Source organism: Cygnus olor, chromosome 11, assembly GCF_009769625.2.
Source record: "Cygnus olor isolate bCygOlo1 chromosome 11, bCygOlo1.pri.v2, whole genome shotgun sequence".
NCBI classification, from domain to species: Eukaryota; Metazoa; Chordata; class Aves; order Anseriformes; family Anatidae; genus Cygnus; species Cygnus olor.
This window is the reverse complement of record NC_049179.1, coordinates 17,043,287-17,187,465: the sequence shown is the minus strand read 5'-3', so window position 1 is coordinate 17,187,465 and position 144,179 is coordinate 17,043,287. Positions and strand designations below refer to the sequence as shown.

Here is a 144,179-nt window from a genome sequence, read left to right as displayed (position 1 = left end):
ATGGAATCACACATCTGCATATGAACCACAGGCCCAACAACCCACCACCACCTCTAACACACCCTTAATACTCTAGTTGTGCACCCATGCTTGAGCATTTATACCTGACAACAGTTAGGAGCCTGTGCCTCTACCTCTGTGGGATCCTGGGAACTGTAGTCTGTTAGATGGCCTTTCTTTTGCCTGGGTTACTTTGGCTGTGTTAAATAACACGATTTTAAAAGATTTTAAATATTTATACAAGTATGCGTGATGCTGGGCTCTTTCTCAATTAAAATGTAGATCTGAACTTTTTCAGGTGATGGGAATTATAAACACAGCTTTGAAAAATAGCCTGGTCTGAACAGATAGGAAACTATGCCAAGTTTATCTTGACCTGACTCAGACTCAGCAGTGTAAGTTGGAGATGTTTGTCTTTTCATTACGAGCACTGATTTTTGGGGTGCCACTATAGCATAGGTGAATGCCATGGTAGCCACATCCCCTTCTTCTTAGAAATAAATTTAGTGGTTTAACACCCATTAAATGCAAATATATCAACTAACGGTATATTTGACTCCTCCCAGAAGAAATAGGTAATACTCATTTCAGGTTGACGTTCTCCTACCCTGTATGGACCAAGAGTCTAATTCTTAAGAAACCCAGGCTAAGAGATAACTCCTTATACTCTCAAGGAGGGAATGCTCTGGGTCAAAATATGCCTTCCTAATGGTGTTTTCTTTTGTGTTGCTAAGACAGCTAGAAGAAAAGGGACGCACTACAGGAAACAAGGTACTCTGTGATAAGAGTAGGCTACCAACTTTGTCCCTAGATTTCGCATCTATCATATCCTAGCAGTAGCATGAGAAAAACACCTGTAAGCTTCAGTGGTAATCAAGGAAAATGAATCATACTGTTCCCACCCTTTCTGAAGAAGACAAAGATTTGCAACTTCTGCAGACTTTTCCCTCAAACTATATGTCACTTGAAAATGTCAAATCAGCTGGGGAGTAGATGTAGAATCAGGGTGGAGTCTGTTTCACTGGAAAATAATCATAATCAACCCTCTTTTAACTGTGAGGAAATCTGTACAGAGAGACTACTAGACCAAAGACAAGCATTGCATGCTCATAGTTTTTTAGAGTTTTGTTAAGAGCATGTGTCTCTTGCTAGAAATATTCATCTAGTTCTCATGTCCTGAATTAAGCTTAAGCATTAATTTTACTTGCTGCAATGTCATTAAGCCACCAATAAATGCAGTAAGTTCCAAAACTGAATCACTCCTCATGAACCCAGTCCTGGCAGATGCTCATGTTTTTCTGGATGAGAAACAAAATTGGCAGAATGAGGCACAGGCTGGACTTTGTGTCTCTACACCCAGTAACAGAACCAAACTGGTATATTTAGAAATCTACCGTGGTGAGACACAGATCCAAGACAAGGATGCCCTGGTTCATAGTGTCCCTCTCTGGGCCATATCACAGATCAGTGATCCTTACACAGGCCAAACGTTAACTAAAAGTGGTTACCATGGTCATAATTTGATAGGGAAATGGGGTATTGGAAGGTAAGGCATTAAAAATACTTGAATTTTAGAACTTACATTTAGGCAACTGTAAATAAACTTTGCAAACACAAGTAAGTGAATGGATTTTGCCATAGAATTCACTGAGGATTTCACCCTATACCTTTTTAGTTTACCAACCCTATAAGCTAAACTTTACCAAGATGCTGCCGAAAATAGGGCTAAAGGATCAGGTGCATGTTGATTGCTTTAAATCATATAGTGATTCCTGGTATAATAGAGCTTTTATATTACAGACAAGTTTTGCTGACAGAGGCAAAACAATCTTGCAGAGATGGTAAAAATTATTATCACTTACATTATCATAACACATGGGAGGCTTAGCTGATGACTAGAATCTATCACAGGCAAATATGAAAGACAGAGTGAGAAAGGAGTTTTCAGAATGTAGCATCTTCTATTTTATAAGTGACAAAGATAGCCCTCTAAAAATTAAATCTGCAAGAAACATGAGAGACAGTAGTTTTGCCTGAGATCTGTTTCATATTCTTATTAACATCATTCCCTAGGGGCAAGTAACTCTGAGTGTGATACAAAGTTTATAATATGCTGAGTATAATTATAATGAGGATTGATTAAGTTGGTAGCCAAAGTACAGTAGCTTTATATCTGAGAGAGCATCATAAAAGAAAACCACATAAAAAGTTATGGAATAAACTATACACAGGGACTGACAACTATCTCCCTAGTGAAATAACATCAAAGCTGATATACGTTGTATGCAAAACAACCCACAAACAGAGAAAATATTCTAATCGTTTTAAGGTTTCCTTGTCAAAAATTTTAAATCTGAATACATTACATGCTGCAAAAGAGAATAAAGTATTGACAGCTGTAGCTATTCCATGCAATTAAGCTCAACATGCCCCTTTTTTCAGTGGCTGTTGAACAACTATTTTTGCCTTTGGAATTTTCTTCTGAGTTTCACAGGAACACTTGGCAATAGAAACAGTTTTTGAAGAAATCATTTCAGGAACTGATTCATCCCTGATTCTGGGAGAATTAAAAGAGCTAACTGGTATAAGGACTCATTAAGTCAATCCACTGTTTTAAAGTACTTTCTCCTTTTGTTTTACATTTTTATTTCACATCTACCTGAATTTCTGCTCTGGGTCTGACATTTGAATGTGTTTTGAATTTGTAACAGTGAACCCAGCTAGCTGAAGTCAAACAAAATGTGAACATTTCATATGCCTGAGTTCTTCTCTGACAGGCAGAACTCCATGGATACAGCCTTTTTAATTATTATTTCTAGGTCATCCTCACTTAAACGACCAAAGAAGCAAAAGATTATCTGTACCAATGTTGTAAAGTGGAATAACCGTCAAGAATTTTGAGATTAATTCTCTGATGGGCTGAAATACTGGCCCCAAACCAGCAGTGAACTCAAATGCCTCCCTTTGTAGGGAGTCATTCCAGTGTGCAATCGTGGGTGCCAAAATTAATGAAATGATTCAAATGCTAAATTTAAAGCATCTGCTTTGGAAGACCATTGCTAACAGACCAGCATGCTTCATGATCAATATCATTTTAGTGTAAAGTATAAAATATATTTACTTCCATCTTAACAGTATAGCAGTTATTGTATACGACTATGAAAGTACAGTACTTTTTAGGAACATAGGACATAGAACTAGAAAGCACCTTCTAATTCAGCAAATTCATGTCCCAGTTATTGCAGACAACTACATCATGAGAAAAAAAAATTACAAGTAGTTCACATCTCATCTTAGCACAATCGAGGCATTCTACCCCATTGCTTCATTACTCCACTTTGACACTTGCTCTTCTGATTTTCAGCCTCAGTGTATTTGGCTTATCATATCCAACTGTTCTTTCTCTGATCTAACACTATCCTGAGTTATGAAGACCTCACAAAGTTTCTAAATTTTTAAAGAAAATTGCAAGAATAGTCTATCTACATGTTTTACCCAGAAATGCAGAGCCTTTAATGATTCAGATATAGCCATGTGAAAAAAATCTGTAGGGCAGAAGGGATGACAAGTATCACTGAACAGAGTATTACAATGTTGATGTATAAATGCAGCATAAAAAAGGGTAATGCTGGCTTCTGCAGCAAAATGATATTGACACAATTAGTTCGATGCTGTTTTTAGAGTTTACAGAATATGACCTCTGGATTTTTCATCTTCAAAGGTTACTTCTAATTAGCATCCAGTGATAACATGTTGGAGATGCTTCTTTAAAAGATATCACAGCTCTAGCAATGAGTACTGACATGGTATCTATCAAAGTCTCATGGTGCCTGCAATTCTGACAAAAGGCACTCCAAAGGACTGGCACGTACCACCTTATTTGCATTTTTGCATTTCATTATGCTCATAATTGCATACCACCACAGCAATTCTTCCACACTATCTCAGAAAACATTATCAGCTACGTCTGAAATAAATGCTTAAATGTCAACAATTGACGAGCAAGAAAAGCTGACCTTTGAAGGATCCCATTCTTTTTAGAATTGCCCTGGTATGACTCACTCCTTAACTTTCTGTTTGTGCTTGATAACACCAAAGGAACATAGTTTCTGTACGGATTGTTTTTATGTATTGGAAATAGAGGGGAAGTCAAAGAGCTGTAAAAATACAATCCATTTCTACTAGTAGTCAGATGGGTTTGACTGAACATTTGCAATGACAATTCTTAAAGTCACTGAAACATTAAAGTAAGTGGACATTAACATTAGGCTACAATGGAATTTCTATGGAATTATATGTTACATCCACGTTAGAATTAAAGGGAATTTATCCATGATTAATGTTATGACAATGAACAAAACAACCTTTCTTCCACAAACATGCTAACCATTTTACACATTGTAAGAAGTGCTTGACAGTTATAAATAGCTAATCTAAAAGCAAGGAAAACTATTCACAGTCATCTTACATACAGTGCAATATTGACTAGCCTTCACTAGATTGAGCTTACATATTGCTATGGTTTGTGTTTTTACCATCATTTCATGGCTCCATTTACGTCGATTTGCATAGCAATTTTGGTGCACATTTAAAAAAAAAAAAAAACACTAATCAGTTTTAGCTTAAAATAAATTACACCACCACAGAAATTGCTGCCACTGTCCAAAAATGCTAATCAATTTTGAAAATCTACATCATGGCTTGCATCCCAGATTTTTTCCATCCAATCCACATCAAAAAGAAATGATAGAAAATTATGTTAACATGTTTGACTGCTTGTTTGCTTGTTTTAGTCAAGGCATTGGTTATGCTTCAATGGCAAACTAATCGCCTGTTTGGAATCTCATCCAGTTTGTGTTACTTTTTTAATGGCAATATGGAGATGTTGAGGAAGATTTCAACATGATCCATACTGAAACTTTTGGATCCTGTAACAGAAGCATTTTCAGAATGTATTAGTAAAATCAGTTTCAGAAGTATTAGTAAAAAGAAAATTAAACTGTTTATTTTGACCAGTACTACATTCTTCTGTGGAAGGACTTCATTTCCCTCTATTTGATTTTGTTTTAATGAGGTGAAAAATACAACAGATCAACCTAAAAAAAAAAAAGTCTGAGAAATTTGCTTTTTTCAAAGCCTATAAAAGATCATTACTGTAGTTTTTTTTTTTTTTTTTTTTTTTTTTTTTAACGTTTTAAATGAAACAATGGTTATAAGCCAGTATTTTCACCCACTTCAGCTCTTTGGTTGACTCATATCTGAGTACAAGAGTGGGGTCTTTTTCACACAGCTTTCACACAGGTTCACACATTCCTAATTACTATCTGTTGTGGTAACAAGGCTACCTGCACCTCTGTCCCCAAATTGTTTCTGTCTGCTTCTGCTACACCTTTTGTGAATGTATAGGACCTTTTTTTTTCTTTTTTCCTTAGGATATTACTATATAGTTCAGTACCCTGTAGAAACAACTGAGCTACTTCAAGATTAATTAACCTTATTGAATATATGCTAACAGAGCTATTGAGCTTCTGGTACTGCAGCTAATCTCCATTTCATGGCTGCATTGCTTCTAAATGAAACAGCATACAGATAAAGTAAGCACCAAAGGAAAGATGAGCCCAACAGTATCCACAAATCTAGAAAGAAAAGGTGTTGCCTTTTGTTCTCTGCAATTAAAAACATCTTACAGAGATTCATATTCATGGCCAGTACTGTGGTTCAATCTATTATCTGGTCAATTCCTATTTTAAGAAGCATCAAACAGTGTTAGTATCTCTTTTCATACACAGGTGTATGCTGCCTTGACTCTAGGGGGCCGGGATATCATCCAAGGTGAGCAAGGACTTGAAAGGATTAGACTTGCAGGTAGGTTACTTTCAGAGGTGTTCCTGTATGTTACCTTGCAAACAAAACGGCCTTTAGAAATAACTGGTAAGAGGCACATAGGGAAAAAATAAAAAAATATATATATATAAACAAAACAAGATAGCTAACAAAAATATGCATTAACATTTCATTTAGAAGTCCTATTTTGCACATTCAGCTACACATGAGAGTCGCTTATTCTTCCAAAACAACCTTTTCTGTATCATCAAGTCCTGAGGAGCTTTCTAATTCATTGCTTCACCTTGTTTGAACCACATATATTTGCTGTAGTTTTAATAAATTGCACGATGTCCAGATCTCTTTTAAGACGGCTCATGTGAAATAAGGATGCAGAAGCACTATATATCCCATCACCCTTTCCTTGTTGAAATAGGCATAAAAATAAGAGGGAGGACAATAGCAATAGACTTGGATCCACCAAGTATATCCATCATCCTTATGCAGTATGAAATATATGGCAAACTATAGACCTTGACAAATTTCAGAACTACTGACCAGCATTTTCTAAAAAATGTATCTATTATTTTCCCTAGTTTAGATGTTTGAAACATCACTTTTTAAAAGCACTTCAACATGATTTCCATTTAAAAATCTCCTAGACCTCATTAAGATCGCGTTCTTTGTTTCTGGCTATTGAGAGAGCTCAAATAAAGCTGAGACTCCTCATTATAAAATATTCTGCAACATGATTTAAAACAAGGCATGAAAAACTAACTGTAAAAACAACTTCCCACATGGATATGATTAACAACCAAGATGGAAGCATTTCTTGTTGTCAATAACAACTTCCAGTAATGATTAAGATGGGCCATTATAACTGGAAAAAAAAATAACCCATAAAGCATTCCCCACATTAAAAATATATATAAATCAATATTTTATATGAAAAATAGCACTGGAATTATTTAAAGCAATTCATAGGTTTATGTCCTTTTTGTGTGAAGTTGGAAAATGAATTATTTTTTTTTTTAGTTATGGTGTGCTTACTATAAAAACATTTGTCACTGTTCTTCATTGAGAGATAAAATGCTGGAAATGCACAGTGCACTTATTGGACAATTTAACATGCTAGGGTCAGGCACTCTGAGACTTCACAGTAGCACAACAAGAACAGATATTGAAGATGCTCGAAATCCAGATTATGGCTTTCAGAAGACATGGTGTATTGTTCACCCAGGTTGAAAGCAGATGTATGTTTATATACTTTAATCTTGGCTCAGATGTGAGCTACCATGTTAACAATTTTGTTGCCCAGGCTGCCCTGGCTTGGGATTTAAATAAAAACAAATTACAGGTCTTAACAGTGATAGATGGACTTCTCTTACATTTGTGTAGAGTATTTTTGCCTTAAGATTAAAGGCTTATGCATTTATCTGCATAAACTAACCCCTGGAGTAGGGTACTGCTGACATTTTCCAAGAAAAATGAATATCCTAACTTATTCCAAAGAGAAGACTTGGTATTTGTATGGCCAGAGTGACCTTTGCAAGTGCCCTTTCAGATTAGGTGCACTACATGGAAAATTGTGCTCTTACAGTACTCCATAAATCATACCTACCAATTTTCTTTAAAGGGGTATGTAAATATCAGTGTACCAGGTGGGTAAACAACACTAACCTCGTACAAATGGCTTGAAAATTGAAGAAAAGCACCTTATTTTGCTGCTGAAATTGCTTTTGAAGCCCAGCATCGTGGCTTGGGTTGTAGAATGCATGAAATGATTTGTGCACTGGGAATAGAAAATGGGTTGATGATAACCACACTCGACACAGTTCCTATGTTTCTGAGTTCTTTCGATGATCAAAGATATCATTGCTGTATATTACTTTTCTTTGCAGATCCCAAATGCATGTGAATTTCAAGTGACATACACATTATCTGCATGTTTCCAAAATGGACAGACAGCTTTTTAGTTTGTATTTCTCATTTGAGCTGGTTAATGTTTCTGGTCCAGTTTCTGTGCGAGTCTCCTTGCAATAGTTGTATAGTATTTCCATTTAATAAAAATAAGGCAGAAAAGTTCATGTTCTAAAGAAGAAAAAATTTGAATTTGCAGCCTTTGAAACTGTCAACAGTGTTATTTGAATAAGTACTATCTATGAAAGAAGGAAGATGTGTTAATTGTTGCTAAGCTGTAACAGATAGTAAAGATTCTGAATCAAGAAAGAAAAAAAAAGCTCTGGTTTTAGATATACTGGTAGGGTAACATATATACCATATATATCATAAGTACCTTGATGAAACTTTAAGAACCAACTTCAAATGTGATCCTCACAAGATGATTTCACTTCAACTTTTAACATTTGTAACTGCCATTAATTCTGGAGGTCTCATTTCTACAGACACGTTGTCCTTATGTTGCTTATCCCACAATATTCCAGAGGTTTTTGTATAAATATCTACAGAAAACATTGCTACCTCATTTAGCAATGGATAATGAAAAAGCAGAATTTAAAGTTCTCAGCCAACATCTATAATCCTGGCCTTATGCTTAAATAGAATTTAAGTACCTGAAGATACCAAATGCAACTATCTGATTTTTTGAAGAATTGCTTTGATAAGTAGGAGCCAACATTCATATAAAAGTAAAGGTGAGACTTAAATTTGAGAAATATCTAAGTCCTAGGATCCAAGAATGCAGTAAGACAAAGTACTGACTCATCCTAAATACTTTTCTAATAATTTTTAGGCCCAATTCACTGGTGTCAATAAAATCATTTGGGATCTTGCTTAGCAAGGCAAATGGGAACAGCAAGAATATACAAGTAACATTTCCAGAAATTTCCAGTCATTTTGGCTTTTGTTTTACTGTAGAGATGAATATCAGAAGTCCTGGGCTCTCACAGCTTCAGTTGCATTTATTGATGCTCAAACCCTCTGATGACATGTCAACCTGGGCAACAAAACCCAAACTCTTACATAGTTCTGAAATATGGACCTTAATGGTGTGATTGCAATCATGTTATAGTAGTAGAAGCTGGGAGCAGAAATAGGATCCACTTTTCTTCTTCTTGCCTACTACGTGATGTTGAAATAAACAGATGAAAATTGTAATCAGCCATTTGGAAAGATGAAGTGTGAGTAAAGAATAAAAGCCATAATCCATTTCTAGCATATGCTTACAAAGGTGCCTTAGAGTTATATTGTGTATCAACATTTCCAGTGTCCTCCTTCAAAAATCCTTAAATCAGCTCAGCTCAGAGTGCCTTCGGGGCATAAGACAGAAGACAGAAATGCTTGCAGGAAAGTATTTGAAGCATTTCTGAAAACAGATTTATTTTTCACAAGAGGGAATAAACCCAACAACAGAAGGATGTCATCTACCTCCCAAAGAAAAACAACACTGGAGGGAGAAAAGAGCTGCAAATGCTGTAAAACCAAGCTTGAAGTATTTCTGGTAAATTTGTTCTCAGTGAGAAGGGAAAAGAAATCATGGAGAGAATGAGGTTATTGTCTGAGGACATTTCCAGCCTGCATACCTGTGAAAAAAAATCAGGTTGTACCTCCTTGCTAGCAGCAGATCACTGTCATGTTACCACTGGTCCACCTTACAACTTCTTCAGAGAGACAAGTTTACAGAGGGGATCAATGAGCAAACCCGTATTTAAAACATGATTTAAAAGCAGCTTGAAAGACTCATAATATTTCAAGTCACAAGAGGACACACAAACACCCCAGAGATACAAAATGCCTTACTGGGAACATGCCACATGTTTATCAGCTGTTCCCATCTCCTTGCAGCCTCTGACTTCATGTGATCAGTAGCACTATGAGCTTCCAAGAGCTTACAGTTAGCTTGGAGATGCTGAATTTCTGCTCCCTACAGACTATCTAAAAGACATGTGCTTCCTGCAGCTATTCTGGTGAGGGGGGATTGTTTGTATTTTATTTTATTTTATTTTGTTTTGTTTTGTTTTCTCTTGTTCTTTATTCCTTGCATTAGCCAGGGGGAAAAATGCTCATTCTTAGAAGTTACAGTGTCACTAATGCACTGCATGGGAAAACTTTGGGAACAAATCTATCGTTTCAAGCTTAACAGACAGATGAGTTACTGTAAGTTAGGTATTCCATTGCATCCAGAATCTAAGGATGTAGAATTTCTTTCATTTAAAGATTAAGTCAGAAACAAGCGTATTTCAACAAGGGACAGCACAGCCCTATTTTGTTATTATAGAAGTATGCGATACATTTAAAGAAACTATTTAAACCTCAGAACCTTTTGTTAATGGAAGTCTCAGTTCTCATCTATGTTTTGCACTGATACTGATTTAACACAAGACCAGGAAAAATTAAATTCAATACAAAGACTCATATTAGTAGCTGAAAACTTGCACTGTTTCATCTAGCTCCAAAAGGCCTCATTATAACAGAGAAGTGGATTACCCTTGACTGGTGGAGTTATGAGGAAGCACCTGAGAAAACCTTTGCATTGTGGTGAAAGGAATAGTTTGTGCTTTTTTTCAGAAGTGCCTGTATGCATTAGGTAGTGAGGGGGCTGATTAAAAACCGCTGATGTTTGTATGCCTGAGCAACTTAGATGTTTTTGAAAATTCCCACCTTTTACAAACATGCTAAGGGAGTAATTTTTAAAGGAGCTTGTGGATTTTGCAGAGATGTGTTCAGTTATTGGCATACTTAGATTTACTCGCAAGTTGTTGGGAGTTCAATATGATTACTCACAGGTATAAAAAGTAAGCAAGTACACACACGCTTATAGGCTCATGGCTGAAAACAACCCAGAACTTGGAGGCAGGCAGAATACAAATATTTTCAAGGTCACTTCTTCACGTTAGAAGCATTTTTTAAACACAGCACAACATTGCATACAACATACTGTTGGAGAGGCTATGGAAAACGTGTTATTTTCTCCAGTGGGGACTGGAAATAAATATAACGTTATTATTAGTTATCCATTTAAAGTATCTTTTGAGCTCTGAAGGAGCTGCATCGTGCCAAGCTTTATAAATATACTGCATCTTCAGTCTCCCTGACTCCCAATATTTAATGTCTCATTCATTACCCTAAGGCCCAATCCAGTTTCCAGAGAAGACACTGATTTCAACATACCATAAGGATGCAACTGGAGCCTGTGTCTAGCTTTCACAAAATCACCAATTAAAAGAGAATGTCCACTTTCAAAAATACTCTCTTAAAACGTCTGTTTCCCAAATACCTTGGTAAGATATAACTCAGTTTCTGTTTACTGAAACCTCTAAACATCACATGATCTTGCATCTACTTGCACAAGAGAAAAAAAAAAAGTATTTGACAGACACTGCTAATAATGAAAATGTTTTTAAACGTAAGCTCTAGCTATGTACCAATCGCTGCCTAATCAGGGTTATGCTTTTCAAATTATATTTTGTCTTCTTTCACCTCCTGCCTATTATGTGAAATAAAAAGAGAAGTGCTTAGGCAAATCCTTGATCTGTTCACATATATTTTTAATATTAATATGTCAGAACAGTGGCAATAATGATATTAGGCAAATGACGGAATTCTCCCCCCAGCTGGACATGTTAATTGAGAAGCCAAATTTTAGAGGCAAAGTTCACGTCTGTGCAGATGGCAGGACAATGCCGGATGGCAGGCCTAGGTCAGTGTCAATCCCAAACCGTACTTTAATGGCTCACTTCTCTGATTTTTCAACGTCAGCTGGTCCCTGTGGGGTGTATAAGTTGGAGAAGTCTGTCTGTCTCTGCGGTTTTTTCTACCCTTGACTCTGGTACACTAATTTCACGCAGAGAAGATGCCCCTATGTGTGATAATAAAAAGAAGAATTTGCACTGAAAAGCTCAAATGAGAAAGAAGGCTTCAATATTGCCTTTAGTGCTGATGTGGCTGCATTAAAATCAATACCTTACTTTTGCTCTTGGAGGACTTCAAGTTTGCTCACATCAAGCTAAATGTATTCACCATTAAAATCTAGTCACCTGACATTTCCTTGTTGTTTTTGTTTGTTCTTGTTGTTAGTTGTTGGTTTTTTTTTGAGGGGAGGGGGTTGTTATTATCTTTATTTACATTTATAGTGAAGCCACTTAATACTTTGGTCAGGATGGTCAGAGTTTAAGATGCTTTATTTTGCTGCAAGTATATAAAGGTATTTTACCCTTTGTCAAAATGCCCTGAATATTGTTTATATTTATATAATATAGCTATTATCTCCTTTAATATGATCTGTGAATCAAAAGCTGAATGTATATACCTATATATTTAGAGAGATTTATAGTTATACAGCGTCACAAAAAGACTTTAATAGTTTCAGTTTCCTAAGTGATATGATTATTTATTATCTCTAATTAAAATGCAGAGCTTGGCTTTCTGCATGAGACTAGATGAAAAGCCTTTTTAATGAAAAGAGCAACTATGAGCTCTAAATTTCTTTATGGAAGAGATAACTTATGTAATCACTGGTAACCTTTTTCAAGAATATTATCTCACTATTTATAAAACAATACCTTCTTTACTTTATAAATTCCCATTTACATATGAAAAAGTGCTTTATTTATTGATGCCTTTGATTGATGTACATTCCTCTTTCAGGAATACCCTCTTTTTTCCATCTTACATATGCCAAAGCACATACTTCCTTTTAACGTTACCTGCAATGATATTTTAAAATAATTCTCTGCTTGAATTATCAAGAAACACAAAATTCGTTCGTTCGTTCTCCAAATAAAATCACATTGTGTTTCCTTGTTTTGTAATGCTACATTAAAAATGTTTTCTAATCTTATAGTTAAAAGAATGCAAACTTTAACCACTAGGAGCAGCTATGAACAAAGGGAAAAATGCATTTGTTTTCCTTTCTTATTGTAAGAAAACCTTCAGGTATTATAAATGTAACTATTCAATGAATCAGTAGCAACCAAGAATTGAAAGTAAATGCCAGTAAAATTTGCCCACATCTGTATTAAAAAATGAGTCATAAAGTCATATAATATCATGACTTATTTAATTTTTATATTGTTAAATTCTCTCTTTTATTTATAAACAAGGAGGGATTGCTATCATTTAAGGAAAAAACAAACAAACAAACAAACAAAAACCACTATCATACCTACGATACCATACGATCCAAATGTGATGTGGTTGATGTGATCCATACCTTATGGATATTTCATAGCCATATCAGTTTTGATTCAAAACACACTATAGTCAAAGGTAAGACTTTCATTGATTCTAATGTGCTTTCAGTCAAGGTCTTGACAATCTCTTATTTTTTTTCATGAAACAGAAAAATTCATTATCCGTGGAATTGCCTGGTGTGACTAAGGGCAGCAAATGAGTTCAGTGATGCTGCATTTGTGTAAATGTGGGCAAAATTTAACCTTGTATATTGACAGATAGCAAAAGAGGTAGGCAATGCGTTTAACTAAACATCTCTGTTGTGCTGTAATCATCTGGTCTTGTGTTTCACTAATTAATGGCTGTGTAAAGCGAGAACATTCAAATAGACATCATTTTAAAATCCATTTACTGTTTACAGTCCTTGCTTTGTAACTTTTTACTCAATATTGATTATCTTTTAACTTACCTCCTCTCAAACCAATACCTCACCATAAGTAATTCCATTTCTTACTTCAGACAAGAAGCCACCAATTTTGATTAAGGACATAGTACCAGCCAGTCCAGATTTCGTGCAACAGTCTCCTAGTTATCAAGCTAACTTTTCTCTAGACCTCCTGTAAAGTTTCTGTAGGCCTCTCTGAGAGAAAATACCTATATATAAAGCAAAGTAATATATTTTTAATTATACATATGCATCTAGTCCATGACGTTATCTAGCCAGTTGAACTGGGTTTAACCTTACAACTAATCTAGTCAGGGAATGGAAAATAATAATCTACATAAATCACTTTAAGCTTGGACAGTCAGTCTGAATAACATTGTACACAGGAAATAGTACGTACTGATCAAACAAACATTTAATACTGTTTTACAGGCAGCAGATGGGAGCACAGTTTATATTAAGTTGCCTGTAATTTCATTCACAACATTGTTAGCTAGACTTTATTCTACTAATGAAAATATAACTATATATTTTCAGGAAGGACAGCCAATATCCTGGAAAACAGATCAAAAGAGCAGAGAGTAATGTAGAAAGAGAGCCACTCAGGTGAACAGAAAAGAAATAGACTTACCATTTAATTTTGAAAGTCTTATTTAGATCAGTGATATTTTCATTTCTTCATATTGTTAAAAACGCATGTAAGTGCACATTCAAAATTAACAGAGCAGATTTTTTCAGTAGTCATTTCTACGTACATGGGGAAAGACAGAACTGATACAATGCTGCGGAAGTCAATAAAAAGACTGATAAATGCCAGTGGACTTTAGATCATTATTAACACAGGCTTTCAAAGTTAGTAACACAAAATTGAGTCATATATTTGGAGCTGTACATATTTCAAAGTTTTTTTCTCAGATAGCATCCACTAACTCCAAGCAGTTCACTTAGTTGTTCTTAATACTGTAATCAAACCTCATCCAATTCATCTAATTTTCCTCTCCTATTAGCAACACCAAAGGTTAGAGCTATCCCCTATAACAATAAACTATCTTTATAATTACTTTTAAAGACTAGAATTAAAAGATGGACTTTGTATAGTGCTGTTACACTTGCATTTGCAAATGCCTAGCGTGCCCATGCAGATTGCCTCCATAGACAGATGCATGAGGTTACTGCATGCATACATTGCTGGCTAGCAGATAAAGTCCTCTTTGAGCAAGCACGTGTTCATAACTGTGCTCAGTTAAAATGAAAACTCTCTATTTAGTAAATTACACTGGTCTGTTATGGGTCTGGTATTATTGGATAATACTTCAGATTCCAGTGCTTCTTGTGATTAAAGACAAAAAAAAAAAAATCCCAGTCAATTTACTTAGGAAGAACACATATGCTACAACAACTCAGGTCTGAGTAGCAGATGATGCAGATTTATAAAATCATACAGCACAAGCTGAAAAAGGATGGGGCAGTCCAAGGAAATCTGGGGAAATTCAGATCATTCCTTCTATGTGTAATTCAGATAACATTATGCAGGCTTAGTATTTGACATCATCAGATATTTTTCAGCCTTCCAGTTACTCTTAGCAACTGCATTGAACTCTAATGCAGTATGTGCATTATTACCAATGGGAAATCCCTGGCATCAAAGGATTAATTTTAATCTTTGTCGTGATTTAGTAATAGGAAATAAATTTTACCTAGTCATTGTCCTAGTCAAGTCAAATAAAGAAACTATATCTGCTGACGAGCCATTATTATCACAGTCAAATAGATTAGCATTGATTTACTGTAGGTAAAAGATGTTGAAGGGTCCGTTCTGTATGTTCTCTGCGGCAGCATGATTATTTACTGTAAACCTACCCTCTGATTTTCTCCTTAGGCTGGTATTGTTATTATTAAAGCTAATTCACATGAAATTATGGTAGCTCTCCTGGTCTACAGTCCTTGGTCAGAGACCTAAGCAGGTGTTTGCTTAATAATTTGGTCAAAGATCAGTGAGTTAAAGGTTAGGCCATAGAGGGGAAGAATGGAGAGGTCAGAGCACTTGCAGGAGGGGTCTGAGACTTGATCTTCCTGAGTCTGGAACGGTCGAACCTCAAGGTCACCCATTAGTGATCTTGCTTTAACGGACTGTGAGATGTCAACCATAAATTCACCGTGCCAGCACCTTTAACCCTATTAATACTTTGACTACAGGAAATAAAAGCAAGAACCCAGAAGGAACCAGCCCATGGAGAATTATTCACAAAATGTCCATGAGATTAGATAGATTAGATTTATAGAATAAAGCTCACAACTCTTAATACAGCTCTCCAAGGAAAATTATTTAAAAAAAAAAAAGTCCTTCATTACTCCATTTTAGAGAGAATCATTACATTCTATATCAAGATGGTAGATAAAGACACTTTGCACACAACACGCATGTACATGTGATAGTGTCTAAGTGTACACATATTTTAGAATGTAACATTTTTCTAGGATAATGGAAGTAGGAATTAATGAAAATAGAAACAAAACTGAACCATTGCTTGTTCACCAAAACTGTACCTATGTATGCATAGTCAAAATTTTATAATTTACATCCATAATTAGAGGATAACACAATGAGTAGTCATCAGAAGCAAATCAGTGTAGCAGATGTTTTCTCCTTTGTGTTGGTGGCTGTGGTTTGATGGTCAACTATTTTAGCATGTAGAAGCATGTGACCACCAACTGTCAATTGGGAAAAGATGACACTGTCTAGTTAGGAATTTAACCTTAGAAAGAGCTTCCCTCCTTCCACTCTCCAATGCCAATTCAAGATAGAGTAGTCCTGAAACAGTCCTGAGTTGCAGACATTCAAATAGTCTTAATATCTAAGAATCCTAGATTGGAGTTTCAAATAATTTCACATCAAAAATATGTGAAACTGCTTAGTAACACCAAATTCCTCAACTCCTTTTGGGGTATCCTGCATCTCCAGAGCCTGAGGGACTCATCTGTTGCTTTGTCCGGAATCTTCTGTTACCATAATGAATTTATAATATTAATATAAATTATTCTATAGATGTCCATAATACTCTTTAAAGAAAAATAAAGCTCCTGGTTTATCTAAAAGAGATTATAATCTAGATTAGAACCAGAACAGTATGCTATGACTATTCATACAGAGATGTAAAGGAACAGCTGATGGAGCCATCTGAGAAGTCAAGATACTTGGCCAATAAAAGAAGTAACATCATGGACCAGGTTAGGAAAATGTTTCCCACTGTTATAGTCAGGATGTCCATGAGACAATGAGACTAAGACAATGAACTTCTTCCCCAGGGAGCTCCCTGGGACTCCTGGTGAACAACTCCGTCCATTGCAGGACAAGGACATAGAATTTACAGGCATTAAAGTGTCATGAAAGGGAGCAGAAGGGTAGGAAGGGTAAGACATAAAGGAACCATCCACTTGAGATAAATGAAGACATCACAGCAGAATAAAAAGAGATAACAACAGACAGTTGGGTGCAGAGTGCTAATTGGGAGTCTGAACTGAATCAGTGGCCCCAGCCCAGCATTAATGAAATATTCATAGACAGTCACACAGCGCACTGACAGCAAAGGACAGGTTGGTTTGCCTTTTAGTGAGGAGAATTTTACTATACCACTGTTCCCGTGTTTTCTGTACCCTCACAACTCTGAGGCTGTGGTAAGACAAGACATACAATTGCTGTAAATTGTGTTTTGTCTATGAAAACTTCATACTGGGTAACTTGGCTTAAAAAATTAATTACATCATCCATAAAGATCAACCACATAGGAACTTGAGACATCCGGAAACTTCATAGACATCTTTCTCCAACTTCTAGTCATCCTTTCCTTGACTTTTAGTGTGTTTTGGCTTCTATGTATTCCTGTCTTATGAAACCTGTGCAAAGATCTGAGCAGCGTTTTTCATATGTGGGCAGGAAGGAGCATGGTGTTTCAAGAGAAAAGTAGCTTTCCTATCAATAAAAATTCATAGGTATTTCAAACTGAGAAACTACTCCTGACAGAGACTGTCATCTCTCATATGGTATAAAGTGCCCACAATTCCCACAAAGATCAACAGGTTCTGGGCTCCATCCAGAGCCCCTCAGAACTGAGCCCTTCATCCAGCACACTTGGCTTCAGTTCATATCACTTGAACTCACATTGTTCAGTTGGGCTTAAATCTTCACATAAACTGTTTCCTCAATTGCACTGCATACCGTGCATGCTGCTGTGTGCACCTGTTTGTTTTGATAGCAAGCACAATAGGATATTTTGTGGGTTGAAATCATCCATTGTAACAAAACAGTCTTTTTTTAATTAAAAACAATTCTGGAAATGAAAACACAATATGAATATGTACAGAAAATGCTTTTATAAGGATTGAAAAGTAAAATGTGTCAAAATATTTTTAGAACCTCACAAGTATTTGGTGACACAAAGTCAGTTTTCACAGAGCAGCTCTGTTTTTAATGGGCATAAGCTTGTCTTTTTAAATGATCTCTAAAGGATATTCTAAGTAAATCTTTAAAGTATTCCATTTTAAAAATAAAGAGAATATATTTATTAAGGGTAACTGTATACTTATAGTGCTCTATGTTCTGCTTGCTAATTAGGAAGGAAATGCACCGTTAAAAAATCTGATCAGGGAATAAGATTTCCAGTCTACTTAAATCAGTATGGGTTGGTATCCATTCACAGAAAGCCATATCCCATAATACTTCTGCATGTTGAGCTTTCAGTAATTACAAGAGGAACAGCATACAAAAAAGCCTAAACTATAAGACAGAGACTGACTGTGTTCATCTTTAACACTGTGCCTTTTACTTTGGGGGCTGTGCTCGTAACTGCCTACAAGTACCTATACCCTCCAGTCTTGTGGAGAACTCTACCATATACAAGGTGAAAGTATAAGGAACCATAAGCTAACAATACTCATAAATAATTATTTTCTAGACCCTGTTGTTTACAGAGAGCTTTTGAAATGGAAAACACCTTTAAAGGCATAGAGTTATAAAAGCATTATCCTTTCCCCTGTAGATTACAGGACAGACAAGCACAGTAATCTCAGAAATCTCTAGGATGACAGAGAGAAAAATATCTAACTTTCTTAATGATCACCACTGAGGCACAATTAATCCAAGCCTGGGAGAGGACAGATGAAGATCTTTAACAGCGCAGGAAAACCACAGATAGAAATTCCAGTGCCAGCCGTATATCAGTAGTTAGGTAGATTCCATCTCTGTAGGACAGAGCTATTGGTACAGTGTGTAACCTCCCGCTACATCAGGGAAGGTGGATTAGTCTTAAACCGGGACAGATGTTGTTCTACGGATTTGTTGCTTTCTTTTGAATAAAGGAGACTGATGTTGTCTTCCAGAAATCAGTTCACTGCCCAGCACAAAAACTTTGCCCTTTTGTCCCCTTTGCATGCAGAGAGAGGGGAAGCTAACATGGTAAAATTCACTCCTGGGCAAGAGGCCAGAACATGGCCTATGTACTATTAAGCCTTCAAAATAGGGTTTAAGTGGGACTTAAGTGGTGCATGAGCCTTTTGTTGGCTTTCTGCCCAGAACTGAACTTTACCCACAGAGAATATTATATGTTGTCCGTGCATTGTCTCCCATATATGGGTGCAATGTAATTCTCCTTTGTCACCCTGACAGAATGCCCAGCATCGCTTGAACCGAGTTGTTCTAAATGGTCCAGAGTAAATTATGCCTCCTGCATGCAATACAACCAAGAAAAGCATTGCTAACACAGGAAGAAAGTGTCTCTTTACACTGAAGGAAATTTAATTTTCTCAGGACTGCTATGCCAACAGGGTAAACAGTATGGACCCTTGTTATAGAAAGATGTGGTTTCCGGCATTTACTTCTACAAAGTAGCATGTAGATTTTCTGCAAGTCTTTATTTTTATTTTCACTTACCAGATAAGAAGAATCTCCCTACCAGTATGCTTATGTAGCATTCCTCATATTAAAATGTAGCTGGAAGTATTCCCACATTTATGAATGTGCTTAATTTAATGCACGAGTAGCCTTTCAAATTCAATAGAATCGCACAGACAGTAGAAACAAATTAAAATATAAACTAAATCTTTACATGAGCGAGGCCCAAAGTCCTACATGTATTCCTGAAATGCAGGCTTCCCCCTTTTAAATTTTTTTTTTGTTTTTCCTTTGGAACTAGAGTTGTCTCTTTCCTGATTGACTCATTTTCCTTTGAGAGTTGCTTAGATAGGTTACTAAGAGGGTTAGAAAACACAAGAAACAAAAGTTTAATGACTTGCAAAATTATGCACAATACAAGAGAAACACGCATATCCTGGGCATTTCCCAGCCTGATATGGTCTTAGCTGGAAAAAAAGGATGACAGGGAGGGAAGCAGAATTAGGAACAGAAACCTCAGATATCCTGGAATGAATAATAAATCATAATTTGCTATTGTAAATTCTTCTGGCAGCTCTTAAAAGTGACCACAAGTAGTCTGTCTGACAGACAGTGAAGGGATCCAGAACTGCTGACAGGTTTGTATATACCAAACTGATTAACACTTTATATTACATAGGCAATTATTAGGGGCTTTGAATTTGAGTTCTTACATTGCTCTTACTTCGAAGCAACCAGCTGTATTTTTTTTCTTCTGATGATACTTTCTGTAAATGGCATGTGGAACCTGATGATTATCATTCATTTTTATTTTGTTAGTAGATGGCTCCAACAGCAATTCGTTAAAAGTTTCTTCATTTATAAAATATGAAGTGGCTGACCTAAGTTAAACCAATTAGTAACTTTCCTTTATCATTTTTCTAGGTGCTTTCTTCATTATGAGATATCAATCAACTGCATGGCAGTAAACATGCTAGTTCTGGTATTTGTGGAATGTTCAGATCATCAATTGAAGTACACGCAGTTCAAATCTGAAATATTAGCAGTTCAAAAATCCATTAAGATCCGTATCAGATGAGCTGTTATAATACCCATATTGAAATGTGTTGCACAGAATCAGCACGTGACACCTTGGAACTGAAAGAAAATATTTCCTGTTACTACAATGTTCATACAAAAAACTCCAGATTGCATTCAGTGGACGAGATAAAATGTTTTTCACCTAGAATATGCTCCCTTTTAGTAACACCATCTTCATTAACAATGTTCAGATTAGTTTCTTCAGAAAAAGCTTCAGGATGAAAGTATTTTGTGCAATACAACTGAAAAGCAATTCAGCTATCTGTTAAAAACAGCTAAATATTTTACCTTGTTTCTACAAGCAGGATCTTTCAAGAAGATGATAATTTTAGTTCTAAAAATAAAAAATAAAAAAAATAAAGGCACATTGCTTCAGATAATGTGCATGACTCAAACTTAGCCACACTAAATTGGTAGCACTAGATGTGGTCTTATCGGTATGTCTGCCTAACTGTATCACACACCTCTGTTGTCTGAAAATCTCAACTACCTTTCCAATTACACTGGAGTGGAAAGCAGTTGTTGGATTTTATATCAAGCAGAAGAGAAACTAATCTGTGCTCTTAGGTGTATTTTCTGAGTTGAGGAATATTAGAAAAGTCTACAAGATCAGGTAAGGCTTTTACTCACATGAGTCTGATCCTGAAAGGATCAGGCCAACCATTCACCAGATATGTTGACCTAATAAATTTGTGTTTTGGAAAAAGGCAGGTTAAAATGATAAATGTCAAATATTAGTAGTTCTTTTTAAAAAGGCAAATCCCCTGACACTTCACCCTCATTCCTTGCTCTCCCCTCCACAGATGGCAACGAGGTGCACAGTAAAAGAAATTAAGATGATAGTGTGTTGACAGGAGGAAGGAGACTCCAGTTTTCATCCCTGCAGACAACAGAAATGACATCACGTCTCCTCAAACTGACACATTAATAAATCTAGTATCACCTGAACTTTTCTGGAAAACAGAATCTTTTACACTAGCAAGTTATCTGGTGTCAGTAATAATAGGATTCTGTATCATATTCTGCTCCATATATGATGGCAGAATTACCTTTTGGGCCCTAACAAGTTGACAGGGGTTCATTTTGCTTCCTCTTTTAATGACATCTTCTTTGCAGGTGAACTGCAGATGTAATGACTTCCTCTTTTGCCTCTGAATACTCCCGAAATGTCATCATGACCCAAGACATCTCAATCTGGCTTAATGCAAACGGGAAGCAAAGGGTTTTTAAAGGTGAAACTGATCTTGCTAATGAAGAAGTATCACTCTTCATCTGGACAGGGAGCACAAAGCTTGTTAGATCGAGCTAGGTGAATGTCACAGGTTAGAGTTCAAGCATAACACAGAATTGTGACTAAAGATGTTATCTTCTATTTGTGTAGAGATACACAGTCAAAACAAAGTAATATAAGTCTAAGTATTTTGGAATGACCCAGCAAGGTATGAAATAAACATTTGCTGGAGAGGTCAGCATTTTGATGACCTTAATCATGAATAGTTCAAATATTTTTAAAAAGATGACAATAAACATGTAAGATTATGTTTAAAAGAAAAAGAGAAAAAGGGACAAACAGAAAAGGGAGCATAAGGGATGCTATTGTAGCTCATTGCTCCAAGCTGGAGAATTCACACAAAAGTGTCTGATTTGTATGTTTAGCTACAGCATTTCAGATTGTAAAAATACTTTATATTTGCCTCTAAGTTGGATTCTGCACAGACTATGTATACATATATATTTTTAATGCACTAGAGAGCCAATTAGGAGCCTCAAGTAATCCAAGGGCTTTTTGCCAGTGTGAGTAGAAAGCAGCTTGCTCTTCAGACTTACAAAAAGTTCACTGAAGCCACTGGACACTTACATACACAAGTAAAAAAACATACACAAGTACCAACCATATCCTGACTACCTTTGTAAACTGAAAGGAGACCTACCTGTACTGCCTCATCATCATAATTTTTGTGGGAGACGGCATCCATCATGTTGAGAAATCTGAGTATCAGTGGAAAACATTAACTTTCAAAGCCTTTTCTGACTGTATAGAAATGGCACTGGCAACAAAATTTAGCTCACCTCTTTGCAGATGTCTTTTACACGTTTAATTCATTTAATAATGTTTTGTTTATAGTCCAGGTCTTGGTGACACTTTTCTATTTAAAGCAGCACACTGCAGGACTTCAGAATGTCTCAGATGAACACATTGCATGAATGGGTCCAGATTGAAGCTAATGCAGAAATTGTTCAATGATTCACTAAAAGAAAATAAAAAACAAAAGCCTACTGGATTGAAATGCTTGTCTGATTCAGGGAACATTTTAAAAACACCACATGAATATTTTAAGTGCCAAAACTCAAACGGAGATTTGAAAATAAAGGCTTAGATTTTCGAAGGAATGCTTGCATCATCCATTCAATCTTCACATCTATTTAAAAATACTTTTTTTTTTTTTAATATAAAAGTATATTTGAGCTGCTCTAATTTAAGTTTTTGAGCAGTTTTTCATAAAAAAGCAGAAATGTGTTGGCAATATATATATATTTTTTTCAGGCATGCTGACTTACTAAGAGCTTTTACTTATTTACTCCTGCTTTCCCTAAGATGTTTAGTTTAATTTACTAATATGGAATATAAAATCAAATAGAAGGGAATCTAAAAAGAACAAAACAAAACAATGAGTAATTTTTAAAATCAACAATATCTATGGCTAAAAATTATGAGCCCAGTCCCTAGCTGAACTCCATTATTTTAAGCAAAACAATGAAGTCAGTGTTAACATTAACAATAAAAATGTCCTTGTGTATCAAATCTTAATACTAAAGGACTCAGATGAACAAAATGGAACAACTAGAGGTTATACTCCATAGCAGTGGGTCAATTTTGCAAAAACTATTCAGCAGAGTTCCCTAGAGGTCATCAGAAAAAAATGACAGAGGTGAAGGAACAGTGGTTTCAAGAACCAAAACTCAATTATGGACCCCAGAAATCTGCTGCTTGGCTTCTCCATGTCATCTAGATAAGAAATGGCTTAAAATATATCAGAACCTCATACAAGGACTGTGGTTCCTTATTACGCATCTGGAAACAAAGAACAGCTTTTATGCAACAGTGAAAACTTCCAGGCCATACATCATGCAGCGGATTGATGTAAAGATTGTTTTCTGGAGAACAGCCTTTATTCATTCTAAATCAATGAGTGCTCTAGAATGGATGATAAACTTGCATGTCGAACTCTGAAGTTGCTATTCAAGTCGCTTGATGAAAGAAAAGATTGAATATAAGATTTGATTATCTAATACCTGATACAAGATGTAAAACCTTCTTTCTTGCATATCTGAGGTACAGAAATTGGCTAATGAGTTTAATTCACTTACCTTGAAATAAAAAGTAAAGTATTTGCAAATACATTTAAATGAATTTTAAATTAATATATATATATATATGAGTCACGGCCTCTGTGTTATTTTAGGAAAAACAAGCAATTACACTTAGTTCTAACAGGTGGAATAATGACTTTTTCACCTGTCAACTGACAGCTTAAAATTCCCACACATGTAGACCATTTCTGTTTCATCTTTTCTTTGAATTTCAGCTGCTTTGCTTTTCAATGCCTGTGCTTTGCTGGTGTCTTCTTTGTGTCTGAAACTCTCACACTGAGTTCCGCCTCTTTGGTGCTGGGCTTTCTTTTCACAGTGACATTTCAACATAAACAGTCAATATTCATTACCTCAAAGGAGACTTCCCTCCTATTGCTGACCAATTAAATACCAGCTGAGTTAGGCAGACAAAGGTAAAGAAGCTGTAGCACAAGACTGGCTTGGAGTATACTTCTCTTAAAGGGGAAAAAATGTATTCAAAACAAAGAATTGACAATATCGGGAAAACCCAAAGCAGAGCAAAACAGTTTCTTCAGAAGTTACGCTCCTCCTCTTTATCTTGCATGGTCCTTTCCTAGTGTTATTCAGTCCTAGACAGGAATAGAAAAGATGCGTATGCATCACAGGGACAAAGACAGATTCCAGGTATTCCCATACAGTCTCAATAACTTTGATGAAATAACAAGGATATAACAAAAAATAATAACTAATATTTGATGCTGAGAGAAAGGGTTTCCCCCTTTTTATTTCCGAGATGTAAATAAGATCCAGATGTATTTTGAATGTTGTTGCATTACGTACAGTTCAGCAAAGACTGCTTCATTTTGTACTGAGGTTCAACTCTGACAAGGAAAATGCCCACCTGTACAGATCATGAGCAAAGGTGAAGAGGTATGCCAAGCTTAGGCTGATGAGAGCAGCCTGCTGACAGACAGCCTGGAGGCTGATGAACCTCCTTCTCTTCCTCAGAGTGGGAGGGGAAGGGCATTGGTATCATTCACTGTCTCCAAAACACAGGCACAGCCCTTAGGGGAAGGAATAGTTCTACACAAGGCAATGCAATTCAAGCATTCAGTTTCACCTGGAAAGTGCAGGAGCACTGAGTCATAAAAATACTAAGCTGAAAAGGACTGAGAGAGATTGTCTATATGGCATAACTGCCTCAAGGCAGGATCAGGTACCTGAACTATTCCTGACATGTTTGTCCAACCTCTTCTTGAAAACCAGAGGCAGCACAGCCTCTTACGCGTCCCTTGCCAATCCACACCAGTGCTAAACTGTGCTGAAAAGCTATCAAGTTCTTCTTACTGTCTAAACTAGACCCTTTTTGCTCTGAATTAAGCCTACATAAACCCAAATATGCACATACACAAATGACATCCACAGAGAAGTCCAGTGGTGCTCTGGCCCATACTGTTTTTCAAGGAGTTTAAGCATGGTTGCTGTTGAGTGATGAGAATTTTCAGACCAAAATAAATAAATAAATAAATAAATATATAGTAATGATTTATAATCTGAAACAATGAGGAAATTTAATTATTTGTCTTAAGAAATGTATTAATAGAATAACCCAGCAAAGAGAACAAAACAGCCTGAAATATGAGAGTATGCAGATCAGCCACAAATGTGATGCTAACAAAAACTAGTCTGAAAACAAAAGACTTAACGACTGCTCAGTGCAACATCAGGCTGAACTGTCACAGTCTGAAAGTGTACGTTCAATGATATGAAATAGTTCTTGTATTTTTACAGGAACATATAAAGATTTTTTTTCCTTCTTGTGAGACAGAGAGATTTCTATAGCACAAAAGGGCCCAATCCCACAGCCTGCCCTCAGTGGGAGGTTTGCTTAACCAAGAAATGCAATGTCAGGCATTCTCAGAGGATAAAAACAATACAAAGAATTGGTGTACATGCTTTATGTAAAGGTAACAGCTTCAATCCCTGAAAGCATCCAAATGATTTTTACTTAAATGGATGTGACATTGCCAAGAAAGAAACTTTATCCTCACGAGAGATCTTTATTAGCCAGGGTACTTAACCCTAAAGATGAGGAGAATTTAATAATCACAGGGTTGTTTTCTCCCTCTTTCTTTCATTTGTGCAACCAGCAGCTAGAGGGCACAAAAGAATGCTTTTACCTTATGATCTATCATATAAAAGAGCTCTACTGACTGAATAAACAAACAAACAAACAAACAAAAATCAGTGCTAATATCATAGTATACCACATATTTCGTTTAGAATCCTAGTCTGGGTTCTGTTTCTCAAGAAACAGTAGCAATTCAGAGAGACAGTGGCATGACAGTGCAGGAGACTAAACACCTTTATTCCACTAAGAATATGTATTTAAATCCCAGAACAGAGCAGGTATTTCATGCCACATACACTCTCTATGAACACGGTCATCATTACTTGCCATAACTGTTTTGCAGAGCTCTTTGTTTAAAACTAATATAAACACATATTTAACCTCCTTCATTCTTACATCTTAAATATTAATGCTGGCTGTGATTCTGCATTAATAACAGCTATTATTTTTGCATTAATAAGGAGCTTACGAGAATAAACATGGAAGTCATAGTGCAGTCTTCCTGTCAATTAAAAAGAGAGTCAGTTGTAGTTGCAGAGTACTTTATCTTATCATTTCACTCAGGACATTCCCAGGTTCATGGATCTGATCTGAATAGCTCCAGTGATGATAAACATGTAACTACGTAGAAAACCATCCTGGCAAGAAAGCCACAAAGGAGGTTATCAGTGAATTGCCAATTTTGAAAGCCCTCACTTTGGAAGGAGCATTATCACCATAAATGAGGTCATTTATGTGGACAATGCAAGCATGGAGCTTGACATTTTTCTACCAGAAATCCTAACAACCCCAAAGGGGTCACATTGGTTGCTGCACACTAAAATGGAGTGGACCTTAATAGCAACATGTGTATTTGTATGTGTGTATATACATATATACACACACACACATGTACTTAAAAAGTGAAGCAAAACAAAGACCCTTTCCCTTCACCCCTAATGAACTGCACCAACCCCTTAGGCAGAAATGACTTGGATCCAGATAGAGTGCCATTTGCCAAATTGTAAATTGCCTACATTTATTTTGGGAGTGCACTAAACAGAGTGCTAATTGCCTTGTTTAGCACTTTCCCTTCTTTCATTTGCACTGGTGTAAAATCTTAGTAAATTAACTCAGGATTTTATTATGTAGGTAGCATTTGAACAACTGAATCAGTGAGAAAGCAGCATCAAAGGACTGATAAAAGAGGAGTTGACTCTACCCAGAATGCCATTTATATGTCCCTTGAATTAAAAAGGATGAAATTAACTTTTAATCCTTTTGCTTTTCATATAGCTGATCTTAACATAACATGTATTACTCAGTCATTTTATTTGCATTTACTCATTTCAAAATGTTAATAACTGTGGTTGCAAGCTTACTGTATGGGAATGTGCAGTTGCTTGTATTCATATACATAAGTGTGTAGGATTCCTTAGTAATTTTTTTGAACTGCAGCCAAACACAGACTTGAGGCTTCTGTTTATTGTCAAAGAGAACACCCTGAAGAGCAATTCCCATCTAACTGTTCAGTGGGCTATGCAAAATTAGCTGGTGGTCTCACACTTGTCCACAGCACCAACGGTATCTTATTTTTACATAAAGTCCAAAGAGAAAATGGAGAAAAAATAATAGCCATATTCTCACCTCTACAATATTGATATTTCCCACAAGGAAATGAGAAACGTCATTTATTCTGGAAGCAAATTCAATGATATATATAAATGGTGTTTCAGATCAAAATCTTGCACCAACAATTTTTTTCCTTAAAATCCATAGGTAGAGGATTTCAGATTGGTAGCACTGTTGCTTGTGAACAGAATTACATTAAAAGAAAATGCAGAGTGAAGACCACAGAGTTAGCACTGTAGATCTGGGTTCTGTTCTGAACACATGTGCTGGGCAATTCCTGTCTTCATGTGACGGATTACAGCAGTGAGGAAACATTTGGGGTGTTCTACTGGCAGAACCTTAATTTTCTTAAGTTCAGAGAAGCCAAAACTTCTGTCTTCATAAGCAGCCTTATAATACAGAAAAGATGATAAAAACCTGTTTGTTGCTGTCAATAAACACTGTACTTGCCAAAACTTGATTTACTCTTTTCTCCTTTCAGTTTGCTGTCCTTTCAAATCGTATATTTGTATATATGAGGAGCACAGTGTCATCAAAAATATGAAAATTGATTTACTAAAGTTAGAATGAATTTGAGAAACTATTAAAAAACAGTAAGGTATGTTTTCTTAGTTTCTGATAGACTTTTTGAAAGGCTAATTTGCTGGTTATTTTTCCCTTAGTACTTCTGATTGTAATGGGAACGGGAAATACGGACCAACATAGTATCAAAAGTCAGCGAGTCCTGTGTCCTTAGTTTTCTATGAACTTTTTAGTAAATAACACATTATATAATCATTTGCAAGTACTCAACATTTAAGGTACCATACGAAACAGAAGAAAAAGGATCTCTCTACAAAGCAGGGTGGGGTTTTTTAATGAGAGTTTTTTAGTTCGGTTTCCAGACCAGCATGGTTTGGGAGGGCTCCAGGTAACTATCGAAACTTTTGGATGCTTCTCCTAATTGAACCGCCAAGCCATTTGAAGTTCCTCTATTATTATCTAACACCTGGCTGCACTGCTGTAAAGTGCTGTGTGAATAAAATAAGATATGATTTAATGTGTGCTAGCAATTATTTGCCAAAAGAACATAAGAAATGTTTCCTAATGATTCTCTGTACATAAATTCATAATAAGGATTCAGAACTTACTCCTTCCATTGCAAAGGCAAGAGAAGCCATGCCACGTGTTTCCATGACAGCAAGTGCAGACACATTATTTGGGACCACATCTTCTTGCTACAAGACTTAGTGAGTAGGAAAGGAGTAGGTTATAGATTTATTTTTTATCTTTACAATATCATTAATTAGGAAGTGATAGCCCAGTTACTGCCTTTTTTTTTCTTTTTTTTTTTTTTTTTTTATTACAAGTAATGTATAGCACTCATTCAAGCACTAGGACTCCATGATGTTCCCTGCTATGAACATACGTAACAAAAAATTTAGACCCTACATCTGGAAGTTTTCATTATAATCTGAAGTGTTGAATTCAAAGCACTGAAGAGCAGACAAAATCTGTACCAGAGGGAAAGTAGCCACAGACCACATACAGCTCAACAGACATAAATACAGTCTTTCCTCGAGGTGCTGCATAAATCTAGAAAGATTAAGTTGGTTCTGTCAGTTCAGTGGAGAAGTTAGTTAACTGCTGAGGAGAGTACATTTACTAGAGAAATAAGATCTAGGACATGGGTTGTGTAATTCTGAAAAAGGAGTACTCTGGAGCTTAAGGACAGGACGTTTTTTTAATTGACCTCCAGTGTTTGACCATTTGGCCTTGTAGTGTCAGGAATATGTTTTTAATGAATTAAGATAATACTAAAAAACAAATTGGAAGGAACATCTGCTTTCAAATTCTTTGTTATTTGGTGTTTAGTCACAAACACACACACACAAAAAAATGAAACAGAAAAAGAACAGAAAAAATACACAAAGAGAAACTTGTCTCCGAATACAGTACAAAGATTTTTATGTTCTAATATAGTCCCTGATCTCAGGCAAAATGAATATGCTAAAGAATCTCCATCAAAAACATTAATGCAGAAGAATTGGCCACCCTTAATGTTCCAAATATATGCTGCACAGTATCACTTTGTAATAGAAAACCATTCATAAAAATATATAGTATTCCAGTCACAAAATACAAAGAACTTTACAGTTCTACCAATATAACACCTTCACCACAATGATCTTTACTTTGTATTACCAATAGGATTTTCTCAAAAGTTGCAGACTTCAAAAAGAAATAATCCAAGCAAGATGGTTACACTAATAAATTAGAACTAACCTTGTTGAGGTGTCTTACAGGGGCAAGTTCTGGTATTCCCTCCTTGTTCAACAAGCCCATTTGTTTCAGTAAGTTAATTTTCAGAGCCAGTTCTACGATCAATACCTCCTCCATCACCATTCCTAAGCAAGCACTCTAGCTAAAGTACAAGCAGTATTTTAGCTTAGATTGTGTAGGTATTTGAGGTATTTCCCTTCATAAACAAAGTTTAGAAGTTGATTTATACAACAGAAATGAATAAATAGGTATGAACTAGAGGATTTTCTCTGAATCTTTAGTTAGTTGTATTTTGTATATATGTCTTGCTTACAAGCATCTCTAGCAACTACCATGACATATCCCTATTTATTATATATACACAGACATGCTCATGCATGTGTATACGAAAAAAAAAAAAACAAAACATTTTAATGGAGTGGGATCTGCACAGTGTCAAAGTTTTGAGTGTTGTTTCCCTGTATCTGCGAAGGACACATGCTAGTTTTTAAGTATCAATCATAGTACTTTCAGCATAAGAAAGTTCTCACTCATGGTGAGAAATCTTCCACGATAATACAGTATAAGGAGGTTTTACATAACAGAATGAAACTTTTGCCTTGATCTCACCCTCTTAATGCAATTTTATTTACACTTTTCAACAAAAATCAATATAATCTGTATGTAGAAAGAAAACTGTTGTTGTTGTTGTTAGAATAGTTAAAGTCTGAATAAGTCATGAACTAACAATGAAGTGTTACAGTATAAAGTCTTAAAACACAGCTGAGAGCAAAGCCTACATTGAAAACAAAAAAATAAATACACCTACTACTGTTAGATCAACTTTTCTAAGATGATCAGGGATACAGGAATAACGCAGTGAGAAATAACTGCATAGTGGCTGACATGCTATCTGGATATTTAGGGACCTTGTTTTCTGCCTTGCCACAGAGTTGCTATTTGCCCCTGGTTCAGCTTCATACAGATATTTTTAGATATCCAAATCAATCATCGTGGTACCCAGGGAGGAAAAAAAAAAAGCACAAAATTTTTAAATTATTAATACTGCTGATGCTGAGACAGCAGAGCTTTGAGATGACTCTACCTGCATCTTTTCCTGTAAAGGAAACACGCCAAGAACACACCTCTAGCTTTGCAAATAAGAACAATTAACTTTTTCAAATGAAAGAAAACTCAAAAAGATTAGGAAACACAAAAAAAGGGAATGCAAAACTCTGCAAAATTCTCTCGCTGCCTCCTGTGTCCTCAGAAGGTGGGTCGTTTCTCTCAGGCTTGCTCTCAGATCAGCAGCTCAGTGACTTTCTAAATTTTGACAAGTTCCATGCAGTCTCCTAGCTCCCTTGGAAACCTTGTGCTTTCTCTGCCTGAGGCTTGTCTGCTCCTTGTCCTCAGGAGTATCTCGGCCTTAGCCCTTGTTGCAGGCTCCCTTTTCCCCTATCTCTTCTTCTGTGATCAAGCTCTGTTGCTCTTGGGGAAGGAATAATCTCCCCCAAATTGCAGAGGGCTGCTGCAGAGGACAGCAGTCAGGAGAAGTTAAGCATCTCCCCAGGGGAGCCTCACAGACTGCATACATACTGGCTTACACATAAGAAACTACAAATAAAACATAACATAGTATCTCTAGACTATTATGTTTATGTATCTATTATATCATACCCTTAAACATATGTTTCAGTTTTCAAGTTGGCTGGAAAGCAGCCCTCCACAGCAGACCTGCTGGAAAATCCTGCCTAGACCTGGCGTCTGAGGGATGCTCGTGTATGACCTCCGAGAAGCCTGGATCTCCCTCCCTCCTCTCATCAATACAGATTCTTACACATCAAGAGCAGCTATTAGATCAAGTCACTGCATTGCCTCCACATTGTCACTTTAAAATGGGACAATTTTTCACTTACAAAACGCTTCACTCAAGAAATGCAATGCATTAATTGAGAGCACTGGTGAGAGTCCTTAGTATTATTTGCCATATTTCATGGCTGTAAATGATGGCACAAATTTTCAATGAGTTACCCAGTGCTAGAAACAGATCAATGACAGAAAGACAGTGGCATCCAGAGCTACTTAGAGCTGTTTCTGATCCTCCTGCTGCAACCAACATTCTCTCCTGGGCAAACATCGGCAGCGTTTGATGTCAGCTGCAAACGTCAGCAGCACCAGTGAGAAACAGTTAACGGAGGTTTGATATTTCATTGCAGTGGGCAGGGAAATTAAATCTGCAGTTTGTGACTCTTAGGAAATTAAGTCTCTATTAGGAAAGGGTTAAAGACAGATTATGTAAATAAGGATATTGTTATTTGTCCCATATGTAGCACTGTGGAGTGAAGACTGCTTTCTCTCCCCCCCTTTTTTTTTTTATTATTATTTTTTCTTTTCCACAAATTGAGAGATTAACCTGGTCTCAATTGAAATGGCAGCCCATATCATACCTTCCCTTGATCTCACAGCATGGCTAATAACAGCTGGGGCCTACCAAGCAGGCTTCTTTATTTTTCCTTTATTGTTCCAGGCCACACAACCGTGAACCTTCAGCATGTTATGTACTTAAGCATGGTCAGGTTGATGTCATTATTTTCTTATTGTTGTGGAGCTCCCTGGGTGTTTGCCCATATTCATACAGAGGGACTTGTGTGCTCTTTGTAGGTTAACCTTTTAAAAAGGAGATGCTCGACCACTTGCAAATGTAGCCCAGGGCTGTGACATTGCACTAGGCCGATTGGTACGCTTCAAAACACATATTAGCACCACTTGTGCTATTTCATCTTTCTTTTTAATTTTAGCCCAGTCTTGTTACATAAATCTTATCTGTGCCACAAGTAAATGCTTGATAGAGCACATTTTTAAAGCCTTTAGAAAGAGAGAAAAAAAGTGTGGTTTGTCTGGGTCACTGTGTGCTTTGTCTAAGTAGAGGCATAGCTATTTGCCAGTTTATCTGTCTGCTGTCCTTCTGTCTATCTCTCCAGCTACCTTGCAGCAAACAAGCCATGAGCATTAGTGCTGAATTGCGAGAGCTACAGGGAAAAGTGCTTCTCTGCATGAACCATGGCCACATTTAGCTTTTACAATCCTATAAAAATTGGTCTACTTGCTATCAGTTCAGCCTAGAAAGCAAGCCACAGCTCTCAATTGCCTCCAGCTTTGATGTAAGCACCCCACAATATTTCTGTTTAAACTACAGTGGATAGAAGACACCTATAAAAATATTAATTAGCTCCAGTTGACACCAGATGCAGTTAACATACTGTGCGCCAGCTCTGAAATACTAGAGTTTTTATTAGGTAAGCTAATGTTTATTGCAAGCATTAAAGTCTAAGTCATAAAAGGCTGAGCATAAGAAAGATGTTTCAGGTATTATTCCTTTCACGTATCAAACACAAGTTTGTTAAATCCTACTTGCAGGGTTAATTATTTTGGAAGTCATATTGGAAATACAAACTTTCAAAGAATTTGGCAAGATTTTTCCAAGCACTCAGCGGGCCAAATGTAAATGAGTAAGAGGGCGAATCTCCACTGGTTTCAATGAATTTTGGCCTTGCAACTTTTAAGTGAAGCAGATAAAAACAGCAGCACAGATTACAGGCTTAATGTCTGAATTACTTTCGTAGTGTCAATTATGATAGTGATAGTCCTGACACCAATGTATCTTTTGCTACAGTTTCTTTTGTAGGCTGGTTGATCCTTTGTTTTTTAAACCAAGAGGTCAGGAAGGTGAGCTGTACAGCTGGGCAGCAAGCAGCCTCATGTATCTGGGTTTCTGTCAATGCCCCAAAGATATATCTTAAATTACTTGTGTAATGGGAAGAGGAAGGCCACCTGTGCTCGTACGCTCAAGGATTAGGCTTATGGTTACCAACAGTCTGGATAGGACACAACCTACCCTTTCTGCAAAACCTGTGCCACACAGGAAGGAGGTGAAACAAAACAATGCAGAGAAATTTATAGGATGGAGATGAACTATTCTGGCTTTCACATAGATAATGACACCTTTGAAACCTTCGTATGTCTTTACCAGGTATAATCAGGATATCCGCTTAATGTTTCCTTCAATCATTATGGAAAAGACAAGGAACAATTAGACTTGAATTTCTATCGTGTTTCGTGTTTTTCATTCCTTATTTATATCAGAGTTCTGATTCTACAATTTACCTCAATATGCTTGTATGTGTGTATGTCTAAGCATAAGGATAGGTCCGTCAGAATCCTTTGTATGTTACCACATTGTGTTTGTTTGCACAGACCATGGCCTTACTCTCCAGGACTGAGTTTGTTGAGCCATACAGAGTAAGCTAGATCTCTCTGTTCCAACTGTAAGGAAAGACCTTGAAAATGAACCACCCCTATCACGTGTCTGGATTTCCCTGGACAGTCTGCATTACTGCAAGGCAGAGCTAGGAGAGCCAAAAAAAGTTTGAATGGTCTGGCAGTTTGAGCCTGATGGCAGTCTCAAGTGGCACGCTAAGATGGAGATGGAGACCGCCTTGTGCACATGTTGGTAGTTACAGCACTGAACTTTCACTGTACTTCCCCCTTTTCATTGTCAAACTATTTTTACTGTCAAAAGTTCTAGTTAAGGCAATACTCAGTAATACACTGATTTGACTTTTCTCTGGTGTTTAAATGTAAAATAAAAACAAGATCTTCCCCATAAGTATTTTTGTGGTGTAATTGTAAAGAATGACGCGTGTTGGTTTTGAAGTACTGCAATGAACTATGAATTCATTAAAACCTCATCAGTCTAATCCTTGATTATCTTCAGCAAGGTGGTATCCTTCGAATTGTTCTTTGGACACTTAAAGTATCCCACTTACCTGAAGCTCAGTTATTAAAACTACTTTAATCTTTCCCCAGATAAGCATGGTTCAGCTATAAAGAACAGCATGTTGCATTAACATAGCAGTCCTTCACTATGCTGCTACACCAAAATCTACCATCATATTTCCTGACATATGAAGTATATAAAAAATTAAATAAAGCTGTAGGAAAATTAACGGTTTAGTCTAAAACCTTTTCTTATAAATATTCTCTCTCTTTTTTTTTTTTTTTTTTTTTTTTTTGTAATTTTCTGTGGGCCAAAAGTGTATTTCCAATTTACTGATAAATTTCCAATGTCTCTTTTCAAACCTTCTGGTTCCATCAAAACCCAAGAAATACAACAATGTTGCCAGAAGAGGTTTACCATGAACCATGGCCTACCATTTGCAAAATGACTTGAACAGGATCTCCTTTCAGACAGCAGTGCACTCTGTTTATGATTCCATAAGATCTTTACATATTTCAAATGATATTCAGAAATATGCTTATGTTGTGTGTGTGTGTTGTGTTTTTTTAAGATCTTATTTTCTTATCTGAACTCTTTTAACAAAGGTATTACGCTAAGTATAAAAGCTGTCCAATTTTTTTCCAACCTCTTGCTTCTCTCTAAACCACAGTCATTTTGTTAGACATTGAAAATGTCTTGATTTAGTTGTCTTGCTATTTTGGGCCTGTCCTGCCCCCTGCAGTGGTAATAAGGATGGGGCTTCCTGCTGGGTCCTGAAGAATACCATTTCACGGCCGCCACATAGCTGGCGGCTTTTATTTATGGAGCCAAGAAAATGAATGGGTATTAGTGTCCAAACATTTCAACATGCTCCTGTGGCCATGCACAAAAGGGACTGATTTGCAGCAAATTTCCACTTATTTTTCAAAAGTATTTACCTTGCAGAAGCTTGGCTGATCACTATAATGGCATAGCAGAGGGGAAAAATGACCATTTCAGAACCCATTTTTTATATATGTTTCTGAACCTTAAAAGTGCTATACTTCTTGTGAATAAAGATAATACTCTTGGTTGCTAGGCTTTTATGGATATGTGGCTAATGCCAGCCCTTTTGTCATGTGCGTCTTTACAAGATGAAATAGGCATTACCTAAAAGCAAAAAGCTTACTCTGCAATGGGGATTGGACAGGTGAAGGTTCTTGCAAAAGATGTTACCGGTTCCAGTGCCAAAGTTTAGGTTCTTTTAAGCACTGTGAATAGCGCTCAGCATGACGCATCCAGGAGGTGTTTCCAACACCTGTACTTCTACCTACCTGCTGGGGGCAGTACAGTGTGTATTTTATACCTTTCCTAAACTACCCCAGAAAACTTGGGTAAGACTTTTAGCTGCCGTTCAGATGTGCAACTGCATGAAACCTACAACACAACAAAAATTGGTGAGATTCGCATGTGCCCTTTAAATAACAGAAAAATGAAAGGTTATTAAATAATGGTTGCTAAAAGTTTTGTCCAGACGTCGCAAAGTTCAAGAATGCAATTCAAAGTCCTGTGCTTATGTCTTCTTAAATAGTTCCAGATGAGCTTTTTGGGCAGCAAACTTTAACTGCAGTCAGCATGTGGGTGCTAGTAGATGTAAGGGCTTATTTATATAAATGAAGACTGTTCTGCAGGTGTTTGCAAGCACCAAATTTCAGATGCAATTCCGTATATACACACATACAGGTGGATCTTGTATGCTTGAAGATTTCTACCATAATATTTATAAGAAAGCCACAACAAAAAAAAAAAAAAAAAAAAAAAAAAAAAAAAAACCTGCATTACTTGTACTATAACATCATTTCTTGAAAGTCCCCAGCAGGTAAGATGTGAAGTCTAGATAACAGAATCACACCACTACACTAGCTGCTATACAAATTTATGCAGGTCACCAGATATTGCAGTCTGCAACCCTTGAGTGGAAGTTTCAAAAGAAACAATACAGGAAAAGAAGATTTGGCAATGCCAATATCTTTGCAATATTTTTCCCTTTTATATTTTTTTTTCTCATATGTAAGATATTACTCTATGCATAAACCACATCACTATTGTTTATGTCTGTCTCACCTTCACTTAAAAGGAAAACCATCACAAATTAGTTCAAAGTTGATTACTTCCATGTTGGAATCTCTATCTTTTGTTGCCTTTTCTCCTGAAAAGTTATCTGGCAATTATAGCAACACTTCTGATTTAACTCCTGATCTTAAATTATTCCTCATTTTTCCCTAAACTTGGTTTACATAAATGGCAAAACCAGAGAGCCTGAGTATCTTGCAGAGTTAATAGATCCATAAGGAAAAAAAAAATGAAATGCTACATGTACATCAGCACATCTGGACCTGCTTCATAGTTACAGGAGTTGCTCCTTATTTCTTTCCTTCCTATTCAGATTCATTCTACTCAGGCTCCATCTCCTAAATCTATTCTCATTCACTCAACCCCAGAGAAACAGTACACAACATAGGCAAATCCTCTGCAAAGAATGACTCTACCTCCTCCTGCTAACCTACCTTCAACTGCCAGTAACAGTTTCACTATATATATGAAAAAAGAGATGGAGGAATGAAGTGGTGGAATAGAGAGGCAGATAAATAATCTCATCTGTGTCAACACCCCTCAAACTACGCAGGAAGCATAACAAGAGGAGACACATATATGAGGCATGCTCTTTCCTGATCTTGCTCCCTAGAGTTTTACAAGATTTGGCTCCTCTTCACATTGCATGGCAGAATACAGCATATACCAGAACAGTTGTTGGATAAGAATAACAAAAGATGCAGCTCAAAGAATACCCACAAGTCTCTAAGAAAGGGGATGGCCCTTTCTGTCAACCTGTTTCTCTTACTGGGGAATTGATATAATAATGTTCACAAGAGAGCACTGTGAGGATCTGCTATGAATTCTGGACATGTTGAGTATTTTTTAAAGTTTCCACTCATTTCCTGGTCCCTCCTGCAGACATGTATGATACTTAATGAAAACCTTAGAACACCTTTAGAAACAACAAATTGCTTCACAGTTAATATAACATTTTAATTTTCAGAAGTAATCAAGGCCAATCAAACACCAGACATAAGTGACCTTTTCTACAACTATAATTTTCAACATTTTAAAAATAAGAATATGCCATTTGTCTCCCTAGCTCGTAACAGTGCAATTAAGACTGCGAATTGGTGAATTAGTGCATTTTATTCTGGTTAAGAATAAACTGTCCTGAAAATTTTCACAGAAAGTAGAGTATATCAAAGCTTGTTCTTCCCAGTAAGCCTTGATTTCATTTTGTTGTAATGAAGCAGGCAAACTTTAACAAAAATGAATAACTTGCACTCTCTTTTGTTCCCTTTTTTAATATATCTTGGTTTAGTCAATGACTGAGAAAGTCTATCAAACTCTCCTCAAGGTCTCTTTTTCAATCATTAGAAGTGAATCATCCTTAAACCCCCGCTTATTAAAAAGGTTTAATCTTGTCAGGTTAGAGAAAAAGAGAAAAAGAAAAAAAGAGAAAAAAAAAAGGAGAGAGCTAGAAAAAGAAAGAAAATTTGCTTTTTTTTCCTGGGGTTAAGAATTACTTTTGTCTAACAATGGCTTTGCATGTTATGGCATTAATTTTGCAATAAATTATAGTGCAGGTAGGTGGAATTACTCACATTGCTTGACCAAAGTGTCTGACCTAGCCAGACCTCTGATTGATGAATAGTTTTTCATTTTGTTCTTCTACTCCTATCAGACAAAATCGAAAAACTGTGTGAAAAAGATCCTATTTCATGTAATAGCATTTTGTTATATATCATTACCATTTAATTCTGTCACCAGTGCCATGTCTGTGTTAAGTAGGCCTTTCAACTTCATCCTTTCACACCTCAATGCGACATTCATCTTGGACAATCAATGCACCAAAACTCTTGGTCCCAAGGAGTGAAATAACTCAAAGACTGTAATGTAGTGACTTAGTCCATGCCCTCCAAGGGGAGTTCTCTTACAAAATCAAAAATTCAATTAGAGCATAATTAGAGCTACCTTTGATCTAAGTTCCTTACATATCAATACCAAAGTAGCATTTTCAATATACACTTTAGGAAAGACTTAGCACAAACCCAAGCAACTTTAGCTGCTCACGCAAGTAGTTATTGCATACCGAAGTTCATGTGGCTGTTACTTCACTGCTGTTGTTACCCAAGACACTGAGATTTAATCTAGTTCAGGTACATTTGTCTGTGTTATTACATCTCTTAATGGCTGTAGACAGTGTCAGAAGCTTATTCACTGTTTAGACTTGCTCAGGACCTTTTTTCAGCATGGCTACTAGATTTCAGTGAAATTAACGGTTAAGGTATCAATTGTCTCTTGTGTAGTGGCCAGAAATCCTGCAGAAGATCAAGCTTGCCTGGTATCCAAAATGATTAAAAAGGAATCTGAAATCAGGTGTGGCCTGGAAGAAACTCTAGAGTAATATGAGTAAGTTCAAACTCAACCTATCCCTAGTGTGCCATGGCTTCTGTCACAGTGCTCCAGACAGCAACATGTATAAGACAACTGTACACATGGCTGCGTATGGTTGGCTTGAAACTTTCAATTTCTACCCCATAAAGCTTTGTGGTAACATCACAAGACATACACGGTCTGTTTTACAAACTGGGCAATCATGAGAATGAAATTCTAACGAGTGTAGGTCTCATGGTAAGGGCTTGCCACTGACCTATATGAAATCTTACTCTTCCGGCAGGCATTTCTAACTGAGCTGAATTTCAGTCAAGATAGATGAAAGGGAAAATATTCAGTGAGCTGTCTTTGCTTTGCAGATGCAGTTTTGTTATTGCCAATCTTACTGCTTGCAAGGGGAGAATGAGGCAGCAACTAATCAACTAACAGCACACAGAGTTCTAGTAGTGGGAATTTCAGTGGGTGGCAAAGCTGATCAAAAGTTGGAAAATAGACTTGTGAAACTTTCAGTGTACCATGTGAAGGGGCTCAAAACTTATAATTTTTTTCATCTTTGTCAACACTTCCATGACTTCTAATCAGAATTCCATAGTAAATGTAGAAATACTGATGTTCAGCAGAAAAATATATTTCTTGTTTGTAGTTTTGCACATGGATAGAACATAACATTTTCTTATAGATTTATACTACTAGACCACACTATATTGCATGTTGTCCAGATTATCCTTGGTACATGGCATACCCCCCCTCAGAGTTAATTCATCAAATTACCTCAGAGATCTCTCTCATTCTATTTTCCCTTCAAAATCAACCCCCTCAAGAAGTGAATTAACAAAACTATTTTCTTCAGAAGCAGCAGTTTGGTTCTTCTCCAAATTAGTCAGTTTGTGGAAGAAGAAAGAATCAATTCAAATGACCTTCAGGATTACAGGATTGGGGGCCCTAGTTTCCAAGTTTTTATTTTTACATTTCATGCTACAACAGCATCTAACCATGTTTTGCACATGTTTTTGCTTTTCAACCAGGGACTATTGTTATGGTGTCCTTGTCTTTGTCTCCCTCCTCTGTGTTTTGATGCCAGTATGTTGGGTCATGTGCTGTTTGGACTGCAAGATCTTTGAAGCATGAGCTGGGTATTCTTTAACACACAAATGATGTATTTAATAGAAACAGGAGGTAGCTAACAGGCAGAAACTAGTATCATAGATTCACATTTTTTTAAAATCCTCTCTACAGAAGCAGCTACCATTAATTTTGAAGATTGTGTTTCTGATTTTATTCTAGTTATATTTGTTTGCTTGTTTGTTTGGCTGAATTTTCTTTTGTTGTTGGGTTTTTGTTTATTTGTTTGTTTGTGTTCATTTTGTTGCTGTTGTTTTCACACCTGGTATCTGTCTGGAATCTTTAGTCTGAATTAAAGTTACATTGAAAGTGCCTTACTTCAGTCCCAGTGAATGTGTACCCAGAGACAGTCCATTGGTTCCATTGGCATCAGTCCACATGTGCACAACTGTAAATGACATGAAAAAAATCTGGCCTGTGATATGAAAAAAGCTATTTATGCACTTTCACAAAGGACAAAAGTCTTATAACTTTGGGTCTACACAGAAACGAGACACAAATATGTTAGTGAAAAGCCCCAAGTTTTCTAAATGTAGATGAGCACAGATTAAGAAAGCAGTAATTAATTTCCTTTGACCTCAAGCTGAAATTCCTTTCTAAAGCTGTCATAAAGAGAAAGAGGCCAGAGAGAAGAAGTGAAACTGTGTAACAATGCAATTAAACCCTTGTAATGAGGTCAGCCATTGGACTTGTTGCAACTGATATCATTATAGCAATGAGGAGGCATTATACGATGGCCTGATTTTTTTTACAGTATTCATTTTTTCTTTAACTCTTTACTGGTCAGATATGTATTCTATAGCATTATAAGATAATTGCTGCTAGCCACCAGAAGAGTAGGCACACACTTTCTTGTCTTACTGATGCTATTTCATAAGTTCTGATAATGAATAAACATGAGAAAACTCTGCAACAGTAGCATACAGGACAACTTCACTACAGACAACCCCTCACTCAGATTCTATGTCGTAACAGTGGGTAGAACTTGCTCTCAGAAAGCAACTTCACACCCTCCAAAAATGGGAGCAGGTAACTTTCAGTATTAAACCAACATAATTTAAAAATAAATAAATAAATAAAAAGTGGTAAGCAGGACATCAAGTACCGAACTTTCTGTGCTGCAACAAACCATCTACTTTTGTTTGTACAAAATATTGGCAGACTTGTATGCTGGCTGCTGCAGCAGTCCTTCTTTGTCCTCTCCATACCTGCCTAGCAGCAAGTTCAGGTGTATTTCAACAGATGCTGCTTGTTAAGAACAAAATCCACTGTCAAGTGGTGATAGGCAATAGTTGACTCCTGGGAGTTGTGATACTCAAGGAAAACACGAGCAGACCTGTAGGACAAACCTGAACCAGAAAGAATCTTAAGTAGTCCCGATCTCACTTGAAACTTGTTTATCCATTGGGTATTGGGAGAAGAATTTGCTCCACTGGAATAGTAAACATTGGTTTCATGTGGTCTGCAAGCATCATAAATTTTGATTTTCTGGCTAGGCATTAAAAAGAAACAAAAAGTTGTGAAATGCAGATTTGGGGCTAGATTCAAGGAGATTTAGGTGGAGCATATTTTACATAAAGCTTTCATTAAATAAACAAAAAGGTTTTGAAGCATAAGCTTAGGACATTTTCCTTTTCTGGCAGGGGTGTGCTGAGTATATTGCCTGCAGATGACAACCACCTCTGTTATTACTTCTCTGACTCACTTGGATCCCCTGCAATTGAACTCACATTACCCATTTCCTCAGCAACTATTCAGTAGAGTGGTAAATGGGAAATTGCAGTTCTTCCTTCAACATGCTTTATAGGAGTGATTCCTTCTCAGTACTGCTAAGACAGGGTTTGGGTATTCAGGTTCAAGGTTATGAATCTAGAGTGGCTGGAGAAATTGCATCTTCTCAGGACATTTCAGTCATACCCTTTTCTCTATTTCCATATTTATTAGTTTAGGTGTCTCCTTGCTCGGTATGCTGGTTCCTAGCTTGAGATGCCTTGCAATAGCATAGGGAATATGCATACTGAACTCAGGGATGCATATTGAAATACAGAAACGAGGGGACCTAAAACTTACATCACACAGCAACTAAATCCATTCATTTATCTCAGACCCACTTATTTCAATTCACATACCAAAAAAAAGCTTTGAACCAGTCCAAATTTTAACCCAGCACTCTGCCCTTTCCCCATGAAGGTTTTATGGGTTTAACAAGCTGCATGTTCTGCTGAAGGAAGGTGCCTATATCAGAAGTGGGTGCTGCTTTGGCCTGTTGCAGAACTGCAAGTCACTGGATAGAATTAAATAGCCTTATATGTAATAAAGGCTCATAAAGAAAAGCAGAAGATAGTCCGCTTTAGTTTCTGCTCTAGCCAGAGGAACACATTTGCACAGTTAGGAGAGAAAAAGTTAATGGAGAAACATATTAGCTTGTTGGGGCCTTAATTAGTCATACCATATTTAAACCCTAAAAAACAGTTGGAGTATGCCTCAAAATGAATAAATCGCAGCATTTATACAATGACATTGAGAGTGGATGATTGTTTGATTAAGAATCCATTCACTGACTTTAATATGGCAAGGAGATTTCAGACTTTAGCTGCCTCTTTCTTGAGATCAGTTCTGGTCCCAGAAAACATCAATGTGCGTATGAAAGCATAAATAAAAATTTCAATCTGACGTCAAGTATTTCTAATTCTTCCCTCCACATTCCTCAAATTGCTTGGCTTAAACAAGCTTGATACAAAAGTTTCAAGTACTTTTACTTTTTCTGAATAAGTTCACCATTCCATGTGCATATCCTACCCTCAAAAGAATTATTAGAATGTGTCTTACTATTTGGAAATAAAGAAAAGGCCAAATTGTGTTGCACTTAGAGGACTGATTTACCACTTCACATCCTTCTCCTTTTACTCGTGCACTGAGTGATCATGTACAATTTACTTATGTTCCTCAGTTTCCCTCCAGCTAGTATAATATTCACTGACCTCTGCAGAGAGCTGCAAGCTTTCTGTTAACCTCTGTATTAAGTGCAAAGCCACAGCATTATTAAAGATATTTTAAACAGAGACAGCTGAGTGATGTCCTATAAATTGTCATTTCTCCCCAAATGGTCCACAATATAATATTTCCTCCAGAAATGCATTTATTATTTAACACTTTTCCGTGAAAGGTTTCTTTTACATTGCAAATGCCCAGAATTCTTTCATAGGTCTTAGACTATTGACCCTTTACCTTAAAACATGCTATTAATGCTTAACACTGTTATTAGTATTCAGGGAAGTAATGATTGGTACTAAAATGGAAATGTGCAGTAAAAACACCTTCTATTTTGTAAAATAATTATATAGCCTAATAATTATTTCATATGATTCCTTTTGATTGATAGGGAAAGGGCACCAAGAAGTTTGGAATCATGATTCTTTAAGGTCTATATTCAAATTGCAGCCACGAACACCATTGTTTCCAACAGTTCCATTTTATAAGAATTGCAACACGGTGATCCCTGATTCAGTTTGGATGAGGGTTACACATCAGATAAGATATCCTTTAGCTAATTAGCTTTTTTTTTTTCTTTTTTGAATGGCAAGAAATTATAATTCTATAAAGGGCAATACAGCATTCTTGCAATTTCCCAGTAAGTCACTGGTACCCTGGAGGTCAAAGTTAGTTCAAGTCTGCAATGAAATGAGACTACCTCCCTCCACTCTTCTGTCATCCCACCTGACCCTAACCCAGTAAAAGCATCCCTAGTGGTGCCAAAAAGGCCTTTCCATTTTCTGTGTACTAGCTACATTGGTCTTTCACATTTAAGGCTGCCAGATAAATGTCAAATCACAATGTTCTTATGATGTTTAATGGGAACCAGGCTGAGAGTGCTTGAACTTGCTTCACTTCAGAGAAGTTTTTGTCACTTTGCCTTAGATAGAAAAACAAGTCTTAGATCAATAATGTACATAAATGAAATAAATTCACCGAGCTGGGTTTTCTTAGCTGATTTGCTGCTTGCTGAAAAACTGGAAAACCTTCCTAGCTGCATGTGTCTGTGTTCAGCACAGAAATAGCTACAAGATTATTGTTCAATGTTTTACAAAGATGGCTAGTTTTAGCTCCATTCTTTTCCTGAGTGCATAATATTAGAAACTTTTATAATGGTTTTCATCACAGATTTTCAGGCTCAGACACAGCTATTGCTGTGTATCTCTCTGTGTACAGAACTATTCTAAACTATTTTTGCTGGGCCTGTTTTGTTGCCAATTTTTCCTTCAAACACTGCATTGAAGTTGAAAGTGATAAATCACTTTCAGAAAGAAAGAAAGAAAGGTTTATGTCTTGATAGATATTACAGCAACGGATTGCAAATGAAAGGAAAATCACAGCTGCAAATAAGTAGCATACCTGTACACACACAAATTAGTTGTTTATAAACATTTTTAAACAATTGTTAACATGAATTTGGAAAAAGCACTGAAGTCTTTCCCATTATAATGCTGATGAAAACAAGACCGCTGACCTCTTCTCTCTACCTTTACCAGCAGATTCCTAAGCAGGGAGAGAAAGAAGCCAACATGCACCACCACCAAGAACTCTGCTCTGTCATTCAGTTAACCTGTGAGTTGTTCGGATATTAAAGTGATAACTGCCACAATAAAACTTCAAGGCCTATATAAGAGTTGTGGAGAGAAAGAAAAGAGATGCTCCTGCCAATCCCACCTTAGCTACTCAGCTGTGAATGCTCTGGGTGGAGTGCAACTACTCTCCCGGATCCCTACTTCTGTTCCTACATGACTACTGAAAGACATCAGCAGTGCCAATAAAAGCACTAAACTACCAGCAGGATCAGCAGTAGGAGCAACAGCTGGCCAGATACAAGAAAGGAAATAAAATGTACCATCTGAGGGTAATCAAGGGATTAGTTACGACTCATGAGTCACAACTCCTTTCTGGACAGACTCCTGCTTTGATCTAGCTACATATGGCCCTTTGCTCTGGTTCTGTGCTAGAAAGAGCTAAAAGAGAAACACAGGAAGTAAGCGTTAAATGGAAGCAGTAGGTGTGAGAAATTCAGAGCTATTTATACATTAACTACTTTGGAACAATTACTTGGATTCAGAATTACATATTTTACTACATAATTAAAATTCAGGTATTTACTTTTGTAGAAGTGGTTACAAAATTAATAAAGAAGAATGTCAGTCATTTACCTAAGACATTATCAATGATGCTAGCAAGACAGACAGGAGACAGCGGTAAAGGAAATTTTAAAGGTTTTATGAATATTTTGTTACGTTTCTCTTATTAATGTTGCAGTACATGATGACAAATGGAAAGAACTCCTTTATTTCAAAGTTGAATTTGTCTGTTTTAGCTTCTATTGGCTCTAATCATTTTGGGTTTTAAGCTATGGGGAAAAAATGTTCATTAGCTGTTCAGATATTCCTTTCAGACCGTGGGTGAGTAAACTCCTAGAATACTATCCAGTGAGTAGAGCTCTCTAAAGTTCAATAGGAAAAGTATTTTTGAGATCTCAATTCATTTCTATCTCTCTTCTCAGAATCCTCTTGAATGTTGTTTTGTGTTGTTTTAAGTGATTTTACTCTTTTCCAGAGTTCTTGTACATCCGAGAATTTAATTTATCCTCTTGTACTGTCAACTGTTCAATTATGATTACAAAAACAATTATTTTTTTTCAGAGGTTTGCCCTTCTCCAAGTATATAAATGTAATTTACATTCTTTCTCTAGATTCATGACTCTGCATTTACATTTAGCTGTGATAATACAACGTATTATCTATAAAACTACGTAACTAACCCACTGTTATTGTTATTTACAAATTGACACCTGCAAATTATATTTGCAGCTTTATATTTTCTCCAAAATATTTCAGAGAAAAGAATAACTATGGGCTAATTGTAGATCTGTGTCAAGCCATATTAAAAATACTTGTGAATGATGATTTCTCATTTACAAGCAGATTTTGAGACCAACTAATCGTTTTTAAATCTCCTTATTAGGGGCTACAATGATTTTGTATTACACTAATTTTTATAAAGAAAGCCATGTAGCATCAAGCAAGTCAAAAATTTTCATTATTTCAGAGCAATTACTTTCATCTATTGCAGTTGATATCAATTCTGAAAGGTTTAATGACATTATAAATCCGTCCTGGCAGTATTATGTTTTCAACTGAACCTGAAACTAGTTCACAAATATGTAGGAATCCTTTCAGTTCTATCACACATATTACAACTCCTCCTACAAATTATGCAATGATGCAAATGTGGTTTCCAATAATAATATAGGCATGTTGTTTCATATATGCCAAATATAGAGAGCCTATAAATAGAGGGTATATATTTAGCCGCAACTTCCATCACCCAGTGAATGTAATGCCGGAGGGAATAATTAAGGGGCAAGACTGGTTGACCTAGACATTGGTTGACCTGCCCGACAGGCTTTCAGACTGAATTCTCTGGTCTGCTAAAGAAGAAAGACTCACAAAGTGTCTTTAAAGCAGCCATGGAAGACAAGAAGAGGGTTCCCTAGTGACTCTGTGATGATGTAAGTCTGTCAGAGATGGCTCAGCTATTTGCCATCACAAGGCATTTCCTGCCCGCAACATAAGAGGACAGTCATAAAGTCATATATGGAAGGCAGAACGGGAACTAAATGTAGTAACCTTACTACCTTTGGTCTTTCAACAGCAAAAGTAGACTTTCCCTTTGTAACCAGAACCATGTGAATCTGAATCTTTAGACTCTTGTGGTTTCTCGCTTTGTTCTGTGGCTTTGACATACCAAGAAAATGTGTCTTGACGGCCTTATTATCCAAGCAATAAATCTATCATAAGCAACAGTCTATCAGTCTTCTATTAAATCTAATTTACGTATCAATGACCTATTTTCAAAATGATTATCTGTCACAACCCAGCCCAAACAAGACGATTATCATCCACAAATTTGTTTGGTCTATCTGACCCATTTGTTCATAAGTCCTTCTATTGAATCTGTCCCAGAAATACTGCACAGAGGTGGTATTGGGGTTTGACCATAAGGCTTTGCATGGAGATGCTCTTCAATTCACACAGGCTACTGACAAGTCATCAGATACTAAAAACTTCACTTTGCTGATTGATACACTCTGAATGGAATCTCCAAATCTACTGCAGAGATGAAAGTCCCTGTGTCAATTCATTAGTCACCTTCTCTTTATCATTAGGAAATGTAAAACAGTAAGTTTGCAGGAAAGATATTCATTACTAGACCCCAGCTGGAGCCTTTTAAGATCAGGGATTAAAAAGCACATAAACTCACTGTTTCCAATTAGGCGCAAATGCCTCTCTTCTCCTCTCTTCCTCAGCAATCGTATGACTTGCTATGGATGTGGCTAAAATGACACATTTTGGCAAACTACTTCACCACTGTTTCTTTCTTTCTTTCTTTCTTTTTTTTTTTTTTTTTGACAAGATAGCTGATAGATTCATCTAATTAATCTCTGTATCTCTGTCATGAGCTAATCCCAGTTACCACGCTCCCACAAAAACAGTTGTACAGTACCCCTATTTCCAGAGCATTTCTTATCCCAAATTATGGTGTAACCCTTTCCTGTGTTCCCTGGCAATTCCCAGCTCAGAGACTGAGTGTAGGACTTCGAGGAAAAGGCAGTTGGATTAAAAAAAAAAAAAAAAAAAAAAAAAAAAAAAAAAAAAAAAAAAACACGGAACATCCACAGGCCCAGTTGAATTGCAATTAAAAGTCAGAAGGTTTCCAAGATTTCTGTGGCAAACGATCTCCAAAAGATGTGTAAGACAATACATCAAATCTCAGGCATGAATAATAAGAGATCTTTTTCCCACCACTTTTCTCACCAGATTTCCATGACTCCTCTTACTGTACCTTAAGTGTTTGGGTTCTTTTCCCAGTTCAAAGGCATGTGACTTATTTACATACAGTCAAATGTTCTTTAGAGAAGGTCACCATATTCCAAAGGCACAGTTTTTAAGGCTGCTTAGCAACCTGTCTTAAGCAAACTGTCTGCCAAATTCTGCCTTACAACTAAAGCTGAATTCCAATGGATACTCACTCATGATTCCAGTAGACTCAACAAGAATCTGCAACTGATCATCAAGTTTTCAGTCCTTTGTACATTGCAATTCTTTTTTTCCAGTAGTTTTTTCAAGCCTGTTTTCAAATGGATGAGGTTCAAAAGAAAATGTTAATGCTTTTCTTTCCTGAATGTCTGATCAGACTGATGGAAAAGAAGGAATTGGTGTACAATTTTGTTCCTGTTAATTTCATTAATAGTCTTGTGCTGCAACTTGTCTAGATGCTTTGTGACTAGTGCTGGTCTTTTCTCTTTTTTTTTCTCTCTTTTTTTTTTTTTTTCTCACAGACATGCTCTTGCCAAGGATATCATTATGACATTCTGTAGTAACAAACATTCTTCTGTTCAAATTTATATCAATTAGTTTGGGACAGTAATTCAATCGGACGGCCCACTGGATTTTTGAAAGACTCGCAATGATGTCAAAGTGGCGACCTTTTTCCTCTACTCTCAGCCAAAAGCCATTTTTTAACAAGGAGCTCTTGAAAAGAAATGCCACTTTGATAATTAGTTATTGATCACGGACAATGCGGTGACGAATACCATCGGATTAGCCAGACGCCAGTGGGTCGCGACATGATAAGGGTTTCCTTATCGCAATAATCTATGAGAAGAAATATAGAATAAAGGTCATTAAGGCTTCTCTTTTGGGAGCAAAACCCAGATAACTTAACTTCCTTATAAAAATAAAAATACCAAAGCATTCTTGATGCCCTTAGTTTTGTAATGGGCCTGTTAAAATAACTTCTGGCTAAGTAAAAATTTGGAAGTTCCACTGTTAGGCAACTAAACTAAAAATAATTTTGATGAATTAACCCTGCTTTGGCCAGCAGTTCTACCTCACTAAAACAACATTATCTTTCCGACCCTAAAATGTTCATTAGAAGGAATTTTGGATCTGAGCATAAAACACCATAACAATTATAGACTTAAAAATATAAGGGACTTTTATTTGCCTAATTTAGGAAGCATTTCAAGGCCTCTCTGAAATTGCTTCATATAAGTTATGTAGTGGAGAAAAAATGGCCAAAAACAATTTTACTGTACTTAAAGGAACAGAAAAGAGGAACAAATCCATTAGTTTTACAGTTTCCTTCTAGAATATTAAAGAAACATACCTTTTCTTTGCAAGAATACACAGCTACCTGTACTGTAATTTTGGCTGACTTGAGAGACTATTAGGTAAGTACTGAAGTGACACAACTATTTTTGAGGTGTGGAAGACAATGTTAGAGTCCCATTGTAATTCGGTTCTTGTAACACCGTAGGTAATAGCCATACACAAATGGACTACTTTACATTAATAAATAGATTATTCATAGATCATCACTTCAAATTCAGCATGGGGCTCTATTAGGTTATAGAGTTACCTGGAAGAGTTATCATTTCAGTGTACCATCAAGGTAGAGGAAAGCCATTATGGTTAGAGAAACAGAAGTCCAGAATAACTGACTGACTGAATGTCATGTAGGATATCAGAAGTCTGCAAGTCTGAAAACCAAACCTGAATTACTTTGTTTCTCATCAGGCAGAGTGGTTTTCTTATAAACTGATGACTAATGGTACTTAAAGCAGTGTGAGTAATTTCATGTTAGTCAACATACCCTAAATTAATTTATATCCACTTGCAATTGCTTTATTCCTGTATGCTTCAGCACAGAAAATAATGACACAGTGGACACTGAGACAAGAAAATTTCCCAAACTTATAAGTTCTTCCACTTTAGTTTGTAGACATATTCATGGGGCAGCATGACATACCATTTCATGGATAATAACCATCCACTTATTCCAGGGAAAAAGAACCTTGCTTTATTAGACTGACGAACCTGTCAAAAACACAATATTATTTTTTTCTTATATTCAATATTATTTTGTAAAGTTAATTATTAATTCAGCATCATTTTGTTATTATTAAATTACTGAATTACTATTATCTTAATTTATGACAAATTAGCTTTTTGAAGAGCTTCCAGATATTCATTTTTATACCGTACTCTGTATGAAAACATTATAAAAGTGTATTTAAAGTAACAATTAGAATGGTTACTCATTAGCTTCATAAAGGTAACGTTTGAACTTCCGCAATCTGAAGGTTACTTTATTTTATTGCTATGACTGCACAAAATACAGTCTTAAGGAGGAAACTACAACTTCATTGAAGCTGAGGGGACTTTGTGACCACCAAGAAGGTAACATGACACAAAAGTTTTGCTGTGGGTGAATAAGGATAATTCTACAAGGTGGATGGTTCTTCACCTTTTTGTGCTGCTATGTTGCCATTTGGACTTCAGTGACATAATTCACTTTTAGGTGGTTTGTTTTTCTGCCTATCGTAAGCTATTATTTTATGGTTGAGATTAATAGCATTAAAAGAATAATTGCAACACTGTTCTGAGCTACTAAGAGAGAAATCTGAAGCATTTCAGTTGACAGCATACGGATGGTTTCTGGTCTTCCCATTTTTCGTTTAGTAACTATAAAATACCTGTTATCACCTCCTTCAGGTAGCCAATAGTGCTCCTTATTCATTAGATAGATTAACACATTCATCCTCTTATTTAACCACTACGACTTGTGCCTGAAAGCTTATACTTCATACTGTAAGAAAGATCCACAGCAAACAGACGCACATACAGAAACTCTTCTTGTGAGCCCAAGATGCAGAGGACAGACTATTTAGTGCAGTGTCCCTGTCCAGTATACAATTCAGTTCATCTAACCTAGCCTTCTCTGCTTTTTAGTTACTGAACCCCGAATATTTTAGAAACCTCTCACTTTCCTTATGTACAGACAGGCCATACAGGGACAGTGGAGCTGACCTCTTCTATGGCGAAAGATCACGTATGCAGTGAGACATCTGTCTTTCCTGACCTCTGGCCATACTCTCCAGAAATCTTCTGAACTGGACGTCGGTATTAATACAGATGTGATCATCTTTAAAGTAAAACATGAGATACATCTCTAGCTGAGCTTACATCTTGCAATCCTGCCTTAGTGCATCACAAGGCAATAGCAAGAATGCTGTCTGTCAGACTGGTTGTTTGCGTAGATACCATGGTGATGGGCGTGTGATAAGATATGGTTTATTTTTACAACAAGGCAATAACTCTTACTTACATATTTCCCCCAGGGTGTTCTGAGGACTAATCAGTTAGTGTTTGCTCAAATCTGTAAAAGGCCATATAAGTGCTAAGTATTATTATTATTACCTTATTATGATATTGACTTTACCACATTGAACTGCAGTACTTTCCTCTACTTAGGTGTAATATCACCATGAAGTGTTTATATTCCCATAATGTAAATGTTTCCTTTTGAAGGTGAGTTGAATAGCTTATTGTTACATGTGACCCACAATATAATTTATTTACATGAGCCAGGAGACTCTAAAAATATATTCTAGGGACCTTTCCAGTTAGACTCACACTATTACATTCCCAGTTTGTCCTGAACATTGTTTGTTGACATGCATTTCCGAAAACCTGTTTGGCCAATCCGTACAGCCCTCTAGGGCACTGTGTTTTGCTGCACCAGTAGGCATGCTGTCATTACTTTAGCACTGAAATATAGCTGACTGTAAAAGCTGGGCAGCTATTCTGCTGCTGAATTCACCTGATTTGGAAGTGTCTAGCCTTTTCCTGAGAGCAAAGACTTAACTACTGTACAAAGTCCAACCTGCAGTCCTGTGCACTGATCAGCACTTAAGCCAACCCACCCGCCCCACTCTCCCCTCCTCAAAAAAAAACACAGAGCCACCTGATCTGTCAAGTTTGCTCTTAGTATCCATATTCCAAGCTGACAGACATTTACTCTCCTTCCCCCCCCCCCCCCCCCCCCGCCCCCCCCAGCCCCAGCCCTTACATCTGGATCAATGGGGACAGGCTTTCCACCCCTCAGAAGATTCACTTACATTAAGTGGCAAGGTGGAAGCAGTGAATGAACAATAGATGGCTGTCAGGCTCGACAGCAGGGCATGGATGTATGAGCGTGGAGCTGACAGCGAGGGCCTCAGAGGGTAAACTGCTTTGCTGGAACTAATTAAACAGATGAAATTATTACATGAATATGCAGATGTTGTTTACATTTTACCATATGGTATTATTTCAGGTAATAACTCGCAGGAGGATCCCTTCCTCTCATCAAGAGGAAATGAGTTGAAAAGGAGGCTCCACGTGTCACCTTTCAGTTGCTAGGCAGACATTGATATGGCAGGCTTCTCTCTGAGTCGTAGGGAAAATCTTCCCCGTGTAGCTATAAAACACCGGAGAAGATTTGCATTCTTCCTACCATGCAATGCTGGAAGGGATTATCTTTTATTAAGCGTAAATGTTGGGGTTGCAAATTTTTTTCCATTATGCACAGAAGGCAAGCACTTTACCAAATGTTGATTCCCAACGTGTGCTTTACAACCGAGATGCTGCCAATCCATAGTCCATAGGTAGCAACTGACAGATCTGTCCAAATATACAGAGGCTGGAAGTATGACATTTCTGCAAAGTCTGACATGCGGCTGTGCTGGTTAGCATTTACTGCTTTGCTAACCACAAGTGTTGATAACAGAGGCATTTCTTTCAATAAGTTTCCATTCATCATACTGAAAAGGTTGCTCTCTAGAATTATAGACACAGGACTACCATGTTCAACACTATAAAAAGTTACTAATTACATGCATTTAGGATGAGTAGTCAACTAGAATCTGATGTGATCAAATTGCTTTACAACCCAGACAAGCATATATATTGAGAACAATCACCACTGCAATAGTTCTAAAAAATGTTAAATACAGAAGCAAGACAGTGATGGACCATAGTCAGTATTTTGGGAGCTGTTCATTGCTAGGTAAATCCAGAAAGGATAGATGTGGAAATGTATCCTTACTTATGCTGTATGCTTCCAGTCTTTGATGAAAAGCCATCCCAAATTTTGAACCAAAAAATATAGATGTAATTTCCAAACAAGCCTAACAACCTTAATGATGAACAGATCATTTTGCAGCAATATCTACTTCTTAAAGATGAATGTGAGTCCTGTCATTTTGCTACTAGATTATTCAAAACTTCAATCCTAAAACAATGCAATATTAATACTCCTACAGGCTGATTCAGCATCTCATTACTACAATGGATCAGTGGCACCACCTTTCTGTTTAGATGCACAAAATATGTGTATATTACTCTTGCTTCTTCTAAACGTTCATAGCTGATATGTAGAATGACTGCATTGATTTTTCCCCAAAGACTCAAGTACCAGATATGTTTCTAGAGCTCATGGATAATGCCAAGTTATAACACCACTGCACTGACAGATTAGTTGCACATTGCACCGATGCATTTGGCTTCAAAATATGTTCTTAGGTCCATCATTTTAATAGATCATCGGAGTCACTGGTGACCTATATAGTTTAAGATGCAAAGACATGATGTCAGTAGTGCAAAATTTGGTCTTGATTCAAGCTATCTTACTGTATTTTTGAAATAAGACAAATATTTTCTCTTTACCACTATTTCCCTTGTAAAAATACAACTGAATAGCCAGTATAACCACCTCTGGTCATTCTGAACATGAACAAGAAAAAACAACCATGTCTTCTTGTCTTAGAGTTAGATAACTTTATATGGAGTCAATGCTGTAAGTTCAGAAAGGATTTCTTTGACTTTGTCTTCTGACATAAACATTTAGCAATATAACATATATATCAAAACAAACCAGAACAGTTCACTTCATATACATTCCCTTTAGAGAGGAGGTGAGAAAACAAACACAGAACAGATGTTAGTCATGCTAAATGTACTACTGGAGGGTACTTGGATACTAAGGTGATGATGGTAAAAGAAATGAACAGAGTATTCTCTTCTGCAACTGCTATTCCTAACCGAAAAAATGCAATGAGAAGTGCTTCTTTCCTCTGTTCATCAATGCACCACCTAACAACCAAACAACAAAGCTAAACACTCTAGATTTTCCTCAGGAAACTAGCACACATGACAGTTACTACTAATTACTGACTCGTTTCCACCTTTCCCTCCTCATTTGTTATTGTTGAAAGCTGGCTTTGATCACTCAAAAACACATTCCTATACAATAAATTGAATCACTGCAGCAGTTAGGAAGAAAAGTTTCTGTAAATTCCTACAGATTATCTTGTCAAAGCATTTGCCTTTCTTGTTTTATTCATTACATTATATATTATATTATACAAAGAAATCTTGTTTTAGAAAACTATTTGTTTTTTACTAGAAACTAGTATTCTGAGTTACAGGGAACACCACAGGATATTTTTGGCACACAGGGTCAATTTATCTCATCCCTTCCTGAGGCCTGACACTAGGTATTTTTGTGTAACCACAACCACTTCTTTCCCACTAACAAAGACACCAGGGTTTGGAGCAGTTTTGATCTCTGGTTATGAAGCTCTGTGTCTGCTCGCAATGTACTATGATTCTTGGTCCTACTAAAAAGAGCCTGGGGGCAAAAAGGCAACAGCATGGAAATAAATTCAAGAACTTGAGTATCAAGATAAGAGATGAATTTGCTGCAAGTGATCAGAGGTGTGGATGAGGAAACAAATGAAACAAGAAGTGCTAAAACAGGAGCTGAGAACATCCTGTTGTTGGCTTCACAGGAGGTAGAGAGCGACTGCACACAGATCACTGAGCAGGCACTGCCTGAGGCTGCTACTGCTGAGCAGAAATCATGATACAGCTATTATTAATAACAGTATAATAGTGCTCAGAGGTTTCTTGATGGTGTCAGAAGCAGCAAATGAGACAGCAGATGAGTCCTGGAGAATAAGGTCCTGCCTTATGCCTTACCATTATTTCCCATTTACCTCTTGGGCAGGCTTTCTACAAGTCTGTATTACTTAATTACTGGATTCAGAGCCTTATATGTTGTAAAATCTGAGCACAGACTATGTAAGTAATGTGTAAATGCAAGAACATACACACCTAATATCTCTAAAATTGACCTATTTCTTCCTTCTATTTACTACAACAGTAAATCGAGACCAATCATTTGCTGGAATTTTTTCCCCCACTCGCTTATGTCTAAAATTCTTCACTTAAGTATTCTGGCTATTATAACATTCCTCTAATATTATTGCACTGCTCTCCTCAGCTCGCTCTCTGGTTACTGTGAGGTCATGTGGACAAAACTGTGCCTTATTTATATTTGGAAAATGTCCAGCACATTAGTGTTACAGAAAAAAAAAAAAAAAAAAAAAAAAGGTAAACTTAGTTTCATTCGTTCTTATTCTCATCTTTTGTTTTTCTTCCAAGAAATCAACTCCACTTGGCAGCCACTAATTTGCGAACACTAAGACAAACAATTGAAAGATGCGTGTTCATCAAGCATGTATATGATTGATCATTCAGGGTTAAGTTTAACTGTGAGTTCTTACTTCCACTAGAAAGTCCCAGTGAACAAAGGGCAGCAAGAAGTCCATTCATTTTCTTCATACCTTATTCTGTTTCAGGGTTTCATACTTCAGTATTTTGCCACCTGATGTTTAAACTCTCCCTAGTGCATGCAAAATGAAGCAAATTGAGTCATAGCAAAGATGGATTTTGGCCTGAAGTGTCTTGGATGAAGGCCCAAACCTAAGAAAAAAATAATTCAGAAAACTTTGCATTCAAAATCAAGAGAGATAAAGGAACTGTTGTGTGTTCCTGAAGTGGAAAAGCCACAACTGTGCAATAGTTCACTTGTCCAAACTTCATACTGATCTATTTGAAATAGGAAAAACTAATGCCAGTCACAGAGTCATGCCACGCTGATTTCTATTGCAGTATTTCACTTTAATAGATATTATATATGTACTAGGGTGAAGTTTTTTTTATTTCATTTTCCAAAAAATGTTTCTGTGTTGCTATCTAGGGTGAAAGACAGATACTTTGAGTTTTATATATTATGTAGAATTGTTTTGCAGCTTGTGCTAAATTCACAAAACAAAACACATATCTGAAAAACTTTTTCATTGCCTAAAATACCATTCCCAAAATTTCAAAGTCTTTTCATAAATATACTATGTGATAATCCTTTCTCCTCCCTTTTAGAAGATTTTCCTCCCATTAGAGGGATATGCAAGATTAAGTTTTTGAGACCTGTGGACTATGGCACTCTGGATTTAGTTTTTTATTCAAGTTACTGACTGTGTTTAACCTTGTCTGAGATAATTCTTTAACCAAAGCTAGTTGTGCCTACACATTTCCTATTTTGCCATTGTACAACTACATAAACAAAAACAGAACATGACCTATATGTTTTTGAATACCACAGCATGCAAATATGGCATATACTTTAAGACTGAATGACAAGCTCTGCAAACAGACACAGGCACCCTTCAGCAGCAGAAGCACTACCAGGAAAGCTCCGAAGCCTCAGTGACCTCTTCTGGCATTTGGCATAGCAGAGCTGCTATTGTGTTGACTCCTCATGGCAGAAAACTAACTCTCAGCCCCCTTGGTGCTCAAAACCATGATAAACACAAGCCTTTAGAGATCATGTCAAAAACACTTCCAATGCTAAAATGTAAAGAAAATCTTTGTGCCACTGCAAGATGAAAATTTGTAGAAAGACTTCTCTGCATGAGGGACTTGTAACTGCTAAACTCTTCAAGCTTAAGCTGTAGCACAAGCAGCCTCATTTCATTGAAAACAACTACACATTTGGTTTTTGCTGAGTACCACTCTATGCTCCATGCCAGGCTGAGTACATCTTTGAAATTACCTGAGTACTTATTGCATATACATACTGTAACTTTGGGATTGTTGCATAGGTCAGTCATCCTACTTACCAGCATTTTTCAAAAAAAGCTTCCAAAAGAAAAAAAATATATATTTTTCAGTGGAATGAAGGAAGGGTGGAGAGATTACTATCTTTCTTAGGCTTCTATTCAAGTACAATCACAAATACCAAACGAGTATTTCTGCAAGTATTTTACATGGTGACTAACGCAAAATATTTCAGCTGTGTCAGCCCCCATTCAATTCTAGATTACATTTTGGCATTTCAGACAAAAGATATTCTGGCAAAAATGAAACTGAGGAACAAGTAATATGATTATGACAATTTATATTTGTAACAGTTGTGAATGGTAGCATCAGTGCTTGTTAATCCTTTGATAAATTCTTGTTACCTTTCAGTTCCCAAACGTATCTACGCAAGTATAAAGCATATTGGAGGCAGATGCTGCAGCAGATGAATGTGCTTGCCAAGTGGTGTCTTGTTTGTTTTGTTGGTGGTGATTTTTTTTTTTTTTTTTCCCCTCTAGGTATTCTTGATCTATAGTGTTATATGCACCAAATAGTTGTTACTTCTGGCACACTTTATGCAACATTCTGGGATACTGATTAATACAGCTTTCTTCTTTTCTTTTTCCCATTCTTCTCCTTATTCCCTTTCTCCCATCTTCATGTTAGGCCTCATCTCACAGCCTTTACTCAGATGAGTAGTATTTACTGTAATGGCACTACTTAACGTGAACAGAAGAAATAGCAATAAGCTTCAATGAACTACAGAATCATATCACACTAGAGCCCATCCAGTAAAGTTTTGCTCTCTTATTTCTTAACCCTGAAACATCATAATGGAATACAATAAAACAGAAGAAAAACCGGTTTCAGGACAATCAAATTTAAAACTGAGCTTGTTTTAACAATTCTCATGAAAAGGAACACAACATCTGCACAATTCTATTAATTCTTAGAAAAAAACACACCTGGAAATTTTTATTTTCACTTATTACCTCAATTTATAGAAACCATATATCAATAACATTGTGTCTTTCTGCAGTTTTACACCATTTCCCATCACCCAAAAAATGGAATATATTTACTTTAAATTAATAGGAGGTAGGTTTCATGTTCTCTCTGATATTCACTGGTCTTGATCCTTAAAAGTCTGTAAGGGCTTGAGTCAGTTGTTTTTTAAGTTTTAGAATTCATTCACTTTTACAGTTGTCTTCTGAATTTAAAGAGGGGTGGGTTGGCTGCAGAGTACATACACAAGACAGCATTGACAACATGCATCATTTTTGTATACTGTTCTTACTTTTGAAAGGAGTGTACATATGTGCATGCATGCATGCACCTTTATGAGAGCATGCACGTAAGCAAACAATACTGTCATATAAAAAGGCTGGAGAGGTTTGGGAGCTTGAAAGCAATATCTTTCCCCTCTAAACTGCTTTATTACTGGCATTCCCTCCCTCTTGGGCATGCGTTCAGCTGAGACTAGGCCAAATTGGCAGTCATTTTCAAAGTGCTTGGCAGGCCTATGATCCCTGGGAGTTTTCAGCTGACATCTTTCTCTCAACCAGTCTATGCAAGGGTCAGTGGGAGACCTGACTCCCAGGCCCTGGCTTGCTCTGGTTGTGTCATGAGTCAGGACCAATATAAATTAAAACCTTAAAGCCATACTGTGAAGGCATTCTTTACCCCCTGAGGTATTTTTTTTTTCCTGTGACAGATTGCCTTTCTACTAGTTTCCTATTTTTCTATTCTTGGACGATACAGTAGCAACTATGTTCCTCTGAGGTGAAGAAAGGGGGAACAACTGGCTAAGAGAGAGTTAAGCTTCCAGCAAGTTTTTAATATTTTTGGTAGATTTGTTGTTGCTCAACAAGCAGTAGCGAAATAATAATAATACTTGGGCTGCTTATCACTTACAAACAATAGTCCAATGACAATGTTCACACTGATGGAAAAAATGGGAGTAGAAATTAATAGTGACAGTCCTGCAGGAAACAAGGGAGAAATTGGATACCAAGTTATAAATACAGACTAACCCAATAGGCACATGCTGCTGTTATTATATTAATATTGTTAAAAATATCAAAGCACTTTAAAAATGGAATTGTACTGTAGGTAGATGGACAGTATTATTTCCACATTCTTTTAAATAGAAATTTTCACTCCTTGTTTGGCTTGAAGGCATGGATGTAATTTGTTGCTCAAAAACCAGTAGCTGAATGCTGTGAAAAATAAGACTTAGGATTAAAGTCCCCTATCTGAAGGACAGAATCAGGCTACACCAAGAGCTCTCTATTATTAACAAAACCATGTGAGTCACTGCAGATATAGATTTCACTGATGTTCAAAAGTGGGGAGAGCCATGTTTATTTAGTTAGTTAGAGAGCAGGGAGAGATTGTTTCTCCTCCATGCAAAAATAAACTGAGGAAACACAACCAAACTCACGTAAATAAAGAAGTAAATACAAATCTCAACAAATCTCTCTCTCTAATGAACCTAATCCTACAGCCCCAGCTGACACAGGTACTACCCCTCTGAAAAAAAAAATAAAGTAAAATCAACAGATAACTACACATAAAATGCAGAATATAAGCTCTAAATCATGAAGGAAAAGACCAAAATATCAGTATTGACAATTCAAGATATTATTACAGAAGCTTTTTCTGCATAATTTCATCTGAAATCAGGGGGATCAGGCAATCAGCATGGCTTCGGAATAAAGCTGCATGAGGGAACATGGGGGCCCAGAAGGGTGCGCAGGATCAAGACAGGCCTACATGCAGCTTCTCCTCTTTGCCATCCCCAGGTGGAGACAACAGACAGCCATTGCTTTTTCTTCTCCCTCGTCTGAAATGTGTCTGTACCCAAGGCTGGGTGGTGGAGACGGCACAAACAGCGGCTTGCCCCAGCTGGACGCTGGGCTCCATGTCACCCTGACTCTTGACTCCGATTAAAAGAACCTATCAAAACCTACAAAGCAAACATGTTACAGTACCCCAAGGCCTGTTTCCACTGCTCTTTCAGTTGATTGCAAACAAAAATATCTGTTCTCTCATAGTGACTTCAAGCAAAGCCACCAACCCATTTTCTTTCAAGTAGGTTTCTTGATGCAAATAATTTTGATCTCTGTTTTTAGCAACGACATGTTTCCTCCTCCTTTGGCTTTCTCTTAACGCTTGGTGAGACAGACCTTCATTTTCCACCAGACACCAAGCCTCGACTTAATAAGCAATGGGGGTAAAATACCCACTCTTTACATGTCGGGTATCCTGAGGTACATACAAGCGTTGCTCTAAGATGTGATAAAGTAATCTAAAGCCGGGCCCAGCCTGCCAGTTCAGGCCTAAAGGGATTTGATTCAGTGTCAAAACCTTTGGCTCAGGAGGTCACCCTCTCCTCTTGCTTTTCTTATAACAAAGGCAGAGGGTTGGGGGGGAGGGAGGGCTTTTTTTTTTTTTTTTTTTTTTTGTCTTGTGAATTCATCAACTGTTGTTTGTTGAGCAGCGGGCCTTTATTCAGCCTACTGAAACATTTTCATTAGACGGAGGCCTCTGAAGTGCGCTAGCGGCTGGGACCGCGCGAGTACAAAATCTTAGGCCTCTCCAGAAGCCGGCTGATTGAAATCAGCACTGTGTCAGGGGCTGTCATATCTCAGAAAAGACATAAAACACACGGAAACATCAATAAGCAACAAGCCTCTGACAGCTCTGAGACATTCCAGCTGACAAGAAGAGAAAAGGGGTAAGGTTAGGGCTCATGGGGGATATTTAAAATGCCTAACAGCCAGCCGAAGTGTTGGCAGGCTTCAGGGAGGCCCAGAAAAGACAAGATAAAGTCTATCAGGTTATCACCTGGTTCGAGACAGATCCCTCACAGCAAGGCCACAGGGATGAGACAATGACACAACGGCTTTATTATTATTATTATTATTCTTTTATTATTTATTTTAAAATGTATCAGAGAAACAGACTGCATTTACACTGAGGTTACCCAGACAATGTTTGTGCTGAAGAAGATTTAAAAAAAAAAAAAAAAAAAAAAAGGAGAAGAAATGTAAAAGAAGGAGGACAAAAAGAGAATCCTGTGAGTTAAAGAATTCTGCTTCCAGCTACCATGTACAGAAATCAAAAAGTATTAACAAGTTTTTTTTCATTTAATTTCCTGTACACCAGACGCTTTTGTTAAGAGATCAGAGATATTGCTATTTATTGAATTTTTAATATGATCTTTATTAAAAGGCAGCACACGTTTGTTTTTGTTTTTTTTTTTCTTTTTTTTTTTTTTTTTTTTTTATATATATATAACATATATGGGTATAAAAATCAAAGCACAGCAATGAACCATAGTTGTTTGATTTTGGTCTCTTTATATTATGGTGATTCAGACTTCTTTAAATTTTAAAATAATAAAAAAAAACAACCCCATGGAAATGGCCCCTCATCTTTCTTTTAATTCTGGTCTATTCTGCAAACTAAGCAAAAGGCCCAGTGCACCACTTTGACCAATCAGATAACGAACTCTGCCTTTGGAGTCTGTATAAGACCAAGAAATGAGGTGGCATAGCCAAGTAAAAAGGGCTATCTGTAATCATTTAACATTTTTAGATTACCAATCACTGCAGATTTAAGGTTGAAAATTTCACCACTAATCTCCCCGGTAATAATCAACAGCATTGGCAATTCCAGCCTCTCTTACCTTAAATATTTGGCATGGCAAAAGTATGAGTTTCTTGAGGTTAGTCTAGTGCTAAAATTAGACAATGTAAGAAACAAAACCATAACCTGATCAGAAGGTTTTATTCACTCTTTTATACCAGCCCCTCTACAGTTTTTTCTTCATGTCCCGTTACTATATTTTGCAATCATTTGCAATTCAGATTAGACTCAGACTTGTGTAATATCCTACTTATTTCTTTGTTACCCTGCTCATATTAGTGTAAATCCATAAGATTCAGCTAAGTTTTATTAGGCATAATTAATAATGTGTTAGACTGAAGCTTTTGAGACTGAGGTTCAAATACTTTCCTCTGCCAGACTTCAGTTCTAGACAAACTGTGAACCACTTGGTCTTTTGACAAAAGCTTCTGCAACCAGAGCAGATGGACCTCAAGAGTGAAGGCAACCACGAGCTCTAGACCCTCATGTTTAATTTATTTTTCTGGCAAGGTTTTCCCTTTTGGGGACATCAGCTGAATTTCATGGTGCCTGTAATCCCATATCCCTTTGTGGTAGACACCATTGGGGAACTTCAGTAGCAGTCTTGAAGGTTTTGTTGACCATAACATCATAGTCATGCACACAAGCTAGAGAGAATCCACTGGGGCAGGCACAGAGCCAGAACAAAATGCTGAGGAAATTCTGAAAACTAACGAACAGATCGCACTTTTCGTCCTCTCATCTGCAGGTTGCTGCTGCAAAGCAGCATGAACACAGCCTCTGGGCTTCACCTTCCAAAATGTGAACTGGGAATAACAGTTCGTCCCTGTAGCACTTGCCCATTGTGAAAACAAAGTAATTATAAGTCTGAAACTACTGGACAACATATTGCATAATTTAGATAGATAAAACACCTAGGGTCCTCTGCAGTGCATAAGCAATAAAGCAAAGCTCAACATTGGTTTAAAGACCTTCTAGTCCAGTATACAGTAAGAGGCATGGTTAGCATAATAATCAAAAGAAAAAAGGCAGAGAATACAGTAAAATGCAGTTACGAAAAACATTTCTACACAACCACCACATTTATGAAAGAAAATTAGTAAGACATCAGGAATTCCTACTTACAAGAAAGATACAATTTTTCCTCAATTTGTTGGAAGGGTGTATTCTGCTGAACAGCATGGTATGAAGCTACAAACACCAGAGGCCGCATATCACTCAAATTCTTTTCATGAGTCTTTGAGATCAAAAGCACTCTTACAAACGATGTCCTGAACCTGAAGTGAGGACAAGTCTTGTCTTTTGACTGAATGCAGCATGTGTCAACCTGGACACCCTTTGACCCACCAGGTTATTTCTACTTCTGGCACTAAGAATTCCAGGGAGGATATGTCATCTGTGTCTTTTCTTTTTTTATGGACAGTTGTGTCTTTATCTAACATCATAAATAATTACTTACTGTATCAATAATTGTGGAGGGTGGTATGCGGATCACAGATGGCCTGTGGGGAACAGCAGGCATAGACAGAATGGTCCAGGTGCTATTTGATGTTGGGAGAAGTTAGAGTCATCTTCTAGCTTGGCACAAGAGACTTTCTTAAGATTACAGGAGTGCAAAGGTTAGCTTTCATTGCACTTGCACATGACCTGTGCTTTCGAAAAAACACCTGTATCTCAGGATCTTGCCAAAAATCCTGAAGTGATATGGGCCACTGCCTTTTTTCCCCTACAGATTTTTCTGTCAGGTAGTTTTCCAAAGGTACATGGATTTGACTTTGCAGTGGAAACTAGTCTCTCTATAGTTCAAAATAAAATGATGTCCATATTTTTTCCCAGTGTTTTGAGCTGGAACTTTGTTTCAGGTACAGTGGTCAAAACAGGATTCTCTCTTTTTACTGTAGAAAAGAATTCCAGGTTTATTTTTTTTTTCTTTTGTCCTTCCCTATTCTTTTGAACACGTTTTTTTGAAGAAAAAAATCAAAAAAAAAAAAAAGACTATTTTTTTTTTCCCTTGAGATAAAATAAATGGTACCAAGACTCCTTACTTCTTAAAAGAAGTCCAGAAGATGAACTTAAATATATGAAGTTTTTGTTCCTCTTTGTAAAGACTCAGTCTGTGGAAGTTGCACTGAAAACCTGCCAAAGAACCTTCTAAGACCGAAAAATCAGGTTCACCGATCACTTCCTTTTAAGTGTATCTGGCAACCAGTACTATTTTTATGACTCAGACTGAAAACTGATTTCTTCTTAGTCTTACAGACATTAGGCATTTGAAATCCCCTACTATGACATTGTCTGCTATGAGAAATGGAAATGCTTCTGACTGCAGTAATGAAAACCTCTTTTGAGCCACTGGATTCTCAGAACCTCAAATAGCTCGACTTAAGACTGCAACATCACTGAGCTCCAACTTATTCCACTGAGCAATTTTACATGAAAGCTTACAAAATGATGTACCAAAAACCTAAGTGGGTAATTAAGAAGCGTACAAACAATAACAATGCTAATAAAAAAGTGTGCTGAAATTTTAAACTTTCATGGGAAGCCAGGCTGAAACATCACTACAGGTAATCACAAATGAGATACGCAGAGTGGAAATGGCCCAATTCCTATTGCAGTAATGAAGAAGTGCTTTCACTACAGGTCAATGTGGTTCGTTAACATCTATTATTATGTATTAATACAGGATAGTAGTCAGAAGGTTTTTTCTCCCTCTTTCCCTTCAGTGCTCCCAAAAGAATGGACTGAACTGTGCTAGCCATCTTGGCAATCAGTGCTTGGTCTGACTGTCAATATATAGCCAGCCCCAGCAGGAAAACCACTGAGGGCATACCAGAGTTACTGCCTCCATCCTTGAACTGACTTGCTATGCATGTCAGCAGAACTTCTGGGGGCATATCTACCACTTCTTGGAGGTCTAGTAAACCTCTAGAGTGCTTCTACAGTTCTAGAGGGGAAAGATCCTACCTTTCTAGGCACGGGGAGAGTTATGACAAGGTATTGGAAGAGTAGACTAGACAAAAACTCCTTTAATTTTGATGAGAATAAGGAATGAGAATGGGTAACTTCCAGATGAGACTCCTAGTAACACTTCAGTGAACGCTATGCATAATGCTGCAGCAAAAATACATAGGCAGGGATTCGGAAAGAACTGAAAACATACTATGAAACAGTTTCTATAGGTGTTCAGAAAGATTAGTGTAGACTAGATGACCCCATAATCTACTAAATACTCATACTGGAATTGGTCTAGGATGAATGGCTTCTCTCGCAAAATGCTTTGCTCAGGACTTTGCAGCTCATTGCAGTACTCTCTTGGCTTTGACTGCAAATACAGTCAAAGCCTTACTTGGAGTGCCATCACTAGCAAGGTGAGCAGGATTTACCATGCCTTTAAAGTAATTACAAGCAGCTTCAAACTCAATGAGTTCAGTGGCAATGAAAGTCCAACAAAGTATCATGTTTACAGGAACATGTGTTCATGCAGCACAACACTGCAGTCAGAACTGTGAAAATACATTTTCTAATGTGTGTGCTGGGAATTAATTTTCGTGAAATCAGAGTGCAGTCCCCCTGAATTTCCCCACACAATCTGAGTATATGCCATCAAGTACCACTTCTTGAAGAAACCTGTTAAGTTAGTTATCACCAAAAAAGCCACTCATCAAGTAGTGTGACTGTTGCAATTTGTAAGCTGTGCTTACTGTCCTCTAGAGTTTGATTTAAGAGCATTATAAAACTATGTAATTTTGGTGTAGTCTTTTTATTCCCATGGTAATTTATGTCTGTGGGTGAGCATTTTATTTTATCAGAGCCATGGTGCCAGAGTTATTTTCTGAAGCCCTTGAGTTTCCCTTTGATGCCATTGAAATTAAAACCAGAGCTGCAGATAGTACCCATGCTGTTTGTCACAGAGTCAGAGGTTAGAATGCATTTGCTGCTATTTATTGTGGCTCATCCACTGCAATAGTTACTGGTACTCTTCTCATCACTGATACACAAATATTAGTAACAGACAACTCAAGAGTGGCATGTAACTGACTCTGTCAGTCACCATCAGCGTCACAAAAACACGTAACACAAGTATCACCAAACCTCTCCATGTTGCCTTGGGAAATTTTTAATTAAAAAGATTCAAAGTCAAACTTTAAATATTTTTTATTTAGACAAACGATTTGCATCTTTAGTAATTAAAAAAATGCTAAAAGTTGTCTCAGCATTTGCCGTATACAGGTGGTATAAAATGTACATTGTCTATTACTAATTTATTTCTAAAATAAATCAAGGTTTCTTATGTGCATAAACAGCTAATCTGGTAAAGAACTAGATGACATAGTTAATCTTTACAACTTAAAAATTACACCTATCTTCCTGTCTACTTGACACATCCTTACCCTAACCCATGTCTGAAATAGGGATGAAGAACTGAAACATTTTCCAAGATTTTATCAGGAGAATATGACCAGTATGTAGCAGAAATTCATGGAAAGCCAAATTGCACAGACATATCAAATACAATAATGCCCACTCAAGTTTTCCAGTGAATGCTCACCCTCTCTCAGGGAAGACTCCATAACCCTTGAAGCCCTGGTAGACTTTTTTGTGGGGGAGGAGCTGAGGAATCATCCTAACTGCAAGGAAAAAAGGTGGAAAACAGTTTAATTCAAAACTGAGATAGAATTCCCTAAATTCTGTAGATGTCTCCTTTCTTATGTGAGGAACAAAATGTTCAGCAACGCTTACATTAATGGATCTATAATAGCCACTCAGAGGAATTCCTCTAAGAGCAGGTCTGAAACGTATTTCAAGGTAGACTAGCTCTAAGTGACAACAGTTATCACCAGGGTTATAATATCATGACCTTCATCACTTGGACTGTGTGCAGACCTTGCACGGTCCTCTAGGAAGCATCTTAACATATATTAGCTTGAGTGTTAAGCAGAGAACCTCCCTCTTCAGCAGTCTCCTTACAGCATAGAAGACACTGAAGTAACCTACAGGTTTAAGAGACCATGCAGACAATTCTGCATCAGTTGAGCCCAATTCCACAGCTGAGCATTCTTCTTCATCCCCAGTAGAGACTCACTTTTACTTTGGAATTTTAGTTCATTTTCATTGTTTTATTTTAAAGCAATCAGAAAATCATCATGTGTCTGAGTCTATAAAAGTGCATTCCTGTATGTTTTTGCCCAGTGATAAATTTTAGTTCTCAAACTTTTCTGAAAGGGGGAAAAAAAAAAAAAAGAAAAAAAAAAAAGGATCTTTACTATTCTACAGGATGTCTTTGGTGCTCTGGGTCTTCTACCCATAAAAAGGTACTAGTGCTTTCACCTAGTGAGATCACATTATGCTTGGGGACCCGTACAGATTATAAATCAAACACAGTAAAGATCCACAGACCACAGCTGGAGAGTAGTACTGGGGTGTAGTTGTAAATGGTTGCCAAAAGAGGAAATAAAAGGTGGAAAGGGTGAAGAGTACTCTTTACAGTCTCTGCCTCAGACAACTTCATCATCCAAGCCCCAGTTTTAAACCTCCCAAAGCTCAGTCAGAGCACAGAGTTGAGGCAACAAACTGCAGACAGAAAAAGTAGAGCATGCACATCAGAAAACTAATTTGAAAATTAAGAACAAATGTACACTTTAAAATATATAATTAGCCCTTTTTAATTACTGCTTCACTACCATTTAGTAAAAGGTGACGGTAGTTCAAAAAATTAAATGATTTTTTCAACATTATTCAAATTAATTTGCATACTCATTTCTCTTTAATAATTCCATGATACAGTAGGTTTCTTTTATCCAAATTTTAGAATATATCTATGTAATTGTTATCTCAGACTGCAAGTACTGTTGCAAAATTCTGATAAATTCTGGAACAGAATATTATTAGAGGAAGAAAAGTCATTTCATTATTTGCCAGGAGTCTGATTATGCATCCCACAATGCAGTTAGAGGATAGAAGTGCTCTTTCCTTTTAAAAAAGGAGAGAGAAAAAGAAAGGGCCATAAGACCACTATACTAGATATCCCATTTCTCTAGCAAGAATATACTACCTCCAGCAAATCTGCTTCCAACTTACTTTTTTGTTGCTCTTAATTATCTAAAGCATCCAAGCCAAAAGCTTCTGCCTTCTCCTCATCATTGCAGAGACATGAATATTTTCAACACCTCATATACTTAAACTCCACTAATATGCAATATCAGACTACTCTGTTCCATCTGAGACTACTCTGTTCCACCTGAGAATACTCTATCACATCACTTGATGGCAAGTACCACAGATGCTATTTACCTATTCTGTGCTCTGTTGTCTTTACACCTAATCTTGACTGAGATTTCAATAGCAGAGTCTTGTAATAAATCTCCCTTCCTGAAGGAAAAAGGCTGCACCTACAAGCATTCAAGTGAATGACTCTTGATACCAGTCATGAACTTAGATACGTTGCACTGCAATATAAAGAGCTGCTCCTAAGCCTAATAATTTGCCTGTGATCAGCATTAATGAAAATTTCACTTGAGCTCAATTATATCAGTGTAGAAATATTTATTTACCATACAGCTATCTGTGCATGATAATATAGTATTAATGCACACAGTCAGAGCACTGAATAAATGTTATATCTAAAAGAAATCAAATAAGATTTTTCTTGCAGTTTTTCCAGGATACTCTCTTTACTGCTTCTAAGTAAAGATTCCAGGGAAGGAAAAAGTCAATTCACTGCACTGCTACCTTTCAATTTCTCATTAGGGCTGTCTGCTACATTGATGTTAGTAAACCAACCTGATGAGAACAAAATTTGCATTTATTTTTTTTCCAGGAACTCCTAAGTTTCACATCTTTGAGCCATCTTAATAGATCCTATTTTGGTGATGACTCATATAGAGCTATGATTCAAAGAGCTAAGATGGAAAATATCATTAAAAGCTTTGTGGTTTTTTTTTTTTTTTAATTTGCATTTAGTTTCTGAACTGTTTCTGACCTATCATATTTTCATAAATAGACTGAAACTGATAACTGTAACATTCTGCACATTCCAAAGGATAGATCACAATGAATTTCTTTGTTTGGAAAAGGCCTAAAACTGATAAGGCTAATTTTGCCTGTATTCTGTGCAACAGCATATGCCCAACCTAACAATACCATGCCATTATACTAACATAGTTTCATTATGCTGCCAAATTTGCCACAAATACTAATATTCAACTTTTCTAAGGTTTTCATAAAGAATTTAATATTTCCACATGCATAATGTGTATGGTTACCAACTGATAACAAAACTAGTAGCATTCATTAAGTATTGCTATAAATCTCTCCACTGAAATAGCAGTAATATTGCCTTCCAGCAACCACAATAAATGTAATGCTTAATCTCTCTCTGTGATATTGTATAACTCTAGCCTGCAGCTAGACTTCCACCGTAGGTGGTACTGTAGAGGATAAGTCTGCAGTGACAGCACATGATGTGTTCCTCTTTTTCAGCACATGGAAGTTTGTGAGTTTTTTTTGTTTGTTTGTTTTTCCAGAGAAAAACCAGGATTTAGAGGGGGATAAGAAAGGAAAGAGAATGAAGGTGTTTTAAGAGGTGCAATACCACTCTTCAGTAAGAACCCTATGCGCTTTTTCAGCTTTTTTTTCTAACGGTGAGTATTTGACCTATGTTCCTTGAAACTTCACCTTATCCTCATCTTTGTGGTTCTTGAGAGCTCAGCCTTCACTTTATCCTTCTCCAGTACAGTCAATGACATAGCTACTATAGTGGGTTTTGTGGAAATTCACAATTTTTAAGCACATTTCTGCAGTGGCTGATTTTGACCAATGAAATAAAGACACAAAAACCTTTTTTCATTAAAGTTTCCAGCACCAGCTTCCAGATCACAGAAGTCTAGGTGGCATCAGAACAATGTTCACTACTTCTGGGAACACTCATCCACAGAAAATGTCTACGTTATTTAAATGTTTGTGCACTGTTCATCACCACAGTTCCTATCTCCCAAGTGTTCCAATTCACCAGCATTAGATATCTAAGCACAACCTTCCCTGCAAGCAGACATGAAAGCAGCCCTACTCAGTTTGGTGCATCCCTGTGGATGCCCATGCGCAGGGATCCACACAGGAGCTCTCAGCACCAACATCTAAACCAGGAATCAAAATCCCACATCAGGCTATCCAAAATGTCCTCAGCGTGTGGCTTATCCCCAAGAGGCAGGCCAGCTCCCATAGCGTTCGCATCCCACTGAGATAAGGTGAGGAGGAGAAAGGAGGGAGAGGAGTGGTCCTGAGCATCCCTGCTGGACAAGGGGCGCTTGCATCAACCCTGCTCTTTGCACAGCAGCAGCACTCAAGGCAGGCTCCTGTTTGCTGCAGACTGAAGCATGTATGACAGCCAGCTGAGGACCTGGCCGAGGCCTCTGGCTGGCAGACCGTGCTCTCTCAGAGTAGGGGCTGTCACAGGCGCTTGCTCCCCCTCCCCAGCCCTCCCCTGAATGTCAGGCTCTAATCCTGCCCTGCTGTTTCGTGCCCCTGAAAACAAAGCTTCCTACCTTCTGCCTTGCTATTACCATAGGTACATAGCATAGGGCTAGATTTGACCTAAATTTGATTTATCCATTTTTCCAATGCTTTACAGGGTACTTAAGCCCAAGGTCAGCAAAGCACTTAATCACATGCTTAACCTTAAGCACATGCTTAAGTGCTTAATCAGGGCCTTGTTGCTATATATAGCACAAAGCTATGACTCAGTTTGAGCAACTGAGTTGGAAAACTGAGACACCCCCTTCCCATTCTCATTTGCTTACCTTGACATACACATATAAGACAAATTATTCATATTAACCATGTGTTTAAATATTTTCTGGTTTGAGGCCCAATCTAGGCGTTTACAATACAATCTAGACAAATCTGGGTATTGGGGTCCCTGTAGGATTAGTGGCTATTAAGAGAATCACACGCTGGATGCAGAAAGTGATATCCTTTCCTAAAGTAAATGATGCCATATAATAATACTCTCTTAATTGTAATGATTGATCTAATAAGAAGAAAAGGAATTATCTTTAAAGGTAAACTCAAAATGAGCAATTCGCTTGTAATACAAAGACAGTACTTATAGCAAGATGCACCCATCTGCACTCTACAACTACATATGCAGTTTCAAGATTACTATTTTAAAATGTGTACTGCATCCTTATCTAACTTGTCCAGTAGGTGCAATTATTCGTAGAATTTGTTCTACAGTTCTGCAGGAAATTTTCCTTTTGCTTGAACGGTTCAGATTTGCCTCTGCTGTGATTTTCTTCTGACTAAACATCCTCTGAAACATTTTTTTGATGCTTCCCAGAATTACTGGCACTCTGATTACAATATCCTGTTGGATGGATACCATGAAAGCTGCTAGCTTCAGTAACTATCTAAAATGTGCAGAATGTCATATAAAGCAGTTTATCAGGGGGAGGGGGGGAGTGGACTTATGTGAACTGGGAATGCTTATCAACGTATTTGCTTTCTCATATTACCTTCTTCACTTATGATGTTTAATGGGAACAATATACCACACATGTTTTATACCAATATTAATTAAGAATGGTTGTGTTCCAGAAGTTTTGGATAAGACTGGGAAAATGACTCTCATATTTATTTATAAAATAAATAAAATGTATTTAGAAAAAGGTTTAGGCACAGTAACACACAGTCAATGCAAATAAGTCTCAGCTTCTCCAATGCAATCATCAATTCAGCATGAATACAATGGACCACTTAAAAGATATTTTCCCCTACTCCATCAGCAAAGAGGTATATCCTCAGCATCCTCCAGAAAATGTGCAATATCATTTCTGTGCTATTTCTATATGGCATAACTATATTTGCTCTTCTTCCCCTGAATATAAGGAAATAAGATAGCAGTATCTTAAATACAGTCATTCACACTAGGAAATGTCTTCTCCTGGCCTTCTTGCACCAGTTTAACCAGTTCCAGGCTACAACAGATTCTCCTTCTAAGTTTTGGTGAAATTCCTTCAACTGCAATAGGATTATTGCTTTGTCTCCCTAATCACACTTCAAGGAACTATATGCAAAATGGGCATGCAAATGGCCATAAGCTTCCTGTTACAAAGAAAATACATGGTCATCACACAACCCAGTGCTGTTTTTCCTTCTTGGGCTTCTTGTAACATCCATTAATTAGGTCTTCCCAGAAAGGACCAAAACTCTCAGCTGTCCTTGAATCCGTACATCTCATCAGCTTTGGGGCTTTCTAAGACAAATGGTTTCTTATCAGCCATGGTTGGAAGAACTGTATTCAAATGGAGCAGAAAACTGAAGAATGACACGGGAGCATTATCTTCTGACATGAACTGCTGCTGGGAAATGGCAGAGGGAAGAGGGAGCTAATGAGGGATAGCCACAAGGCCCCTCTTGAAGATCTACCCTAGAGTCAAGCCCTGAGGTTTCTGGTTAGGGATGAAGCCAGAGGGCTTTTGTTGTCTACCCTGACATTTTTGATACACGCATTATTTTCATTTTAAAAACAAGATTGAAGCTCATTCCAAACAAATTTGCACTAGTTTAGCTCTTACATTGCCACATCCAGTACTATGGAGTCACTTCTGATGTGCAATAGTGTTAAATAAAATCATACTCTATTTGGGGGCTGGTGAAATCAATGTTTTCTATTACAGGATTGGTGCACAGTTTATTTCCATCCATTATATTCTCTGCACAGCAATAGCAGGCTCTCAGTTAGGAGATGAACCCCAACCACTTATTAGTTCATGGCTGGAAGCCATCAGCTCTGCATTATACAAAATCCCTGATTCATCAATGCCTCACTTCATCCTCACACCTTTCAACTCATGCATCAGAGGTAAATACAAAGTAAAGCAGTGGGAAATCAGAACCAAAGTTTCTACAGTAAGTTTTACTGCATTTACTGCCTTCTTTTCATTCTTTCAAAACCTTAAAAAAAGATCTATTTTCTTGTGTGTTTTTTTCCTTCAAATATAATAATACAGACTTCAACAATATCTCTACCAAAAAGGAAAACTCCTTGAACCTTGACTTTCCATCCTACTACACATAATGAGACAACTACTTAAACTGCATTTAAAAAGTGCTGAGTAGATGAACTCAATGCCTAATGATGTTACTCAGCTTGTCAGCAGCTGATTGACACTAAAAGTAATAAATTAGAACAGAAAATGATTTTACAAGATCCCTGGGATGACAGACAGGCTAAGTGTAATATCCTCCATTACAGTTGTCACTAGATTTTATACAGTTCAGATCCGAACAGCCTCAGCAGGAAAGTGGAACAATTTCATGAGATAGATCTTCAGATGATGTAGAGTAGCATAAATCCTCTGAAGTTAAAGCTGTTCCGATTTATGCAGACAGCGATCTGGCTCTATATTTTTATACATGTTTCTGCTCAAGTATTAGAATTAAATCATTTGTTTTCCCATACAAATCTTCAAAGAGAAAAGCAGAAATCCTGCAAGAGAGGAATGCTGAAGGCTGATGTCTTGGCTGTGTTTGTTTCTACACACACACACACACCCCTTTCTTTTTAAAGGACAGAAAACAGTATTTAGAGCATGGCATCACTGATTTTGTTGGCTGCCTTCATTTCAGGGAATCCCACTGTAAATCCACAGCCCTGCAGAAGCACCTTTAGAATCATTAGCATTCACTGTCAGAATCCTTTGTAATGTGTTAGGATGTGTAAAAGCAAGACAAAAGGCAAGCATGTGGATACTCCACCAAGCTCAAAAAGCCATTATGCCATTATTGTTTGGGGTTAATGAAAAGAAAGAATAAAAATGTGTATCTGAGCCCTAGCTATCTGCAAAGTCTGCTCTGATTTTTGTTTTTGGTTGCTGGTTTTGTAAACTTCCATTCATAAAACTTTTATTTAAAAGAAAACACGCTAGAGTACGTAGTCTCTGCATGTGCAGTTTGTTCCAAGCTCAAGGATGACAGTGGATGATTTTAATTCTGCTTCATTCAATGAGCTCTTCTAATGCAATGATTTTCTCCATGGAGGACCTTAACCACAGTGGCCATTTGGAGCTGACTTTTTTTTTTTTTTTGTATAAATAATTTATAAAGCCACTGCAGACTTATACTTTTACACTGAGAGAAAGGGAAAGGGGGAGGGGGGCAGGATTTCATCTTAAACACTATTTACAAATTTACCTTGGCAGTCCCTCTTGCTGCCAATAGGAAGCCATGTTGCATATTTAATTTGCTCTTTTGTTACGACGGGGCTTAGGTTAGTTAATTTCAATTTTCGATTTCAAAAGCTATCAAATATGGCTCAGATGAGAAATCAATTTTTCTCAGCTGCCTCTGTTTTTGTGATGGGGAGGTTTCCCATTGGCGCGAGGACAGCCACGTGACACGGCAAGAGATTAGTTCACTAGACCCCGTGTTTCAGCCACCTCAATTACTGGCTGCCTCTTGTAATTTAGCCTTATAACACCTAATTTCAAGATAGAACTCATATTTAATTCATGAAAGCTTCCACAAGAGTAATTGTGAAATAAATTGCCATAGAAAATATCCATTTGTGACTCGTTTTAATTTTGTATGCTACTAGCACGCTATTTGTTCTACTTGTTTAACACTTTAGCACAAACATATTTTATATTGAACTTTATGGACTGCTAATAGGTTATTATTTTTCACTGTTTCCCCTTCATGGACACACTACCGAATGTCCCTCTCCTTCATGCTGCTCTGGGTCTAGTAACATGGAAATAGATGCGCTAACACACAGAAACTTGTAATCTCCTAATTATTGAATGGATTGTTATGATCTGTTCATAACTTTAAAAGTAGCAGATAAAATCACAAGTGATGGTTTATAAATGGTAGTTAGATGACAAGGATCATTTAAAAGGCCAAGAAATAAATACAGTTTAATTTCTGTAATGTTTTAAACAAACCCATTCATTACACATATTGATGTTTCATGATAACAGTGGTATATGTATTTTTAATTCTTTAACCAAAATAAATGTTTCCACTGTATACACACCATTTTGTCCTTTTCCTCCCTGTTGCTATGACGACAAGGTGGGTGAGGCCTCCTCAACTGCCAAACTCAGCTGTCATCCCTTCACCCTAAAAGCCTTATAATTGCTTTTATTTGCATACGACAATTAGGCAGGATGGCTCACAGCAAGAAAACCAACCTTTCTCTCCCCCAGTGCACACAACGCCAGCCTGTAATTTATAAAAGATACACGCCATGTGGTGGAGCACTAAAATAGAGTGATGAGTCCTTTCATCTGATTGTAAGCTATTAACAAAAGAAAACATCCCCTTTCAGGCTGTAAAAAATGCCTATCTGGTGTGAACCTGGAAAAAAAAAAGGGGGTGAGGGGGGGGTGAAGAAAAAAGTTTTGCCTCCTCCATGCAAACCCTTCACATTCATTATCACTTTGAACTCAGCAAAGGAGTTTGAAAGAAAGAGTTACATTTTGGTGCTTTATGAACAATGGAGTGCCAGCAAAATTGATGACATGGTAAAACTGGATCTAGATTTTTGTTCTTGGATGACGTCACACACAGAAATGCCAAAATGAAATGACAGTTCCTAGCCAGCCTGCTGAAATTGCTGCAAGAAAAGCATGAGATGGGTCAGGGTGTCAGGCCAGCACAGTTGCATGAGAACCTAAAAGTTCAGTACTTTTAATAGCTTTTTTATTCATGAAAATCTCTCTATTTAGCAAAGCTCTTAAGCCCACGCTGAAAGTTAAGCATGCTTGCTTGTATTTTGAGTGGATGTTGGGCTTATATGCCTGCACAGCTTTTTCATATGAAGAATCAGAGCCCAGGTAAATGTTTTTATGCAAGTTGTATAACAACATGCTGCTGTTTTTAAACTTTCACAACTATAAAGTATCTTTCCCTAAGAAGACCAGTTAAGCATCTCCTCTACAACAACCTCTTCTCCTTTCTGCTCTCTTCTGGAAGCTTTTCATTTAACATTTATAACACCTGAGCTGATGAAACATCTCCAACCCTGAAAAAATCCCACAAAAGAGTCACCTTTCCTTTGACACATTTTACATTCATGACCTAACTTGTAGAAACAGAGCATGTTAAATTTTGAAGAATTAAGAAAACACATCAGGAAAAAGGGGGGATTTGATACTGGGAAAATAAGAAAACAATCACTAAACAAAAAAGTTATCTTGCTGTACAGCTATCCTGATATAAAAATAAGCCAGCTAGTACATTACAATAGCATTACAACACCCATTTTTAAGCCTGACTTAACTGCCTCAGAAGGGCATCCCCGTTGAAAGAGACTACGTAAGGGAGTAAAGCAGAACAGATCCAGTCTGGCTCGAACAAGGCACTGACCTGTTGTCTCCCTGCAGCTTCCTCTGTGACCTGATAGTAGCAAAGAGGAGTCAGGAACGCAGTTTGCAGGTATCTTAAACTTTGCTCACCTTGCTGCTTCTGCTTTAACACGTGAGACTTACCCAAACCAGTTTCAACGTGTATATGGAAGGGGGGAAAGTTTGAAGGGGAGAGTGGAAGAGAGAATGAGGGGGCGTTTAGGCATGGGACGTGCACTGTGAAATCCTGTCCTGCCCTCCTTGAACAGCTTCCAGCACCACTTCCCAACTTTCATCAGTACAGGGAGCAAGAAAGTCTATGGACACGGGTTTCTCAGTACGAAGCTTGAACTGCTCTTGGCAGTGCCCTGGACTGGCAGCACATTGAACTCAACTCTGCCACCAATCCATCAGCTGCACAGGGACAAACCACAGCTCACAGGCTCACAACAGGGCTGCTCACACACAATATTGGTATTTGCTTGAACTTGTGCAAAGGACAGGAAGGTCAAACCATCCAGTCAGGATAGGATTTCTTCTAAGTACAATTTATTAATATTTTGTCCATTCTACCTTTAAAAAAATATCACTTTTACCCATTATTCATTTCTAAGCATACATACTCCATCCTAATTAGACTTCATGTGTTTATCCTAAATTTCAGTATGGTATTTTACGCTAACTCTGTGTTTCTCTAAGTATTCACCTTACTGTTTTAGTACATCTCTACTCCCAGTGCTTGAGAAGTAAACGGAGTCTCAAATAAGATTCTCAGAAACTGCAACACATAATTTTGTATTTAAGTAATTTTAGAAATCTCTTGCTGCTGTTACAAATTTAGTTGAATACACCTATTGGCATCAATAGGAGAAATTTGTGCCTCTTTGTTGGAACAATTTCTCAGTGTATAGTTAATCTCAAAATCTTGCTGTTGCTGAGTTGATCCTTTTAAATATCTGGAGAAAAATTCTTCCCTGGGACATGTATAGAGACTGCTAGCCCTTTTGGCCTGAGACTTGAAGTTGTCCCATAGTTTTCATAGGACACAAGAACTTGACTAAAAAAGCACATTATGAAAGTGTAAATAGTATAACTCTGGGCTTCCCTAGGATCACAGGGAAGTTTTATTTCCTGCTCCATAAAAGATACAAGTCTTTTACACAACGAAGCTAGGTTTGAACAAAGTCATTTTTTTTGCTCTGCAGTCCACAGAACTTAAAAATGGTAGGATTTCTTAAGAGGTAGAAATAGGACAAGGTATAAAAGAAACTTTGGGAGGCTTTTCAGCTTTAGTACCTTCACACTTCTTTTTCCAAATGCATGCACTTCTTTAAAGAAAAGCAAACTGTGAACAATTAGCAAAAGTTTACAAGATGGAGCTTCTTCAGGATGGTCCTAGCATGCACTCTGACCATTTACATGGATTTTATGTCACTATCAGCTGTTGCACTCAATAGGAACACTTACAGTACAATTACAGTAACGCAGCGTTGTTCATCACATTCACATAAGAATTAAAGCTTAATATATGTTTCTCTGCCAGCACTCAAATCTCCTTTTGTACCCACCTGGTAAATCCTGTAGCTTTGCTGAAATTACTACAGCTTTCTATCAACATGAATTAGAGTAGAATTTGTACCAAAATAAATAAAATACATAAAACACGATTTATAGCCATATCTAACTGTAATTGTCCATGTTTCTTTAACTACCTTATGGGAATATTTTGGGATTTTGTACAAACTTGTACTTTTTTAAAAAAATATTATTGCAAAATCACCACATATAACAGGAAAGAAATTTGAATGTCAAGAACAGATTTGTAGCATGGAACAGTATCCTGTTTTGTGACATCCGTTTACTGACAGGGTGGCATCATAAATTATAGGAATAAGACATAAGGATAAACATTACTTTGAAGATCTGTATTTTCAGACCTAATTTTCTAATACTCATCTTAAAAGTTAGGTTAACTTTTTCTCTGGCCCTCTATTTGTGAAAGCTATTAAAATCAAACTGAACTGGTTGGACTAAACACATTAATATGCACAGGAAGGAGGAAAAAAAGTTAAGTAATTGATAAGAGCTGTGAATGCATAACTGATACCTGGAAAAAGAAATAAACCTTTAATAAAAAACTTGCTAACATTCCTGCACGTATCCAGTCAATATTTAGTAATGTAACAACTAGAAAGTGATAAAGTTTTACTTCCACCACAAGAACAAGGTAAGATGCTTCTTCAGCTCCACTTGTCTCTATGACAGGTTTGCAAGTTCTTACCGTTTTTTCTATTGAGATGAAAAACGAAAGTTGCTTATTTGGAATATCATGAAGTATACACAAAACTGCTTTTGAACTTTTAAACTAAACTCTGAACACCTTTAGATATTTTATCATCTATGCTTATTTTGCAGGCAGAAAGACCTCGTTTTATTTTAAAAAAAGAAATTTGCTGCTATTCCCACAGACTATGGTGGTGGTAGGATCAGGCTCTCAGTGATGTTTTGATTATCACAATAGAAAAATGCCAGTATGTAATCTTCTGTGCAGACGTTATACAGCAGTTCACTGTTCTTTAATCCACCTCCTTTTGCTTTTTTATTTATTTTTTTGTTATTATTTCCAATAAAAGGAACAATGTTCACTCGACATGAACTCTAAGATTTAAATGAAGCTTCGTGTGTGATAATATTAGAGAGACATTAATAATAAATTTGGAAGCAGGCGAGTCTAAGATGATTTCTGACTTGGTTTTGTACCTCAGATACTAGAACTTGAACTGCAGAGTTTGACACTGACACTTTTTAGGGAACAAAGTCTCTCTCCTACTACCTCCTCCACCCACCAATTCAAATCTCATCTGAGAAGTGCTGAAATGAAGCTGTCACTCAGGCCTGCTCAGGGACCTGTCAGCAAAACATTGAGCCTTTTCATTTTGATGGGTCAGCCTGCAATCCCCTTGAAAGAGAAGTCCGTGCCACTGTGGTTTTTCTTTCTGCAGGAATTCTGAATTCTAATGAAACTCCAAATCGCTCAATAAAGGCAGGGGCATGGGGAAGTAATCCAACCAAGATCTGAGTGAAATTTGTATTTTATCTTTTTTCCCCCGGACCACTATTCTAATAGCATTCACAGATGGCTGTGGATTTTTTTTTCCTTCTCTATCCCCCCCATCTTTTTTTTTTAATCTTTTTTTTTTTTTTTTCAGGGCAGGCGCAAACAGAATGAGGTGTCCTTTGTCTTGATGCTATGCTCAGATTAGGTAGTGGCTCTCTGAAAATGAAAGGGCATGGCTCAAATTTTCTTGGGTAAATATCCATCCACCTATTGCAGTCTGCATCTCCACTGCTACAAATATCTCTAATGTATGACTGTGTTGAGAGAAAGAAAATTTCACATTAGCATTTCCTACCCAGAAGAAACAGTCTTTCATTAACACTGTACAAAGCTTTTTCAACCCCAAAAGGAAAATTGTACCTTTCTCACTCCTCTGCTCTCAACTCTTCTTCCACATTAGGTACTACCTATGACTGATATCAGAATGGAGGGGAGAGGATGAAGAGAGCGAGAAAATAATTTATATAATATGTTGATGTATTCTCTTTAAAGTGGTTTTATTAACACACATGTTTTATGGTTTTTAAAATATGTATGAATTCAGTAGCCCTTTTATGTTTGCTCTCATTGAAGGCAGTTTATTTTAACAAGAAGATAATTGTATTTTGCTAACTGTTTAAAATTTGGAATCATTAGAGAAGATGTAGGCAGCCTGAACAGACAGAATTTATGACATGGTCAATGCCATAGACTAGTGCTTGCTTTGTATTACATGAGTTAAAGAGTGATCCTAACCATTTTATTTATTTAGACTTCTCTCTTTATGGTGCACAATAATTAAAAAACAATTAAGGCAATTAACGACAATCAGATTAAAAACCCAAATAATTTGGAAATAAAAATTCAGAGCCCTTCCTGGCTGAATATCATGCACTAAAGCATTATGTGGAAATATAAAATATTTGAGCAGTATTTTATGGAACTGGAAAATAAAAATGTGGATGGAAAATAGCTAAAAACTTGTAATTTGAAGTACAATCTAACACAACGGTGTAAAAGTATCAATTAGATGGTGTAACACTGCTAATAGCACAGTGGTAAGTGTTGCCTAACTCTCTTCATTGTCTGGTTAACCTGCAAGTATGTCCATCGGTAATGTTTCAACAATGCTACAGCAACCCTCCCACCCTATAATTACGTTTGTGTTATTCAATCTTGCAGAATCACCATCTTCAAGCTCTCACCTTCTCTCTGCAAGAGATGACCCAAACATCTCATCTCCCTCTACTTTGCCCATCCAAAGAGAATCCATTATAACCCCAGGTGTTGAAAAACCCAGATATTATTATGTAGTATGTGGCAAACCAATACATATGTGTTTGAGCACAGTGGATATATATATATATATTCCTACTATTTTCTTGAGCATTGTGATAGAACTTGGATGTCAGAAAAAGTACAGTAAGTATAGTATGTAATTTTCCTTGGTCATGACCTTCAGAGGTTTTCTTCTCCCCTTGATTGGCACGCATCTCCATGGGAAATCATTATAATAGACCCCTATTTCTCTACCTACACTGTCAGGGGCTGCAAAAACTATACTTCATTTACCCTGCTATACCTCACTATTGCACCATAGGTAGCATATATGATCACCTAGAGTTCTGACGCTGTGTTACATCTGGACATCTAGAAAGGAGTTAAAACAGTGATAGATACTCCTTCCTTCCTTCCTTTTGTCAGAACATTAATAGTGCTTTCTTTTTTTTTTCTGTATGAAATCCATACCATTCTTCCACTCTCGTGCATGACAGGTAAAGGCAGGGACTTGAATATAGCAAAGGTACTTTTGTCTTTATTTCAAATAGTACATTTTAATTTTAAAATGTCTAATGCATACAGTAAACACTCTCACATGCAGTTCAAGATTGGAATATTTTTTTTTTTGTTACATAAATCTACCTGACCCACCATATATGTTTGTGTATACAAAGGACACACAGTTTGCTTTTTAAAATGGCTAAATGCTTACAAAACTTCAGTTCAGTAGGTGCTGTGCTTCTTAAAACGAATGTGCCACAAAGATTGCCTTTGGTTTTATCATTGCTATTTTATCGTATACTCTAACATAAGATGCATGTAGTTAGTAATGGGGAAGGTGGCCTAATAATTTTACCTTTTCAGTACGTTCAAAGTCTCACAAAGTAAATGTTGGTTCCCATTCACTGTCGAGTATCTGCGGATTGCAAAAACTTTATAATGGAAATTTTCCTTTCAGTGCATCACCACCTGTTTGCACTTGCATAACGAATAATTTAAGAATTTACTCTGAAAGCTTAACTTTGGCTAAAACGTTCAGTGTACAATGGAGCTTTATTTTCATATTATTTGTTTGCCAGAACTCTAAGAACAGAAGGAAAATGTATCCCTATGTCATTTGAGGGTCTGATACAATGCCAAAGTAACTGAATACTGCACCTCTAGGGAAAAAAAAAAAAAAAAAAAAATCAATACTCTGGATGAGATTGAACTAAATTAAAAAATATTTTACTCAAAAATGAAACAAATTGCTACCTTCCTTTCAATGTTCTAAGTCCAATTCACAACTTATGTAGCATCATCTATGTCAGAAAAATTTCCCCTGCTCAGAGACACGTGTGTGGACAAACCACAGACCGGAGTGCAGCTGCATCCTCAGGTAAGGGTGATACATGTCTTAATGGGAGTGCCAGGAATCGTGCTTCAGGGAGGTGAGGCTGCCAGCACACAGACCCACAAGCCTATATCTTCCCCATATTCTTTCTGTCCCAGATAGACAGAAGTTGTCACAATCCAGCTTTATTTCAAATCTTGCAACCAGTCTCATAGTTTCACATGCATTAACGTTGCCTTGGTAAGCCAAGCAGCCTAAACTTGGTTATTAGCAACCACAGAGTTTCAATGAATCATTTTACCCTGAATCAGAAGACAACAGAAGTGTTTGTGATCAGAACATCAGGGTCTTCCTCTTTCTTCTGACACTTGAGGGTATGGGACATGGACAGGCTATAGATAGATTAATGGGAACTACCAGAATTTTAGAATTATTACCTACTTACGTACCAAAAAGCAACTTAACAGATTTAACAGCTTTAACTTCTTTGTCATGTAAATGACAAAAATTGATTTTTTAAAGTAGTCCAACAATGTGCAAATCAAGCCTCTGGTCAAATGCATCCAAAACAAACCATCAAGAACATTTAGGCAAAATGTGACCAGCTACTAACCAACACAACTATTTGTCTAACTTTTATTCATGTTGAATTACACCCAAAGGGAACCCTATGGAAGAGTCAATTTCTGTATGGTATTTGAAGGATCAGATTCCAAGTAGCAAAATATATATTTAAATGAGCTAGGTTCATCCTCAGGTTAATTAACGCCATTCTAGCTTTATTCTAGTGATATTTCTTCCTAGTTCATTTTAATACTATTCTATTTCCCATAAGAACCTTAATATTTTGGGCTATTTCTGCTAGGAAGTTTCAGTCTCACAGTGGCCTGTGATTAATTACTTTAATAGAGTTAAAACTTGGTTTACACCAGTGGCTCCTTTTTTGTGGAGATAAACACTAGAAGATTTTGATAAAGTTAAAACTGTCATTGCCTTATGAGCTGGGAAGATTTAACAAGCCTGAATGGTACTGCTGAAGAGAATTCAAGCTTTTTTTTTTTTTTTTATTCCATTCAGTAAAGTGGTATCTTTATCTGTAGGTTTCTATCTTATTTTTAAACTTTTCTACTTTTGTCTTATTTTAAAGAAAAAATACAGAACCTCTCAATGCTAAAAATCCCAATGACAAACCCAAGAAGCACTCCAGATACATCCACAGTAGCATAAGACCTGTTCCTCCCTCCCCAATCCCCTTATAATTGGTTATGATGTTCAATATAAGGGACAAATGAGTGCCCCTTTCCTGCTTGCTCACAGTATGCCACAAAATCCTGAAAGGGTTAATTGGCATTTTAAGAAAAGGTAATTGTAAAGCATATCTGCTGGGGTTATCCCCAGAACTGGGGGGGTGGTGCATAGGTCTCCCACCCACTGGAGCATCTCACATCTTGAAGAGCATGCTGAAGACAAAAGCAGTACTACTGCTGTTTCTTGATTTTCGCTTTCAGCTCTAACTGCTAACCCCCAATGTGCTCTTTTGAGTTTACTATATCAAGCTAGTACTTACAGCAGAGTATATGTACTGTGTCTTGACTGTAAAATTATACTGACATTGTAAGAATAAATATAAATCTGTGTGTGCGTTTAAATCATACATAGTTTACTACTGGATTTATTGGTTGCAGAGGAGCGACACACTGACTGGAGTGGGTGCGCTAAAAAAACTGGATGGAGGGACTGGCTACGGTTTTATATTTTTTAAATAAACCAAACATTTCACTGAGTAAAATATATAACCTGGCATATAAAAAGAAATGTTGTTCTAAGTAAGTGAAAAGTCAAACGGAATCTAAGCAAGGTCATAGGTGGCCATTTTCTTACCATATCAAACCCTTTGCCAGTTGTTTGTAGATGCTCATAACATTTTTATCCTCTGAAAAATATATATTTCACATTCACTTCCCCCAATTGAAACTTCCTGTGATGTTCTTCTAATGCATTCCAGTGAGTGAATAAAGAAAAGAAAACTATACAAATATTCAAGAGCTAATACCAATTTTTTTCCTTTTCTTTTTTCTTTCTCCTACCCTCCCAACTCCCCTCAAAGCAACACTTTTCTGGGCACGTGTTGATTTCCATTTAACTTTTCTTTGGAACTTGGCTTTAGGCATTCAGTTTGCCATAGGCAGAGATCCTGCATATATATATTTTTTTAATAAAATCATTCATCACAGTGTAAAAAAAAAAAAAAAAGGTTGGCTTTACTCCTTTAGCTCTAGATTCATTGACTTGTACAATCGGGGACCCCTCCCTTCATGCCTGTTCCCATTGAGATTACACCCATAGCGCACAAACTATAGAAATGCTTACTGTAAGAAGGACCACAGAATGTGATCTTTTATATTTTGTACTCACATTTAGGATTAAATTCATCACCTTGAAAAAAAAAAATCTCTGTTGGTGAAACCAGTGGCACTACTTGTTTAAGCACATGGCGGTAAAGTAAGGCTACGCAAACAGACATTAATAAGTACCTTAAGCCTTTGTTTGTCATGAGAGTATCATAGGAACAGCCCCTATTCTACTCCTGTTCTAATTTCTCTGACACCTTTATCTCCTAACTTTCTGTAATTAACCCTCCTACCAGCAATAACTCCTCCTTAATTTGAAGGATACGTCACAACTAGTTCTGAGCAGAATATTTCTTTAAAACAGTTAATCTCTTAATTACATTGTGTCATGCCCTGCAACACATTTACAGTACAGCTAACCATGAGGTTGGTGCTGCTCATTCCACATCATATGAACATGCGGGAAAAAGCATGGACATCCACCAATTCTACATTAGATTACAAGAGCTGAAAAAGCAATTTGGTACAGTTCTTAGAGGGCATCAGAGGTTTATTATATGCAGCTGAGAGTTCTCAGTGCCTCTCATATTTGCTAACCAGTGAAGTTTTTATCCATATAGGCTTGGGAGCAAAACGGCTCTCCCATGTAGGAAACACTGAGCCTGGCAACTCTCAGACAGAAGAAACATTTGTTTTGTCCCATATTAAAGGCTAGTGACATGAGCAAGGTCCCTCTAATATTTCACAAAATATTTGTCTCTTTTTCTAGTCTGTTATTAATATTTAAGAGTAAATTCTTGGTGCTGTAATTTTGGGGTGTTCAAGCATAAATTAACTGCCTGCACCTTCAGTAGATATTTCTTCCAATATATATCACTAATTGGGTCTTCACTTAAATGAGTTCCAACAAAATTCTTGTCATTGTTGAGCACGTCTCCTAGATCCTTTCCTCTTTGCTTTCTGCATTTTCACTTCTTCGTGAAGGTGCTTAATGCAGCATAATTGAAACAATTTTATTGTCTCCAGCCATCCATTCTACTGTTTCAGTGGCAGAAAATACTGGTCAATTTGACAACTTAATATGACTTTAGTGGTCATTTGAACTCCTTTAAGCCACTGGGTGCTAAAATTACTTGTCATCTTCCTTCACCTGCAAACTGAATATAACTGGTGTATGAGAAAAAGAGGAGAAAATTCTTTTCCACTGAAAACATTTACAGAAAGACATAATTGCAAGTTTTACTAATTGATAGGGCATTGACTCTTCCTACAACAATTCTGAACCACTTGAGAGCAATACTTGATACTCTCACCTGGGGCTCTCATGTTGCCTTCAAAGTTTAGCTTTTCTTCTTCCCACAGGGCTGGATCATTAAACACAGGATGGGTTACACAGCCATTTCAACTTTTCCTTTCCTATAGATTATTTTTTGTAATCTAATTTATCTATTAATTGGGTACCTAGGGTTCAACAAATGTAGTTCAAGTTTACATTTGAGCTTAGTGCTTTGACTGTGTAGCTGTTAAGTGTAGACATACAGCTAATGTTCGAACAACTGCCACAAGAACAGAAAGTTTCTTCCCCTTACCTCCTCCTTCTTAAGCATGTCTGCATAGGTTGTGGAGTTTTGTTGTTGTTGATTTGTTTTATTTATGATAGAGATATTTCTGTGTATATCAATAACATGCCAGAAACATGGGTTATGATTTTTCAAGGTCTCTCAAACTTCCGTCTCAAACTCACATAAACATATTTTATCATGCAAGTATAAGAATTACACAAAGGAGTTGATCCTATTCCCCCTGAAGTCAATGGTATTCCAATGAAATCAGCTAAACCCCACCATATTTTTACTTTAGATCTATTTTTTAGATTATATGTTTCCCTATATAGATTATACCATACACTCGCATAACATCAATAATGGTTCCCATTGACTTATAGCCACAACTACCAGAGAGGCATTGCGGTTAGCTCCTCCCAAGAGGTCATCCTCGGAAGTTTCTGATAAATCAATGGGAGCTTTATGGACTGGTTTTATTCTCCCTTCCAGGAATTAATGCAAACAATGTCACTGCCTGGACACTTGTCTTCTGCACTGAACTAAGCAGAACCACCAAGAGTAATTCTTCTGTACCGGGAAATGCCATTCTGATCTGTCCTGTTGCACCTTTTCCCTTCAATACATTGCATTTTCATATGCATTAAAAACAGTTCAGTAGGTAGTGCTAAACTAACACAGGTTTCTGTGTCATTCACACCGTGGTGGAGTCACTTTTCAAGTCACATGAACTTGCTAATTTTAATGGAATCCACACAATGAAACATGCCACTTTGAAATACGTCAACCTTTGTATCTTTAAATTTAAACTTTGAGGATACATTTAGTAAAATTATAATCTTGTTATAGCAATAATACTTTTTTATTTTAACTGTGATTAGCAGACTGTTAATAACAGCACTGATTTTTCCTTACAAAGTCATCACAATTACTGTTCTAAAAAAAAAAAAAAAGCTGGATTGTAAGCTAGCTACTCTCCCTGAAAAAATACAGATCTAAATTCTGTGAGCCTGGTTTCCTACAGATTTCTGTCCTTTAGCCCTTGCTCCTCGTCTATATCCTCACCATACGCTCTATTCAGGAAGCACGAGGAGATGCTGCAGCCTGCCAGCTGTTCCCAAAGAGAGTGTGGAAGGGCTGAGTCCTGCCTGCCTTTCCCTCAGTGGGGGCACTAATTTGGGTTCTTTCTCCTCTACAGATTTTCACAAAACTTACAAGAACTTAATTATCACTGACATCTCTGCCCTTCTGTCAAATTCAGTTGAAAAAAGCAACAATACTACGAGAGGACTGACAGGTAGAGCAAATGATCATGTAAGCTTCATTTTTGTAGGTACGTAGCCTAAAGAATAGTATAAAAAAATACAGAAAGTCTAAAACCCTGCTCTAGCAATGCTGCTAGCTGGGTGATCTGAGTTAATGCTTCATTTGTATATGGGTGTGTATTTAAAGATAATTAATATTAGCTGTGACTTTTGAGACTGGTATCAACACAGTCTCCCTTTGTAGTGCCTACAGTTTTGTAAATGCAAATAATTTTGAGTTCAGTTTTGCATTTTTAATTATTAGCAGGCAGAGTTCCTTTGGTATTTAACTGCCTAACCATGACTCAGGGTAGACACACATTCATGGAATTAAGAGTGACTAGGATTTTCAGGTGAAAAAAAAAAATCAAAATAGATTTAAAAACATTTAACCTCCAAATGAATCTGGAAGAAACATTATTTGAGATGCATGGGCTTGTTTTTTGTTTTGTTTTGTTTTTTAAAGCTTTGGCCAGAGAGATTTCTATTAGTTCAACTACAGTAATGTATGTAATATTAATATGAACTCAGACTGTTACGAACACTTACTGTATAGCATTGGGGGGGGGGGGCAGGAGACATATACTGTGATATTAAAAAAAAAAATTATTTTGAGGTAGGCATGCCAAAAGCAGTTCTCTGGAACAGAAGGTGGCCTAATTATTAAAAGAAATGGCTTCCATCTCTGTGATGGTCTGACTGTTTGTGGATAAAATCCTACAACTGTGAAGGGCCTTGTGCACTGAAGAAAAAAAAAAGGAAAAAAATCAAAGTGTTCAGCAGCCATACATCAGAGAGACTATACAAGAAGGGTATCGTATTTTTAGAGACTCCAGAATTCCTGAGCAAAGAAGTAGTTAGTACCAGGTCTACATCAAAAGAAAACAACGTTCTATGTCATCGCTGGCCTCCTCTGTGATGTTTTGCCCTCAGCTTCATAATATTCAAAAAGTCATGGCTAAAAAAGACAGACTGTCCCTTTAAAATTAGATCATCCCTTTTATTAATATGCAGAATGAGTTGTCAATTGACCAAGCAACAAATGTACATCCTCATATCCTCATTTTCACTTCTATCTATGAATATTTTAAAACCCTAATGTGTGCTTGGCCATTTGGGTTTTAAGCAAAGACTTATCACAGTGTAAAACCCCTCATTTTTATCCCTTAGCTGAGGGCTTCTTTTTCCCTTTTCCAGGGTGTCATTAAAAATCTGATGCCAAGAGCTGGGACTTGGCAGGGTTTGCGATATAATTTGCAATCTGCAGTGTTTGCTGGCTAGCCCCCACCTGCCCCCCTCTTTTTTTTTTTTTTTTTTTTTAAACCAGCCTGCCTGCTAGAGTCAATAGGGGGCATCCCTCATCTGTCTAAAAGAAAAATAGCAGCATACTAATTAGAATTCTATTTGCCAGAAGCCTCGGAGTTGCTGTGCTTATAGATTTCAAGCTTCTTTTGTTTGAATTAAATTGCCAACTTTTCCCCCCCCTTCCTTCTTTGCACTAGGCATGAGAGAGCGGGTGCCTTATTTGATTGAAAGAAGGGGTAGGGGGATGGGGAGGAGGAAAGCCTTAGCTATGGAAATGCTGAGGAAATGTCAGGGTTGTGTTTAAAAATGCCTGGTATGCTTTCAGTGCCTGACTCCTGTCTTTCTAGCAGGGTTGTCGAGGGGAGGAAAGGGGGCCTGGCACTAAGCGCAGGCACTCTGCCCCTTCTCCTGACACCGAAATTCTGGGGGAGAGCTGACATGCCTTTCCCCAGCTCAAAGCCAGATGGTTCAAGCTTGGATAAAACCTTGGGATGAGATCACAAAGCTTGTTCATAACAGAACACACAACATCTCTGTTTTTCCTGTTAATACCTCCTTTTGTATGCATTGTGTGGGGTGAGGGAGGGGCCAGGGAATATGTCATAAATCCAAAGGAAAATGTCATATTTAACATTAATTTGTTTTCATAACCCTGGAAAAGAATTCAGGCTTTCCCCATTAAAATGACATAATTAACTGCTGAGAAGTTTTATTACAAATAATTTTTAAGTTCATGAATAACTGAACGAAATACACACATGGAAGTTTTTTGCTGCCCTTAAGCATTGATTTTTATTTTTTTTTAAACATTCAAGGAAAAATTTCACAGGGCAAGCTTCAAGCACGACCACATTTATGCAACTTCTTAAGTTTAGGTGACTAAATAATATTAGGACCAAGCTCACTTTCCATCTCCACAAATTATGTCCACACACAATACGGCCATTGACTCCGGCCATTGACAGTCAAGTCTCATGCACTGATTCACAACCAGGAATAAGCGAATCATGGGGAGAGAATAAAGCACTCTATGATCTTCATATTCCTCATAATGATGGAATGCTTGCAAAGGAATCAGAATTCTTTTAGAATACATTAATCAGTCAAATTTACTTGACATTTTCATGGATTTGCTTCCTCCTCACAAATTCTTAGCAGAGCTCACCTAGCTGTGATTGGTGCTCTTGGATGACACTGCCTCTGCTCCCTACCCAGATAAGCTCGTTATTTGACTTCTGCCATAAATGTTACCATACAGCATGCTTAAAATTTTTTGCATGCATCAGTTTAAAATTTGTTTTCCTTAACATTCATTCATCCTATTGCAATTTCGTTTCATATATGCCCACAAAAGGGCAAGATACTTCGGACATGGATATGAATGTGGGAAAACGAAATGAAGGCTAATTCCACATTTGCCATGTTTGTCAGACAGTACTTAAAGTTAGTAATTTGTAAAGTCAATTCTGTTCCAGAAGAATTTGACCCTCAAATTTGGTGTAAAAATAATACTGAACTATGCCACAATGTTTGACAAATTCTGTTTTTATTTTTTTTTCTTTTAAACTGTGAAACCTTTAAGAATTAATGATATTCTAATTTTTTCAAGGAATTCAGGCTCATGCCTGAAAGACTAGTCTTTTCCTTTAAAAAATTATCTATACGTTATCATAGTATATTTGATTTTGGCTCTGTAGATGCTGTGATTATTTTTGCACAGTCCTTCAAAATAAATTTCCTGAAAAAAAAAACACAGAGCTAAAGTACCAGCTAACCACTGCATTTTTATGTATTCATTAAAGATAAGATCTTAAAGGAAAGAGGGAAAATACGGACATTAGTAACTCTTACATATACTCCTCAGTGCTATTATATTTTAATTAGCACAGTTTGCAGGCTGTAACCTTTCCTAGGCCTACATGATGCATGAATATTTTATTTGCATTACTATAAAGTAAAAATAATTTGATTATCATTTGTACTATTTATGATTACATGTTTCTAGACACGCACATAGGCTCTATTTATAGTGGACTTTAGCATTCTTAAATAGCATAGAGTGCTGACAAGCAAAGTATTGATGTTTACAGTATCATGCAAACCCTGAAGCCAACCATGTTCACATCTCTTTGAATTACTTTTCCGATTCGAAGCCTCTAAGAATCCAGTCCTCCTTTATCTCTTCTTGTTATAAAAAGTGGCAGGAGGCAGAGTGGCAGAATGACCCACAAGATGGCACCTGTCACCAGTGGGATTTCTTCTGCCTTCTGCAGGCTAAATTTTGTTTGAACTCACTATGGCCTCTGTCATATCCTCATTTTCCCTTCCACTCTTGCCTCTCCTTCTTAATCCCCTTCGTGCAGGCTCAGGCTCTGTTTACCCAACTTCCGAAACCTTTTTTCTGCAAGAAGCCAAAGTAAAACTTCATTGAAAGAGGGGTTCAAGATTAAGAGGCAAACCCTGTGCGGGAGGAAACCAGCTACACCACCTGCTGCCTTTAACCGGCTTCGCTTAAAGACAGTTTTTCCTATACACAATTACCAGGCTCATTTTTATAGATGTGCATCTGAAATACATGATTGCTTTAGGTCTCAAAGGTGCGGGAGTTGATTAGCTCTCTAATGAAGCCTTTTGTTATTACTTACAGAAAAAGTACATCACATAGATGGAACATATCGTAAGAAAGCTTTCTTACTCTGGGCCAGATATATTTTAACTCTGACCTGGTTAAGATCATCTACAGCAATGAGGTAAAGCAGTTTCTATAAATACAGAATCACTGGAATCTAACAAAAATCTGATTAAAGGCAATGGCAGAAAACAAACAAGCACTATATGATCATTAGGCCTAATGTCCCAAAGATGAAACTGATAATTCACCTGTTATTGAGGCATTTTGTACTTTGTCCAAAATGACGTAAGGGAATGTTCATTAGTTGCCTAACACAGAGTTGGGAACAGGTCTATAAACAAAGATGTTGATACTCATCCCTTGTCTTTGACAACACAAAGGTCCAAATCCAAACACTGTTACAAAGACACAGAAAAACCATCCATGGAACACCCTAAAGCTGCAGGCCACTCCATTTAATTCCAATGGCCACAAGGGAGAATTGCTCTGCCACAACACAAGGATCGAGCAGATCACTGGGACCCACATGGAGCCTGATGAACCCAGTAGGTCTTCTGCAGCCTGCACCAGTCCCAGCCCTTGCTACTACTCTTCCTCCACCTCCAGCTTTGAAGATCTCCATGCCCTCAGGTTTTCGTGCACCTTTTTGTGCCTGAGAACATCATACCAGGCTGTTGGTTTCTTCCATTAATCTCTTTCTGAGTTGAAGAGGGAAAAAATCTTACACCTTGTTCCTAATTGTCAACTTTCTTTGTTCTGTCAACTTCAAAAATATTTATTTATTTACGAATATTTATTCCCCTAATTATCCCAAAGCAGAAATGGGGCCTTTCAGCAGCCACCAGCAAGGACAGAAAGGAGAAGTGTTTCTAAGATCTCCTTTTTCCTAATGCAAGAGGGCATGAGCTTCAAATCTTACTTATCAAAACTTAAGTCATTAAGAATCTTATAGTTTGGTCAAACCTAGTTATGAAGATCTTGTTTACATATTATTTTACACCAAGCCAAAATTTGTGAAAACAATGCAGAACAGTAACCTAAGTTAATCCTGCCATTAAAAATAACTATTACTGCCATGAAACCTTTAAAATGTTAGCATCACCACAGTGATTAAGAATATCCTTTCAATAACTGTCTACAGTTAACACAAATAGCAGACAACATTGCTGTCCCACATAAGTTGTTTTTACTATAAACATCCAGAAGAAATTCAGACCTCACATGCAAAACATTTTGCTGAAATTCTTTGAATCCTAGGTATCAATAGAGATCCAAGAAGCTGGTTTCATTTTGATGGTCCCTTCACATGCGACTAAGGAATAATCTAAGGGTGTTCATAAAATAAATAAAAGCACTTCAGTGGCTTCCTTTTGAATTAGAAAATACAGATTCATAAGACTAAAGTGGGTTTATGAATCATGCTAATTTGTCTTGAGCTTTGGGAGGGAGATTTTTTTTGACCCTTTTGTGTTTTCATTTTGAAACGACTTGTGTGTGTAGTGTTTTTTTGTTGTTGTTGTTGTTTTTTTTTTTTCCCCTCCTCTGGTAGATTATGAAATCAAGCAAGTCCAACCCAAAATGAACCATTTTGATCAATCTGAAAGGCAGCTTTTTCGAGAATTTTCCTCTGCCAAGAATTTGAAAATGTCACATTTCATTCCAGTATGAACAGAAGCCAGCTTCTGAACTCTCCAAATCCTTTGCGAAATAAAATTTGTCTTTTTCACAACTCCAAAATTAATTTTCCTCAAAGACTGCAGGGTGGCTTAAGATAGTGGTCAGCAGTTGCGGATAGCACCTGGGTGTTTTTTAGTAGCATTAGCATAGTAGGGGCAAGGCCAGGATCATGGAGTTGGAGCATCTTGAGGGAAGCGTGAGAGGCACCAACTCTCTCAGCTCCTGGCTCTCAGTGCCAGGCTCCAATGCTTCACTTCGAAGCAAGATATAGATGCCGAGGCAAACACCAGCATTTCCTAGCTCCCACTGAGTTTCTATCAATATTCTTAAACTTTAGAAAAGAAAAATACAATCTGGTGTAACAGCCTTAAAAGACCACTGACTACCGCTGCTAGAAACATTCTACTACTGGAACCTATGTAGGGATATATATCCAGGAGGTGACTGCCCAGTCAAGTAAGCTCATTAAACTCTTGCTGATTTAAGTCACTCTCCAGTAATGTAGTCCTGTTTCCTGAAAAAAATATTTTCTCACAGTGTCCCTATAAAAGACAATTTTCTACAGATTGTAATTTTGCCAAAGAACTATTTAGGAAATCCTGGAAGTTATCAGGCCAAATCTGTGTTGAATCAAGTCAGTGGCATCAAGGCATCGCACCTTCTCCTGTGGCACTGCACAGAAGCATCTCCCTCCCCGGTCCTTCTCTGGAATGATTCTGGCATAGGCAAGAACACCATTTGGCTGGAAACAACCTCATAACTGTCACATAACTGAGTTGGGCACATAAAAACCATTGCATCCCTTTGCTTTACTGAATGTATTCCCACAGCCATCCAACCAACCCAACCATGGATACACCGTTCACTCCTCCAGGGACCAAGGCCACATCACCACCTCCCGCTGCGTGGCCACCAGCCAGCTGGGCACAGGATGGGTGGCTTCATCCCCGCAGCACAGCGGTGGCTTTGGGAGAGGACTGGTGGTCCAGCACATCTGACAGAGCCACCCGTGCTTTGCAAAATCACTCCAAAAACTGGTTTTGAAGCATTGTGATTAAATTCTTCTACAGCTGGTACAATAAAACAAGTAGCAGAAATTCTGTGCATGTCAAGGACAGCTATCATTTCTGTTTTATCACTGTTGTTTCACAGCATTTCCTGTGTGAGCCCCATTACTTCTGCTGCTTCTAACTACCATCCTGCTCACTTGGGAGTCATATTTAAGGTCAGGCAGTACACATTAGTCCTGTCTGGAGTAAAAATTTACTCCTTGCTCTGGAAATGACAGGCCTGTACAACAACACACGAAGAAGAAATGCCATTCAAAAACAAAACTACAGGGCTGTCTTTTCCTATGTTACACAAATCCAGTATGAAAATTCTAACCTGTATATTTTTATAGAAGCTCTGTCCCCTGTAATCTCTTTGTTTTTCTAATTATTTTAGGCTTTCCTTTCAGGAGTAATAAACAAAGCTTATATTTTCCCAGCATCCCAATGAAGTAACTTTGAAATCATGCCTTGTTGTTTGCTTTATGCTTTCTTGTTTTCTTCAGTACAATTGATGTCAAGATGCTACTCCCCCCACCCTCTGATAGTCTTATTGGCATGGACAGGGAGGAGAAAGATATTTTGGTTTTCATTCAGTTAACCACTCCTTTCTCCAGACCAAGATCATAAAATCAAACAAAACCAGCAAGAGATAATCCTCCACCAATAAATTTATCAAGAGCAAATTTTCTGCAGGCTTGCTAAACTGTCATAAAGGGGAGGAGGTAGAGATCAAATATACTGTTGAGTAAGGAAACAGAGGGCGCAAACTTTGTCCTCAGCTCGGGGACAATGATGCTCAAAGATTAACCCACCCTCTCAATTAACACCTCACATGAAAATCCCAGCAAGGTCATGGGATCCGTGCTGCAACTCGGTCAATCAGCACTGCCTGCTTCCATACAAACCAAGATCGAATACAGAATTAACACTGGTCCCCCAAGCCCTCGCTCGCAGACTCACGTCAGATTAAGCCCTTGCATGGAGGAGATATGAAAAGCATTTCTAATTAGGGTCTGAGGTTACTGGTTAAAATGCAGTCGAGCAGTCTACCAACCATTCTTCTCACCTCCTCCCCCCCCCCCCTTTTTTTATAATTTTAATTAAACTCAGATACTATTTAATTCCTACCTGCATATATTTAGTACTACTTGAATGTAAACCTGATAAAGAATACTCCTGATCCCCACTTAGCTGCCACAAGCACTTATTAAAAGGAGGGTGACTGTCTTCAAGATCTTCCATGGGTCCATTTGCAATAATTACTTTTTCTATCAAATGAAAAGCATAATATTTTTCTGTAAATAGATTTTTTTTCCTTGTGAAACCTTGACTTCCCTTTTCTCATGACAAAACTATAATTATAACTTCAGCACAGCAGTTAGTTACTGTCATTCCAGTCCATGAGGAGGTTTTTTCCATATATTCTCTGCTCCTCTTTTTTCATTTCTTACAGGATTCTTGAGACTAACACTTGAAGACATTTTGCAGCCCATTATTCTCACAGAAGCATTGCTGAACACCCGGTATTTTGGGGAGTGGGAGAGAGAGGACTTTGCACTGGTCACATCCTGTTAAATTATTTGTAATTCCAGGGCACTACACAACATACCTGCCATTGTGTGATTAGTAATCTAGATCCCTCCATAACAATTTTTAATATCGACCATGACCCTGGAAGCCTTCACGCTACATCTACAGCATACTAAAGCCTTGTGACTCCAAATTATAGCTCTGAATAATTCAGGAATTGTAACGGTTGCTCAGTACTTATTAAAGCATTGGGAAAACTTTGGAATTCTCATATCTACAGGCTCTCTATTATTATTCTGATAATAAAGATGTTTTAATATATGCTGTTGCTATTCTTACAGGTTACCACAGTACCATTTGTGAAGAGTCAATAAATGATCCAACTCCTGTATTAAGGGGCTATACCTCAGAGTATCAAAGGATACAGTAAAATGAAGATTCCATTTTTCAGGGCAGACAGGAATTAATAATAATATTTAATAAAATAATAATCTCTACATTAAATTCCAAATTAGACAGCATAAACATTTGCAGCCAAATATTTTTTAAGCAAAACAAAATCATCTACATATAGAATATCTCATGTTTTTCCATGACACACTCACTACACAAGTAGGGACAAAATTAATGCAAGTCTAACTACTTTAATAACATATTAAACAAATTCTGTCTATGTTAATCCCACGTAAGCAGCTATAATAAGCCTTACTGACAAGGAGGATCTAATGAAGAGTTGAATTTTTCATAGAGGTTTTATTAGGTTCATCAGCCTTCTCAAAAGTCCAGGCCTTCACTCATGTCAGCTCTAAAACCTGGAAAAGATTATCTTCAACTTACTGAGAATAGACATCTCATTTCTACAAGGAAAATTCCATTTGATGACAAAACTTCCTCATACTCTAAACTTTGAAACCCTGCCACTGGATGTCATACTTGAGTAGCTTTAGGTAAATGCAAAGATTATTTTAAAAGTTTCAATAATCTTGAAAAAAATCTACAAGACATTTTTAGTCTGTAAGAATTACAGTATAGCATTATGACATAGAGTAATGTATAGCATAGAAAGCATCCAAAACATCATTTTGGTGAAGTTTACTAATGAACTGCTTTCCCAAACTGTTGGAAAAGCTTTGTTACTTTCTGGGTAGTCAAGCACTTGCACTGACATTGACTCTCCTCAGCTGACTCCCCTACATTGACTATGCTCCATTAATGGTTTATCAGAGCAGATATCCCACACTATAAAAAGTACTCTAAATTCATTTAGAATTCAAAGCATCCTCTCCCCAAAACCTTGTAGACTATCAGATAGGGCTGGGAGAAGTATCCATAGTCCACCTCACTAAATAAAGCCAGTAAAGTGGGTTGAACCAAGTAATCCTAGTGTGACCACTGCTTTTGATTTCTGGTTTAGAGCTGGTGATAAGATTTTATTTAAAACCACCCTCATAATATTTGGTGCGAAGCAGATGATAAGGTTTTATTATTGCTACCTATTTTTAAAAGCAAATTACTCTCCAGATGGCTAAACTTGTGCAAAGTTTACATTAGAGGAGACCTGGGTTGAGTAGGAAATCTGTATATTCAGGAGGAGGAGTAACAGTTCCACCATATTAATACTTCACAGAGGCCAGTGAGCTGGCAATTAAAGCTGGCTGCCTGAATGCCACCTTCACCTGAAAACTGTCCCCGCACTTTCATGTGTGGTGCCTCAGTGCTCTGCAGCACAGCAAGAATGAGACCATGTTCCCCCAGCTTGTTCTCAGCCACCAGGACACAAGAAGTTGACCCTGACATCGACACTTGCAGACGCACAGTTGGAAGCAAACCCAGGAATCTTTGCTTTTACCTTTATTTCAACTTACAGAGTAAGCAAATCAAAATGTCTAGTTTGTACAGCCTTCAACTGCTCCCATGCAAATTATACTTTCACTTTTCACACTAACATTGGTTGAAGAAGCTTCTTAACATCAATAGAAACTGTAGAGAACTCTTTCATCCAGCCAGCTCAGTTTTACATAGAAATAGAAAACATATTTTCTATTTCATTTTTTTCTATTTTAAATAGAAAATATCTCCCCACCTCCTTAGCAGATTTAACTTGTTTCTCTCTTTTATTATTATTTTTTAAATACACAAAGTTCAATAACTTCATAGCATTAGCCTTTAAGCTTCAGGTGCTGTTCAGGGATAAATGTACATGAAAGGATCTAAGAATATGCTACACGAGGAGTGGTAGACTTTTTTGTTCTTTTACTTACTGTTGTCAATTTTGGAAACCGTTGCTTTCAATACTGGTTTAATGCAAAAATGAAAAAAACCTGTCAATTTTGTAAGAATATTTTTTTTAAATAAAATTTTCATTTTAGTCCTTTACCATAGTGAAAGAGAAGCAAAGATTACCCTCAGCTCCAGAGATTTTCCGTTCTTGAAATATATGGAGAAATCTCCTGAATGTTGCTAAACATGGCAACAGGAGCAGACAACATAAGCAGCATCTCTGAAAACTCCTCAAAATCCTTCAGGATTAAAGTTTGTGAAGACAGTTGTATTGAGGTCTCCGTTTTACCTCTAAAGCATTTACCTTTTAGGTGACTTTCAAGGTAAGCATGTCCTGATGTGAAGAGCCTGAAATATTAGCTTACTACAGAGAAAATATCACCCCATTTTCAACTAATGACAACAAACTTAATCCTGCAAAACTCCATTACAGACAGGTAAGGAATAAATGGACAATTAACCACCATGGAAACAAACAAGAAAAAAAATAGGCTCCTGACAAAAGATTTTTCAATCTTAAATGCATCATTATTTTTAATAAAATGTGTTGTGTCACCATTATTTATCCTCAAATTACACCTGCCCCTTCCTAATACCAACTCAGATTAACATGCAAAAGCACTACTCGCCCCTACGTACATTAGAGGAGCTCCTGTTTAGGTCAACAGAAAAAAACTTGTCTAAAAGAGAAGAAAACCTTCAGAATACATTGTTCTTTTCTAAAGCTTGTCTTTCCCATTTAGCTAACTAGTATTCTTCTCCTTTAATCTACTCAGGTAAAAATAACCATTAAACATCACCTAAGTATTACTTAAATTCTATTTTGGGGATTTATGACTAGGATTAACTTCATGTCAGCTTTGTGTCACCTCTTAGTACAGGCCTGAATGACAGAAATTCGTTTAACCACAGTCTGAATCCCATTTCTTCCCTACTTCTGTATTCATACACATTTTTCTAACATATATTGATCTCAGAAACCCAGACACTTTTTAACACTTTATTAAATACAATATATACAATGTAACATATTGAAAGTATAATAATGAGGCCAATGGTAATATAATAATGACAGCTAAAGCTCTATCAAATAGGTAATTAATATTTTAATTATATATCACATATATCTGCGCCCCACTGTGAAAAATAACTGGGTCTAGTAATTTTCATGGCCAATGACAAGATTACTATTACTAATGGTCTGGGGTACAAGTGTTTATTTTTAACATTATTAACGGTACTAATTATGATGAATATGATTATTTAGAGTCATTAGGTGGTAGAAGAGTTTGATGATCCACTCAGGTGCCTAGAATTTAACATTCTCCATCTACCATCTATGGAAATTAATGACATAGCTTAACTCTATTGTTACCATATGCACTGCCATGAAAATTGCTTTTAAGGAGGAAAAAAGCAAAAGGGATCATCCGAGTGTGCTGTCCATTTCTTTACCATCCTACAAATGTTCATGTTTGCAAATTGGTAAGAAAGACAGAAAATAAGATGTTATGCACTGAAAAAAAATGAGACGGTAACTTTGACAGAGGGACAGGTTTCATGAGCACTCCTTCATGCAGAAGTGCTATTTTCGTTATTGTAGGGCTTGGAATCAGAGCTCTTGGGCCAGGTACCAGGTAGATACAGGTATCCACAAAAGCTTACACAGGCATGACAGACAAAGGAGTATTTTACAATGCCCCTTTTGCAGATAGCAAGCTTACACCACAAAAACCAAAGGGTCCTAAGACCATATAGCTTATACTACTTGGAGTATCTTCATCCATACCCATAAGCATGGCACACCTCACCTCCCTTCACTGTCTGTGCACCTTCACACACAAGAAATACCTGTGAAGATGCTTATGTGACTGAGGTATTTGGGCAGAGAAGGTGCCACAGGAGCTGAAAGACATATTACAACCATGTTTGCAGGCTCCCAGGTAGGGAAATCTGGTTTGGTGGGCAACTTTGGGCTTGTTACTGGCAGAGAGCACCAATACAGACACAAAGGCTGCAGCAGGGGTAGGCACAGAACAACCGTTTCCTAAAAATCAGAGTTGCAGCCTCAGCAAGGCCTCCACAACATCTGCTTTCACTACAATCAATATGCTATCCACATAACCACGGCATGGCCTTGCAGGTCTCAACCAAATACTGCCTCGATGAGGAAAATGTACATATAATTTTCCCATTGATTTTTAAGCCAGTCAATGCTTAACCCTTTACAGGACTCTCAACCCTGCAAAATGGCTCCTACAGATCCCATGGATTGCTTATGCATTAACTGCCTGTTCACTATAAACAATTGTCACCTCTGCAGCTAGATTTCTCACAGCACACAGAAGTAGAGGGCAGAATCATTAGCTAGTTAAATCTGATAAATACAGACTCTCAGAAAAGGATGGAAGAAAATGGACCATTCTCACTTTGTAATGCATTTCCTTCGGTGACTGGCACACTATTAGGATTGGGATCAAAGGGGATGGGATGCTGGCGTCTTTGGATTTGGGCCTTTCACGTCGTCTGATTGATGGAACTGAAAGGCTTCTGCTTGTAAAGCAGTCACCCCAAACAGCTGTCTCTTGCTCCTGTCCTCCTCTCCATTGCAGTATATGCAGTTCAGATTTCATTTATCAACCTCTTTGAATAGCAACACCCTTACGGTGGAAGTAAAGCCTTGCATTAAAGAGAATGCTTAGCAATTTGCATGCATGCACTGTATTGCTAAGCACTGTACAGCGTTACTTGCCAGAGGACATGCAGCAATGCGTATCTCCTATCTCCCACACTTTTCTGTTTTCTTAAATTATCAGTGTTTTACTTCCCTTTCATGTTCAAAGCATAGCAAATTTATTTGATATATTCTGAATGCTGAAGCATGCCAGTGACATCAATCAAACTACAGAACACTAGGAAAGCTGCTATAGAGTAATCAGAATTGGCCATAAGCTATAAATATCCACTGTCTCACGATTCTTTTGACTGCTTTGCAAACTTTGATCATTAGCACTGATCAAAGATCATGAGGGATAAAATGGTATTATGTAACAATGGCATGTATGCTACAGCCGATACTAAGGGCTATATATGACCTATGCATGACTATATTGTCTTTCTCTACACACCAGGAGCATTCATTAAAATGGCAGATTTATTCTGCTGTACCTTAAAGGACATATAACAGAAAACTGTAGTAGAATCAGAACTGGCATTACTCACAACCAGCCTGTTTTGTATTTGTATTCTCTGCAACATACCTCCTTATAAACTGCACAGGTGACTGTCTCATACAATGTCTAATTGTGCCCAAGAGGTCACAAAACATGACTAATGACTTTTTATTGTTTTCCCACTTTGAGATGAATTAGACATTTCCTCTCTAATAGCAGGATATATCAAGCACTTCACAGGTATATCTTGCATAGTAAGGTTATGCAAGTTAGGCTTCGCATTTTAATCTAATCCTTATTTGTATGAGAATGGTTTCTTAATGAACATATCTTTCATTGATTTCTAAAACATCCCCCATTACTAGTGCAGTTTTCCCAAATTAAAATTATGATATAGAATATGGGTTCACCTTCCTTGTCTGACAGTGTACTTCTCTGCCCCATACTCTGAATTAAGTATTCAAATACCTTATCAGAGCCTCAAAGCTTTCAGGCAAACTAAAATAGTATCCAACCTCACAGTTGTCAACTAAAATGACATAAAATTGTTTTGTACAGAAGAAATTAAATTAATACAGCCTTACTCATTAACTTATGAGTAATTTTCTTAGGAAATCCATCCAAAAAGAAAAAGAACTAATTGTTTCAAGTCCTCAGTCTTACACTTCTCCCAGGAAAAACAGAACGTTTAAGTTTAAGAGTTAGCTTACCCAGTCAGGGACAAGAATGCCGCATGATTCGCATGGCCACATGCTGCTTACCAGTAAAATCTACACCAGTAATCCGTACAGGTAAAATAAGAAGTGCCAGATGCACATGCATAGACAAAACTACACAACTACACCTGCACAACAAATCAAAGTTCATCTGTCGAACAGAAGACTATTGTTTGTTCAAATGCATCGTTCATCGTTATGTTCTAATCCTGCTTTGTTAATGCTTCACACTTTCTGAAGCTTGTAGATAGTTCTAGTACTTTCAAAAAGTAACTTATAGGTAGAGGTGGTCTCTCCAAAGTCTTATAAGAAAGGCTGAAAAACAAGAATGGATCCCATTTCTCCTGGGTTCAAGCCAAGTAATTTAAACACAAAGTTTTTCTTTAGCTGACTTGGGGAAGGGCACTCAACCAGCAGGTGAACCCATATTCTCATTAACTGCTTCTGTGTAACCATGTTCTCCACACCCACTTCCCACCCCCTGGAGTTGCTTGAATTAATAGAGAAAATCATTCATATAAATTATTTTGGTGACATATTTAAAACAGCTGATTCGCATATACAGGTTTCACACTTCAGGTCAGAACAAATTGTCCTCAAAAGCAACACAGTTAAATTGAGTGGAACTAGCATCCACCAACTTCCAAGGTACATAATATATATTATAAACTTGTCTTACTTGGCACCAATTTGACAACCTCAGTTTGAGAGAACAGAGTGAAAATGAGTTTTAAGCACTCAGCTACAAAGAGGGACGACTTTCATTATGTATAGTCCTTTAACAGACTGCTCAGATTGTGGAGATCCTTCAGGAAATTGACATTTAGTGACTCTATTGCAGTTTTAGTTACTACATGGACTACTACTAATTCCTGCTACTATGTAGACTCCTACAAGGTCCAGAGCTTCCCACACACAGATCTTATATATACCATGTTGCTTCTCATGTAACATTTGCTCTAGTCCTTAGCGGATTTACAAGGCAAGAAGCCAAATTTCACTCCGTGTGTATGAAACTGAGGAAGGAAACTGCTGAAGATCAGTATTTATCTTGACATTCCTGGACAGCAGGGTATCAGCCACTTGGAATGTACTCTCACATGAGGTCTTCCCTAGCCAAAAATTCTGTAACAAAACATGCTTAGAAAAGCAATGGAGAATCAGACGGCCTTCGATATGCGAAGGTGAATTCAGCACTCACGTCATTCCCACAGGTATGACCCAAAATGATTCATTGCCATTTCTGATTTACATCTGTGTAAAGGAGATCAGATTCTGGCCAGATTTTATTGTGCCTTTGTTTGTTAAAGTGTTCTTCCTTTGTTCATTTTGTGAGGAAGAAATGAGAAATCTCCATTTTGTGTGGTTTCTTCTCCCCTCCACCCCTTACAATTTGTGAGTTAAGCTTTCAGATTTTATCTCACCTAAAAAAAAAAAAATCCTGAAAAAAAAAAAGCGTAATTTTACTTTAGGTCATTCTCAAGGTCACTGTGGCAGCAATCTGATAAAACAAACAGTACAAACCCACAGGAAAAACCTGAATTACAGCACCTGGTCCAGTGCCTACCAAAGTCAACGGATGTCTCTGCACTGGTTTCAGCAGGCATTTGATCAGTCTCAGGGATAATTTGGCACTCAAAACCACTTTACCTCTTTTTTTTTTTTCTTCTAATTTCCATTATCTCAATCTCACTAGCATAGTCCAATTTTGGGCTTACGTTACATGCAAAGACCCATCATCTTGTCAAAGACACAATAATCACGATGCTGTTATAGTGCCTTGATTATATCCCTGTGTTTTATCTAGTCCACTGGCTCCTGTATTGGAAAAGATTTGCATTTCCCACTGACTTGCTGGTATGACTTTATTTTAAAGCCCTTTCTCCCCCACACCACCCCCATTGTAAGCCTAGCGGTACATTTGTGAAGAAAACAAAACCAAAGAAGCAGCCCTTGTGATTGAATGACAGATGCATGAAATATATTCTTGTATACATTTCAAGAACATGTAAGCTTTTTATCCAGTAATTGAGATCATGTGTGTATCATTACACACATACACCTATATCTACCTGAAAAAGACAAATACATTGAAGACACTTATATCGGTTAGGGTCTGGCAGACTTGAGTTAGCCAGAACCAGAGAAATGTATGTATATACAAAGTTAAACAAATATCACATCAACTTCCTCACAAGATTGTGTCACTTTGCCTTTAGTCAGAGGAAGGGATTATCCGCAAGGATTAGAAAATCACTACTTCCTCAATAAAGATGCCACCTAAATCTTTATTGGATGCACACATGGAGATGAGAACCAAGCGATACCAGCTGTGATGAAAGATTCCTATGTTTGAAGCATGAGAAGAGGAAATCTGTGTTGACTTATTTTTTATATTGTTTTTCTAATCAAATAGTCTATGGTAAACCTGGAAGTATATTGTGAGCCTAATTGCATTAACTTTCCTCAAGCAATCATTTTAAATTATTTTGATGAGAAACTCCCATCTATGCAAATCTCTAGGATTCATTTGCTAAGCTTGAACTTTGTCTTCTCATCTGCCAAAGAGAAAGAAATAATTGATTACATTTTCACAAATCTGTTCCCTCATTTTTTAAACCAAACACAGGACTTGTAAAAATGTTTCTAAGCCAAAGGACATTTCTATTTCTTTGTCTTATTTTCTATATATAAACAATGAACACTTTCACTGCTTCAGTCCTCTCTGTTGTAGGCCACATTATGGGACAATCTCTTCTGAATGTTCATCTTTCTTTTCTCCATATTTTTTCAATTTCTTAGATTTTTACCCTTTGCAGAGCAAACACCAATCCACAATAGATATTGTGCTCTACTGGTAAATTTGTACCTACTCCGTCAGTCTTCATGAATTACATCCCAACAGCCTTTTGCTTCTCCCTTTGCTAGCAAAGGATTTAAAATGTTACTCCACTTACCCTCTCCAGTCTCAATCCTAAAATGGCCCACAAGTGTTCCACATACATTCTCTGATTACATTACATTCTCAATATCCGTCTAAGCATTGAAAGCACAGTCCTTATTGTGTGGTTTTCCAACCAGCTTTTGTAATGGCACTAGCCCTTGATATTCAGGTTCATTAAAACTGCCTTTTTTCTATCCGAATAGCTAGCCTATACATGAAGTGTTTGGAATGAACTGTTGCAATCAGACTCACCTGTACACAAGTTTTCCAATACTGGTGCAGTATTATTTTAATGAAAACAAACTTTATTGACCATGGCAGCAAAAAAAAAGGTTTCTTCATCTTTCATTCCTTGAAGAAAAATTCTTGGCAGTAGGAGTTTGAAAATAAACACTACAGTCAGCTTTTTTTCCATTTTTGACAGTTAGGGGCAAAATTAAATAGCACTAATGCATTCCATTTATTTCAGATAGATCAAAGAAGGAGAGAATATGCATCATCAAGCAAAGTTTTCAGAGCATGTGCTCACACATACACTCTTGCTTTTCTAGCAGACTTTTTAATGGAAATTACTGTCATTTAGTCCATAGATTATCTTGATTGAACAGGAGAGCAAGCATCATTTGGAACAGTGCAGAGGTCATGCATGACCTTGGGTTTACTGAACATGCTTAGCCCATGAACATGTTTTGTTTCCAGTTAAGAGTATAAAGGTGTTGACAGTTCTAGTGAATCCAGCTGTGGTGGTTCTGGAAACTGCCTCTGCCAGAGCTGACCCAAGAGAAAGGCAGAAGAGAAAATATGTCCACATCTGGGACACTTTCAGCTGAAAGTCTATCTTTATGGCAGTGAAAGCAATCAGGGGATTTTGTGTTAATTAGACAGTATTCATTGCAGTCCTCTAACTTTATTAGTTAGTAACTTCTGAAACTGCCAAGACATCAGTAACTCCTCACACCTTTGCAGTAAGGCACACCAGAAGTTACTTAATAAGCACCTAAGTCACTGCTCTGCATTACAGAGCTTTACACAGAATAACAACTCATGAGGGATAACGAAAAGACACCTAGGTATCTGTCTGAATGCTTATTGAAACCCTAGTGTTTATCTGGAATATGAAACACAGCCAAATGTCTTCCTACTTATCTTACACCAGCCAATACTATCAGATATTGCCACTTTTAAATATTTTGTCCAGCCTTTAAGATACCTCTTTTAAGGCAAGGATGCTGGCCAGTTTTACTGAAAATGGACTGGCAAGCAGTTTTGACACAGATATTTTGGTCTGCACATTTTATTGATAATGCATAGTACTGCATGATTTTTTTTATTAAAACCAATTGTGTATATGTTAAATGGATTAAAAGATGTTTGATGGATCAACATGTTGTTAATAGGAAATCAGTCAAAAAGCAGTATTTCTGTAAAGATGTGCTTTGCACAATCTGCCTCGATCCACTACTGCAGAATGTATCAACAATCTAGAAGGCAAAACAGCAGGACTAAGGAGGTACAAGGAAGAAATAGCAATAAATGTAGCACTAATATTTAGTCATTACCAAAACATTTCATACAGGAAATTAAGGTACTTCCCTACCCCCAACCCCCCCGAAAAAAATTGTTTTTGAAAACTTGCTGTATAGCAATAGATCTAAAGAGTTGTTAACCTAAACAGATAGTCCAGAAATTTTAAGAATTAACCTGACTTTGATGTAAAAGCACTGGTGTGGGAAGAATATATCAGGCCTAGCCTCCAAGATATGAGTTGCTACCTGAATCTAGACAGATGAGGCAGCTATAGGGTGGCAACAGGGCATGTCTGACCGCACCCAGCATGAACAGGATGCTACACAGCAGAAGCTTCAAACCCTTTAACACCATCCCATGCAGCAGGACTAGGCCCTCTACTACAAATTGAACCAGTGGAACCATCAGCAGCCATACTAAGGAGTTTGTGTACAAGTGTCTCTCCAGCCTAATGAAACATTAAATCAGATTTCAGGCTCTGTCCTCCTCATTCTAGCCTCCTAGGCTTTCAGTTTCAAAACCAATTATATTTCCTAAGTCCACCATGCCTGTGGGCTACTTCCTGCTGTTCCCTTCCTTTACGAGCTTCAGCCTGAGATTTGAGCAGCCTTGCAGTCATGCCCAAGTGGATATAGTACCTGGTAGTTTTCATCTGGTGAGCAAGATGATTTTCTGTTCCCTGAACAGTCAATAGCCTGACAGACACATTGCACTCTATTGAATGAATACCGTTATGGCCTTCAAGGGGGAGGACAGTCAGATAGGAGCTGGGACAGGAGGCAGGACGAACCTTCATGAGAACCCATCATTGAATCTTCTCCCACAGGTTTACTATGGTATCCAAGGCTCAGACAAAAATATTGTTCAGATTTAGTTGCAAGATTTACCAACATACCCTTTGAGCAGAGAGTTCTGTTTGAACTTCATCCACAACATTAATTCCTTGTTTTATTGAATTTAGCTTCTCCAATGAGTTACTAAATACTCACTCGCACTTTCCTTAATGATATTTTTAGGGAAAGTAGTTCACCATGCTAACATATATTTACTTCACACAAAAGCATATATATATATACACATCTTTGTACTGGATACTAACAACTTATAAACCGATGTTATTACCAGAGTCAGTATGTATAAGTTGGCAATTACATATGTTTTCCTTCTTTCCACTATATAAATTTCCTTTTCTTAATAAAGTGTGGAAGGTTTCCCAAAGAGTTTAATAACCCAGAATCACTGAAGTGTAGCTGTTAAAACAAGCTAAACTGGTTTAACTTCTGAGCTGTCAGACTTAATTTGAAATGACGCGATCTGACCACTGTTTTCACGTGAATTGCTAAAATTAGGTCATTCCCAAAGATATGTAATAAATACTAGAAAGAATGTCAAAGTTCAGGGTTTTTTGTTCTGAATTTGCTTTCTTAAATGAAATTAAGTGGCAAAATAAACCATTAATTTATTACATCAATCTAAAAAAATAGTTAAAACAGTTGAACGTGCTAATAAACCATGAAGAACAGCATTCCTGTAATAAAAAAAAAAAAAAAAAAAAACTTTCAAAAGGTATTTTAACATTAAAAAGATATCTACTTCAATCATATTTTTTTTTCGGGCAGTAAAAGCAAATGCATATGGCATGAAAATCTGTTAAAACATAGTACTTTACACCTTTGTTTGTACCTGCTCCAAATATATTTGTCTATAAATTAACTGCACATGGTGGTTTTCACATTGGTTTATTTTATCCATGTGTTCAAGAAATTTAATACATAACCTGTATTCCATCGATTATGGTTATATTCAGTGACTGAAAAAGAGAGGGGATATAGATACACCTATGTATTTTGCATTTTTATAAGTGGTTTAAGTCCAAGGTGCCAACTTGTATATAAAAAAGGACAAAAAAAGTAACCGTGAAATTCTTCAGCATTTCAGAAGAGCTAAACACTCTTAAAATCCCAATGTATTAAGCATCATAAAGTAATGCAATAGTTATGTATGGGGTTAGTCTCATTCTGCAGACAGAAAACTGAGCTATGACTTTAGTGGGTTGGCTTTCTAGTGAGACCCACACAATCTCATGGTCCTCACCCCAACATCAACCATCATCTTTTGGCTTGTGTAGTAAGATTTGTTTTAAATGCTTACTCTCCAGTACTAGTTAGTACTCATGTGCACAGCTAAATATTATTACTGTTTTTCCTCCAAGGAAATCCACATATCTCAGAAAGAACCCAGGTATTCCTGATATCAAATATGCTATAAACTTCACAGTCCTGATTCCTGCTTCTGTGAGCTCTGGTTCCCTATTTAAAGAAAAAAAAAAAAAAGAAAAAAAAAGGCAGCATCACATACAACTCCCCAGGTTCTCCGCCAACTCCCTCAACATGCACTTCCATTCAAAGTGGGACGGATGTTTATTACATGTGGGTTGGGTCACTTCACCCCTCTCTTTTAATTTTAGTGCATGTGAAATTTGCCATATGGACAGCTCTGAAGAGCGAAGTCCTTCACTTGCAACTGTAGTAAAGCAACCCTTTCTATTACTGTTTCTTTAATATAACCCATCCCTTGGCCCAAATTTTTAGAAATTCATGAAGACTGAACAAGATCAAATCTTGCTCACAGCTCCCTAAAACTACCTAGCAGCTACAACTACCTAGCTGCGGGGGGGGGGGGGGTTCATCTTCTGTTTTCTGCTCCTGTTAGGTTGTTTGGAGTCTCACTCTGAACAGTTAGATTTGTTCTCACCCCCAGCTTTAATTTATTCCCACGTTATTGTAACAGTAATATTCTTGGACAGGTTAAGCATGGGCAAGAGAATTCAGATTCTCCCTTCCATTCACTCTTTGCACTGAAAGCTTCAACTTCCACAGGTATACATCATTCTTGGTATTTAGACTAAGACCAGAAATCCCATTTCATATCATCCTTTCTATTACATCTACCTGCTCTAGACTCAGACCAAAGATTAAGACTTAAACTCTACATCCCTTTACTTGATACAATGTCAGTTGGTACATTTATTTAAAGAGGTTACATATGGAAAAGGTTAGTACCGCAATCCTGCAAAAACTTGCCAAAATGCTTAATTTCAGGCATAAAAATAATTTCACTAAATGCAAACAACTCAGGCCCACTGAATTCAACATGCCTGTGCCTATGACTGAATTATAAGGCATAGGATCATGGACTTAGAGATCTTTATCCATGACCCAGTTTGGTGGGTCCTGACATAAATCAGATAAGCAAATCCCTTCTGCTTGCATTCAGAGTGCTGAATCCTTACAAGCTGGATGTCTTAGGAGATGCTAACAGGGAAGAGCAGCCAAGCATCTCCAACACTATGGCAAAATTGGACCTGTAGCCCCAACTGTTCAATTTGGTCAATTTTTAAGAAAAAAATGAGATATCAACAAAACTCAGTACAGCATCTTAGTACTACTGATAGGACAATAACCATATTCCAAAACTGGACTCGGTAAGCGCTGCCTAGAAGGTGCTTTTTTATTCTCTTCTTTTAATTTGCTTCAAAGTTTAATTATATTACAGGAAATATTTGGCTAAGGTGTGGCTATTCATCATGATTCCTATATTAACAGTATGATCAGAGAGGTTTCAGTCAATTTCTCATTTTAAGCTGGCTTTTACTTTCAGAATATAATTATACCCCCTCATTTCATTTCTGTTATAAAAAGAAATTATATCTTTTAATTTTCTTTTACTAAAGGAAAGCTTTTTCTTTAAAAACCTATGTTGTAGTGGGCAACATATTTAGAGCTTACGATCAGCAATTTCTCTAAAGAGGAAGATTTAAGGAAAAAAGTGGCTCTAAAAGTAATTTCAGCAGCAAAGTAGATTAAATATCCACCATATTAGTCACAGAGTATTAGATGGAATTGGATTGACTGGGAAGAGGTCAAAGAGTTGCTGAAGGTTTTAGCCCACCAGAGGAGCAATAAAATTCAACCATACTTAAAATCATTAGCTTTAAACCCTTTGATATGAGATCCAAACCTCCAATGCTCACAGAAGGAACCTCCAAGCACCATGCCAAACCAAAAGGAAACCCTTTAAGGCGTCTACATTTCACGGAAACCTTTAAGTAAAGTAGGAGAGTGAAGATAGAAAGGACCCGCACATGCGAGGAAGACTGGGGCACAAACAGAGGGGAAAAGAAAACAGCATTTAAAGAAAGCCAATTTATAAAATACCAGTGTGTTTGCTTTAACAAGTTCTAGTGGGGCCTGCAGTTCATTTCTTAGCTAACAGAAAACCCACCCAATTCCTGCACGCTTTCTCCAGTTTGCTCCCTTGCTCCCAGAACCCCTGTTCAAATGCTTACTTCTCTCTTCATTTTCTCGTGATAACAAGGCGCACTTCTCCTAACAAAGAAGGGCTGCATTTGCTGAGTGAGTATGGCACCAAAATGAGACAATCAGAGCTCTGAATTGTATGACATGATAAAGGAAAGACGTGCTGACAGCAAGGCAAGGAGGAAATCTAAAAACTCAGAAGTCATCTAATAGACAATCCAAAAGAAAAAGGCAGAGGAGTAATTAAAAACCCTGAAGACAGTGATGGGTCTCAAGTTTTTGAACTGGCTCCCTATTTAATAGAAAGGATGGTTTCCACCCGAGAGAAGAGAGATAAAAGAGAGACTTTTCTGTAACTAATAACCGACTGACATATTTCTGTTGGTTTTTTACATTTTTTTTCACTCATTTTGAAAATGACAAGTATAATTAAAGTTGTTAAATACATTGAGAGACTTGTCATTCAACTAAAATATCAACTCTTATAAATTTTCCACAATAAGTACTGCACACAGCACAATGCAAAGAAATGAATCTCTCACTAGAAAGATTTAGTCATTTGATGATCCTGTAAAAAACTCACCCAGACCTTCTATTTCCCACAGCAAGATAATGAACTTTTCTTCATGTGTTTGTGAATATAAAATGTATGTATTTAACTTAATTTCTGTTGTACAGAAAAATGAAAACCTCGAGAAGAATTTGTGGCCATTCTGAGCTATTTGGGACTTCAATTTTAATGCAAGTCCTTCACAGGAGTACATTAGTATTTTTGCACAAGTGTTTTGTTTTTCTTTTTATCCTTCATGAAAAATTGAGGATGCACCAGCAAGATGCCTTTTGGGGACAAACTCCAGTGCAAGAAATTTGACTGTGCTGCCAGAAGGCTCAAACTAAACTGGATCTAAGTGATACTTAAGACCTGTGTTAGCTTTCTATGCAGGTTAATTTTAATCCCAAAAGATCAAACAAAAATGTATCTTTTTTGGTGAAGCTATACCCTTTCAAAAATAACCAAATTCTCAAAACAAAATTTCAGCACTCATCTAATCTATGTACAGTGATAACAGTTATAATATGAACCAGAGGGCTTAAAGTGTTTTAGTGAAGAAGAGCCCACACAAATACATGAAGTACTTCAGAAATGGAGCGGTATGAAATAACGTGTAAAAAAAAAAAAAAAAAAAAAACAAAGAAAAAACATGCTTTTTCAGTATAAGACATATTGTAATAGTGTCTCAAAGAAGCCATCATCACTCTATGTCTGCAAATTGTGTATTTCTGATAACGCACTGGAGGAAGTTAGCAGGCAATCAGCGCGTATACTGAAATACACTGCTTTAGCTGCCTTCCTATGCAGAACGTGGACCTCTGCAAATTTCATAGTCTCTTCATCACATCTATGGGAAATTTCTGTTCTACTTCTAACACCCAGGAGTGACAAGAGACAGCGGGGCTTGGTAGCACACAGCTCTAGGTGGCAGTACAAGGCCACGAGGGGCAGCAGGTCCTGTCCCTCTTCTGAATGGCCTGAGTGGATGACAAACCCCAAAAGAGGGGGGACACGCTAAAACTCATGAAGGCAACACCTGCGGGAAGTTAGCTTATTTCATATTATTCAAAATGTGTTCAAGCTGCATTTGAATTCTGCCCAGAGTACATTGCAGTCATTTGTATAGTTGCTGTATAGATGCAAACAGACAGAAGGAAAAGACGTATGAAGCCTTGGCTCAGCCACTAGCACATGTTCAAGAGCAAAGTCAGTGTGAAGGGGGAATAACTTCCAGCTCGTCAAAGGCTTCAGTAAGTGATCCTCTTCCAGTCTGAATTCCTCTGACTCCTTCTGGGGCAATATAACTATGAACTTGTTCAGGCAATGGGAACCAACGCTATCTAAATTAACGCATCTGTTGCTATGGGGTGTCAGTTGGGTTCTCACTGTAAAAGTTACAGAACCCTGATTACAAAAGGAGTTTTAATTCTTAACTAAAAAATGAAAAGGATGATTTAGTTACTGGCATTTTAATATCCTCAGTAGTTAGAGCAGAATTTGTTATTTTTCATAGATTACTAGATGGGAACCAGACCCGCTTTTCTGCTCCTGCTAGCGGAAGGTCAATCCTCAAAGCAGCTTCATCTTTGTTGTTGTTTAAACCTTGACAAGATTGCTGAGATTGTCAGAAATCAGTGATGGTTTATGTACAGAGAATACCTGACCACTTAAAGCTGGGCTGGGATCTCCTGAACGAGGCAGATTATGGATGAAACTTCCAAATATGCTTCACAAAGCAAGACAGTTGCTTTTGCACTTCACAGAAGTAAAGATTAAAATTTATTTTCCCATTTGAAATGTATTGCCTTAAGCTGTTTTGATGAGTAGGTCCCATGTAGTAGTAGAATAAAATATGCACACACAAATATTAGTATCTGAGGACACTGTAAAAGAGTATCTTCAAGGATGTTATGTGCAAGGTAGAATACACTACTGCAGCAAAGCAAATCCGGTTTCATAATTTAAATCAGAACTGGATGAATGATCAATTTTTTTTCAAGGATAGTGACTGAAAGAATAGTTCACGTTTCATAGCTTTTTTAGTGCCTAAGATAGTCTGTTTTCAATCTCTGAAGGCTTATTTTTCTTTCTAAAGATGGCGTGGGGCCTGGGGGACCCACTTAAAGTTTCTTGCCATACTTGGCCAAGAAACACAAAGTGTTGGTGAAGTATAAACACAGAGCCCTTTTTCTTTGACCCATTCTGCAGTGTGATGGGATAGTGTTGTTAGTTTATGTGAGAGAAAATAGCATAGGCTTTCTGAAAAAAAAAGTGGAATTGGATTAAGGCCTTTGTGCAAGCCTCAATGCTGAGGGGAATTAGCAATAGTTGTAGGCACTTAAAGGAGCTCTCATGCTGAAGCTTATCCCAGATTTTACACAATAAACATTTGAATATCAACAGTGTTTTGCAACTTGCAGCACTAATGTATAAACTTCTTCCTTTTGAAACTCCCAAATCCCTCCAAACATTCGCAATACCCTCTACTTAAACATGTAGGGCCTATAGTGGAAAACACCCAGTCAGGGATGATTTTTTTTTTAATTTATTTTTCATCCCCAAAATCTAAAGTCACCTAGTACTATTAGCTGATTTAAGCACTTCAGAAGTTCTGTATTTTAACCATCCAACTTTTTCCCCTCCAGCCTTACTTTCCATTTAAAAGACAAAGATATCAATGGGACATGGGCTTGACTTGGGTATACTAATCTCACATATTTCATGCTACCATAAAAAGGCACTACAAAAGCTTCAAAGTGTTTCATTCTTTAAAATACTTATCTGTCACTCTTTTATCATTATGTTCATAGCATATTTTTTCTGGAGCTCACTACCAGGCTTAAACCACACTACCTCATGAACACTTGGAGCAGGCATTTAGCTCCCTCCCCTTAAACTCCTGTTAGCAAGCAGGATTCAGAATAGACTGACTAGGGAAAGCTGGATTCCTTGCTGCTAGAGTTGTACTAACACACAGAGTCCTGTCGTTAGCCATAAGTAAAGTCTGGCAGTTAATGACAGATTTTTGAATTTAACACTAGGTATAGCAAATTCACACTGACTTAGTTGGAAAAAAGACCTGTGTCTTTTCTAGGTACTGATTAGCAAAATTTGCTGATGACATGACATGACTAGTTTTTGTAGATGCAACTTAATTTCAGTATCCTGTTTAAAGGATGATAGCAGATTCAGGAACAAATTACTTCCATGCTCTTAGCATGATCCCAAAGTAAACCTTCTCAATGCAGTATGTAATTATAAAAGATTCTCTCCTCCTTATTTACTTTAACTCATGTTCAGTAGTGATGTATGTAAATCAATTTTACAGCTTTGCATCTGTCTACTAAAATATCTAACAAATAAGGCTATGGTGAAATAGCAGGGTGGGAAAAAGTTGGAGATCATTTTTTGTTGCAGTGTTTGTTTTGTTCTTGAAAGGACTGCGATAAGAAACTCATTGCATTAAGAAAAAAATGAAGACATTACTGCCCTGTCCAGTTCTGAAGCATGTTGAAGCAGTTTGCCTATTGAATTTGATACAATGATGTGTAGATGAATAAAGTTATCTCTAGTATTGAATAGGATGGTGTCAGTGGGAGGGTAAAAAGGGAGGAACTTGGAATCTGAAAAGAATACTTCCCTCCCCCCCCCTTTTTTTTTAAAAAAGAACTTGAAGGTCAGGGTCCAGCTGCCGTAAAAGGCTAGAGGACAAACAAAATGCTGGACAGGCCCAAATAAAGACAACTATAGACACATAGACACACATATTGCAGAGGTTTCCTGCTTCAAGTAGCTATTATATTAACCTACACTTTAGGCAAAGAGCATTTTTGGTTTCACACTGGTGAAAACCTAGGATGAGCAGAAGCACCAGTAAAAGTTGCATCTTTAATGAAAGAGATGAAACAGGCCAGCAAAGGTAGGAAAAAATTTTTTAAAAGAAGAAATTATGTTGACTCTAGTTTACTTGAAAGTCTAGTTATTTTGACTGAGATAAGCCAGTAACGTTGCTTTTCTCTTTACAACCTGGTAGTATCTATTCTAATAGATCTGGTGCCTCGCTCCTTGTAAGGCCTGCATAATATGTAGCAAGCCTTGAAATTTAAGTCAGTATATGAAAAACTTGAACATGGGTTCATTCACCCATGTTAAAAAACAGTTTATTAGTAAGAGTTCATATTCTGATAATTTATCATTCACATCATGGTCTGGGTAGGGGAAGAATCTTCAGGGAAGTAGTCAGAAGGGTTAATATCACTGATTAGAGGGAAAAACTGCTTTAAAGCTTTGAGTTGAGGTGCATTTCGTCATTCTTACTCAGTGCTGCTTATTGTTTTCTTGTAATTATTCTAAATTTAAATGTCTCCCCATAAAATGAAAGTGATTAGTATCTTTTTTAAAGAAGAATAAATACTAGTAAGCCTGTCCTGTTCAGCAGGGGGCAGGGGGGAGGGAGCTGGAGAGCTTTGTCTGAGTTTGCTTGGCTTTTTTAAAGCAAAAAAGGGAACACTGGAGTTAGAATAGTCTCACGATCTCAAGTTTTTAATATACATATTTAATAGCCTTGGATGACTGCTATAAATAACAACCCAATTCACTATATTACTGTTTTCCAACACTAGTTTTTTTGTTGTTTTTTTTAATCAGTGGCATAAAATTCTAAAAATTACTCCAAAGAATTTAACAGCTTTATATAGACTATATTTTGCAAGGCGGAGAGCTTACAGTAAGTCAGTCTAGGTTCTACTGATACCACATAGTTAAATAAGCTCTTTACAAGTTATCTTTTATACTAAGTTTATATAAAATCATGCAAGTTGGTGGAAAGGGAAAGGCAGAAACTAGAACAATCTTCTGTTAAAAAACACTTTCACCTTGTGACAAAAATGTTTTAAGAAACAAAAAGAGGGAAATAAATAGTATAAAAAGGAAAAGATGCAACAGTTAAGTCTTTAAAACAGTCTCAAGGCTAACGTAAGTTGCAGATCATTAACTGAATGCATTGTCTAATGGGCACAAATAGATAGACTTCATTTTGAAGTTTCTCTTTTGTTTGCAGTCAAACTTTAAGTTTGATCCAATCTACATAGATAAGTCTACAGATTAATCTGGAGGTTTAAATGGTTTAGCCAAAGGTTGGTCCAGCTTTATAATAGTGACAGCTGATCTGTGTTACTTTCCACTGAGATTTCTTTTTTGGATGACCCCCCTACATATTGCATCTTGCAATTAGACTGTTGACAACTCTATTATGCTGACAGCAGCAGTAGAGCTACACAGGGAATTATACAGCATGTTGTGCTGTAAATGTTACTCACAGATGTCTTAAATGTCTTAAGAGATGGTAGTTTGTCCCATGTGTTCATATCTATGCCGCAGTGCATCTCAAGTTGCAGTTGTTAAAGGTAGAATTGGTGACATGCTGAATCTAATGCAACCCTTACCAACAACTGCCTGAGATTAAGAGCCTGTCAGAATGATGTCAAAGGAGGTTTAAGAAGCGCTTTCTGAAGTTGTTCGGAGTTAATAATTAATGGGTATCTTTCTTTGATAGTTCTTTTATTTTTGGATGCAGCTGGCTGGAAATAACCACAAAGGGAACCCAATTTTATTTGTCATTAATTTTGACTTAGCAAATGATCATGTCCCATCATCAGAGCTTTACTAATCTGGCTGTACGATAATGTGAAGATGAAACCTTTGATTAACAAAACAGATTAATCAGTTTCTAGGGTGTTTTAGGGTAAGATGCATACATACATCTCCTCCCAGGTAGTTTTCCAGTACATGCTTAGAGATGTGTTAACTGTTGAAAGCTGTCGAGTAATCACAGTGAGGTTTTTGATCTAGGCTACATCTTCATCTTGTACATATGAATGTTTTGCCAACTAAATCAGAGGTGTTTTGTCTGTACATATGAAATGCAGATTTGGCATTGCATATTGGAAAATAAATGTAGGGCTCAAACCCATAATTTACGCTCAAAATTAAGATTTAAAAAGGATAATCTGAGTTAATATTTAATATTAATCTTGATATGACAATGCCCACAGATGCTAAATGCTGCCTAGATATAGGTAAAGATTAGATCCTGCCTTAAACATTTGTTTTCTTTTGATTTATTTTCCAGTATCCAAAATACGTGCATATATACACTACCTAGGCATTCCAAATCATACAACAGTAAGTTCACACATAACCTTCATGTCTTTACAAGAAAACCTGCTTGAAGACTCAGCCCTTTATGAGATCTCCATACTGTCACATAAGTGTACTGATCGCTCAAAAAAAACTTTGATCAAACTGATCTACTCTATTAAAATTACTTCCTAAAGAAATTAGAGAAAAAGAAACAGAACTGGAAAGAGAAAGAAAGAAAAATGCAGTATTCTGAATATTCAGAGATCTGACACTGAATGTTTGCTTATACAAAGAAGAACTGAAATGATTCTGTATTACTTAAAATATACTAAATTTTAAAAAGTAGTTCTTAACAGCGTGGGTGAGAAAAAGCTATATTTAAATGTAGTTGAGTTATTTTCATATAAGAAAAACAAACAATAATAATAATAAAATCCTTAACTATTACCCACAAGTTAAGAATCAAAGCAAAATCTAGCAGTTAAATAACAGGTCTCTTACTCTCCTGGGTGATCTACCCAGTGTAGATGAAATTCTATTGAGACAGAGCATTTTACTAGTCAGATAATGAACAAGGAGCAAGTTTATTGTATTGATTTTTAGAGAGCACACATTTCTAAGAAGAATATATTACCAATTTTCTAGTTATTAGGTATTTTCCATCCTGTGAATCAAGTTTCATGTTCATAAACAAGTGCAGATTGCAAGCTTCCCCCCTAAGACCAGGGAATTAAGTTAAATTTAACTGTTGCTGTCTATTTAGACACTGCAGTAGGTTTCTTTAGATGTGATAAATATGTACTGTGGTCCTGAGGTTTTAATGCAGACTACAGCTTCAGTTATAGTACCAGTTATCACCTGTTAGCAACACTGGAAAACTTTTGTACTAACAAGGATGTGACACCCACCACCACGACAACCAGTGCACAAATATATTTGAGTGTTTGAACATATTTTTGAGCTATGAAAGACACTCTTAAGAGCTGAGAGAAGCTTGACCATCACACCGCAGTTCTCGCTGATCCTCCATAACTGAAAATACCTTCTCTTACTCCCTCCCTCCCCAAACCCGGCTTAAAAAATTGTTTTAAAAAGCTGGCAACTGTCAGCAGGGAAGCTGAAGGTACAGTGAGGTCTACAGACTTCTTTAATATCCTGTTTAGACCGATTAAGTCAGGAAAAGATGCTGTTTCAGTCATCCTGAATATCTGATTACTATTTGAGCTGGATTTGATATTTGTCAGCAATGTACGAGAAGAAGAAACTTCCTGAATCTTGGTTGGGGAGCTCTAACAATTTTTGTTTACCATTATAACAGATAAGCACATACCTTTGTATGCATTTGTAGTCATGAATGTATGACTATCAATAACAAATGTGTACAAAATATACTGAAATGCATGCAAGCATAAGTCATTACCCTCTTTATTTTTCTCCCATTTTAAAAAGGGCAAAGATAACAGTGAACTGAACTGTAAGAGTATTTGTTAATTTATACTCTAAATTATCTGATTGGTGTATATACTCCTGAGAAAATTTGAATCACGTTCTTGAAAGTACATATGTACAAATAACTACAGATATAACAGATTTTGAAAGGCAGTATTATGAAATTGAAGCCTATTATATTTCAGTGCCCACTGTTAGACAGCACAGCAGTAATCTGTGCATGACTTGTTACTCAGTTGTATTCTGAGGTTGATATTAAGGAAACATTTGAGTGTTTAATTTAAGATGATGTTCAATTTCAGCTCAGTGTTACGTTCTTAAACCAAAATTTTATGAGATATTTTTGAATGAATTATAACTGTATCAGTTCCAAACAGCAGCAGAAAAAGCACACGTTGACAGTCTGTATGTTGATTTCATACTACTGATCAAAATAACTTTGTATGCAATTTTAACAAAAACACCTCATTTTAAACTGCAGATAAACATTTCTGATAAATGCCCAGCTCATGAAGTGCATAATTAAATATAGGATTTTTCTAGTGTTTCTCCTAAAAAACATACCCAACAGCAAAATGTTTTAAATTATTTAAATGTGAAACCATTTAAGAACAAATAGTGGTGTCCTAGGCATGAGATTCTGATCTTCACTTCCAGAAGGAAAATATTTTGTTTCTAGTAGAAACAAATAACTTGAAAGTGGTTTTCTATTAAAAAAGGCAAAATAGTATTTACTTCTGTGCTAGCTCTGTTTAACTGATGTGGTTAAATACATCTTTATCATTTACCACTTCTTAAAGGTACATATAAGCAGGGTAATGACAAGATATATATGTCATGGTAAATTGAGAAATAATTATTCTGTTCTTTGATTTATTACATCAGTTGTAAAGCCTCTAGCTGGAACTGGGTATTGTAACCTATGCACATGTAAATACCTTTCTTCATGTTATTTGTCTCATAATCTATTCAAATGGGTTAATTACTCATGGGTGTAAAGATGAACAAAATTTGGACCTTAACTCTTCACTTTACCCTTAAATCTTTATTAGCCTCTGTCTACAAGTCTATACCTGTATGATAGAGAAAGAAGCAAATTACACAGTTGCTCCAGTGTAATTGTTTTAGATGTTCTGAGCTTGAAATAAAAGCTATGTTAATAAGCCCTCAGTTGAAAGCTTTGCTTTCTATAGTGTTAAGATGCTTGTTTTCATTTGATGAAAATTATTAATACTAACACAAAAATTGTTTTGAAACCATTTATATGGAATACGTACCTAACTCTTTGGTTAAAATCAGTGATCCATTAAGGCTTTTCTTGCTTTTTTTCCAAGCTGTGAGCATACTGCGTATTTAAGTGTGTGTAAGAGTGAAGGTGGGGGGTAGGTTTAGCTGAATAAAAGATTGCTTGATATCTTGAAGTCCTTTGAAGAGTTTTATAGGCTTATAAAGCCCAGTGTGAATGAACGACATTTTTCCTCCTTTACTTTTACATATGGAAGTTTGTTAACCTGCGTTTCAATTAGTGAATAATTATTAATTATACTAATTACAGGTTTAATGAAAACCACATACTTTGAAAAAAAGTTAAGCTTAGGGCTGAAATTGTAGCTGTAGAGTGATGCTATAATAAAGGCTGAGGCAACATTTGTGCTTGTGGGGTTTTATATACACGTAAATTTATTTAATAAAACAATAAAGCACTAGAGCAACTTCTTACAGAAAAGAAAATCCATAGAGAAAATATATCCAATAAATGATTTCAGACAACCCTGATTTTTTTGAACCATGAGTAATAACTATTTTGTTTTAGAGTGAGAACCGTACCAGAGTCACTGGAATCCTAATACAACACACAAAGCTGTCCTCATTTTAAGCTATCTGTCCACACAAAATAAATAAGAACTAATTGCAAGTTATCTGCTAGAAATTGTAATACTTTTTTTCCTGACAAAAGAGAGCATTGCATACATTGAGATTGCAATTATATTATGACACAAAAAACAAGTCAGAAAACTTAGATCTAATGGTATGATTCTGTCCCAAGGAATCCCCAACATTGTTTTTCGCTTCACAAAATTTAAATTCCAAATAGGAAAGGAGCATGAATTTGAAACATCTCTATTTCCACATGACTATTTCATTTTAGTATGCTCTGTTAATTATACTTTTAGATAAACATTTCAGAATCCTCTGTAACAACACAATTTACTGTTTCTCACTAGAAGGAGGCACCTCTAGAATGTTTTAAGAAATGTGAATCAGAAGCTTATTTTATTTTATTTACACACATATAAAGACTAACAAGACACCCTACTCCCTAGAAAGCAATTTTAATCTAGTGTCAGTTTTCAGTAAGGAGAGAAAGGAAAGTCACTAAAGATCAGAATTTAAGAAGTTATGTATGCACATATACAAAATTGCTCATTCATTCTTCCACAATATAGTTTGAAATAATCTGAACATTCAATACTAAATTTTATAGAAATAAAGCTGTTCTTTTTCAAAAAGCTTTGCCTTTTTTTCTTCTGGTTTTCATAACAGTTTTCCCTTGTCTTCTGCATTCAGTTGAGCATATTTTAAAGCAACGAAAATGTTTCCATCACATTATTACAACAGAAATTGAGACAAATATTTGCATAATGAAAAATTATTGTATAGATAATATCAATAAGTATGATTAAAATCATCTATTTTGGGGAGTTGAAAATGGAAAGATGGAACTAATATTATTAATTTTACAGTGGTAATTTATAAATGTTAAGTATTTTTTAAAATAGCATGCAAAGCAGCCAGCAAATGTTTTGTTTTAAACCTCTTTTTATAATATCGGTGTTGCATTTTCCACAATTAACTGGTAACTTAATCCATCAGAAGTATATACAATTAAATCAACTATAAGGAGATGAAATTACTCTTCATATTTCTCTTCCCATGCAGAGAGAATTCCAAAATTAAAGTAAATTAACTGCGTTATTGAAATCCACTTGTGATCTTGATTTTAGATTTTAAAAATATTTTAGCAAATACTTAGACAGGCAATTACTGTTTATATAGTAAACAGAAAACTGCTTGCAGTTTTAGATGAACTAGATTCACTAATATTGACAAGTAAATAGCTGTTTGGACCCGGAATAAGACTTAATTACTATAGTCAACAATATTCATTATTGAATGCAGCATACAGCTTATATTAAAATAACAAATATGTAAATATGTTATATTTGCCCATATTTCATACTAAGAAATTAGAAAATATGAAAATGTATAGAATATGAAATATGCTGGCACTAGAAATAGCAGGTATGAATCACTTCAGCAAGCTTTCAGACTCAAAAATCCAAATCTTTTCTTTCCAAAGAAAACACATTAATTAGGCCCCAATCCTGCAATGGGATCAAAATCTTTATAAGAGAGTCAGACTCTCTGAATGCAGTATGGTTCAGACCAGGACCCTTAACAGGCTCACAGTATTTCTTTCCTCTTGATTTGAGCTATTATCAAATTAAAGAACTACCACAGCTTGACTTTCTGCCAACTGTACTTGAATTTTCAGAGAACAGCTTTATTCCTTTTATAACCTATTTTGAATGAATAGTAATGCTAGCTGTAGATACTATTGCCTGAACATCACCAAAATTAAATAACATGAGAAGATGTGCCTGGTCCTAGGGGTAGAGTGCTACTTTTCATTGTCTATTAAGGCTCTGTGAGAAGAAATCTCTGAAGCTGCCTTTACAGGGCAGTTTTGGGGCATGTTAACGCTTCCTGTCTTTCCTTGTCCCCCAGCAGAAAAATTGCTGCCTACTCAGACCAGGGAGTTTTTCCCCAAATACACAATAAGGAAAAACCTGCAGAGATCTCCCCACTGGCTTTGTCCCATGGTGCAGTTCCCACTGACAACAGCATAGAAATTGTTGGGGTCTGAAATACGAAGCTTGATCACTCTGGACAAGCAGCTGCTGCACACATCACACAGGAGCTGTAGCATGTAATAACTCTCGGGTCAGCATGGATGTCTACAGTAAAATCAGACAGCTGAAAAACAGCCAGTAGCAACTTCTGGCACAGACCTGTCAAAGACGCACTTGCTGAGGCTCCTTGGTAGGTCCCAGAAAACATTTTGGCTTTTGTGCTAGGGTCTACAAAACCCTATGCAAGTTTTAGGCAATGCAGAGGACCCTAACCACAACCCCCAACAGCACACTGGAACAAAGCAGTCATGTTGTATTTCTAAATATAAGTTTACATGCAGGAGGGAAGAAGTGTCCCAGCTCCCCAGGAAAAACTGCATCTCTAATTTCCACTTCAGATCATTTAACAACTTGCAAGCCCTTTGCATGAAGCCCTAGATTTGTAGCCATTCCAAAAAAAATTGGGTTTCATTTCTAGCATGAAAAACACTTCCATCCAGACCCTTAGTTATAACACTTTCTGCAGTAAATCCTACAGTGGCCAGCTCAGACCTGGGCAAAAGGGCTTGACCAACTCTGAGTCCTACCCACTCCAGAAAGGAGCTCCTTTTTCCACCTTTGCAAAGAGCACCATGGAGGGAAGCAACCATACAGAGACACTGCTCACAGCTCACCCAGAAAGCAAAGCAACTGCAGCTCCACAGGCTGCTCTCAGGTTTGGGAGGTGGATTTTTCTTGCCAGTTTGTCTTAAATAGATAACATGGATTTCATAAGAGGAAGTAACCATTGTAAAATGGCTTTAGTAACCAATATATCAGTTTTTGTATCAGAAGGACTTCAGTAACATATTTCACAACCACGGTGGGTTGGAGAAGAAACATGTCAGCATTAGGTTACAGTATGACTTACTCAAGCCCTGCTCTTCTCTGTATTCAGGTGTAATTCCCCTGAAATCAATGGGAATTGGCTTGAGTAAGGAGTAAGGTTCACTCAGTGATAACTCTGAAGTTAAGATATCCACTGCTTCACTATAGACCATTTCAAGGACTAGCTCAGATTACTCTTCCCCGGCAAGGAAAAAGCTGAGCGCTCACATTTCAAAATCAAGGGTGGGCTGATAGGGCTGCCAAATCTCCTCCAGCATCACAGCACACTGAAAAATGGCAGCTCATTTTTAATACTCTTCAGAAGACCCTTATTTCCATTTACATGAGTTCATTAGGCTTACACAGGTGACTGATGTTATATGCTAAGTGTCTCCATGACTGCACAAAGTGCCATATTAACAAAAATCAAAAATAAAAGTGGTTTGTCAAACACCATACATAAAACACTGCTGAATGCTTCATGGGCAACTGTTTTAGCCTCCATGTGCCTGCACACTATGAAGCAATCTTTAATTACATGATCATGCACAAAACTTCATCCTCAATGATGGTAGTTCTACAACATTACAAGCAGCAAAACCCAAGGGAATGAGCACCTAGGGCTACTTCCCTGCCTTCTCCAGTAATGCTGCACCAATATAAACCTGATCTTGTTATTCTCAGGTTTTCAATGGAACTAAGCAGCTTGTTTCAAGACATAGGAGTGAAAACAGCTTGCAAAACCATCTTCACCTTGCCAAAGTCCAGTCACCTTGGTGAATTTTGCATCAGTTTTTGCATCAACCCAAGCATTTACTGGTAGGATTATTGTAGTCCTCCTCTCCTTTTCTCCTTACCCTAGGAAGAACATGAAGGCTAACCCTACGAAAGCATCTGCTTGCAATTTCACCTACAAACACCTTGAATTCCTAAAATCCAGAGTTTACCACCCTATTCCAAAGGCAATGCCTAAAATCAACTAGCTAACCCATTTTACCACGAAAACACACTGAAGAGTTAAGAGCTGTTTATATATTGCGCTCCCATACACCACATGTCAGTTAAATACATATGGATCCAGGCAAAATACAAGTATCCAACTGATTCATCCCTGATCCTAACACATAAGCCTGTATGCATCTTTACTCCTAGGAGCAATCCCAGCTACTTCAGCAAGAGACTGAAGAGGGAAAAAAAATCATGTGGAGAAATTAGTTCACATTAAGCTTAAAAATAGTGTTATTTCTTCCCTTACATAATTTGCTGATTGATTCATGATTTGGGGGTCTTTATGGGAATTTTGTATGAATGGCACTTCTGCAGCAGGCAAAGTGACAGCGAGTCTCGGGTGGATTTCTGGACAAGGGAATAATATTGTATCATCGTGTCTGCGCGGTGCCCTCTCCATGCACAATAGCTCTGAGTGGCAGTGCATGGTAAGCGGATGAAGCAGTAAGAAGTGTATGATCTGATGAGCTTGGCTAAGCTGGGGGCGTCTCCTCTACTTGGCTAAATTAAAAACCTCCCTGCAATTTCAGCCCTAATCACCCCCTCTGATGCTGTAATTGATGATGGTCAGTTAACTCCTTCACTCCCAAGGCCATTTATCAGAACCTAAGGAACTGTGCTTTAGCCAGCTCCTCGTAGCTTACATCACTTGGATTTAGCTTTTTTTTTTGAAAAATTTAGAAATATTAAATAAGTGATATGAAGTATACAGAGAGTCACAGCGTAAATATTTCATGGCAGGTCTCCGGTTACTTTAGAGCCATGGTGCCTCACTCCCAAGTGGCACAAGCTGTCTTTAAGCCTGGTTTGTGGAAAATCTCTCCTCTTCAACGGCACTGAGACATACATTGGCTTCTCTGCCACTCTCCTCCCTGTGGCTGGCACAGGCAACATGCCAGCAGCATTATTACACCCTTGCACCTCCCAGCTGGCAAAACAGCCCTTTGCAGCCTTTACCAGTTGGTGCAAGCTGCTCTAACTTGTGTTGAGAAACCAAACCAGAAAAGAAAGTCCTATTTGCATTTTCAGCCTGATTCCAGACACAGCCCCTGTATGCTCTACATACAGGCTTACTGTTAGCTCCTACACAACATGTTCCAAACTTAATAACAAAGGTGTGACTAGAGCTGTTAAAATGATTCCAGAGCTGAAACAATATCTTTCCATTCCACCTTCTATTTATAAAGGTTTGTAAGGAATTGTCTGTACAGTGCATTGTTCTTCTCTTGCAGAATTCTTTAAATCTGACTCATACAAAGGAGGAAAAAAATCTATAAGATTTGATATATGTTTATACTGAGCTGAATAGGAGGCTTTTCAGCATTGGGAAATCTATAGCATGAATTATTCTAACTGATTTATAATAGACAGCAATGCCTTAAGGACACTATTCTGACTATTTGTGCTTTCATAACAGGGTCGATGTACTAGCTGCATCATATTCAGTAAGTAGAGTATCCAAAGTTTATGTCCATATACCAGTTTTAGAATGACAGCCTGTTACTGTACTTTAGATGAGGGCAAGAGACAATGCCCTCCCCCCCCCCCATTTTTTTAAGGTTGTAACTTTTAACAATGTGTCTTGAAAGACTCAAATCTGCATGGAACTTATAGTTAACATAGTTCCAGTATCAACACTGACTCATCATGCCTAGATTTTTAAATCACCCCAAGCCGTACTAGAATACCAGCAGCTGCTGAAGTCTTATCTTACTTTAATTTCTGTTGTGTTGCTTTGCTCACTTTTCTGCATGGGAAATAGGCTGCAAAGTCTTGATAGGGTGAGGCAATTTTGTGTACAGATCCCAGCACTGCCACTCTGTAAATAGGAAACCAGCTGACTCAGGAGACATCTGGATATCAAAAGATATGTCAGCTCAGTGGAGACCAAGGCAGAAACCCCTTTTGCAGCTCACTGCTTGAGTATCAGAGGTTCAAAGCTGCCCCGATAAGATGCTTCAAGACTACTCTACCCAGTGACTAATAGCTGACTGGTGCCTGATGGGCAAGAAAATTGGATGAACTGATAGACCTTTCCACCCAAGGTACCATTCCTTGGTCATCTGTCTGTGTAGGAGGGCAGTAATTTTTCTAGATGCTTTGACAGATGAAAGCATTGATTCTAGACAGCGATTCCTACCCAGATAAGTGATTCATCTTGTAAACAGTACCATATTCTCATATACTACATCATTTTCCAATATAAAAAGGAAAAATACACCTCTTTACTTTTCTGGATCCATGAGAAGGACAGAGTCCTGGCTGGTTTCAGTCTTTGATCAAGCCCTACTCTAAGGTAACGGACTGAAAATATAGTAAGAGACAGGGAAATAACTTTAGAGTCCACCTCCCTTGCTGCTGTTATTCTTGAAAGAGATCATTTCTCAGGCTCCTAAAGTAACCACACCACCCCCCCTCTTCCAATACTGCTTGCAGCATTTGACCAATGAAGTACAACGCCAAAGTTCATATCAAATGAGGACACGACAATTCAGTCCCTAACACAAGACAGCTGGCCCTGAAGATCTCCCACCACAACCAGGATACACATGGCACTGGAAGATGGTGTGTCTGCCAGTCAGTAAATGAATTTAATTAAGCAGTGGAGTGACTGGTCTCATATGGCTGGAACTGTTGAGTGTAGGTGTGTGTGTGCATGCACACTCGACACATTAGCAGAACCAAGCCAAACTGCAGAAGAATCCATAAACTTCTCTTGTAGCAATTAAGCTAAACAGACCCTTGCTCTGCCCATGCCAGTAGGACATCTACTGGACTTGACTTTTCAGGAAATTACTTACTGCTTGAAAGGTAACACATAGGAAGAAACGTGCAAAAATACAGAGTTTTGAATTCTATATGCCTTGTTCTGTACTTCGCACTGCTTTACACCAGTTTGAAGACATCAAGACATGAGAGAATTAAGCATGTTAATGAAAAATAATTTAAAGAACATCTAAGGAAAATATCTCAAGATCAGGCTGTCCCCTTTTCAGGTCAAACTTGATAGCTTTGCTCACAGAAAAAGCATTGCTTACTGTTATTAAAGGAAATGTGCCCAAGACATTGAGGAAACTATTCCATTTACTGGACCTACATGTAGCTATGCTTCTGTATCCAAATGACATGCAAACTACTAGTACACAATCAACTGTGAAAGATAATGTATTCACTTTTTGAATATATACTTCTGTATATACTACTGACTAGCTCTCAGCATCTATTCAGGCACTAATACCAAGACCACTCCAAAAACATCTTTCCTTTTTGCAGTCCCTTTAGGGCAACAGAGACAAGGGCCACAAACCAATTTAATTGGCCAGTGGGGATTTCCCTTAGAGGAGAAAGCACTCGGACTATGTAGGACTGACATCTTACTCCGTTCCCCTTTTGTAGTCTGTGACAGGAATGAGTCTATTGGCGACAGACGAGACACACTAGCCATATGGCCACGGCACATTGTGTTACAGCTATTGGGGACCAACCGATCTCCTAACAGGACAACTGAAAGTCACAATAAGTCAGTGCACGCCACCATACACCTGAGGTTTTCCCTGCAGAGTTCTAGAAGATGGCGAGCAAGCTCCATGTTATCTTTGATTTAACCTTATTCCCAGAGAGTGCTTGTGGAGAACACCCAATGAGAGACTCCATCTAGTCTGCTGGCCTTTGCTGGCCTTCCATTCCCACTTTCTTATCTTGAACAGTTTCATTGTAAATGAGTTAAATGTTAGAACATTAACGTATATTGTACTGCAAAGTCTATTCCAGTAAACATGTCAAAATTGGCATCATCATTAATAATACTTAACACTTACATAGTGCTTTATGTTTTCAGAGCGCTGTAGACATTAAGTTAATTAACAAGTGACAGTTTCACAAGCAGAAGCTCTCCCTGCAGCACTAGTCTGTATGCCTGAATTTCTCACAAAGTCTCAAACTCTGCATTAATCCACTTGTCTTTCATCCTTCTGAAAAGATTATCTTCCTTTTTATTTGCTTCCTTTGGACATATACACCCATGCTTTTAAAAACCAAGCTATTAAAAAAATTTAGGTGGAAGAACAGTGACTTAACATAAGCTAATTGGAAAATCCACATTACCCTACTTTTCAGCCTAAATTACACAAAAATCAGAGCTCTATCAAGCACATATCTGGACAGAATATGTCTCTAAATGGGTGTAAAGTGTACTTAATATTGATTGCTCTGCAATTTCCCAAACCGTTCAGAAACAGAGAGTCATAATTAGGTCTTATTTGAATTTTTCCTTCGGGTTTGAAAAGAAAGATGGCAAAAAAAAAAAATCAATACATTAGTCTATCTACAGAAGTAAAGTAAGTGAAACCCTTGTCTCTAGCAATTTATCCTGTGAATTCACTAGGGAGAACAGCAGTCAATTCTAGGAGCTGTATTTCAGAGGAGGCCTGTGCAGCCTGCCCTGATTTCCAAAGTTTAAATTTAGGCATGCCAGTGTCACATCAGGCTTGTCTTCCGCTCATAGCCCACCAAGCAAGATCAGCACCCAAAGGACACAGTTGTACCAGAGGTCCTCCATATTTGGCCTACCTAGTCAAGGAGGCATAAAGCCTTACTCAACCTGGTCTTCATCAAGATACTCAAGTTTACAAAGGCAAAAAGACTACTTCAGAAAATGCACCAATAAGCCTGTTTTCCAAGATGCTCATGAACAGTAGAACCCACAATCCACATGGGCAACATAAGCACTTGCTGCCCATGTGAGCCACATGTGTCCACACTACAGGGACGCTGCAAACACCACCATGTCCCACAGCACCAGCCTCAAAGAGACCTCCCAAAAACACAACCCAAATATTAGTGCAAGAGTGGAAAGAACCCCCACCCATTAAGACACAATCCTATCTCCAGCCAGCTGTGTGCAAGCCATGAGGATTTAAAACATCCTCACCACCACGCTGAATGAGTTCTACAAAAAAAAAAAAAAAAAATGTCCAAAGGAACTGGGGCACCCAGAGCTACTGCTAGCTTTTGGAAAGCCCTCAACATCTCTAGTCTGCCCTCCTCTGAGCTCCCAGCAACAGCCTTAGCACACACAACCGGGAGGAACTGAAAAAATCGCAAGCAGTATTTAGGTTACTCACGTCTGATATCCTCAGATTCAGGATGGGGCCAGGCTTTGCAGAAGCATCTCCACCAGAACACTCGTAGATCTTCAAGATGGAGCCTGACGCAAGGACAAGGCTTTCAACTGTGATGAGGCCATGCTGAAACACTACAGCTGCCTGCACTGATGAGGGAGCACCACAGCAATCCACTCTTCCAGCAGCCAAACCCTAGGGCCTCCATTCCCACTCTTTTATGGCAGGGCAGCGCAGAGGCCACAACTAAAACCATCCACCACCCACCAAAATGGTAGTTCTGAGGGCAGGCAAGGTGCTGCAGCTGGGTAGCCTACCTCGTTTGGGGGAGCCTCGTTCTTGCTGTGGTGCCTTGCTGCAGGCTCTCCTCTCATATTCAGTCACAGTGGCCCTGGTCATTACGTGCCACCATTTTCCTCAGTATCTGTGCAACTGCTGGCAGCTTTTCTTAAAATTCCAGCTCCTGGAGTCAGAGAGTTTGTGCTTTTCTGGTCCTGTTTCATAGGAGAGTTTGTGGCTGTTATGGCCTGCTTGAAAATATCAACAGCTAAACCACTTCAAACACACAGGCGCCACCAGAAGTGAAGGAAAAAAAAAAAAAAACACACATTACAAGTGCCTTTCCCTCCATTTTATAAGCACCTAGAGCCCAGCATAGGCTGAGAGGCCTTGGTCCCCTTCTCCACAAACTGCTCAGACTGTGCCCCTCTGGCTCTGGAAAGCAGCTTCTCTGTACAGCACAACTGCTATGAGGATTTGGCTATGACGTGAATGTTAATTTATAGCGTAACAGTTATATTGGGAAGTGATGTTTCTTCTCAGTTAGTTCATGTGTAGAAGGGGGCATAGCCCTGTGTGTGCTCAAGGTGTGGCAGGCAGGGAAATTTCTGTAAACTCTTTCAGGTGGCACTTCCTGTGGGGTCAGACCTTCAGCTGATGAAAATCTGCATTTCTTTTCTAAAAGCAAATGGTCATATAGCCTGATTATTCCAACAAATCCATCACTTAAAAGTGTATCATAAGATCTAAATGCCTGCTAATTTAATTATTTTAGATCCAAAAACATTTTTTTTTTATTTCACTTCAGTATAAAGACATCTAATGCCAATAAGCTGCTTGGTCACGGTGTGCTTATGCACAAACATGCACACACAAAAATAGCCAAACTAACTTATTCAGCTAGGATGAGTGATTCTGAAACAACCTTAACACTAACACGCCAGCGCACAGTGCGAACAACAATTCACAATTTCTCTTCCTCTAATAGACAGCTCAAACAGTGGCGAAGCTCCTATCAGAGCATTTAATATCTGCTGTAAGCCTCTGTTTAGCAGGAAGATTACATCCCCCAGATTTCACAGTTCAAAAGTTCATGCTGTACTGTTCTATTTATAGACTTGCCTGACATTGCTTCTTCTTCAGTACAGATATTCTGAAAAAAAAAAAAAAAAAAAAAAAAAAAAGAATCAGTCTGAAATATTTTGGAACATCATTTTAAAGAGTTTATTTTGTGCAGACAGCACCATCTCTCAGTCCTGCACCCAGTCATAAGGAGCTTTTGTTAGCTAGCATGAAGTTTGCAATTAAAATTTCTTCTGACCTCTCATTAGACTTGAAACTTTGAAAATAAAGTTACAATTCAGAACTGAATAATCAACACTAAAATCAACATATGCTTTGCTTCTAGTTAATAATTTTATCAGGAGGAACACAATGATTAAAAAAAAATAATAATTTTGAGAGATCCACAGGTTAAAAATTACTTTTGCTGGAAAAGAATGGTCACAAACAGAAAGACTCTTCCAGCCTGTAGTTGCTTGATTATTTTTGTATCTAGTTTTCCTTTCCCATTGTATGTATTTTCTGTAGGTCTTTCAGCAAGTAAATCCCTCATACTCTGTCTTGGTGCAGGACTGCTTTAGAAACACAAAATAGATATTTTAAGTCATCTCTAGATATTCAGTTCCAGAGAGATAAGACACAGGCCTCGGTCTAATCTCATTTACACAGATCAAAATCAGAACTCATTTCACTGGAGTAAGCAGTGCGACACTGCTGTAAACCTGCACTACTTCTTACTTGGGGCACTTTTGTGTGTATTGTTTTTAACACATCTCTGTGCCAACTCATTTGAATGCATTCTTTAATCAAACCTCTCTTTTAAAAACAAGGAGGCACTCGTGTTTGTGAAGAGCTCTGGCCTGCCAGTGCTTTCAGGTCAATGTCGTACACGCACAGCCTCCATCCAGCTTGACCCTGCCCTGATCTGGGGTTGGCAGTATCACGTTGATTTGCCTTTTCATTCCTCAGTGCAAGTGATCAAATACCTATTTTATAGCTGGACTAAAAAAGGAAGAAGGTAGTGAGAGGGAAATCTTCTGAAGCAAATTAAGGAGAGGTCTCAGATTCACATCTTCTGGAGCTACAGAATGAAAACAAAACTGCGCTGCCATCTTCATTACCAGAATTGGGTCTAAGAATCTTGCCTCTAAGTACGCATCCTTGCCATCTATTTAGCAAAGCACTTTATGATTGTTGAATGTGTTGACTATCTTTCAAGTGCTGTCATCTAGTTAGAGAAATGATTTACTTACTGATTCATCTGAATATTAAAAACATCAGACAGCATTTCTCAAAAATGTGTTGCTCTGTAAGTAGCAATGTTGGTGCTGTGGTTAGTTTGCTAAGTGAAGCGCAGGTCTGAGAGACTTTTATAACTGAATCCAGCATGTCTGGGGCTTGTGCACTGTCGTTAGGTCAAAGCTAGCTGAAGTATCCCTTAGTCACTTGCTGCACACAGCATCATCTTCCAGGGAGCAGCTTCTCACCATCTTTTCTGCTCCATGTTTCATCATGGTGTCATGGGCTAGAGGGGACACAGGGCTGTATATGATTTTTCTGCACTGTAAGTAAGGATCAGAAACAGTGGGACAACCTCATTCTTTTCCACAGCACTCCAGAGGTCATAAAGTATGTGCTTGAAGGCACATGTGTATTTAATCAGTTCGGACGTTAAAGAAAATCAAGCTCAATTTTATGCATGCCCTATCCAAAGGGAACTCTAGCTTGCAACCACAGAGCCCAGATTTCAGGCATATATCTTGCATCTTTACAAAGGAACACAATTTTCTACCTAATGCTATTCCACTCCCTTTTCCCGAGGGGAAAGCACCTTCTGAAGGCATAATCTGTAAGCTCCTTAGGCAGCGTATCTTCTGACAAGCTTTGCCCTGCTAGTCCTCACAAAGCAGCCCGCACACCCTCGGTTCACACTCCTCTCAGCTGAGATGACAGAAGCAGGGCATTCTGAGTGCCACTTCTCATGCTCAAACTGCGAGTAGCGAACTGCTTACACAAATCCTCCTCTTAAAGTGGCTGGCCCAGCGTGACAGCTTTCGGCGTGGTAATGCAGAGCTGTACACCTGCAAGAGCCAGCTAGCCTGCAGTGGTGAGAATGTTTTGATCGCAGACTGCAGTAAATATTTAATTATCGTGTGATTTCGTCTGTGGAAACCTCAAAGCATTTCTCAATATCAATACTTGCTCTAGTTATATGTAACCATCTTTCAACTTTAAGAAATATATTCAGGAGTGATAATAAATATTTCATAAAACTGTAACTAAAATCTGTTTGTAGACTAGAGGTGACCTGCTGCTTATTCTGAGGTGAGAGAAAGTACTTCAAGAGTGTATTAATTTCAAATAATTTTAAAGAAGTCTTGTATTTGTTGGATATCTGCTTTACCCAGATGAAAATCAAGGCCAGGATGACTCAGTCATTATACTGTAACGTGAATTCACTATCCTCCCTTCATACAACATACACAGCATGATTCAAGGTTAAGCATAGAATATCAAAAGACTCATAGCATGGACAATTTTAATGGTAAAAGAACCTTGACTTTTACTGATTATATTAGTTCAACTAAAATTGACCTTCAATATATGAAGATTTCATTTTCACAAATAAACGGTATGACTGATGCCTTTTATTAGGCTTACAAAAAAGTAATCAGAATTGAAGCTTTCAAGGCCACAATCTCTTTTTCAGTTTAAATTAGTGATAACAGAAGGAAACAGTTATGAGATCTTAAAAGCTAAACTAATCTTTTTTGTTTGTTTGTTTCTTAGTAAATGCAGTAGTATTACTAGAGGGGTCCCACTAGCTAGCATTGCTGCTAAATAACAACATGCCACTTTCCAGCATTATCACCAGAGTTGTTGCTTGTGCATATTTATCCAGTTAATGGGATGGATTTATTACAAGTATTGAATAATTTGGACCCAGCTGACACTGATGTATTTTATGGCATGTGGTCAACACAGCTATTACGGCATGGATCTGCAACTGCTCTATAAACTGGAGCATACAGTCATTAAAATGAATGAGCACAAGTGTTTGTTATGCTGTTTTTAATTATATGTTTATCTCCTCTTTTATACTTCCATTTTATTTGTACCACATGTGGTCACATATGGGCCATGGATGTCATCTTAGGGAGTTTAGGCAAACCCTAGGCAGTCATCTTACTTTATTTAGGAGGGTATAACTTATCTTAGCAGCAATTATAGAGCTATACATCTTCATTTACATCCATATTCCTGATTTTCAGTGAAGTCCAATATCCAGAGCTGAGGGTATGCTAAAGCAAAAAGATTTTACCATTGGGTGGCACGTTGATTATTGGAAGGATTGGACTCAACTCCCTGTTAGGAGTTGGACTCAATGATCCTTGTGGGTCTCTTCCAACTCAGGATATTCTATGATTTTATGATTTTAATGTTTATCACAGATTAAAGAGAGCTTTATTATTTAAATTAGATATTTACCTTATAAATTCCTGAAGGAGTTGCTTTAATAACTTTTGTAGAACAGAAAACCCTGGAGACAAAATCTTATGGAACTATTAGTTTAATAACTAATAGTTTGAAATTATAATTTAAGGCACAAATTAATGCTACTTACAGGGCTCAGTTCTGTTTTCTTTAAGTTCTGCCAAGTGGATAAATATAATTCCCTTATGTACTGATGAAAATTAGTCTGAAATGATAACACAGGTATTGGAGGGTATCTCTGATAGTACAGCTCTACTGCCAACAGACAGGGAGCCACTAGAAACCAGACTTTATGTAATGGTACATGAAACCCAGGGGACTGGTCCATGTCTCTGGGGGCCATTGGCATCCTGTTAGGCCTGCAGTTTATGCCATGAAGGCCCTTTGACTTGTTCTTAATTGGCTTATGGGCTTATTCTTCATATAATTTTAACAAAAAGATTAAAAGGAAATTAAAAGCACTCTTCAGTGAGTTGTATTACCTTCAAGTTTGCTTTCTGTGAATGTTAATGCCAGAAAGCACAATCATCTGAACTTTCATGAAAGTCAGACACCGTTTTAATACATGTACTTCCTTTGGACAATTAGCAGTCAGAGACTTGCTAGACAGTAGTTTCCAGACACACATGCATCTATGAAAATTTGCATGTATATGTACATTACTTTTCCCACTGGGTGGGCTGTCAGTTGTACTCCCAACTTCAGCTCAAGGCCTATATCTTTCACATGACAGAATGTGAGCAATTTATGCATTTAGCTAAATCAGCTTAACCTGGGTCAAGCTACACCCATGTTGGAGCTCTGCCATCATAAACAAAAAAGAATTATAGATCTGATGGTACATGTTCTGATGAAGGAAAAGCAGTGACACTGGGCTGATCAACAGTTTAACTATGACACTACTGGCTCCCTCTGAGGACAGGATCAGGTCTACTGAAATGATCAATTTAAGTTTTAAATTGTACTTTTAATTATTTAAAATAGAACATCAGCAGAGCTAGGGAAAAAAAAAATCCCTTTGTGTCAAACAGTAATTACATCTGACTTCTGCACCGAAAACTCTAAGTGCTGTAGTACTACATTATAACTGCTTAAAGTATAAGGTTCTTTCTTTTGCATAGTTCAAACTGTGCACTGAACTAGATAGCTTTGTTACTAGGGCACATGGCTTTCCGTTCCTGGAACCCCGCTTGAACTCTTTACTTAAATGAATACACTGGTTTTGCTCAGTCATTAGTAGGCAGTAACTCATATCAAAATGCATTGCATTTAATTCAGGACAGTTGGCAGTCTCTGCACAAGAGAGACTCCAAAATGAGCCAGCATATAAGGGGGGGGGGGGGGGGGGGGGGGGGAGGAGGGAGGAAATGTCTTCAGCTTAGAGCTGAGGTTACCACTAGGGCAAGGAGGGGATTTTCTCACTCCAGCTGTCTGCATCAGAACTGGTATTCAGTTTCTGGTACTCTGAGGACTGTAATCTTGGTGAGGGGGAGAAAAAAAAGTCTCTCAAATGCTTACTTGGAGAACAGAAATTTGATAATAAGCCATATTAAAAAAATCAGAAATATACATGCTCATGCATCAATCACCTCCATTTCAGACGCAATGCCAAACAGAGGGGATGAATGAGGTCTCAGCTCAGTTAGGAAGAGTGCAAAAATCAACAGCACTAAAGCTACTTTTCAGGTTAGCATAATCTTCTGTCTGCAAACACTGTTTTATCTGATTTTTTTTTTTTTATTGGACAGCTGTGATCTTCTTTCAAAACCTTGTCACTGCTGTTCAGCAGAAATGTAAGTGATATGATTAAGCAACATGGCATCTTGTATAATCGGTCGTAATCATTATCTAGGGGTTTCAGTAACATGACACATGCACAGCAACAGCAGCATCTGCTATGGACTGACAGATATCTCAAGCTCAGGATGATGGAAGCACACTCAGGGATTTGTAAACTTGTCTTGGCTAATGCCACTATCCTGATGTGAACCTGTTGTTGGCTACACTGCTTAAAGGCCAAAGATTAAAAGTGTTTTATAAAGGTCATCGTATCCCTCCTGAACCTACATCTCTGGCTGGTGTGGGATGTATCACCTTAGCACACCTTTCCCACTTTCACTGACAGGGTGGTACTTTTGGAAGCAGCTGTAAAGAGTAGAACTCTATTTTTATAGCATTTCCTCACCACGCATTAAGTCGGTCTTTTACACACACTCAGTATTAGATTAACTTGTTTCCAAAGAAGTCAACAAAGTTGAATTGTGTAGTATACTATGTAAGTTATAAACACTAGGGGATGGATTCCCTGCTTCAGGGACACCTGACAGTAACTTGAGTGAGAGCTACTGTGTCCCTGCCACTTGCTTAGAAGCTCTGTACCTTATGTATGTGCTGAAGTCTGCTGGCCATAGCCCCAGAGACACCAGACATATCCTGGACACTTCATAAAGGAGATCTGAAGTCTGTGTCTTCTTCAGCCTGCAGAGACTAAAACCAAATCTCTCACTTTCTGTGCATGTTTCCCAATCACTGTGCTGTTAAAGATCTGGGAGAAATAGAGATGAGAGATGTTTTCCATGCCTCCTTGTTATAAAAGGGTCACTGGGAGGCAAATGGCAGTGAGCCAGGAGAGGAACAAGCAATTGAGAACCAGGCCAGCAACTGGATACAGGCAATTTTTTTATTATTATTATTCTGGCAAAATTTAGAACAGCTGTAGGCTGCATTAATTTACTCTGAGGTCTGACTGATTGCCAAAGCCGTGGCTGGGGACATCACTTTTGCACACCAACTGTGGAAATTCATCATTCCTTCCCATTGACATTGGAGGACTGATACCTGGGCATTGTTCATTTATTGTGGTTCCAAAATATTTCTTTCAGTCACTTCTAGACAGGATCTTGTATTCACTCTGCTTCATTCAACTGTTTGTATACATTACTGCAGCCATATTTCTGGGACTGTTACAAGGCAATCAGACAGTGGGCATGGTGAAGTCAGACTTGCTCTGCAATGAAACAAAGGTTTTTTAAGCAAACATGGTGGTTTATAAAGGTAAAGTCCATCTAGACAGGCTAGTACCTTTTATTTATATTTGTCATCCATCTCAGCAACAGGAGTGTAGTATTCAATACTCACAACTGACAGATTCCAAGTAACATTGAGGGTTGTTCCCAAGTTACAGCAAAGATAATGTTTGTTATCCAACAGTTGTTAATAAGGTCCACATTGAAGGAAGTCATAATCTGTCTTGGACAATCTTTAAACAGGTTAAATGCTTTAAATTAATTGCTTACACTTCTGCATATTTTATATACATTCCTACTCCTGAAAAGAACTATAGATCAAGTTACATCAAACCATGTTATCTAAGAATAACATGGCTAATTGTTCCAAATTTATTTATTCCCACTTTACTTTCTAAAGGCTTTCTGGATAAGGATGTTTCATAACATTTTATATTATGATTCAGATTCCCTTGCTCTCACCATGCAGGACCTTATTCCACAAATATTCTTCTCAGGTTATCTTTTTTTTTTGATTATGGGAATCAGCTATGTTGATTTATACCATTTGAAAATCTGGACCATTGAGTTCAAGAGGATGACTAATGGAGTCAGATGCTCATCAAGTTCAGTGACAGTATCAGAATCTGATTCTGCTTGTATTTGGGGACAAAGGACTGAGACCTGATGAAAGGAGAAGCAATTAGTTAACCACCTTTATGAAGGAGATAAAGACAGAATGCAAATGCACCTGCCTCTTTAAGGCTTCCTCTACTACTGCCTCATGGAACAAAAAAAAAATTGTTTTGCTTTATTCTCAAATACAAACATATTGAATGATTATTGTGTCAGTGCCAGGATGTAGGTATCAAAATTCACTCTTCCTTCTTGTGTTCTTTCAGGTCAAGGTTTGAAAGAAATATATGTGTATAAATAAAACAGGCACAGATCAGATGTAAAATTCCACCTGCTACATTTATTAATGTGATTCTGCCTGTGAAAATGTAATGTCTAGAATTAGGTATCCTGAAAGTACAGCTAAATAAACTTAAACAGAATTTTGAATAAAGATACATTTGGGTATATAAACCAGGATGAGATTAAACGTAATATAATCAAGGGTACAAAACAGAATGCGACACAACAGGGCAATGATCAGTATTTCCACTCTTTAAAATTGCATTTTTACATTGCCACAGGTGAAGTTACTATAGCTTCTCCCACTTTCTGCATAGATGTTAGCAGCTGTTCCTGCCTTCCCTTTGCCTCTGAGACAAACACCTGCTAATATTAGCTACCTACTTCCAGTCCACACCAGAAGGAGCTTAGCAGATGATATTTTCATTGGATTGTGCAATAATGTGAAGTCTTCTCTAATCTTATTTGGCACATTACCCATTGGATTTATGGAAATCCTCAATGAACTTTAACCTGGAGGTGTAACAGTCACATAAACTTTGCATGTGAGTGTGTGTTGTGGTGGTCATGAGGTGTGCCCTTGACTTTACTTACTGCCTAAGTCTTTGGCTAGTTCTACAAGTAACCGTTAAATCCAAAGGGAATTAAGTATAAAAATCAGTCTTCCAAACACATAGCACTTTGGCTGATTAGCATGGAGAAAAAAAGAATTAATAATGTGAAGAAAAAAAAAAAAAAAGATAGCCAGAGACTACAAACACCAGGGAGCCTGTTTCAGTGTTACTTGAAAATAAAGCAACAATAGCAAGACTAGTCATCTCATTAAATAATAATTTGTTATTTCCCTTTAATGCTGCACATGTTCTTTAATGGCTGTGACTTCTTTAGACAGTTGGACTATAATTTCTATGAATTTATCAATGGGAAACTTGTATAACTTTTAATGAGTCCTTGAACTGACCACCTGTGAACAAGAGGTATCATAAACCTTGTCTCTTGAAATATGAAAAATAATTTGAACATAAGCTTTCCTTGATGTAGCTGATCTAAAGTAGGTCTTGAAATTACTGGCAGACAGCTCAAGCCATGCTCCCTACAAAATTAAAACATATCTACTGCCTCTGTCCAATGGCAGGGAGTAGATGTTCACATTTCTCACATTTGGAAAATTGCAGGTAATTAAAGAAGGAAAAAAGTCTGTGTTTATTAAAGATTGATTCTTTCTGTAAAAAGGCATATTGTTATATTTTCTTGTGATCAGAGTCCAGCCATCAGGAGAACTTTCCAGCTGTTGAAACTATCGTCATGGTCTTTCATGTCTACATGATTGGTAAGTTGGATGTCTTGTGATAAGAGACAAGTATGTGCTTTGAGCAGGATCATGGACTCAGGGGAATTTCTTTTTCATATGAAACTGAATTAGTACTACTTGCCACAAAATTTCAGAGAAAAGTCATGTAAAAAATGTCATTTAATATCAGCTGAAATGCTTTGTATGTTTTACCAGCTCTGACTACAGTGCTGATAACTGGTTATAAAATGGAGTCTTTCTTCATTTTATTCTTCTTTATATATCCTCTGTTGGATTTTCTTGTTTCGTTTTTGCTTCACTGGTTTGTTCAAATGTTAATATTTTTGGTTTAAATCACATATCCTCTGGCATGTGTTTCCACATGCAGAGGTTTCTTTTCCATTAACAGTGTAATGAAATAATGCTCTATCAATAAATCTGTATAAACATTTTCAAAAATTATGAAAATACATTTTCAACAAGGAATTCTCAAATATATTGAAACCATAATATTTCAGTGCAAAACAAATGTTGCTTTCAATACAGAAAGTTTTATTTAAGCATTTGTTGTAAAATGTTTTCTGTTGTCTTCAAAGCTAAATATTTTCAAAGCATTAGTTTTTCAAAACATTTGAAATTCTGTATTTTCCTTGCAAATCAGGAAGAAATAATTTTTTAAAATAATGAAATTTTAATTCCTAGTTTGCATACTATTCTTTCATTTTTATTTCATAGGTATGGATTATCTTTCAACTCTGAGCATGCTGCGGGAACAAAATTCAGGCACTGGAACTCCAGTGCCAGTTTTAGAAAGACTACAGATATGTTGAATTCGTTTCTCAGGATGTGCTCTGCAAGAGAGAACAGTGAAGAAGCCAGAAAAAAGTTAGAAGGCATACCACCACAAATGCACAAACTGTTTTTACAGAAATACTGACATAAACAAGGTAAATCTATCCCTTCACTCAGATGGCAATTATATCACAGGTAGCACAACGTTTTACTACCTTCAGCAGCTTTACAGAGATAACCTCTTTGTGAAGAATATACTTTGAACAATTTTTCCTGTGTGTGAGCCTGAACCAGGCTTTTCTCTGGTGCTAAACATAAATACCCTACTGTAACTCCTGTCTTTTTCTTGCATAAATAAACTGTCTACAGGCAGTGGAAAGATGTACTTGCTATTGTGTTTCTGTTGTGACAATGTCAGAAAAAAAAACATGCGAGGTGTTTTCCAAGGGGCCATCTTTGGATCCTGACGAACATCCATACAGAAAATGTAATTGCACCCTTTTAAAGTATCATCCTGGTGCCACAGAATATTCTGTGGATCTGCTGAGTGATTTACTGCACCAATAATGCTGTCCTTTAGTTTTCACACAGTTTTAATGGAAATACGTGAAAACCGGGAACTACACGGCATTCCCTTTTGTGACACCAGTCTCAAATGAGCTAGGTCCCTCATTTTTGCATTTCACATATTAGAATGAATATACAGCAGGAGGAGCTGCCTTACATTTTCCATTCTTCGTGTTAAATATAATCTCCTAGCCTAAGTGCTGAATCACATCTCCCAACTATTTCCTGCTCCAATTGTGCCTTCACTTGTGATGCTTTTATTTACCATGTCGGCTCGCACCTTTCTTAACAGTGTTGCTTTTCTTCCCCTTCAAACAAACATATCCTTTTCTCTATGGCAATTTTTGAAATGTGTGCTCAAGTCAGGGGTTAGACAAACCTTATCAGTATGCGTGCGTGTATGCGTGTGTGCACTTGTGTATGTAATTCAGGTATTTTCTCTCACTGAGCAGGACAGTTGCATTGGAAAGCTCATAAAAGCTCGAGTGGAACAACAGCACAATGCATCAAAGGGGGAACCGAGATTCTTTTTTTCCATAATTTTAGCTGAATGCATCACAAAGTGGCAATTATATGGCACATTTTTCTTCTAAAAAATTGGCCTCGTTGTGCCTCTAGACAACAAAACAGCATGAGGAAACCATACAGGCACAGCTTGGTTCCAAATAACCATGTTTACCTAATATACACAAATATGCCAGGCCTAACTATATAAATATTGCTGTTCTGACTTATTTCTGGAAGTTTCTGAAACACATAGCATGGTGAGTAGAAAAGAACATTCGCTATTTATTTTTCACTACAGGAAAAGGCAGTAAGTTTCAAGCATAAACATTATTTGCAATGTGATAGGGAAAGATGACAGAAATGTCTATGGAGTATTTTCTACCCACTCATACAGTGAAAACCTTGCAATGGAAAAAATCACTGGAGGTGTGCATCTCAAATGTACATAGCATGCATTTTGATTTATCTAGGAAATATTTTCTATGTTATTTAATTTGAATTGATTCCTACTATACTTTTCTTTTTTCCTTTTATATGATATTCAAAAGATTCTCAGGGTGACATGAAACACTTTTAAGGGAACTACCACCTATCTCCTCTTTTCTTATCTCTTGGGCAGCTTTTTCCAGCATTCAAAACTAGTGCCTGAGTTTTAAAGCTCCCTCACAAGATTCTTATCAGATGAGGTCTATCGACAGGGAGGTTTCCCTCTGGAGACCCAATGTAGTGTTTGAATTCATCAGAAATTGCAAATGATGCAAGATGATTCAAAAAATATATTCCTAACAGGTACTCAAGAAATTCCCCAAACTAGAAGTATGTCTGGCTTTAATAAATGACATATTCAAAATGTAACAAAAAAAAATAATAATAATAATCATTCTGATTCCAGGGGAATCCACAGAAAATGAGCCACAGCCTGTGGCACTTGTGCCTGGCACTGCTGTTTCAGTGCACTTGTGTCAAGGTGCAGGGCTGAGACGACAAGGTCTCCTCCTTTTTACCAAACCTGGAAGATAATGCAGCTACGGACTACAAGAGGCACCCTTACCATTACACTTACCATTAGTCAGGTTTTGACTTGAATTATCCTGTTGGTGGTTCCCACAAGATTCTTACAAAATGTATTTGCAGCAGTCATTCCTTGCTCACAATCACCAATCCACACATTTTTTGGCTTCCAGAAAAAACAGAGAATTTATAGGGCCTGACTCACCTTTCAGCTGGAGCAGAGGTTGGTGCTGAGATTTAGCAAATAAGATTTCCACATGACCCCATGGGTGCCAAAATCTATATTGGCTTTCAGTTCCAGCTGTGCCACTTTTGGGGCTGAGGGTGACAAGTGGACCAACTGCGGGTAGCTCAGTTTCCTGGCTTGTACCATCCAGATGTTCTCCAAGAAGATGCTCTACAATAGGGACTGCCCCGTGGCTTGAAACACGGGAGTCCTGCTCAGTGTCCCTGTGAAACCTGGTTAAATTGCAGTATGCCTGGCCTTAATTCATTTTAAGTCTGGCACTTTATTTCTATAAAAATACCCCAAAAAAATCCTTCCCTTTTTGCACTCACTTGCTTTCTAAAGCATTAAAGCATTTGAAACAACAAAACTTGTATTTTGCTTTTTGTTTTATTTTTATTTGGTGGTTTGGCGTTCGTTTATTTGCAGGGACAGAGGTGACTCCACTTAATTACTTTCTTATTCCTCTTCATTTGTCAATTCTATTGAACTTGAATATCTTCCTCCAGTTTGGAAAAATTAGGTTCTGACTAAATGACAGCCTTCTCTTTCCTCTGGCCACTTTCCAAAAACCACAAAATACTGAGAAATTCTGAAGCAAAAAGGAATTTGGGGGGAAGGGGGACAAAAAAAAACAAAAGTGAAAAAATTCACTAACATTCTTTTGTGCTTTCTTCCAACTTAAATATAAAACTTCAAATTCTTAAAAATCACTTTTTGAAAACAAAATTTTAAAATTTCACCTGAAGTGAATTTTTGTAGCTATAGTTTACACTCCTATAGAAAATAAATTCTTTTGTACTCACTCACATTTTTGGGGGGATAAAAGTTATTCTTGCCAGAAATTTTTAGGAAAAAAAAAAAAAAAAAAAGCAGGTCCAATATATCCAAAATATAATCAGGCTTACATTGTCTACCAGTATATCTGCTGCAGAAATCAATATGATCATTTAATATTCAGCAGTGAAAAACAATGGAAGATTTTTTAGAAAGAGTCCTTCCAGGAACAAATAGTAGAGAATCTCAACACATATCTATTAAGTTAGGAGATCCAATGAATGAAGTGATTTTTCAGGGCACTTAATTGAAAAATTCTGTTTTCTTCAGAAAAGCATCCTCTAGTGTGGGTCCCTCCCTCTCTACCAAAACCCCTTTATGAGTTTCTCATTTCAGTACTGTGGTGCTGAGGGAAGGATTTTGTTCTCCACTGAAACCAGTTCCGTCATGGATAGACCACATGATAGTGAAATTCAAGCTGAAGAATTAACCTCTTTTTATTGTTGTTTGTGTTAATTGAATAATAAGAATAGTCTCCTCTAGCTGGGATAATGGGATGGCCCTAGATCTGTCCCACTTCATAAGCCAGTCCTTTTATTTCTTCTCTAGGTATCATAACTGATCACATGGGTCCCAACGCTTCAAAGCCACTACCTCACAACCATTATTTTTCCACCAATTTCATTTGGCTTCTATGACTTTTTTTTTTCCCAGAGTTCTGATCCTTATTCAAATTAAAAGCAAGCAAACAAACAAAAACATTTCTTTATTCCTTTTCCTTGCCCAAACGCCTTGCAAGACAAAGACAAATAACTGCTTTGATCTGGAGAAAGCGTGGATTTTCTTTCTTCTTTAAAACAGGCAGAGGATATTTGTGCAAGTGAAGGATCAGGGTCAGGACAGGCAGAGCTTGTAACTGAAGTTATCTGTCTTTGGGCCATGCAACTGGGCTGCGAGCTTCCCTAATGCCTTGGCACTGATCCATACCCTGACCTGGAGACAGTGAGCTGAGGCAAAGAAGCCAATTAGGTTATAACCTGAAGTTGGTTCAAGCAGAGGTCCTGTAGGTGAACTCTGGCTGCATAATCCACTAAGCTGCCCTGAACCAGCATGTGGTTTAAGCAGGAAACGGGTTGTTTTTGTCAAAAATCATAGTTTCCCTGGGAATCAGAATCGTATAAAATAATGAAAAAAAATACAATT

At 37.3% G+C, this 144,179-nt stretch overlaps 1 long non-coding RNA gene across 3 annotated transcripts; it reads right to left on the bottom strand.

The window, feature by feature from the left end:
• Positions 1 to 24,204: 24,204 nt before the first annotated feature.
• Positions 24,205 to 129,818, bottom strand: LOC121076282. 3 transcript variants are annotated; one of them, XR_005823444.1, is made up of 5 exons: positions 129,689 to 129,818; positions 129,364 to 129,540; positions 129,050 to 129,132; positions 40,376 to 40,445; positions 24,205 to 24,328 (listed from the first exon to the last, which is right to left on the bottom strand). It is a non-coding gene; the product is annotated as an uncharacterized LOC121076282 (long non-coding RNA). The 3 variants fall into 3 exon arrangements; XR_005823443.1 differs by lacking the exon at positions 129,364 to 129,540; XR_005823442.1 differs by lacking the exons at positions 24,205 to 24,328; positions 40,376 to 40,445 and adding an exon at positions 89,785 to 90,545 and having other exon boundaries at positions 129,050 to 129,540.
• Positions 129,819 to 144,179: the final 14,361 nt, after the last annotated feature.